This window comes from Aphelocoma coerulescens, chromosome 5 (genome assembly GCF_041296385.1).
Source record: "Aphelocoma coerulescens isolate FSJ_1873_10779 chromosome 5, UR_Acoe_1.0, whole genome shotgun sequence".
NCBI lineage: Eukaryota > Metazoa > Chordata > Aves > Passeriformes > Corvidae > Aphelocoma > Aphelocoma coerulescens.
Window position 1 is genome coordinate 55127706 of NC_091019.1, and position 144179 is coordinate 55271884.

General features: G+C 42.5%; 1 protein-coding gene across 4 annotated transcripts; it reads right to left on the reverse strand.

Moving 5' to 3' along the window:
* Window positions 1-28870: 28870 nt before the first annotated feature.
* Window positions 28871-119814, reverse strand: BCL11B (BCL11 transcription factor B). Of its 4 annotated transcripts, none has more exons than XM_069016028.1 (4): window positions 119400-119814; window positions 105555-105920; window positions 77490-77705; window positions 28871-30882 (listed from the first exon to the last, which is right to left on the reverse strand). In XM_069016028.1, the coding sequence occupies exons 1-4, from the start codon at window positions 119455-119457 to the stop codon at window positions 28871-28873; spliced, it is 2652 nt and encodes an 883-aa protein (XP_068872129.1). In that variant the 5' UTR covers window positions 119458-119814. The 4 variants fall into 4 exon arrangements, with proteins under 4 accessions (XP_068872129.1, XP_068872130.1, XP_068872131.1 ...); XM_069016029.1 differs by having other exon boundaries at window positions 105555-105923; XM_069016030.1 differs by lacking the exon at window positions 77490-77705.
* Between the last annotated feature and the right edge of the window lie 24365 nt (window positions 119815-144179).

Below are 144179 nucleotides of genomic sequence, written 5' to 3' on the forward strand. Positions count from 1 at the left end.
TGCTTGTGTGAGCAAGAGCAAGCCATTGCTCCAGACTCCTGTGGTCTCTCCCACAGCTTGTTTTTATATTCAAGCCCATTAGCACAGGGACTGTCTCCCAGATTCGTTTGACTGGACGAAGAGGGTGGGAAGAGCACCACACAAAAGGTCTCAGAGTAGTTAAAAAAGGCTAATAAAAATATGAAATAAATGTAAGCAAGATTTCTGAGCACCAGACACACAAGAACATAAAACCCACCCTGGATCAGACAGCAATCTGCCCAGTGTGTGCCCAGTGATGGATGTTTGGGGAAGAGGCAAAGATGCAGCTCCAGGCTGGGCCTTGTCTCCAGTTTACCTGCCAAACCTCCCTCAATCAGTTCTAAAGATCTCATGAAGCAGAGTTTATTCTGAAACATACGGTTTAGCAAACACCACCAGAATTTCATGAATATGTCTAATTCTTTTTTTAACTAATTTTTGCTTTTCACTTCCACTATATCCTATTCTCCATTTTGATTATGTACTGCACAAGAAAAAGGAAGGCTTTGTTGTTTTAAACCTAGTAATTTCACTGAATTGTGAAAATCAGAGCCTAATCCTCCCCTAATGACATTCTCTGCAATATTAATTATATACCTCAGAAGTTCCTTTCCAAGCTAAAAAGTCCAACTCTTTCCAGTCCGTAGTGCATGGAAGGTATTCCTGCATCTGGTAAAACACATCACATTTCTCCATAATTGCATTCAGGATTTAACATACAGATATGCCATGAACATACATAAGAACATAAAGATGCTTCTTATTTTTCCCACTATTCTTTACCTAAATATTCCTAATCTTCTCTTTGCATTTCTTGAACTGACCCTTCTGAACAACCCTCTAAAATTATTTAAACATTTCTGGGCAGCTATACCATCCTGTCCATAGTGATATATATATAGATAGATGGTATAAATATAGATGATATATAGATATAGATAGATATAGATATATAGACATGAGCAGACAAGGATTTTAGGGGGAGTTCTTCCCTCTGTGTAACTATTTTGCAGTTACCACCATTGAATTTCATTTGCCATCTAAAAAAAGAGTCTCTCTGGATCATGGGATACTTCGATCAAAGCTATTAAATGAGTGCTATCAGAAGTCAATTTTGGTAGATAACACTTAAAAATATTTTTAATAATTGATCCTATTTTATCCTACTCAACTCCAAATTATTCAGGAGTCTGACTAGGTTGCACAGTCTCACTGGAGTTCCCACTGAAAATGGGAAGCAATATTGATGGCACAATGGATCATACTGATGCAATCTTATAGGAGCAGACAGCACACAAGAAGACACAGTTGATGCTCCATGTGGCAATTACAGAATTTAGCTGTAGCACTTCGGTTGAATACTTGTACCATCTCCTAATTAAATGATTCCACTTCACAGGACTGCCATATAGTCCTCTGATTGAGTAAATAAAGGACTGTACAAACTTCTATCATCTTAGCAAAGTTTTTTTTCCTTTTCTTGTTTTCCTTTTCATCTTTGACAATCCCCCTACTTCTACACCTATCATAATGTAGGAAGTATAAGAATGGAAAACAATTTTAAAGAATAAATAAAATAAAATGTTATGGAACTCAGCATCCCTGGGGTACATATGTTTTCAAAAAAACCACCTCCAGATATCCTTAATTATATGCTAAATTTCTCCTGATTCTGATTAAAGAAAGCCTACATTATTTTTCAAAAATTAAGGTATTCTATATAAATTATATCTAGGATAACAAAGAATATCTCCAATCACTAAGCCAAGGAGAGAATCATTTAGTAAGTAACGGCAGGAGCCTGATGCCATCCCTCCACTGCACAGGCTATCAGCCAAAGAGCACCACACAGCTGCAGTTTTAAAGAAGGATTTTTGGAGTTCTGTGATGTTATTTAAAAAAAAAAAAAAAAAAAAAAAAAAAAACACGTTTTCCACTTGCATTCTCAAGAAAATAAAAGCTTTTCAGACCCTTTACTATATTTATAAATGAATAATCTAAACTAACATATAAAGACATTATATTTTCACAAGTACAGATATAATAATAAGCACATAAAATGCATGGTTATGCTTTTGTAGATATGAATAAGGATATAGTTATTCTATAGGGTCTATAGGCCTATAGGAGAATTATCTACTGTAATGTCAGGGACTAAAGGATGTCCTATTATTTAATAATTTCATATAGAACACGTAAGATATGCAGTTAGTGGAAAACTATGAAGAGATCGTAGTCCTTAAATGATTTAGAAACTATCAACATATATGACATACCATCACTCTTAGGTTGTTACCTTCTCCTGAAAAAAAAGTGTGAGACAAACGAATCTTTTCTAGAACATCCCTGAACTGGATGATAGGTGAATTGCCATAGCATTTCTTATGTTCACACATCACACAAGGCTCATAGCTTACTGGCAATTTTATTTTGAAACAAACCTCATGTGCTGTTTAGGATGCATCAGTAATTTCAACTTTTAGTACATAGACTGGGACTGGCTTTTACAAATTTTAAATTTACCTTGTAAATCTGGAGAAGCCCAAAATTAGGTTCTCTTCCTCTGTATACAAAAATGACACGTGGTTTGCAAAATGTTTCCCCAGAAGGAGAGCACTAATCCCGAGTACTGTGTGAATATTACAAACTAAAGCCTATGAAAGTTTTTTTTCCAAGAGTAGCAATGGCTAAGACAACACATCAGTGCTTTATTTATCAGCAGGGCTCTCTCTGCCAACTCCAGCCACTGGCCATGAGTGTTCATGCACTCATACACACGTGTGCACCCGCACACGCAGCACACTTGTTGTTGCTGTTAAAGTATTTCCTTCCTTTCATCCAGAGGGCATTACAGAGGATTAACCAGCTCTCCCTTTCTTCCCAGAACACTGCGATTCTCCAACCTCGGAATTCGTGTAATTCTGAAATCAAACTGGAGGAGGTTTTCCTCATTCTGTGCAGATCAAAGGCAAACGGGGGAAAAAAAACAAAATTATGCCTCATATACAATGCAAGGGCCTCTTCATTTCTAAGCTATGCAGATGACCCCTCCGCAAAAATAACAATCTCTAGGAACTTGGAAGAAGAAACTGTAGTCCCAGTTGCTTTGACCTAAATAAAGTGTCTGTGTAATTATCTTCAACAGGGCCTGCCAAAACATCATTTTATACTGTTCAAATGCATATTCTAAGAGGGGATGGAAATTTGAGGGACAGGATGGCAAGCAAACTACATTTTATTTCTCTGAACAATTAGAAAGATTATAATAATACAGCAAATACTGTGCATCCTGCCACTATGTGCCATCTTCCATCCCAAAGGATCTCAAAGGGACTTGTCACTAATTCCATTTTTCTTGTTCCAAAAAAAAACATGTCAACCTTTAACTATTTTGTTCCATGCAGTACAATACATACTTAAATTTCCTACTACCCTTTTCGTTCTTGTGAAACTGACAATGTGCATTTGTTTGGGATTTTTATTTCCAGTGTCTTGGGAGTCCATGCAGACTTGATAAACATGCACCTTTACTTAAATACAAGCCAAATTTTGCTCATAAATCATACCTTCCTTCTTCATTTCAGGCATTTTGCAAATATTTTGCTCAAATATTGGAGATGATTGGGCAGTTTTAGTTATGCAATAAGAAAGTGATAAAATCTTATTTTGAAAGGATTTGCATGGAAGGAAAATCTCTGTTCAGTCAGTGAAAACTGAAATTAAAAAAGGAAATTAAAAGTGAGAATCTTCTTTCTTTGGTGAATACTTTTTTAAAAAAATTAAACTTTTGAACAAAATGTCTATTAAATCAACAAAACTATTTTAAATTGATAATTCATTACATAGGAAAACATGATTTACAGAATGATGTAAGAGTTCAATAGCACATCATCTTTTTCATGATAGAAGTGCAGATTGATTTGTGAGATACACACCCCAACAACTGCCTAAAACAGAAGATATGTCAAAAAAAAGGAGAAATTTATTCACCATTTGAAAATGTTCTGCAGTTATTAAAAGCTGAAGTTCAATTTCCTCAAAATTTAGAAAAATGAAAAAAGAGAATAAACATCTCAGACTTTCTCCTCATTATCTTAAGCTGACATTTCCTTAACCTGACAAGTTAAATTCAAGAGCCTTTAGGACATGACTGTTTGTAACTTTGAGAGGGATTTTTATAGAGAGAAAATTATTCCCTGCCTTGGAGTCTGGCCAGGGCACTGCAGAGAGAAGCATCTTGAGAAAAAGCGATCTGGTCAAAACAAGGGATACAGTCATGCTAAACTGTTTATATAAAACCTTCCTCCTGGCACCAAGACAAGCTGTCAGACACTACCACAGTGACCATCACAAACAAAGCAGTAAAGCATTTCATCACGAATGTTATCCCACACTGTGCAATTTCAGACAATAGACACCAGTTTGTTAGCAATGAGTTTGAGCAATTTACCAGGAAATGTGAAAGCTGGTCAAGTAGAGAAAGGAAAATATTTCCAGCCTATTACAGAAAAGTTCTACAAGAAACAAAACAGAGGATCTCTCACAAACATGATCTTACAAGGTTGATATCCAGATGCATGCCAATAGTCCCTGTGTTGTTAGAGCTTTATTAGAGCCAGCAGTGAAAGGATAGGTCAGACAAAAATAGAGATTTCCAGAGCCCAAAGCATACAATAGGTGATGAACTAGCAACATCTCAAAACTACCATCAGGAGACCCTGTTGGGATCAAATGCATCCTCATGAGAAATAATATATTTGTGAGGAAGATCCGTGTGTTGAAGAGATAAAGCCTCAATCATGTCACACAGCAGTGGCTGGGTATATTATTCACAAAAATCACAGACATACACTTATTACAAACTCAGGACATTAACATGAAGGTGGTACTGAGACTCAATCAGCAGGATGTGGAAAGGAGCATAGCAGAAAAACATCCAGTAAACATCAGAACAGACTTTCAAAACACCCTGCTAACAGAAGAACCAAGTACAAGCCAGTCTCTTATCATCACAAGAATAAATTGCATTGGCACCAACATCAAGATGCCTGCAAGGTAAACACAAGGCTTTGTACAATACTGGCATGAGAAAGTAACTCTCTTAAACCCAGAAGAAAACACGTTAATTCTCCAAGCAAACTGGAAGCTCACAAAAGCTATCAAAGAAAGAACTTGGTGTGAAACAGTGTGAAGTTATATAATTGAGGAGAATTTCAAGTGCATAAGAAAGTTCTGCTAACCACATTTAATGTTGCTAATTTAGGTACAGTGAGCATCACATCAGGAAAGGTGGCTTCCCAAGAAAGGATATTGTGTTTTGATAGGCTATTTATGTGATAGGTTATGTATCTTTTATATGTGTATATATATATATATAATATCTTTAAAATCTCTTCTTTCAAGAAGTGCCTTATGACAGAGGACACTAACTATATGTGTAGTACAGACTAAAAGCTGAACTATGCACCACTTTGGCTCTCTCTTTCTGTGCTTGAACATCAAACACCAAGGACATCAGTTCACTTTTAGCTCACCTTTTTTAGCTTACCAGATAACACTTAACACATCCTTTCGGGGAAGTACAACTTCTAGGTGCTGTCTCTTCTCCTTTCTTCCCAAGAGTGGAGTAAAGATGAAGCTACTAATGTCCTTCAAATGAAATGACAACAGCTGTAAAAGAGAAGACATTGTTGAAGGTTCTGAAGAGACATGTTACTTGTCACCTTCTGTGTTACCTGTTAGTGCTGTGCAGACTTATTGCTTTCTTTTTCCTTAAAGGGAACTTCACATTTGTCTCTAGCAGATCCTTTGGCTTCCGAGGGCCTTTGTTTTGTTGTTTATTGGGTTTTTACCTGCAGGAACAATGCATGCTGTTTTTCCTACAGTGTTTTTGCACACTGTGACCCAAAATTTAGCACTTAATTTCTTATTTTCTACTGCAGAAAATTCCAATATTTTGAATTAACTTTTCGATTGAGGCCAGCTTCTGCTGAGCATAGGATCAATCACACAGCCCGTCCGTATGCTGTACTGTGGGCAGAAACGAATGGTCTGCCAGTGTCCTCAGCCAACCGCACTGCCCTCAACCTCAGCTAACAAAGTATTAAATCTGACATAAGTCCAGCTGGTAATGAACCCAAATATGCTGACATCAAGAAGGCAGACAACTGCCCCACTGTTTATGATGTTCCATTTTTTGCAGCTCAGCAGGGTTATGTCCTCCTACTTGTCAAATGAGTGTGCAGCGCACACGCCATATCAATACACCCACCTACAAGAGGAAACCAAGCCAATGGATTCATTCCCTGTATCTACAGCCACTAAATATTTGCAGTGAGTGAAAACACATATTCAGATTACAGCTTTCCCCTGCTAAGACTCATGTTTAAATAATTTTCAACTTCCTTTTTAATTATGTGCCTTGGAGCCTGCTTTCCAGATTGAATCTGTACTCTAGGCAGACTGGATCTGTGCTAGAACAGCATGTCTCATTTCAGCAGGTATCTGGTAAGAGATGGCACCCAGAAAGCTGCCTTCTGCAGGGGAGGATGAAATGCAAGAGAAAAAACTGAGGGGCTGAGGACCCTGGTACAAGCAACCAAGGCAAGCAGATTTGGATATGCATGTTGTGCCTGCAGAGCAGCAAATTGCCACAGGTGAGATAAGCCTCAGATTCTCAGCCCCTGTCAGCAAGGACAGCTTGAAGTGCGAGAGTAACTAGAGCCAGCTCAGCGTTTTGAGGCCAGAATTTGCCTTGCCTCAGCTCAGATTCAGAAAGAGAGGTAAGGGAGCTGCTGCAAGTGTCCCGAAATTTTGGCCTGTCCTTTTGGAACAATATAAATTATGTGAGAAGGACCAGCTAAGGAAGTGAAGAGGACAGACAGGCTCTGATAGCCAATAACCCCATCAGGGCTTCCCATTACACAAATCCCCACCAAGTGAGACAACACTCAGAGGGACAAAGAAACCCATTAATTGTTTTCCCCTGAATAACTCACATGTATCTCTTGTCCAGTGAACCATTCTTTTCCTGAAAAATCACATTTTATGATTTTATGATCAGAACTTGTAAAAAGCATCACATTCAACTGTCTCTGCAATATAACTATGGCTGAAGATTGAATCTAATATATTTGATGGTTATGGGCAGCAAATTCCTAAAACCCTTTACCATTTCAATTTTCCATGTGTAATTTACATGAGACTATTGTTAAAGAGTGGCTGTTGGTTCTCTAAAGTTTAATTCCCAGAGGTATTGTCTTCAAAACCCCACTTCCAAAAAGCAACTAAGAAATTTGTTTTCCCCGCTGAAAACTGCTCCTGGTTTTGGGAAGTATTGGATTTGTTTATTATTAAACCTTCTCTATGAAAATTGTCCTCCACGGGCAAGAAATCACAGCAGGTACCAACAATATGCACCTACAGACTTCCAGTTACTCAGTCTGGGAGCAGAACTGAAGAACTTCTTCCTTTGGTCACAATTATTTTTTTTGCCTCTGCCTACCTATAGCTTCCTCTGTAAGAAAAGTGAAATTTGCTGTCATAGCTTCAGTCTCACTGTGTAAGTTAAAAACATGTCCTGTCTCCATTACATGATTACAGGCAGACTTTCAACTCTGATAGTCTATGAGCTAAAGTTGAGAAACGTGTGCCAGCTGTTACAAAACAGTTTTCCTGGAAAATAGCCACCGGACCAGCAGTCAAACTAGGACATTCTACATACAAGGAAGAATAAAAAAAAAAAAAAAAAAAAAAGACAGCAGTACAACACATGATTTTAATAAAGTCAGGAATGCCATGAAATGTCCAGAAGAAAATATGTCTATACTAACTACTAAATTCGACGAAATCTGTGAACATTCACTTCAAGAAGAGCACCCTGGCACTGAAACACTCCCCACAACATCTTCACTTTCTATTAAAATCTGCTGCAGAAATTCAGGTGTCTTTCTGTCCTGTCGAAACTTAAATACTTGCTCAGCTGAGTATCTGAGGACATCAGAATATGTGATGTGTCTCACATCCATCACATGTTCTTTGTTCTCTCATCATCTCCCCATGGAGGGGGAGGATGTGGTGCCAGGCCTCTTGTTTTCCTAGGGTTTGTTGGGATTTTTTCTGGTTTTGTCTGCACATGTTTCTGCACAGTGGATAAAGCAAGGTCACAAAGCATGCCTCACATTTGGAGTAGAAGACTGTGAGGCTTGTGATAGTCCTTAGCTGCTTAGGCTTTTGTTTTAACTGATGGAGAGCTACCCTAAGGCTTTGTTTCCCTCCCAGACAAGTTTTATCCAAAAGGAAGAGTGCTCTCTTGAGCCAGAAGAGCAAAACTATCAGTGTCCGCCACCAGAATGCCACTTATGTACCTTTCTAGAAACTTCAGTGAATAACTCCCAGGTGTTTCCTAGAAAATTCAAGAGAGGAGTTGTGGCTTGGTCCCATTTCTGATCAAAAATTACTAAGTCTAATGATCCTCACATTATGAACCACGACAACAAAAATTACTGTAGCTTTTATTTAGCACACAAACAACTTCTGCAACAAGTGTTCACACTATTTAACTTCAGGAGAGAGCTCTGGTGACTAAGACCAACCTCCCATGTGTTCATAGCCTGGGGATTCAGAGCTAGGAGCCTACTCATCCGCCCAGGTGTCCAGGCTCTTATGCCAGTTTCCTCATGCCAGCATGAGCACAAATCACACCAACACTAACCACAGACTTTCAGACAAATAAGAATGAATTTAAGGACTTACTGACCATAATGTTTTGTAAAATTCAGGAGAAGCAGTTGCAAGATGTGACAACGCTGTATGGCCATGATTGCTGGCATATGTCATGAGAGGAAGGAGGATGTTTAGTCAGCTTGTCCGGGATGTAGTGAGAGCTGTTGGCAGCTGGGAAGGACAGTTTTGGGCAGTCAGGGATATTGCAGGTGGATTAAACATTTTGGAGGGTCTGGATATCTCTGTTGCAGGAGATTGAGCAGCTGAGAAGACAAGGGGTTTGTGAGTACTCTCAGCATGGTTAGGAGGGGCTTCTCTTAGACTGTCTCCAGACAACCCTGTGAATTTTGATGGCAAAGCAAAGCCATTCTGACATGCAGAACCGACAGTGCAGAAGCCAAGGCACATGGGAGGGCACTGCTGCTTGTTTAGGTTTGGCATTTCAGTGATTCTGTTGCAAATTGCCCAAAGGAACTGCTGTACCTGGTGGCTGAGGTTCACAGTGTGCAACTGAAAAATAAGTCAAAGAAAATTAAGAGTGTGTGTGTGTAAACACACATACTAGTTATCCTGAAGATTCAAGACAAAGTTAGTTGTTCTAGAAGCAAGAAAGCTTATATTTAAGACAATAAATACAATGTCAAGCCATCAAGAATAAAGCAGAGAATCTCATGTTTAGATGTTTAGCATATGCATATCAATGCTTTTAATGTTATCAGAGAGGAAGTTCTTTCAAGAAATATAAAGTATCCTGATTTGGCTTGAGCATAAGTATTCCCTTAGAAACATTAATCAGTTAGGTAAAAATCTACAGAAAAATATTTTGCACAAACATTTTGTCCTAGATATGAGCTAAATGGGAATAATTTCATGATGAGATGTACTCTACCCTATGTTCCCTAAATAGGCCTCAGTCCTAGCTTGACCTTCATCCATGAAAGCCCCCCTCTCATAATATTTTTGGTACGGGCATTTTACTGTACATTGCAAGCAGCAGTTCAAACCATCCTGTTGTGCTTCTAAACATGCTCAGATGTGTTTGGACAGGGCAATATGGGTTAATTGTAACTTTACCAGTTATATATTGCAAACAAAACATTGGCAATAAAACATGAGACAGAAAATCAATATGGTTACAGACAAATTAATTATCAATGGTATATAGAGTTAAAAATAATGGAATGAGATCATCCACTTAGTTATTTTCGACGGTCTGAGCCTCTGCGATCCTCTTTTGAGTTTAGAAAATTCTCCGTAGGTCTGCAAAAGCAGAATAGTTGCCTGTTCAGTCAAGCTCCTTTCTCCTTCTGCTTCTGCAGTGTAAACTCAAACACACCTCACCAGCCCCAGCCCTGTGCCTCAAATCACACCAGTTCCTGCCTTGCTGGGACCTCCTGGTGCTCTCATGCCTTATCCCAAATGAAATGGGTGCTTCCAATTTCCAGATCTTTCCCCGTTTTCCCACTTCCTGCTCAGGTGCCCAACAGTGAAACCCCCCTAACCATTCTGCTGACCCTCACCTCCCACAAAGCCCTGCTCTTTCTCATTGCCTTCCTATCATTTCCCTGGCCTGGATTTCATTCCCATGCATTCCTTCTTCTCTCCTTGCTTCTTTTAGCCTATCCCCTATTTTGCATCTTCCACATCACCCAGGCTTTCTGAACTTCTTATTCAAACTCGTTTGAAGGGCTTCCATATCTCCATCCCACCTGCAGCTCCCACAATCTCCTCTGCTACATGCCTTTAGGTCAGGTTTCCAACTTGAATGATACACTTACAGACTATCCCTTTCCCAAGACAAAAGCAGATGTCTTTGGGCCAAATCCGGATCTGATATGCATCAGCTTGGCTCTCCTGATTTCAGGGGAAGGCTGCAGGCTCCAAGCAGCTGAGCAACTCACAGGCAGCTTCACCCAAGGGGATGACTGCACCACATCACACTGAGAGCTGAGAAGTTCTCATTACCCCGGTAATGGCTACGGCTAGTTCTGCCTAAAGGCCAAAGACAGGAGCCGGTATATTATGTTTTTTTAGTTGTGGGTCATTCACAGTTCTGTCAGATACACAATAATCACAACAGACTTTGTTTGGCTGTTCTCAAAAACTTGGAATTGCTTGCGGGAAAAGGGTAAAAAAGCAACAAAAGGACTTAATTAAGGCGTATTCACTGAGGTCACCAAGTTATGACACATACATTTGGTTAAAAGATTGCATTTTTGTTCATTGTCACAAAAACTGGCAATTCCGATTTACAAGGCCAATTTCTGTCTGCTGACTCCGCTGTTCAGTTTGGAGTCTCCCTTAGTGCCAGCATGTAACAGCAGTGGCCTCCTGTAACCAACATTTACGTAGGACAAAGTGTGATTTTCCAGGTTCTCCTCCCTCCTGGATTACCAAACTTTAATTAACAGGACTCAGAGGTCAGTAACTCAGACTTTCCACATTAAGCGATCCTTTCATCAACAAATTATGGCTCTGATCGTGCCGCAGGCGCAGCCCTGGGACAGCAGTAGGTGATGACGGCGAGTCACCCCAGGAGCAGCCCTGGGAGGCTGAGCGGCTCAGAGACAGCCCCGGCAGCACAAAGGCCCCGCTCCTGCCCCTTCCTCGGGGCAGAAAGCTCAGTCTGCCGCCAGAGTCTTCCAGCAGCTGCCTCTAGCCCTCCCCCTGAGAGCCCCGCCGTCCCTCCGAGCCCCTGCCCGTGGGAGCGGGGAGCAGCTGAGGAGCTCCACCCGCACACCTGGGCACAGGCGGGTTCGCAACATCCTCACTCCTCTGCACGGACACACAGATCTGCCCCAACAGGTTCCTCTCCCCAGCTGCAAAATGACTGAAATATTCTGCAGATGATAGGTCTCTGAGCAAGATGAATGAGCTAAGAGCCAGGGCCAAACCCTCAGCTGCGAAGACTTACAGCCACGCTGATTTTATGCAATATGGAGATTTGCTTTTTTGTTTGCTTTTGGGCGGTTTTTCCCCCTTTAGTTCCCTGCAAAACAAAGTTGCTGTCTAGTAGCAGTAAATTTTGACTGGAGATTATTCTATTGCTTTGACCACCCTTCTTTTTTCACTCCCTCCTTTTTTACACATTTTAACCTGATAGATTTCAAATAAAAAATATTTATTGCTTACATAACTTCCAGTGTGCCATCCTGACTAATGAAAGCCAGCAAATCTCAAAGTAAAACCCACCTGAACTATGGTGCTACAAATGAAGAAAGAAGACACTTAGCAGAAAGTTGCCTAGAGAGGCTGTGAGATGCCAGATAAAAGCCAGGGATGTATCTGAGGAAACAAGGCAACTGCAAGAGATAAGAAGGCAGATATAGAGATTTAAACTCAAGAAATAAAGCAGATTTTTGTAAATCAGAACAATGATATAAAGACAAAGATGAGAGAGAAAACCAGGAAGAACAACATGGAATTTATCAAGACAACACTGAACAAACAAAACAAAACTTGAAAGTATGGTAGTAGAAAGAAAGCACAAGAAAGGGAAATAACATTTTATTGCAGTGCTGGGAAAAAGACAGAACTCTGTAAGTGACAGGGCACAAATCATTAAAAGAACTGAAGTATTCTACAGAGACTTGGAGTCCTGCGTCTATAGCAACTAGCCAAGAAAAGAGTTTTTTGCCTTCAAAAAGCACCTCTGAATTCACAAATGAATGAAATGCGTGGCCTGACCAAAGCATACAGTAGGTCAAGGCACTGGCAGGCAGCTGCCTTTGATAATCCATGCAACAGCCTGTCTGACAGCAGTGTGCTGTTTCTGATGTCTGTTTGGTGTCCTGTATAAAAAAGAGCTGTTGGTTCCCCATGCAGGAGATAGTTGTCTCTCTCACAAAGGATACCAGGGTAGCTGGCACAACTGATTCTCTAAGCAAAGATGCTGAGAGATGACTGGACACAGAGATTTTTATTTTTATTTTTTTTTATCATATGGGCCACAGACATAGAGATATTCTGAATGAACAAATACAGCATCACAGTTACCAACATATAGCATGGCCCCCACTAGGAAGGCCACTGACGATTTTTTCAGAAAATTTTAGCAAGCTGTCATGAAGCTGTCATACACCAGCCTACAACACCAGCCTTCCACATTTGATTGTCAGCCCCCGAGTATGGCCATAGCAGCAACGTGTGGGATCAGAACAAAGGTCTGCACCTTTTTTCTCCAGCAGTGCCCAAAACCAGGAGAACATGAAGCATCTAAGATCAAGACAGCATGTACAACATTTCTCTAGTCTTCCAGTCTCCATCCCTTTGTGCTTCAGCAACTTCCTAGGCCAAAGATGGCTTCTGTGTACTCAGGAATCCCCAGGTTTCCTTTCTGCAAGCTTAAAAAGCCTTCCCTTTAAGGCGTGTAAACCTTTATAAAGATGAATCAAGGAGTGCTTCAGCTTACTTGCATGTAGGGTGAAAAATCATTTCTGACCTTCCCTAGCCATCATCATTTCATCCATCCCTATCAACAAACATGTTTTTACAAACCTCAAATATCTTTTTCATGGTCTGAAGAGATCTTTTCTTAATTGTTCTCTTTCCATGTGTTGGATCTTCCCTTTAGACCTTCTCTGAATAAGAACCATGATGAACCACTTGAAAAAGGAAGTACCACCAATGGTCTTTGTAGCTGATCTGAGGACCAGTGGAAAGCAGTTTTGTATCCATGTTAATGTGAGGGGTTTAAGTGACAGAGGGAATCAGAATAGAAAACACAAATTCTTTCAGAAAAAGAAGGCAGGAGAGATTTGAGAGTACATTGAAATTAATTTATTTGGGCCTGACATACGTGTAGAAATGCAATTCAGGTGTAACAGCATTTCTGTAACAGAAATGTTCTGTACAAAGAGAAGATCAGAATAGGTCCCCTCCACTCTTACGAAGCCGCATCATGCTGAAGCAGCCCAGCAGAATAGGCAGAAGATGCCAGATCTCCACCAACCCATCTTCCCTACTGCCTTATCACACCGGTCCAGGTTGCCACTGCACCAAAAGTCAAAGCCCCTTAGGGGATAGCAGCAAGATCTGCCTTCCTCTGAGCTATTTGGGTAGCTTCATTCCCCTCTTTCTCTATCTTAGAGGAGGTGATTTCGCATTGCCCTTATCTTAACCTCCATTAAACCATCTTTAACTCCACAGTGCCCCTTAATTTTAGTAAGATCAACCACAGATTAAGACACTATTCAGTGTAGGAATGACCCTACCCTCCATTTTGCCTCTAAGAATCAAAGCCTGGGAAGTATTTCACAGGTATTTAACAGCTGGTACCTGTTACCACCCCTTCACAGATATTTAAGAGGCCAGTCTATTTGTTTATAGTACTCATTTATCCTATCCTAAGCAGTCAAGTGCTACCCTGCCTGGGGAGAACACCAACAGTGGCAGAGCAGTAATGGACAAACCCTTACAAAGAAAAGCAAGAGTAAACCAAGACAAAGCACTTGCAAATCCTTACGTCTTTTTCAACATCACCTACAACCCTCTGTCACCAGCTCCAGGGTAATTGCTAACACGGTGGGTATGGGCTCCAATTAGGCAATCTGCAGAGGGTAAACACTTGGGCTGGATCTTGGAGCTTCTGCCGATTTTTGCCACCTACAGATCTGGCCTGAGATCTGCTGTTTTCCCGCGACAAAAGCGAGAAAGAGTATGTCTTGTGCATCCTGTTAGCATTCGAGCAAACATCGTGTTTAATATTAGAAGCCAGTATGCATGTGGTTGCTTAGGAATGAGAAACATCCTTTTGCTATGCCCTCCGATATGCACAGGGTTGGTGTGGGATGTTTTTGTGCATTCTACTTGAGCAGTTAGCAGGGTCTAGAGTCCACGGGAACATGACATTGTAATCTTGGTCATGTTTTATTTATGGGAAGAAGCGAAGCAGATAGGGTGTGTTAACAAACAAAGATGATTGCTTCAGGGGCACTCTCTCGTCCTGAGGTAATTAAGACAAAGTAGTTTCACTGGTTGGGGGATTCATACTGCAGACAACCTTTCCCTTGCTAAAATGATCTGCAGCAACCAGGCCAAAAAGGCTAAATCAGAAGCAATGTGGGTAGTGTTTTATCTTTGGTTAAAGGTGCATCATTAAATGGCACTGACATAAATTATACTTCTTTAAAATCCATATAACATTAAAAGCTACTGAGAAGAAAATGTCATACTCAGAGTTGTGCAGATTTTCAGGTGGAGAAATATCCAAAGTATTACTGCTGTAGCCCAGCATCTCTTTCACATCTTGAACTGAAAACAGTAACTGTCACCAAGGCCACCCTAACCACAAACCCTGAGAGATGCTGGCCTGACAAAACGCGTAAACTCAGAGTCAGGCTCAGCTGTCAAAAAATCTCAGCATCACAAGGGAAATCTATTCCACCAACAAAGGTCACAACTCAGAGACCTATGGCTGCTCACATTTGTTGGTTATTTGCAAACTGTATGACTGTGATCACAGCCCTGCAGTACTTGCTCCAGAGGAACAGACAGAAACACACACAAGGCACAGCACAGGTTTCACTGGGAAGTACACAAAGACCCTCCTCTTTTTCTATTGCCCTTTCTCCCTTTTTTTATCCCTAGCCCCATCCCTTCCACTGCATCATGTTCAGTAAGAAAACTCCCCCCATCTCCTTCTCACTCTCCACAGCAGGTCAGCTTCTCCTGGTTATGGGCAGGTGTCTTAGCTGGCCAAGGTCAGGCTGATCCCATGTGGTCTAATGCAGTCATGCTGTGCTCACACTGGAAGTGGAGAATGGTCTTGTTCCCTGAAATTTTAAGCTGGCCCACTGAAATCAATAGAATGTTTTTCACTGATTTAGGCAAGCTCTGGGTAAAGCTTCTTTGGTGGAAAAACCTAATTTCCCACACCTTGAGATGTAACTTGCCATAAAAATATGTCTCCCAAAGGATGTCCCTTAGGACTTAGGAATAAGATCAAAACCCACCAGAGCTGAACTCAGGAGAGCTGCATGAAATTTCTGGTTACTTCACAGAGTTCTCTGTATGACCTTCAACAAATAAGGTAATCTTTCTGTGCTTCAGATCCCCATTAATAAAGCTATTATAATAACAGTTTTTTCTCTTACTGTTTATACATGCTGCCCAAAGGTATTAGGTCTTTCCCAAAAGCAGAGGTAGCAAGCTCCAGCACTGCTTTTCTGAGACAGTTATAAGCATATGGGGCATTTCAGAGGCATCAACAATACAGTAATTCATTTTCAAGATTCCCCATCTTTCACTAATAGGCTACATTTGCTGTGTAGAATGCTTACAGCAGTGCTCCTGTCTTCTGTCACCATTAACCCAGAAGAGTGGTCTGCTCAAAGCAGAGACAATTTGAAAGGAAAGAATAAATACACTTAATGAAACCTGACAGGTACCTTTCACACCTTTCCAGGGAAAGACATTAATTGCCCCCTTTGCTTTTAACTGTCCTACGTTGATATTTTAAAATAGATCAATATAGTACAAAACCAGTATCTTGATTGCTTGAACTGTATGTTTAATTAGGCTAATTTGCATTTTTCTCTGAGTTAATTTAAGGGCTAAAATCAGGTCTGGTGGAAGAAGGGAGAACTCTTTCAAAGGTTGTGTTGCATTAGCTTACACCAGGTCTGAATGTCATCCACAGGTCTTTTCTTATGTTTGAAGCCTGGGTGAAGGCAAGGTTGCCATTGAACTCCCTTGTTTAGTAAACATTAAAAAAAACCCTTGCTCTTTTAAGATGCCATTCAAGGAAGACCTGATCACTGATTCGTGAGGAAAGGAAAAGTTTGCCAAGGAAAGGTTCTGAGAGTGGCATAAGGTGAAATTCCTTGTGAAGGTGCAGTGGATTTGTTTCTTCTTTCAGATACCATGGAATCATAGGTAACCACAGAGGGGGAGAACATGTTTACAACATTCTCTTCCCTACTTGAGAAGAGTTATCTTCCTCCTTCGCTTTGGCTCCTTCTGCTCTTATTTGGACAAATGATCCAAATTTCAGTGTTTCCTCATCAAACATACACAGTTTCCTTTGCTCCCTTTAGGTCAACCTTCAAACTGGCCTGCATTTTTCTCGATTTGTATGAGCTGAACCCACAGCTGGATGTCTAAAGTCCTCACCAATGCTGGGTAGAGTACACATCACTCCAGGCTACACTCGTTGATGCATGCCGTGGTGGTATCTGCCTTTATTGCAAGAGCATGTTGTTGTCTCCCTGTCACTTATGATCCTTCATACCCTTTTTCTTTCCTCTAACCAATGGATGTTAGTGAATTAGTCAAATATTAAGATCACTTTGAACACCACCATCAACCTTCAAAACAGTGTGGATCTTTCAAAACCTGGTTTGGTGTGCAAATATAATAAATTGCCTTCAGTTCATCACCTAAGGATGTCAAGAAATCAAATTTAATTACACAGAACTGCCCCCAGTACTGACCCCTTAAAACCTGCTCTGAGAATGGCTCCTCCAAGACGACTTTGCTCCCTTCAAGCTGTATGTCTCTCTCTCTCTTCCTGAACAGAAAAGGCGCCTTGAAAAGAAAATTGGGAGAGTGTAGTAATACAAGCAAACTGAGACATACTATTTGGCTGGTAGACACAGAGGCAAGCTGAAAAGCACTTTATTTGTAGGTATGCAGGTTTTTCTAGTGTCCTTTGTGCTCAGAGGATCTGAATTCCTTCTTCTTTAAGCTCCTATTTCACTTAAGCAGCTCTTGTGTGGGAGAACTGCAGAAGCAGATCACTAGACCTCTGGGCCAGAAGTATTTCACAGATCACGAAACTTCACTTGAGGCACAATTACCTGCACAAATTAGTTCACATCAGCAGTTTAGGGAGAAATCAATGTCCAGTCTTGCTGGGAGAGAGGAAGAAAGACTGAAACCTCATCTGTGGGAAAACAGCATGGTGAAGAGAAACATACTGGTTTTACACTGAGGAATCATTCATCACCAGGGTTAAAGTGGTAACATGAAATCACATCTGAATAACAGCTAACAAAAGCAGTCTGAGTGTGGAAAATCATGTGAACTCTCTGCCCAAGGTTTTTGCATATCAAGACAAGTATATACTTCTGGGAAAAATTGCTTGAGAGGTTACATCAGACTGAAAGGACAAAAAAGTTACTTCATTCTGCTGGCTGATCATTCACATACATCACAGAAGTTCCTACTGACATGCACAGTAGACCTAATTTGCCAAGAGTTACTGCTTTCTACTGCTCTTTTTGAGGATTGACTTATTGGAAACTGACACTCAGTATCACGAAGCAATCAGGTAACTTTGTTTAAAACACCTCTTGCTTTAAAAAGTCTGAAGAACATGTTACTCTTTTAAAAAGATATATCCAATATTAAAACCATTTACCAAGCTGAGTTGGATAGCACAAATTGGAAGATCACTCTTAGCTGATAAGTAAATATGCCTCTCTGCCTTGGCACAACAGAGCAATGCTGAGTTACATCAACACATATCCCAAATTAGTTTGCTCCCCCACAAAGCAGAATTAGAAAATTCATTTCTCTAACTTGCTACTAAAAAAGGAAAAAAAAATCTGCTTTTAGAATCCACATCTGGGAAGACAATCCATCTTCACAGACACAGCCCCATCTCCACTGGTCGTTACCACTGTTCTGCATACATCTGATGTGGAGTATCCCAGTGTCATGGGTGGACAATACATTCTACAGCCATCGTCAAACATACATTGTAGAACAAGGTGTGCCAATAGAAATTGTACTGCCAAAGTCCTCTCATTTTCTCTGATTAGCTTGATCTGTTAGCAGAGAGCTGGTTAATCTACCTGCCTTTGCACTAGAGGGGACTAGGAGCACCCATGCGAGCTATACTGCAACTCTTTTATAGAAAGAATAAACTATGGCAGAGGAGTAAACTGCAAATGTTTCACATATCAAACTTCAAAACTAGTGCATACATAGCAACATTTCCATCAGAGAACATTTTTCATGCAGAGACATGAATTTTTGACTAAAAATGTGTTTCCCTCAACAAGAAAGTTCATGTTTTTTGTCGCTTGTAGATTGGGCATTTTAAATAGCTACAATTTCATACTATTACTTCAAGAGTCTTTGCAATAAGCCAACTTGCAGATATAAATTTCAGCCTCCTGCAGATAGAGAGAGGCATCTACCAGGGTGTAATTCCAAGAGTTTCATAGGACTATTGGAACACTTACAAGCCATATTGATCTGAAGATAATGCTGCAGCCTTTCATATCTAGTGAAATGGTTAAAACACTGTCCTGGGCATGTGCTGCTTACCCTGAATTTGTGTTATCTGTTGGGTACAGTGATGGATTTCTTCACCGGAAACATGGGAAGTTAGGAGTTATGTCTCTTTTTACTAAAGATGAGGTTAAGCCACAAACTGAAACAGGCTGAATCTGCCATTTCAATTTTTCTAAAATGTTCAGACATTAAAAGCAATACTTTCAGCCATTGGAATATGAGCAGAATAATACCTATTCCTATTCTTTTTCTAAAACAGCTTTGGACCACTGCCTTATTTTCAATAGTCATTTGGAAATGTAAAGCTTGTTAAAAATCAGTGGGTCTTAGAACTCAAGTTACCTCTAAAATGTGATTTAAATCCCATTTCACTTAGGTATTTTGAAATGTCTAACAGTCCTGATTCATCAATGATCCTCCAACACATTCCTTTCATCTGAACGTTATTACCATGTGAAACATGATTTTCTCCCTTGTTTATATCTCTTAACATCTCCTTACCGCTCCTCTTCTAATTCTGTAATTGTGTCATTTTGTTCTGTCAGTCATTTGGGAGTATTTTGCTGGAATGGTGCTTTTCTCTGTGAAGCTGCATTATGTTACATCATTGCTAAGAATTCAAAGTATTCTGTAATAAGTGCCTGTATTCTAATTAGATTGCTTCAGCCACATCCTGAATAGAAACTACGATTGCTATCAATATCAATTTTCCTTGGTTCACATTGGAAATATATCATATGAAGACTCTACTCCTTTGGCCTCTTTTCTCAATCCAAAAATTCTTCTCACCATCACATCACAGAGAGTTAAAGGAGGAGAGCTTGTCCTGAGTTCTTTGTTTTGTGCTTCATGTCTACTTGACTTTTCAAATTTATCTGTTTCACTTTGTCTCTCTACATCTCACACTGGTGGGAAGACCCATTTAACATGATAAGTGAAGTCCCACATCCTCCAAATACATATGTAGTTATATCTATCTTCACATATAAATTAATAAATACAGTGAGGGAAAGAATTATCAACATACCTCCTAGTGGTACTTTGCTACCGTGGAAATTTAGCATGTGCCAGATTATCTTGGCTATTCATTGAACTTTGCTTTATGATCTGTTGGTTTCTAGTGAAAAACAGCATTTTAGAGATTTTAATAGTGTCTAGTAGAATGTTATATAGACATTGCCCACATGCAATGGGTGCTCCAATTGTGATTTCTAGAGGGGAAGCAAGGGGTCTTCATTTATCATTGCAATATCCATTTCATTTGGCAATCTTAAGAATATAGTGTGGTGGACTAAAAGGAGCTCAGTTATATTTGTCTGCTAATTAGGAGAAATTAAAATGAAACCACTACTATACTCTAGCTTTCTACAGGTACACAGATGTCTAAGTTAGGTATGGAGAGATGTATAAATTGTTTTTACACACTCACACATATCTAACTTTTTGCTCATTGGACATTTATTCTTTATGCTTAAAACATTTTTGAAGAAGAATGTGTATTTTTTTTTGCAGTATTGTGATTCCTAGTCAGTTTTCAGGAATAATTTAATCATCATTTTTTTCTTTCACATTCTCGTTAGATTTTGTGTTCTCTGATGATACCTGTGATATCTACCATAATCAGCACAGCCACTTGCCAACCCTATATGAAAATATGCAAGTGATCTTCACTTGCACTGGAAGTTTATCACAAATATCCTGACAGAATAAGAAACAATTTAAAAGATACACATACAAGGAAACTTGTCTAACTTGTGCAAAGGAAGTAATCTGTGAATCAATACCTTGTCTGCATAATGCAATGGCCTCTTCATTAGTATGGGAAGTAGAAGAATCAGAATAAATTTTTAAACTAGTCTCACCCTCAAACTAAACTCCAAAAAAGCCCTGAAGTGTGTGTCCACTCTCAATAAATTTAGTACCATGTTATATCCTGTGGTTAAAGCCATGGGAAAATGGACAGTGACAAACTGGATGAAGAATCTTTTCTTACCAGACAATTTTTTTCAATGGGTAGGGGTACAATTACATTTGATTCTGTTCTGCATAACAGCTTGTTTAGGAAATGTACTGAAAGAAATAATCTTGCATTGGTAAAGCATTGGAAAATGGAGTGAATAGGTCTTTTCCATCTCTAATGTGTGATCCCAGAGAATGGTCTGTCATCTGCCAGACAATGAAATGCATGCTGTCATTGAGTAGCTAAAGGTCAGTGTTTAGCTGAGCTAGGAGAATAATTCAGAGCAAATCAACTATTAGGCAAATGTTGCTTCTTTTTTGCTTACAAGTTGTCTGCAAATAGATCACAATTTTCTCAAATATATTCATTATTCAGAATTATTTCCTGAATGATTTCTGTGTGTAATTATTGGTCTGTTCACAAGCCTTTCATTTTGGGTGCTCAGTTTTCAAGCTGTTTTAATAGGGCATACAGATCACATGGCATCTTTCTGTCCTTCGGTAGGCTAAATGTAACTCTTGGACTCTACTTTCTGATGGAAAAATCTCAGTAATTGTCTTGGAGTTCAATGATCACTGCTATTCTGTTATATGTTCCTATCACTTATGTAAGTTTTATGTACATAAAACCACTAAACCAGATTCAAGTCGATGGAATACTTATGTAATATTTATTGAATCCAAAGAAGTAATATGGTGTACAACCAGTGTGAAGAATAAGGACCTTGAGAGATTGAACTACCTTTATAATAGTTTTTCATTATAATAATTACAATACTGAGTTTAACTACCTCTCCTTTCATACCAAAGTTTGAATTCCATTGGTTTCACTTGGATTTCACAAAATTTTTTCTAAGCCCTCTTCCTTTACCAATTATAATGGACTTCTTGGATTACACAAGCATGTGTGAAACAGGAGTATCCAACCCAAGGATGTCACAAAGAGACTCATTTGGATTTAGTTGCTTGCAGGTTTATTTGTGTGATTTCTCACATTTTCTCTGTCAAAAGGGCCTAATTCTACTTTTTCCCTCATGCCAATGTGTATGGGTAATCAGGGCTCTGACAGAAAAACCCTAGCAGATTCAGTGGTGACGAGTTACAGCATTACAACTTCCAGGAGGTCCAGAATTCTCCTTGCCAGGCAGATATCACTTTCCCTAGCAGAGGCAGTAGACAGAGACCCCTTGTACCTCCATATCCTCCTGGCCAGAAGTTGTCATGCACAGCAGTAACTGCCACCGCTAAATCTTCAAACACCACATCAACATCTGCAAGGCCTGCAGCGTCTTTACAGCTGACAAAATGACACGGTGGTGTAAAGCTCAGTTGGAGTGAAGTCATGTTTATGGGGTGTCAAAAACACCCCATTCAAATGCAAACTGTACAAAACTTAGAAGTAAAATGTAACAGCCTTTACAGCTCACTTCAGAAGGCATCCAACATGAACATGGCATTTGGGAAATTATAGCGTGAACTATTGCCCAATATAATTGTCAGCGTCGGGTTCCGATTTCATTTTCACTGGTTTTTCATGAGTGCAACTTTTCAAAGCCTGTAACTTTTATATCACCCTGAAGTCTTGATCCAGCAAAGCACTTACACACATACCTAAATTTAGATTGTAGATTCAGGGAGCCTGAGATCAGGAAGGGACCATCTGTAGGAGCTCTTCTGTAGCACACACCACTTAGCTTCCCCTCCTGACTTCTGAGTTGAGCCAAATACTTTAAAGTCCAGGAGCAGTTCCTTTGAAATGAATTTCAATTACCCGCCTGCTTTGAATCAAAAGCCTGTTACATGGTTTGTTGGACCAGGGCTTCCAGGAAACCAGAATCTGGTCTCCAACACTCCAAATTTTTCCTATGCTTTCCAATAATGATTTGAATAACAATTCTCTTATTTAAGATTTCCATGTGTTAGCTAACAGGTTGGCTTGATAAAGAGCATCAGGACGGTGAACTACCTGTAGCTGTCAGCTCTTATCCTCAAACTGCAAATTGTGCAAAATTCTGCCTTTAACTGTGCATGTCTTTGTCCTTAGCTGAGGAGGAGGAGCAGATGTTTAGCTGCAGTTACATTTTGGTGCTTCTCACATAATACAGTCTGTAGCCCAAATTCAGGTCCTGGTTGAATTGGTAAGTGTTCTCCCTATTTGCATTGGCATCCAAAAAGCAGAACATGTTAACAAATTTGAGTGCATACACCATATGTTTACATTTATGGGGAGGGATGGAAAAAAACACAAGAGCAAAGCACTTCTCAGCACCTTCAGAAAACTGAGATAATGGTCCCAAATATAACATAATTTTGTATGAGAAATGTGACTGTACCAAGCATTATTCTACCATTTTCTCTCAAGACCCCTGTTCAGGAAATACCTTGCATTTTATTTAAGTCCAAGGGATGTAGGCAGGACTTGAGCATCTGCTTAGCATCATTCAGGTTCTCCTTCCCAAACAAGACTTCTCTCCTGATGGACTTCCATGAGAACTGATAGAAAAAATGGCAGGACCTCTATCATCTGTACTGAGGCTTCTACTCCCTGCCCCCTTCTTTTTTCCCCTTCCCACCCCTCAATGTCAAAAAAACAGGAAAGACAAGATTTGGAGATCAAGTCAAATGTCCAATTTATTTTTATAACTTGAAACTGGAACAAACGTTGTTTTGAACGAGCGTACAAATGAAATGGTAGACACATGCTGAACTCAACATTGTGACAATAAGGGGAAAAAAAAGAGGCCAAAAATCTTGTACAGAGAATAAAAGGAACAATAAATATTTCACTAAGCCATATTGAAATGACCTCCAGCCATCTCAACATTTTATCCATAATAAAAAAAAAAAAGTGCTCTCGTTTTTTAAACAGAGCACAAATACCAAGCAATAATAAATAGTTCCAAACTTGTAGTAAAAGACAAAACCTCCAAGTAAACAACAAAAGCTCATACAATAAGTAATAGAAAAAGGTAATAAAAATATTTTGCCTTGCCGGTACAAATGCAAACAACTTAAATCAACGTTACTTTGCTTTGCAGTTCTAAAATACAAAGAGCACCATAAAAATGAGTTTGCCTGTGATAAACAAAACCTTGGACTGTCTTTTACATAGGACTGGGATGAAATGCTGATTTTTTGACCCTTTCCTTAAAAATTGGTATTTTTTCTTTCTAAAACCAGGTTCCCACACCTGTCCTGTTGCCAAGGGAGTCGACTGGAGTTTTGCTCTGGACTTCAAAGGCAGCAGGACTAAACACAATGAAAGTAATAAATTCAACCTTAAAAAAATTTAAAACTATTTAAAGTGTGAAAAGAACTACGGCGGCATTCTAGCTATGTCCATGTTATATTGTGCTTATGGCCTAGTAAACTACAGCTCTTCTAAGCAAGAAGAAAATGAGGGCCATTTCAGTATCACTACAGTCTGCAGAAACACAACCCTTGTGCTTTTGGGTGACTTATTGTTACTTTCAGTGATCTAAGTCACAAAATTAGACAACTGCTGGTGTTAGCTATCCTGGATAATTAAAAACAACAGGGAGACTGAAGCTTCTAAGCAACTTACACTAAAATGAAAAGTGAAATTCTTTCTTAAATCAATGAATTGTGGACTGAAAATGTGCAGTTAACTTCTGATCTTCGTTTCACTGATGCAAGTCCAAGAGATTCTTCTGAGTGCTGTGACATGACTGGATTTATACAAAAGCCAGAGATCTGAATTTTCACCAAAATGTGGAAATGTGCCTTTAAGAGACCACATTCCAACCTCAGTTATGCTGGAGTAATCCAGGACTAAGAGTAATGAATAATTCCTGATTTATATCAGTTTAATTGAGACATAGAATTTGTCCAGAAGACTTAGGGGTGCAATGTTCAAGCCAGGAAGGCATATATCTATCTGATAATTAGGTGGACCAAATTCTCCCAACTGTCACACCCATGCCTCCCCAATTGCTCCAATGGTTCTGCACCGATGAAAGCAGAAGAATTTGGCATGGCAATATATTTTTTTTCTTGCTTTTGTTTTAAGATTTACCGTCCTTTTCTGCAAGAGCGGTGATCATTTTCTCCTCCCCTTCTCTAAAGCATTAGTGCCTCTTCTGCCACGTCTTCCCCTCGACCCAAAAGGGAGAGAGTGTGAGAGAGAGAGAGAAAGAGAACTGCAAAGAAGAGAGACATCAAAAGGTACAGGATTTCATCCCAGTCCCTGAAACATTCAGAAATTTATGGAATGTACAATTAGAAGTGAAGAGCAGCAAAGCAGCTAATAACATGGACTGGCAAGACCTGTACACGGAGTCGGTCCTGTTCTGACAGGGAAGAGGAGGGCTGTGCCTGGACTAATTTTACTTCAACCCGATTACAGCTGTACCAACAGCAGGCCATTTCACCATTTTATGTCAAAGTGGATGCAGCAGCTCTCACTTTTTGCTATAAAAAGACTTTCTTCCAGAGGGCGGTGGTAGGGTGTGAGGAGCAATGAGTGGGGATTGGCCAGGAGAGGGAAGATGTATTGGACATCTTCTTGTTTGGAAGGAGGGGAAGAAATCTCCTCTCTCTCTCTCAAATCTGCAGGGAAGCTGTGGGATGTCACCCCAGACACCTTTCCAGGAACGGAATTTCTTTTCACACAAATAGGCAATAACCATCCAGCCTGGTTCAACCATACCTGGTAAAACCTTGATGCAAGGGGTCCAGGCAACTTTGAAGTTATTTAGAGCCCTGTGGGAACAGTACTTTTTTGTAGGCCATTTCTGACAAAAAAAAAAATATATACAACTAAAATTATTTGTGAACAACAACAAGAAAAAAAAGTAAAATAAAAAAGCACTTAATTATTTTGTTTTGTTTCTTTTACTCAAAGGTCGTCTAACAACCCCCTTTTTTCCTGTACAATAAGGACTTCACATACAAATTTTTTTTTATTTTTGCAATATTTTATCCTGCCAAATTAAAAAAATATATTATGGCAGCCTGTTTGTTTGTTTTTATTTTTATTTCCAAATTCACTAACAAAAAGGTACATTAAATCCCTTTAAAAGGACAAGCATACAGTTAAAAAATTACAAGCTTCAGTAAAAATACAGCAAGTGCCTACATCATATGAATCAACCAATATCAATATCCATTCCAGAAGGGGAAGGGAGGGGGGGAAGGGGAGAAAAAAAGAGAAAAATAGGTACAGGTCAGAAACGTGATTTTTTTTTTTCTGCAAAGCAATAACAATATTAAGCACTTTTTTCTACATACTTTTTCTACATGGTGTAGCAATCACCTTTTAATCCCCGAATACAAGATTCTATACATTTTTTGAAATAAAAATTCAACACCCAAGGCAGAAAAAAATTTACTAAAACTCAAGACTTTACAGTTACAGTGACAAGAACAAATTTATAGACCCACCATTTAAATTTTACTGCAACATTTTCAAGGAAAAAAGAAAATTTTTTTTTTCTTTCTGGTTTTGTAAAATGCCCAGGCATTCTCCATTATTACAAATACTGGTCCACTTTTACAGTAATCAAGAAATTTTAATATATATAATATATACTAAAACCCCGTCACCAAAAGAAAACAATATACACATGGCCATTATGGCATTTTTTTTAATAACCTATTAAGCAAACTTTGAAAAAAAAAAAGATTGCTCAAACACACATACACACAATTTCTTTTTTACCCTTGTATGTATTCAATACTGTAAACGTATTTTAAGACAGAGTGCACTAAATTTAACTTTTAAAAAAAAATTAGCCGTTGTTCCTGAATTGTTTTTTCTCATTCAATGATAGCAACTTGTAATTTGTGTCATTTGAGTTTTAATTCAGCAGTAAATCATTTCCATTCCATTTCCTAAGCAGCGTTGTCCTGAAAAAAAAAAAAGGCTGAGAATAATTCAGCTAATGTATGTCCGAAGTTGTGCTGGGTATACATCTTCATTTGATTGGGTCTTATGGCATTTTCATGTCCACTATCTTCAACCAGTAATTTTTTTTTTAAGTAAATGTGGCTCTTTTTTTTCTAAAGAATGTACTTTTCTTGTTTTACTTTTTTTTTAAAAGTCTTTCCATTTCACAAAAACATTTTGCATTTGTCTCAAGAGACTCAAATAGGAAGATCAGTTTTCAAGGCACTCACGTCAAATTGAATGGCAGTAGAAAAACTGTCCAATAAATTATTTTTTATTTATTTTTCTTTATAGTGCCAGTATTGTGAATGCCATGCTTAGCAACACTGACACTTAATCTCAGCTGTTCCCTTACAGTTTAACCCACCTTTGGGCCAAGTAGAACATGATGTAATTTCTTGTTGAGAAGCCATTTTTCTCTTAACCACAAACAAAAGCTTTAAAGTGCGGGTCAACATAAGTAAAACCTCTAACCATAATTATTTACTGTTTGCTAATATTAGTTGCAAAAGGCTTTAAAAAATTTGGAATTTGAAAGTAGAGCAGGTGCATTTTTCTTTGCTTTACTTTTTCTCTATCGTAATGCTTTTATCTGAAAACAATTCCATTCTGTTCCTAATTAAGTTGGAAAAAATCTTACCGACTTCAGTAGGAAAAGAATCTTGCCAAGACAGGTAAATCAACCAGAATTTAGTTTTTCCCTTCTGTATAATAACATCAGTGTACAGCATCTAAGATAGTTCTAATATTTCTGTTCATAAACCAAATGCCTATGAGTTGAGGCTTTTCATTGAGAAATTCACACTTTCCCATCTTCTAGTAATTAACTACAGCAAATATGGACTAAGGTAGACATCCTGAATTCAAATCTATGATTTTGTGGTTTTAAAAGAAAAGAAAAAAGTGATGGCATTTGGCTCCTCTGAGGTTTGAAAATAATATTAAAATGCTTGAGATGTACTTTTATTGTCTCTGGGAAGAGTCACAGGAGGGTAAGAGGGAGGGAAAAACACTCCAGAAAGTGACAAACTGGCATCATTATGTTGCCATAGCTTTTAACAAGAAGAAACTATCTGATAGTAATGCACAATTAAGAATGTTTTTGGATTTTGAGTGTAGCAGCCTTCTGCATCTATGTCTTTTTTGTTGCCATAACTTAGTGCTGAAATCCATCTAGAAAAGGCCTCTATCGTCAGCGACATTGTCAGTGCTACGTATTTGATCCAATTTCAAAAGAAAGTGCTAATTTTAAAGATTGTTATCCGCTGTACAATTTTGTTTTCCCTAATCTTCAAGGTTATTTAAGAAGAGGAAAGAAAAATAGGAAGAAAGAAAGAAGGAGAGAAAGACAGACAGACAGACAGACAGACAGAAAGAAAGAAAGAAAGAAAGAGAAAAAGACAAAGAAAGAAGAGAGAAAGAGAAGGAAGAGAGAGAAGGAAGAGAGAGAGAGAATGAAAAAAGAGAGAAAAAAAGAAAGAAAAAAAAGAAAAGAAAAAAGAAAGATTTCAGTTCAAATGCTGGCTTCTTCACAAGAAATTACACACACTTAGCTTAAATTTCAACAAAGCAGCGGCCCAAAAATTATAATTTTAAAAGATATGTTTCTCTTCTACAATGCAAGTAATCTCAGGCTATGACTGGGTAAAATTAAAAAGGGATACCCAACAAAATTTAAAAGAAATTTAAACAGAAAGAATAAAAAAAAGTACCTGCACATGCCAAAAAATTACAAAAACCCAATAAATACAGAAATTATTGCACAGTTAAAAGGCTCCACAATTTTTACTGCCTTAATCAACCCTCGGGTTTAATAGAACTTTGTAGACACAGGTTATATTTAAGTGCCAAAGTCTGGCACCTACCATAGTTATGCTAAGTTATGTTTACGGAGGCAAGTTAGGTCATCTTTTCTCAGTTGGCAATAGTTAAACTGTACAAATAAAATGTTACCTAGACCCCTGAAATTTAACCTAGCGGAGGTGGGGGCGGGGGAGGAGGGGGGAGGGGGGGGCCTTAGCTTCTTTCTGCCTGCTCAATTTTGACGTCATTTGTCAGCAAATGTTCTCCATGCCACTTTTTCATGTGTTTCTCCAGGGTGCTGTAAACACTGAAGGGCATCTGGCAAATGTCGCAGCGGTAGACCTCCTTCCCTATCTGGCCATGCGTTTTCATATGGCGCGTCAGCTTACTGCTCTGGGCACATGCATAGTTGCAGAGCTCGCATTTGTAAGGCCGCTCTCCAGTGTGGCTCCGACGGTGAACCGTCAAATTGCTGCAGTTCTTAAAGACCTTGCCACAGTACTCACATGTATCGCTCCTGCGTCCTTCCTTCGAACTGGGTCGCCCGGGGCCGGGTCCACTGATGTGGGGGGTGCTGCCTCCACTCGCCGTGCCGCTGCGCCCTGAGAGCCCCCCGTCCAGCATGTCCCCCGGCGGAGTGGAGAAACGCAGGCTCCCGTTCTCCGATGAGTGCTCGGAAGAGGTCGCGAAGGGGGATTGTCGGGAGTCTGTGAATCCGAGGAACGGATCCTTCATGAAGTGCCGCGATGCTGCATACCCTACCAGCCACTGGGAGTAAACGTTTTCAGAAGGTATTATCGTTGCTGGTGGCAAGTCCAAATCTTTCTCTACCTTTATTCTTTTAGAGGAATTGTTTAAACTGGGGCTCGTGATAGGTGTTGGCTTGCGGGGGAACAAGTTTGGGAAGGGTTCACCCGGGCCAAAGTTTCTTCCATTGACCGTACCTTCCTCAGTGCGGTCCAGCTCTCCTACCACTGAGTCTTCGTCACCCGGATCTCTCTGACAGAGGTCTCGAGGACACAAGTCTCGCTGGTCAGAGGACCTTTTCATGAAGCTACTCCTCTTCTGTTTTTCAGCTAACATGTCGTTATATTGCTGAATGGCACCTAGACTTACATTCTCAATGACTTTTCCCAGGACGAGGGATTTCTCGTCTGGCAGCGACTTGGAACCGTTTTCTCGGTTACGACTCAGCTCTGAGTCCATACTGAAGCTCGACTCTGGCCGGCTCTCATTTTCAAGCTCCTCTTCCTCCTCCTCCTCCTCTTCCTCTTCTTCATTGTCATGGCCCAGGGAAGGATCGCTCTCATTCCTGAAATCTGCCTCACTGGATTTCAGTCCCTCTCCAGTGAGCTCGCTCGTGCCTGGCTCAGGGGAACTAGTGGTAGACAGTCCATCATCTGACCTGCCTGTCATGGAGCCAGCTTTATGCATATGCGTTTTCATGTGGCGTTTTAGCTTGCTGGCCTGGGAGCAAGCATGGTCACAGAGCTGACACTTGTAGGGCTTTTCTCCTGTGTGACTGCGCCGGTGCACAATAAGGTTACTCTGGAACTTGAATGTTTTCCCACAAAATTCACAGGACTTGCTCTTGGCCTGAGGCTGGGGAGGCGTAGTGCTGCTGGGGGGCATGGGGGGCAGTGGCGGGGTGCTCAAAAAAGGTGATTTAGGACTCGGCTGAAAAGGATTCAACAGACGATGCATAGGGTTGGTGCGACTGGGTGAGACTGGCGGAGGGGTGGAACTGTTTCCTGCCAGCTCTCGAAGCCTTCTGGAGAAATCCATCGCTGGGGACTCAATTGCCATGGGGTTTAAACGCATAACTCTGTCAAAGGCACTGGGATGCTGGGCAACTAACCCCATTTCTTCGGCACTAAGGCGATGTGGATCCAGATGATGACGAGGCGGTGGGCTGAACAGCGGAGGCGTGTTTGGGAGCCGACCCTCACCAAAGCCAGGGTGTTCACGCAAGATGGGTCCTGTCATGCGCAAAAGGTTGAAAGGGTTGTTGTCTCCAAGAAAATTCATCAGCGGGGACTGTGCAACAGTCTCCGGTCCCAGAGGAGGAGGGATGGTGATGCGTGGAGTAAGGGAACTGTTTGAAGGGCTTGTTTCCAGGTAGATGCGGAATCCATGTGTGTTCTGGGCATGCTGAAGCAAGAACCAAGCGCTATTAAAAGGCTGCTTGCATGTTGTGCAAATATAGCTTGAAGGCTCATCTTTACCTATAAAAGAAAAAACAGAGAGAACACTTAAAAAATAATACAGCAGAGAACATTTAAATAGAGTTGGCATTCACTTTATTTTGCTAACACATTTCCTCCTTGGCATTTCTGAAATAAGGATTTAATTGCAACGTATTGACTGATATAAATTGTTGAACAGCACATTTACTCACCACACTTATTCACTTAGTATGTATGACAAATATCACATGTACGCATTTGTGCTATATAGGTTTACATCCTCTAATTTGCAAATAAAACCTTCCTTTATGACGTATAAGCATCCAAATTCTTTCATGTGTTTATTCCACAAAAAGGAATTTGTTTCAAGGGATTTATGACTACTGACAAAAACCAAGAAAAATGCAGTGTGGTAGGTTTTACAAGGCACCTGTAAGGACCTTCAGTGTCATTTTCACTCTTTCATTTTATATACTTCATGCAGCAGTCCCCCGAGATCTTGCTGAATTTAATTTATACATGGCTAAGTCATGCCAGCCCTTCCATTTTTAAAATACTATGTAGATATTTAGCCACAAAAGTCCTATTCAAGTCAACAGGAGCTTGGAAAACATACCCTTGCATAAACCACTCTGACGTTCTTTTTGCCAAAACACCAAGAAGCCACTCAAATGAAACATCCGGTAATCAAAGCCGACAGCACAGTTGCAATTAACAGTAACAAATGTCGGGCCGTGCTTGAACTGGGTCCCAAGAATTTCTGAGCCTGAGCCTGCCCTCCAATGCAGAAATGCTCACCAGAGCCAAAAACATTGTTCTGTTTGCTTTTCTAGCCTCTTTGAACGACGGCATAAAGGTGGAAAGCATTCCTTTAACCTTGATTCAGCTTTACATAAAGGACAGGTGTGGACAAGTCTGCATCACAGTCATAATTTTGCTAGCTAGAAAATTCCGGTCCTGGGCACAATATAAACTATGTGCTATCTGCAAAAAGCACTTCCCTCCTTGCCCTCCCTCCTTCTTTCAATGCCTCTGCAAGACTCCGATAAATTCATAAATATGTGTCAACTTGAAAATCACGATGCGGGATTTGTTTTGTTGTTTGTTTTTAAATGAGGGGGATGTTTTCTGAAAAAAACCTGCCCATTTTGGAAAATCTAAAATTAATTTCTTGCTTGTTTGTTTGTTTATGATAGCACATATTTTCTCTAGCAATGGCCCCACTGAACCTAAAGGCACTAAACTTCCTGAAAGTTCTATACCTGAACCAAGCTTCCTGCCTGACCCATGATGAAACAAGGACCTAAATAATGCCTGATTCAGCCCCTCCACAGGAGCTCAAATCCAAAGCTGAACTAACAGACGCTTTCTAGACAGGGGGGCTGCCATTCCCAAAACCCTGTTACATGAGCTTGAAAGAGTTTATAAGGTGAACGGAACCATATTATTGAAACTACCTTGTAAAGAGGAATGACTCATAGCACACACACACACACAAAAATTTACACTTGGGCACATCAAGAGAAGCTGATTGAATTCCCCTCTTCTGGCTGCTGCAGGAATGACTGCTGCTAACAAAACCTACAAAACCTTAGACAAGGAGGCTAGAAGATTATCTGCCTACCTATCAGCCTGTCAGCTTATCTAATCTTATCACCCAATATACATCCATAACAGCATAAAGGAAAAAGCATGTATCAGATTGAGACTTATTTACAAAGGTAGGTGATAAATGTGCTGCAACTCCTCACTCAGTTATTGATTTAGTAGGGCTATTGCTGTGAATAGCAGCTTGGAACCCCGATTTCAATGAAGCCATCTCTTCACAGCCAATAAAAAATGTACACAATACAGTGGGCATTACTGCCTGGCTGAAGTGGCCCCTGTGCCCTGGCCCCACACTCTGTGTCTGTATGGGCCAGACACAGTTGCTTTGATTAATCTCTAACAGTCACTATTGGAAAAAAAAACCCAAGTTTGGGAACTGCACTTGGTTTGGAAAGAAGTGCCCATAACTGCTATTGACATTAATAAAAGCCACATACAAACATGGAAAGAAAGTGATACATTATCCCTTAAAAATCTACTCAGCACTGAGGCAGTTAGGAAGTTTTATGTCAGCTTTGCAGCAAAAGCAACAGTAAATGCTCCCATTATTACTTCAAATATTTAAATTTCTGTTTCTTACAGAAATATGACGAAAATGTCTAGACCTTTAACTTTTCTTGCACAGCAACATGTGTAGTATAAAAAGTGACAGAAATCACTGAAGCAGACTAAAGTATATAACATACTCTGTCAAAAGCTTTTTTAAACAATATGTTTTACCTCAGCTCACCCTAGAATAGATTTTAATAAAGCCCCTTAAGAAGTGTGATCTAATAGCAAATGAAGTGCAGCATCTTACAAGGTCATATATCTTCAAATTAAAGAGTGCTCTGCACCCTTCACCTTCACTTTATCCACTCTAATTAATCGATTTATTACCCACAGCTGTTCAATTCTTTCATTTTTAAAGTCACAGCATGCACTCTTTTTTGTTGTGGAGTTTTTTTCTCTCAGAAAATAAAGTGTCTGAGTGTCTGTCTATGTAGATGCATTCTCTTTGCTTAGCTCAAGAACTGACAGGAGAAAGAAAGCAGCTGTGTATTAAGCGACAACAACAGCAACATGTTTACTTCAGAAAAGGCACATACGTAAGAAGAAAAATTCCTGAGCAGGCTGAGGATCAAGGCCAACCTAAAACTGAAATGGCTGATTAAAAAAATTACCCTCAAAATGGCAGCTGGCTGGATGCTTGCTACTACATGTTATATGGAACTAAGATGTTTTGGTTTGTTTTGTTCTCCAAAATTTCACCTCCATGAAGTTCAAAAGAGGAAGTAAGTCCCCTCCTTTTTAGTTTTCTTTAAAAAAGACAAAATTAATGCTATTAGTGATCTAAGATTTATAAGCTAGCAGTCATAAGTGTTCTCTCCCTTTTTTGCTTTGTTTATGTTCCTTAGCACTCCTCTTCAGGAGACCCCAACACAACAGCAAAATTGACTGCAGGCTACCTGGCTACCAATCTCTGACTGATTTTTTTTACGACCCTAAAAGACTCTCCCCAGACTCCAAGTTTAAAAAAAAATAGAAAAAAAAAATTAATTACCATATTATCACTTCATGGTTATCTTGCCTAAAAGTTGCCCTGAGCAGTGTAGATGCTCACTTTTAAGAACAGAAAAATGTCAAAAAGTCTTTGAAGATTCACTCCAAATATTTTTCTGTTCAAAAACTTGCTAAATATTTTAAACATGCCCAGAAACAGCCATGTATTGCTCAAGAATGATCCTTATATTTAATAATGCACCTACACTATAAAAGTCTTTGTTATAAGGCTACTTTTGATATATGGCTATCTTAATCCCTTGCCACCTGCACTGAAGTCTGTCTAAATACTCACTTTATGACAACTAGCTATATAGTCTTTGCCATATGCAGTCTTTATCACTTTAGCATGTGCTTGACTTTGAGCATGTGAGTAATCAACATCAGTGAAACTTAAGCATAGGCTGAAGTGCTCTGTTGGATAGTGATGAAATTATTCATGTGCTTAGAGTCAAACACAAGCCAAGACTTCATTAATACTGTTGGATGAATTGCACATGGTTTCAATCCCACAGTCTGTAACTAGGCATGAATTTCGGGGCAAGCAGCTGAGGTATAATTCTTTATCTTTACAGTAGTTGGTAGATATGTTGTATGTACAGAGATGAGACATCCAGGTCACAACTCCTGAGCAATCAATTGTAGCTTCCAGGCTGCAGTAAAGCCAAGCACATACTGCCAGTTCAGACATGATAGAGGTTTTTAGGGCTGAATCCTACTAAGACACAGGTATTCAGGAGGGATTGTGAAATTAAAGAATGAGAGGACTGGGATAAACCCTAAGGTTTGACCTCATCCAATTCCTGACCCAAAGGATCATAGAGTCATGGTTTGGGTTGGAAGGCACCTTAAAGTTCATCCTATTCCAGCCCTCCTGTCATGGGCAGGGACACTTCACTAGACCAGGTTGCTCAGACTTCCATCCAGCCTAGCCTTGAACACTTCCAGGCATGGGACATCCGTAACTTCTCTGGGTAATCTGTTCCTGTGCCTCACCAACCTCATAGTAAAGAGGTTTTGTCCTAATATTTGATCTAAACCTACTCTCTTTTAGTTCCCTCTTTGTCCTGTCACTACATGTCCATATCTATGAATGTATTCATATCTATGCCAGCTGCTCCAATATCCTGCTTCAAAAGCCACCAAATAGAGAGTCTACAACCTTTTTAAAGTCTACCTCATTCTTTCTCTCCTTTACTGTCATTAAGACTTCCCCTGTGCCTGATCTAAATCTTTCTTCCTGCAATTTAAGGTCTTAATATATTGTCCTACCCAGACGTACATGCAAAACGCAGGAAAAAAGTTAGTCTGCACCTCACAGTTGTCATCCAACCCAGGGATTTGCAGCTGAACCACTTCGTGCCTTTTAGCACTCTTTTCTCCCAGTTTGATTTGGAAATGTTGAGGGAGAATTCACTTTGTACTGGAGTAGTCTGTGGCTGTGTTGACTATTTTCAGTATGGAAAAAAAAAACTGTCTTCTTTCCAATTTGAATTGCTGAGTCCAGCTACCAGACATTAGATCTTGCTATATTTTTATCTGGAGATTAAAAATCTCTCTAGTGTCTTCTCCCAAAGCAGGTAATTATAAACTATGAACTTATTGAACACTCTTGCCTTTTCTGCATATTATGACAAAAGATGGTCTTTTCCAGAAATATTAAAATGTGTTCCCTCCATTAGTGCATGACAGATTATGTTCCATTCAAAATGTCAAAGCAATAATGAGCCTTTTTCTCTTTCATGAACAGCACTAAACAGAGCTGGATTCAGAACCTGCCTCCCAAATTTTGCCCTTACAGGGGACAGTGAGAAAACACAGGTCAGAACAAGACTAGGCTGGGTCTGTAGACATCCACCCCACTGCACCAGTGAGCCTGAATCCCTGACTTATCTGTCCCCTGCAGTCTGACTTGCATCATTTAGTGATACGCAGATCTTCCTTGCCCAGTTGGTACGTAACTTTCTATATACCCTGAATGCTGAGCGCCTTTACCCTGGAGATAAAAATTTCCCTCAAAATATCCTCAGTTATTCTGGATACCATCAAACAATAATCAGTGTGAGATAAGAACTGTTGAGAATTCAATATTTTCTGCTGAGCTACAGTGACATCCACTGCCTTATGAATCCTCCCCTCAGCATGCCTGAGTAATTCCATTAGCTGTAACAGGGAATGAACTCTGTCTGATTTTAATCACCCACCCATAACCCCTGCCAGGACTGCGATGAGGACCTGCAGTCAGGTCCATATAACCACTGCAATTCTTTACCTCTAGCAGTATTTTCCAGATAATGTTTCTGGTTCCCTTTTACAAAGTTACAACATCAGCAATAAAAATGTTAAGGAATTTTAATACTGGTTTACTGCATCTTTAGAAGTTCAGGAAAAGTAGAAACTTGCAAGCTTTAAAGAAAGTACACCTTTTATTGTAGCACTCACGAACAGACATGTATCAGGTTCCTACAGTCTTTCCACCAATATTACTCTCTTCTCCACCACTTGATTTTTAATGAATTTTTAAATAATTACTCCTTGTTATTATGATGGTTACTCTAATAATACCAATAAAGGTAGTGTGGATGCTCCATAAAAAACACACCTTTAATTGAATTATTATTAAATTAAAATGCCGTAATTGAGAACATGAGTTTAACAAGTCTCCTTAGAAGACCAGCTGACATTAAAGAGAAGGGCATTAAATAATGGAAAGATTTGGTGTTGCATGGTGAAAAAGATATATTATAAGTGGTTTGACAGATCACCCAGACAAGGGCCAAATGATTTTCAGGTGTCTGCAGTGTGGATCTGCTATGTGACCTGTATCAGTTCACGCTTGATGCTTGATCAGGTCTGCAAAAATATCTCTAATATAGGTATTTATTCTGAAGGGGTTTTATAAGCCATATTATAACTTTAAATTTTCCAAGTTAGCAAGAATGTTTACTCACCTATGTTTCTAATAGAATAAACATTATCTGAGCACACACAATACTTAAGAGTTTTACCCTCTCTGCCTGCATTCATTGAGCTCTTTGGAAGTTTTGCTACCTCCATTTCAGAAGGACTGACAGTCTCAATAAAAAAGATAGAAATGTAAAGTAGGGTCCAAGTCTGGGTGTGAATCACCACTGCCAGTCCAATGCCAGTCACTAGCTTTAAACAACAAACACAAACGTCCCATATCTCTTTACACCTTTCTTCATATTAATTCTGTTTTCATGGCAGCAAGAGCTGAAGATGAAAAACAAGCACAACTCCTCTATACATCCCTAGAGCTAACACAGTTCATCCCTCCCTATACTGCCTCATCTAAAGAAAGGGCTCAAGAGAGTCTTGCAGTACATCCTGCTGAGGGTTACGGGGACTATCACCAACAGTTCATAAAGTTAGCATCAACTGGCAGCTAAAGTTGGTATTTTATGACTTAACAAGTCGCCTGCAGTCTCACAACCTACGCACCTCCAATTCTACACTCAGATAAACAGCCCTTGTCTCCTGTAAAGCTCAGCCAACCTGCAGTGCATCTCAGTCAAGAAGAGCAGATGAAGGTTTAGGTGCAAAAGCCCAAGCATGAGGGGCCACAGAGCCTGTCACCATCTGGAAATGGGGAATCTCAGGATGAGGTCAGTGAAAGGAAAGAACGTGACAGGGAAACAAAAATGAAATGTTTTTAAGGGGTGGATGGAAAAACAGGGGTGTCTGAAGAAAGAAGTAATTGCGAGGTGTTACTTCTCAGTAACAGAATCCTATTTCCTCCCATACAAAGCCCTGTTCTCTTTTCCTACTGTACCTCTTGATAGCCTATCTCCTCCAGTGCCATTCTCAACAGAAGAAAAATCACGACTTCATGCAATATTCTTCTCCCACACACTGCCTGTATGTTTTACAGCTTTCCCCATCTTCTTTCTACCTTGACTAGTGAGACTGCTAGTTCTCAACAGAGATTATGCAAGAGGCTTTATTCCAAGAGGACCTACACACCCCACAAGACCCTCTCATTCCCTGCACTGAGTTTGATTAGTGATGTAAATATTCTTTAGACCATTTTTTACCTGTTGGAAAATGTCTACAGTAGTAGTGTTTGACACAAATATTAAAATATATTAATATTGCACTACTATTAGCAATGTGCTATTAATACTTCTTGTGCTAAAGCCAACTGTCAAACTCCAGTTTTGGTGGATTAAGTGCTGTGCCACTTTTGGGAAACTATTTCATCTTCTGAAGCCATTTCAGCAGTGGGTTTTTTTCTATTAGGCAGAACTGCAAATAATCTGGTTTTCACTCTTGTAATAATAAATATCTAGTTTGCCAAATGAACTATTTTATTAAATGAGGGGAACACCAAACAGATTAATTACCAATCACAGAGCTGAGAAGTCAGACTGTCATACTGTCTATGTACAGTGAATCTTTTCAGAATTCCAAGAACAAAGAGCATGAATCCTTGAAAGTCTTAGAGATATCAAGCTGATACACCTTGCCAAACTCTGATTTGAATTACCCTGCTATGAATTCAAAGTAGCTGCAATGATCACCAACACAGATTTCGAATTTTTCCAGATAAACTACACCAGGTTGTCACTAACAAGGATCTTAACTAGACTTATATGAATATACCAAGTTGCAATTCGTTATTTTTTTTGCATTGAACTTTCCCCAGAAGCATATTATATGTCCTCTCTGGCATTTATACTTACAGAAAAGGAGGAGGCTGCAGGCAGACTACAGCCATGCATAACACAAACAGATGCTTCCTGCGTCTTAATGGACACAGGCGACCTTTGGCTGAAGATGCAGCTTGTGTTCAATGGTCCCATTTTCTGTGAGACTTAATCATACCTCAGATCTGTACTGCCAGACTCTCATAAATGAGCCAAATGCACAGCTCAGTTTAATTTCTAGTGTGTTACAAAATGGCAATATTATATTTTTAGGTATAAAATGTCAATAGGCATTTTGGGCAACTTCCTTCTGGATGTCCAATTCCTCATTCCTTAAAAGAGCTTCTGGCTTACTGGAAGTTAATGTTCAGCCTACAGAAGTATAAGAAATGCTTTTACTTAGTGCAGAAAAGGAAAGAAAAATGCGTAGCAAAAGTTGGAACTTGTGACACAGGGATTTTTACCCAGAAGAACTATTTAAATGGAAGGTAAAAACATGCCTGTCATCTCTGAACACCTTTTCCTAATTGGTGTTAAATCTAAAATGCAAAGGCAATTTATAAAGCAGAGGAAGGGAGAAGTGTGAAAAGTAAGGAGCAAACAGGAAAATCAATACTAAAAGATCAATAGTGAATGAGTTAACTTTTAAATTAGCCCTCTGTGATACAACAGTTTCAACTAACTCCACCTTTAGCATCTAAACAGCTTTGTGTCTTTTAGATAATTTCTTTGAACCTAAGACATCAACTAACAGACTGAACGGATGTTTTACAAACCTGCTCATAAAATAGTGAAAACTATCAGCTAAAATGGGGAATGCAATACAGAGGGCCACCATACCCACTTGTGAGATTAAAAGACCGTAGGACTACCCGTGGCTGATGGTATCGTATATAGGATCCCATTTACAGCACTCATGAAAAACCCTTGTACTGCTCAAGGACACTTTTAGGCCTTTTCTTTGCATAAGGTATTCAAATGCATTTGAAATAATGTCAGTCTTTTCTACAACATATGAAATATGCCAGCAGCTTCCCTTTAAATCAGTTTCCTGTAAGCAGTTTTGTTTGAAAACTGGCAAGTGCTGGGATTTTTTTTTCCCACAGACTTTTCTAAGGTGCCATTTTCTCAGAGTCAAGAATTCTCAGTAATCTGAACAGGAACTAAACGGAGGGTACATGAAGGAAATTGTCCATGTCATATAATGGAAAAACTAAGAGTAAATTAGGAAACAATAAAAAAAAAACAAAGGATGAAAACAAATTTTCATCTTTTTTTCCCCAGGAGTACTTCAGTCTGTTTTACTACAACTATTTCTTAAGGGTATTAGGTGCCTATTCATAGTAAAAGACATAGCATTTTTGTTTTAATTCATTGCTTCTTTAACAAATGCTAGCTCCCATCTCTGCTTCTTTAAATCCACAAAATCTCCACATTCAAGCCTAAGAAGTATTGTAAAGGCTGTAAATCTTGTTTTAATGGAATGTACATTTAGCTATGAGGAGATAATTGACGTTATGGAGGGCCTAGATGCTGAATTATATAGGTTATCTAATACAAAGGGGACTCATTACCGAAGCACTACAAACAAGTAGTAATATATGTATATTGTTCTGAGTGGCGTTATAGCAAAAGTGTTCAGGTCTGCAGGGATTTATAAAACACAAGAAAACAGCAGACATGCACTTGTAAATTTGTCTCATTTGTCTCTGAAGTTAAAGGTTATTCCCTTGATCTGAATTTGTAATAAAAACATGCTAGACTAAGGTTTGTAGAGAATGTTTGAATATGTAAATTGTGTATAATGATAGGCAATTATAGGGTAAAAACTGGACCTTATGAATGTTACAGAATTGCATGGAGCATCAAAGTATTTTCCTTCAGATGAAATATTTATCTTTTATGCATGTTATAAGCACTTTTTCAAAGGTATTCAGCAACCTATTTGAGTGGAGAGTTGACAAAAATCAAACCATTACAACCAACTAAGACTGTGGGCTTATGCACAGGAGAAGCCACAGCTTTTTACTGAATATACATAATAAATCTCTTGAACTAATGGTTCCGGAGATGGATCCTCAAGGACAAGTTCCACTGATTTTCACTCCCTTAGATGAAAGCTGGTCATATGTTCCTGGATTTTTTTTAAGACGATATGGGGGTGGAAGTGTAGGGAGGGGGACCGCAGAGAACAACTAGGTAAGAATGTGAATTTTCTTGGACTGATTCAATGAAGCCTCATTTTCCCTCCAGTTCGTTGGCTGCTATTTTCAGGGAATAATAAAAAAGAAAAAATAAATAAATAAATAAAAAGACACTCCATCGAGATAGAAAGGAGTAAAGCCGGAAGATGATACTATAGTTTATGCTACCGAAGATAAGGTTTTCTCCTTCTCTGAGCACGACAGTCTGTTCAGGTTAACCAACTGCAGTGTTAGAATAACTCCAGCCGACTTGTCACAGAGTACAAAAGTCATCAGCAACTGAATGTTCTTTTCTGCACCGCAATTAAGACGAATCAATACGACGTGCCACAAATGGTATTTTACTCTCAATAAGAACTCGGGCTGAGTTTATTCAGAATATTTTAGCGCTTCCCCAGGGGATTTTGGTCCGACGCAGATGGCAAATAAAGTACTCAGCCTAGGGCTAGAGCACATTATGCTAATTCTAATGTCAGATGTACTTTAATATACAGCTCTATTTAATCACCCCATTATTTCACATTTCCATATGAAAAACCTGCGGCACTTCTGCAGAGCTTTCACTCTGCGACAATGCCAGCTTCCTTCAACTAGCTCACTGCGAAAGAGAAAAGAAGACTGGTCATTCTCGCCAGTCAAAATGTTACAGTTTCAAAGTTTCAGTATTCCTGAATTTAAAGTGGGTCTTCCAGTGCAATTAGCAAATCGCTCGGCTAGAATGCTGATATGTACAAAATGCTAAGGAGGTGTGATTGAAAAAAATAAAAATAACAGCCCTCCCTCTCCAGCTCATCTGCTCGCAGACATAGGCAGGCACGTATCTCAAATCCGCTTGCAGAACAGTAATAATAAAAATAATGAAAATATTTTCATAGTGCAATTCAACTAATATTCTCAACACTTGTCACTAAAACGTTGCTATTCCCGGCTGTGTGGCTTCCGTTACTTAGAAGAACAGACATGGCTGGCACAGCTGCCAACCTACAGATGTCTCTGAATAAAACCTTCCTTGTGTATCAATAATTTTTGCCTGCAACAAACTACACCTCTAATTAGGTTTAGAAGCCACACACCTTCAATATGGGCCACTACCCAAATTATCTGCAAATTTACCTCGATGCCCCATCTCTGGTGACCACAGAATTTGAACCTTGAACATTAAATGATTTAAAACTGGATTTACATTGAAAGGAATGAAGGAAAAGACTTTGCTGTGGAGCAGTTTTTCCAGCCATGTAGGCTCTTGATGTGCAGGCAGGGAAAGCAGAAGCAGTCCTTGGAGCACCTCTTCAGCATCCAAGCTTTCCCTTCTGAATAATTCTGTGAAGGATTCTTAATTCATCATGTATGTACAACCACCAGTGAAATGAGTTGCATGGTCTCAACAAAATCTTCCCTCTGTTTGGCATAGCTGGGGCTGCATGACAACCAGTGCTGCTCATCAGGGAGAGCCAGGTCAGGCCTAGATTATACAGAGCTGTTATTAGAAGAATGTATGAAGCTTAAGTCGATAACTTCTTTAATAATTTCATTAAACCTAAAACATATTTTACTGGGAAAAAAAAAAGTATTTCGAAAAAGACATCCTTTTTTCGTCCTCCAACCGCCCAATCTGCATCCTTTAAAAATTGTTCAACAATGCATGCAGCAGCCAGCACCTGGGGCCAGATCTCACCTGGTTTCACTGCTATGCAACAACATTTAAAGATACAGAACTACACTCTGTGTCTTGACACGACATATGCTACGCTTTCCCTGTCCTAATTTGAACACAGAGGATGATATCCTTCACAGTGAAGGCAGAAATTATTACATTTTCAAGCTTTCTTTTATTTTTGTATATATACATATATAAATGCATGTGTGCATGTATGCATATGTGTGTGTTTATATATGTATACATATGTGATTTGGTCTCTGTTAGACTCGCTATGAGTACAGCACTATGCACAAAGGAGAAGGGGGGCTCAGTAAAGGGCAGAGAGGTCCATCCTTGCATAGCTACTTAAACTAGACCTTCAAACACATGATCTTACTATGGGAGAAGTATACACAACAGTTTCACCCCACTGGAAGTTTTGTGTGAATGGTAAACACAGCCCAAGTTAATTAGTAAATTAGGGCAACTTCAAGATTTGTTTAAAGTGAGGTCTCTCACTTTGAGAATGACTAGTTAAATTAAAAAAAAGATTAAATGAATGTTTAATATCCCAATGCAAAGCCCACCAAAGTCAATATGAATCTTTCCACTGGCTTCAACAGGCTCTGGAAGCGGGTCTTCTTCCACATTGGGATTTGTTAGTCTCAAGACACTCTCTTCAATGTAGGGATAAATCTGGTTGTGGTGGTGTAGTTAAAGGAAGATAACTGATTTCACAGCAGCTACAAGCCTAGAGAACTCAGCTGTAAATATTTTAGAGGAATAAACAGAGACACAGATAGTAAAGTATCTTTTGTATCTTTAGTTAAAAGGAAAAACAGTTGAAATGTAAGATATACATAAACTGAAATTAATCCGTGACAATTCTGTTGCTTTTTCTTCTGCTGATATTATGTTGGTTTTGGGAAACAAAAAAAGGACAATTGCAGTTCTCCCTAGGTCTATCCTATTTCTTTAGCTCAGTTTAGATAAACTGACTCCATTCTTAAACTCCATTATTAAGAATTCTTTTGTTGAGATTAGCAAAAAAATTTTTAATGACATACTTATTCTTGAAAATACACATATTTGTGGAATCCCATTCAATTTCCATCATTATGGAAATTTTTGGGTGCCAGAATATTTGCAGGCATATCTACACTAAAGGGTTCCTACAGGAATCAGAAGTCCTGCAAAGGAAAATCCAGTCTGAATGAACAAAGAAGCAAAATGAACAGAAGATTTAACAGCCTAAATGGGGAGGGGGCACAAGGGGGGCAAGAGAAGGAGAAGGTATAAAATACTCAGATGAAAAATAAAACCCATTAGTTACAGAAGTAGGGATCTTGAGGGTTGATCTAGATAAAGCAGTTAAATTGCAATCTATGACTATGAAGTTGCAAAAGATGAATCTCCAATCATACTTCCTGAAGTGCAAAGATAAAAGTACCACTTTTGATCCTTAAATAGGTGGTGTTTCATGTCACTATAACACTGCAGAAAAATAATTCTGATGCTGGCTAAAAAGAAAATCCTAAAAACTTCCTATTTTATTTCTGTACAATCCAGACTGATCACCTAAGAGAAGCATAATTAAACAATGCTAAGCATCCCAACCCCTTGGAGAATACGCTGCTGAAAAATATTTTTAGAACAATCACTGTAGTAATTCTTCTTAGTTGTAGAAACACTCCAAATCAGAAAGTCAATTTTTCCTCTATTTGCAGAAGTGTGCTGGTTTTCACTGGAAAGGCGCCTGTGTTTTGTTTGGCTGCTGTTCATATACTGCCTTGGCAGGATTTCCTTGGATTGCTTACAGTGAACATTGCTCTTGCATACAGTAGCACTCCCATTTTAACCGTCCCAGCCACACGTTTTCTAATAACACACAGAGAGCTGCAAAATCCCTATAAGCACAGCTCTTTAAAGCAGCAACAGAAGGGGGTGGGGGCGGAGGACCAGAGAGGGGGAGGCTCTGCCCGTTCAAAATCCAGCGATGCAAACAGAGGATAGTCCTTTTAAAAACAACCAATGTGAATTGTGTTTAAGGAACAGCTTTCCAGGGAAAGAAAAAACATCTCCGAGAAGGGGGCCTGATTCAGCTGATTCACTGAATCTGATCTGTACAGGCTGGGCTCTGAGCATCACTGAATTGGGCCCTAAGTACTGTTTACATGCTTGTTTTTTGGAGTTTTTTAAAATTTTTCCTGCCCTTTGGAGGGGTGTTCAGATAGATTAATAATTTGTGGGATTACCTTGCATGTTTGAGACCCTGCACCTAAGCCTGTGTTCCTTGTGTGTCTGAATTTTTTGCCTGATCATGGAGAGGCTGGGGTGCATGGAGAACACAGGGCTCCACTGTGAAAACCAAACAGACAGGGGAGATGAAAAAGGAGGACATCTATCTCACTGAGATAGTAGCAGGAAACAAATGCAGCATTTCTACCTACGGCTGAGAAAGAGAGAAAGCCAATAACAAAACCGTTATTCAGCTCCGTGCCCTTTACAAATAGGACTGACTTGTTAGTGGACAGCTGCGGCTCAGCCCCCCTCCACACCATTCCAACTTGCTGCCTTTGCCACCCTGCTTTTGGAGATCAACAGCAATTTGCATCTCCATGCATCTCATTTCTCGTTAAGTAAGTTGATTAATTTGGGCGAGGGAAGTTGTCATTCAAAAAACCAGAAATTTCCACTTGCATAATTTCTGCCTTTCAAAATTGGCCGACCTCCTCCCCACCGATCCAGCCCCCACTTCACACCTCTCTTTCTCTGGGTCCCTCTCTTCCCTGTTCCCGCTCCCTCCCTCCCTCTTTCCCTCTTTCTCCCTGTTGTTTACAAAGGTTTCATTATGTTTTCAACTAATCAGAAAGGCCTACTAATACACAATTAACATGTGACTATAAAAAAACAGCTTCCAGAAGAAGGAAAAGTAATTAAGTAGAGAATGCTTTTCAGTAAGTGCTTGCTTTAACCCATAGTCAGAGAACAGAGTGTAGGTTAGTCCACAATGGGTGGAACAGATGCCAAGGGCGAAATGTTAAAAGCGAATAAAAAAGGACATTATTTTCTTTGGGAATAATAACTATCAATGCCACAAAAACGTACATCACATTGCAGTTGTTTATATCTGACCTCCTCCTCTTTCCTCCACTTTTCTGAAGTACCTTTTCTGCCTATTTCATTAAAATAAATACAAAAATAACGGTATTTCTGAAGCACCTTTTCTGCCTATTTCATTAAAATAAATACAAAAATAACGGTATCATTTATTGCATCTTTGTTTCCAAAATGACAGGAAACTGAGTGTCTTGGTTTCAGCTGGGATAGAGTTAATTTTCTTCCTAGTATGGAGTTGTGTTTTGGATTAAGAGTGAGAATAATGTGGATAACACATTGATGTTTTAGATGTTGCTTAGAGAAGTCAAGGACTTTTCTTCTCATGCTGCCCCACCAGCGAGGGGGGCTGGGTATGCACGAGAAGCTGGGAGAGGAAACAGCCGGGACAGCTGACCTCAGCTGACCAAAGGCATATTCCATGCCATATGCCCTCATGTTCAGTATATGAATTATGGGAAAAGCTGGCTGGGGGCTGCTGCTTGTCAGTAGTCTGGGTATCATTCTGTTCAATGTAAGCAGTGCTTTTTATTCGCAAAAATTTTTACTTCTGTCTGGTTTTGTTATTTTCCTTTTGATTACAATTTTTCTTTAGACTGTTCTTATCTCAACCCTCAAGTTTTCTTACTTTTACCCTCCTGATTCTCTCTCCCACCCCACTGGAGGGGAGTGAGCAAGCGGCTGTGTGGTGCTAAGCTGCCAACTGGGATTAAACTCAGTGACACCAAGTAATCACCATCACTATCAAAATAGCACAACGCTGTAGTTTATTAAAAAGATTTTACTTCAAAATATTTAGGCCTGAATGTACACATAAACTAAGCACCCAGAAAAATCAGTAGGAATTCTGCCCAAGTAATGACAAGGGGTGTTGGACCCTTCTCAAGATGTGCTGTGTTATTACAACACATAGGAACTACAGGAAACAGTTTTAAAGGATGTAGTGTTTGCAACACTTCAGTTATTAACTTTAGATCTGTCTGTTGACACTGTCCCCAGGCTGAGAGCTGCCACACAGGTTGGAAGCCTGAGGACACTAGCATATAGATATATGTGTGTGTATATTGGGGAGGGGGATTAAATGAAAGTGTTATCTAAATAGATTCAGCTTTTTTTTTTTTAATCCAAAGATTGTCAAAATATGTCTAAATGTTCCCTGTGTTCTTTATGCATTCAGTCAACCTCCACAGTAAAAATTGTTCCCTTTGGAAAAATATATATTCCTCTATATGTCTGTCCTTGGAGTGGAGTGTTTGGAATATTTTTTATCTCTGTTCCCCTCCCTTAAATGAGTTCTAAAGCAAACAAGACATTTAGTTGTGTAATTTCAAAACCAAATTCTGCAAGGAGCTCAGTGTTTTCAGCAAGATATTAAACACCACTTTGGTCCCACTGAAATCAAGTGGGAGCTGAGAGGTGTTGGGAGGAATAGGTCCTCCAAAGTCACAAAGGACTACATGCAAAAACAGCTCCTTTTCCTTATGTTCCTCCCCACCACCCCATGAATTTATATTCCAAAGTATGTATCACATACAGAGTATTTTTTACTACCCAAAATCCCATTAGTTTCATTGGCACTTTAGGTAATAAGATTTGCATGGTAAAAATTCCATTTCTATTAGATTGGGTCCATAGGACTCACCAGCCTGATATGATTGTCAGAGGAAAGGGAGGATGTGTGGGTTTGTTACAATATGAGGATTTGTCCACACAGAATTTGGCACCAGTTTAATCAAAAGGACTCCGTTTAACCAGTGCAAACCCCAGTGTAGCCTCTATTTCTGTCAGCTTAAAACTGGCTGCATCAGGAAATTTCTGACTGTACATTTATATAGGTATGCTAAAACAGGTCAGCTAAACTGGAGTGGCAACCAGTTTAAACAATCAATACCCTGCAGTATTCTGGATTATCTGTCTGGAAGACTCCTTTGGGTAAACTAGTGGAAGAAGGTGTTCAGGCCAGACCCAAACGATGCTTCACACAGAAGAGAGAAATTATGGACTCCTGGGCTGAATCTCGAGGTCTCTTTCTGGACAGAGTGAAATCAGTGACATCCTATCAGCCAGACACTGCTGCTCTCATTCAGAAACCGTCTGGGTCATGCCCACAGGCAGGACCCCATTTTCAATCATGGCCACCAGCTGAAGCTTAGAGAAAAAGCTTGTGAATCAAGGAAGAAAAAAGTTCACAACTAGACCCTGTCCAGACCTCCCAGCTCCTAGCAATCAACGATTTAGAGTCTTTCACTGCCAGGACTTGATCCAGACCAGATTAGCATTTTTATAAACCACCCACCAAATCTTCCTGATTTTGCCTAGTCCTTTTCTGAACCTGTTTGTTATTTTTAGCCCCTAAAGCATCCTGCAGCAATGAGTTCCACACCTCTATTTGTTGTGAACAAAAAAACCACATCAGTTTTGGGTCTGCTGCCTGATTCATGGGGTATTTAACGGGGACACTTGCACTGTCAAGTGTAACCTGAGTGGGTCAGAGCAGAAGACCATCACAAGGTACTGTCTAGAGATATGGACAGAAAAATCACATTCTCTGCTTTTACACAATTCTTACTTCAACCAAATCCTTACTGATCCCACAGGAGACTAAATTGTAACTAGCAACAAATGGAAAATTTCAGGATTGGGCACAAGTCAGACATGATAGCTCCTTTCCAGACCATCCTTCCCTTAGTTTGTTTGCTCCTGATTTCTGGTTGACTAAAGAGTTTCTTGTTCTGCTCCTAGCCTTGTCAAGGCTTAAACAAAGACAACATATTCACCAAATGCTAGGAGAGGGGTTGGTAAGTACTTTGCTGAAACTTGGCAGTTTTCCACCTCTTAAGAACACTCTACAACCTGAAAATCAGTCGTGGTCTGGAATTTTTTTCTGATGCTCATTTCACACATAGTTCAGTTACCTATTATTCATGGCTGTAGCTCTCATTCTGAAAATGCACCTGTGTAGCGTCAGGCTGATGCTTAAGTCTCTTTGGCTTCACAGACTTTGAAGCCTCACTCCAAACCTTCTGGAAATGGAGCCTGGAAGGGTTGTCACACTATTGAATCATCCCCAGTGTTCCTTGACACTTCAATCATAATCCTTCTACCTGCTCCTTATTTAACTTGCTCATATATTTTTAGTTCTTTTCATCTTTCCTTTTGAAAAAATCCTGTCAACATTTTAATCACTTTTGTTGTTCTTCTCTGAATTACCTCCAATTTGACAACACCCTCCAATTAGCAAGGAGCACAAAATCATAGGCAGTCTTAGGTCTTTGTTCTGTGAAAAAATAGTTTCCCATTTAGTCTTGCTGTGGATCACATCCTGACTTCAAGAACACCCTGGGATGGTGAAACTAAGGACTGAATTTGGTCCATGTACAAAACAGAGAAGTAAGATTCTTTTCCAGAGTTCGGTGTCAATGTCCCTGGATGAAGAGCTTTCCCTTCTCTACCCCGAGACCAGAAGACAGAGCTGGGTGACAGAGGGGTTGATTGACTGCCTTCAGTCTGCACTGTTTTGCCTTTATCACTCAGGCAGATGCTTAACTCCACACTAACCAAAACATCATGGCCCGCCAGATTTACAAAAAAAATGCAGTTGAGGGATATGGGATGCAAAGCAGGAAGAAGGGCCCTGGAAGCACACAAAGCAGACAGCAATGAGGCCGACTTAGAGCCAGAATTTGGTTGGACACTCCAGATAATCATCCAGGAGTGTCTGACAGGGGACAGATAGTGAGGCTAGCAAGGAATTGTTTGGGGATCCCACTGGAGTATAAGAAGAAGTAATGAGATTTAATTGGGCTACTGACAGTGTAGCCTGATTCAGGAAAACATTTCCTAACTCTGAGGCCAGCAAATCTTTGCAAGAAGGCCCAAGACAGCGACATCTCAGATGAGGAGGAGCACTTCAGAGTACACAATGATAATGTCCCATTGCCAAAGTGAGGCAGCATTATGAAACAGGCATTTTCTGCTTTCTAAATTTACAGTTGTGATTCACAAAAATGAATCGGGTTGATCCAAGCACCCCATTTAGAAACACCGGACTCAGCATGAGCTGCACACACCCCCTCCAACCTCAACAGAGGCTGTGCGGTATGGGAACCTCAGTGTGCTCTAGAAATGAGTGTTATCAATATCAGTCACTGAGAGATCAGGTCAAAACTGTTAATATCTCATCAGTCACGCAGAATGCATCTCCTTTCCAACACACACCTACAGATTTATTATTAGGGTACTTTGACTCTTTTGTATTTTTAAATCAAGCTGATTCACATACTGTAACATTCATACTGTAACATTCATTACATAATTAAAAATATATGATGGTAAAAGGTTTTTTCCTAAGTCATTAGGAAAAACATATGATATATATTTATAAATTGCATATTATCATCTTTTTAGACTAATGATATGTGCTGTCTCAGGCAAGATGACCTGTTACTCAGACTAATTGAAGCCATTTCATAACTACAAGCACAAGGTATTTTTATCTAAGCTTGGTCAATTGGCTATATCCATAAAACATGTACTTTGGGTTTTGCTGGGAAGGGGGATGGGAGGGAAACAAGATTGAACATTTGAGTCAATATTTATCCCTTTGTCAAGATGGATGAGGAATGGATGAATCTAGTGTATAGCTTTGTCTGCTGAGCCTGGCAACATGGACTCTGCTCAGCAGACCTATCTAAGTCAACAAATATTCTCCCAATTAACTAACAGGGAACTCTAGGTATGAGGCAAACAAAGAAGTCCTGACTGCTGCAGTGAATAACATGAACTTTCATGAAGACAAAATCAACTCCTCCAAGAGGTGAGATAAACACTCAAGGTAATTGAAGTGTTGGGAGAAATAATAAAGTAATTTTGGGGGTGTCAAACCAAAGATGCCTGTTTCTAAAGCCACTTTCTTCACCTAAGAAGATCCCCTACATATAGTAGCCTTCAATTCTTCCAAGCCTCAAGGCACACACAGTTGTTCTCAACTGCACTCTTATGTTTAAAAAAAGAAATTGGAGTAATGTGTAACCCTTGCCTTACTGAAGACTAAAATGGGACAGCAGCATGAAAGCACCCCTAATTCTCTAGCCCTCAAAGCATGGAACGGGACTTGCATCTTTTTGTTCTTCAAATCAAAGAGAACCTAAATCAAAGTGGTCACTCCTGCTTCAGCCTATGGGTCTGACCTTCCTCAGAGACAGGGAGCATTTTGTCACATCCCCTGCACAGCGTGGGGTTCTCTGGCAACACAAAGCAACAACCAGCGAAGGCTGGAGCCATATTCCACACAGCTCTACACTGCCAGCTTTCCCTCTCTTGGGGGTACACCAATGTGTTTGTGCTGGGTTTTGGAGCTGGAGGCAGACCAGGTTCCTCTGCACACTTCAGCCATGTGCTGAGGAAAGGCTGTGGCCATGGCATGCACAGTTCCAGAAGGACAGGGTAGGGCTGGGAAGCACCATGAGGACCGCAAAGGGTAGCTGCCTCTGACAAAGCCACCAGGCTCTGATGAGCAAAGGCAAATGGTGGTGAGGGTGACATCTGAAAGCTGCCCAAAGAAAAACACTGTGGAGCTCCACTGAAGATGCAGGGAATGAGAGATCTGCATTCTTCCCTTCAAATCTCACTATGTGAAACACACAGTCCATTCATATCTTTCCTATAAATTATCCATCCCTCCTTTGCCAACTTCTCCTTTGTTTTACATCCTGTCCTCAAGCTGTCTTATGGGAGATCCTGTTTAATTTTTCCACCACTGACTACCAGTCAGAAACTAAGCAGAACAAATTTTTGCCCTATTGTAAATCTACCAGAGCCTTTTACCAGAGATAAATGTAGCCCTGCAGACACAATAGCATGCAACAGCATGGTGTAAGGAAAGATCTGATTTTCATTACTAGATGGATAGACAGTGCAGTTATGTGGTGATCATTAGATAATCCACACCTCTATAATGGACAAACAGGAATCAAACTTGTGTACTTCAGTAACAAAGGGTTTACAAATGGGCCTCTTCTATTCATGTAAATAGTCTTCCCTATTTTATTAAGACCCATCTACTGTGCAGTGCGCTGAGCTAACAAGCAATCTTCAGTTGCCACCTCGCGAGTCTGCATTGCATAGTACAATTCCTCCTAGATAAATATCTCGGGAGAAGCAGGAAAACAATTAAAACTAGAAGGTAATAAATGATGAAGAAGCCTATGAACAGCATGCTGGCCCTCTTCCCAGTCTTCATTCATGCATCAAAAAATCCCATAGCTCTGAGTCTTTGAGAGGGCAGCTGGGCAGTAGGGATGTCCACAGTAATATAAATGGGAATTAGATATGATCGAATGTGCTCATTGCATTTTCAACAGCACATGTAATATTCTCCCCCCTTCCCTCCAGTTCCCCCACCTCTCACCCTGCTACCAGAATAGATGACTAATGATCCTGTAACCAAGCAACGGGGCAATTGAAGAGTTTCAAAGTTCCAGTACATGATAATTTAGCTATGATCATTTGGGTGATCGGGCTCTGACTGGAGACACCATCCCTGAGTTAAATACCTCTGCTCTCTCCAAATAGTTTTACCCTGGCAAGGGTTTGCAAGGATTGGCGGAGGTAGAATTTTGTCCTCGGAGCTTGGCAGCTCTGTTCATTACTTCTGCTGCTCCCTGACACACGCAAGCGGATGACAACCACAGAGGAAATGAAGATGCATCTACTTGACAGTCACCTGCATAGCAGCAATGGAGGCAGCCCAGTTAATACAGCCATTGTGATACTCCATCAGTGATACCCCAATGAGATTTCATCCCCAGCGAGCAAGTGCTCATCCAGAGTACATCAGTAGGTACACTTAGTGCAGTTTAATCCACTGTTATTGTTTTGGTTTGTTTTGCATAATGCAAGAACATTATTTATAAGAATTAAGTCACTGAAAACATTTTAAAATACCTAAATCTTTTTCATGGATCTATTCTAACTGCAGTAGCCCTTTCCACTGGGGAATGTATTGTGAGATAATTGATTTTGATGCCACCACGTGTGCCCTTGCTTTAGACTCAGGACACATAACTCACGTGGGTCAATTATCTCATAGTACAATCCCCAGTGGCAAAGTCTATTGCTTAAAAAGATCCTATGCTAGAAAAAGTAACCATTATCACTGACTGGCGTTTGTTTCCAAAGAAAAATGTAGCGCTAAAATGGTTTATTGTCAGCCCACTTATGCACGCAGGCAGATGGATGTGTGTGTATAAAATATATATTGAATATAAAAGGAATATGTTGAATGTATATCTGCTTGTACCTATATGCCTGTAACTCTCACCACTACAACACCTTTGATGTAGATGTAGAAAAATGTACAGTAAGGATTTTTAACTCTTGCCTTGCCAAGAGAGTGTCTATAGTAAGGACATTCAGCTCTAGCCATTTGAATAAACAAGGCAAATATCTTTAAAAGAAATGCAGCCCAGATTCTGCTAATTGTTTTTAAACTCTGAGCTTTATTAAGCCTTCTCAGATCCTGGACTATCCTGATAATACTGTGTCACTATTCACAAATCATCCGTAACTGCCAACTAGCCACCACAGTTGAAAACTATTGGTAATAAAACTTAACCCTATTACATTGACCCAAGATTAAGTTTTCTGGCTGATCACTGAATGGGGGTGGTCGGACATGCATCTGTACATCTCCATTTAGCCACAGAGGCCCAAAAGAATGTGGCAGTATTCTAAAGAAAACTAGTCATAGGTAACTAAACCCCCCACAAAAGACTTGGCAAGCCTCACTAAGATCACACTGCCAAATTCCAAGGGAGTGAGTGCTTTCCAATCCTCAGCAAGTATAAAGGCTAGCCTCTTTGGTGATGTAGAGTTTAAACCAGTATCAGGTAGAGAAAATTGGTGCAAACAGCGGCATGTTTACCAGTTTGGGATTCTAGGCTGAGCAGTAAAAGGTAGCTTGCAGATAAGGGGATATGGCAGGAAAGTCAGTCAGCTGGAAAACATCACATTCCTTTTCTTTAGCCCAGCACCTTGGTGCCTCTCCATAAGCAAGCACATTCAGGTTCCAGCCCCAGGTTTTAAGTTACGTTCAATTTCTGACCCCAGGTGAATGTTGAAAGTATTCACATCTTACCACTTGCAATCCCCGTGTTCTTTACCACCTTAAACCCACACAATATAGCCTCAGCCATTTGAATACCAAACCTCAAGTCAATGTCAGTCCCAGTGAGAGATTTGCTACAGGGACTGAGATCTGCCTTAAAGTGAAGACAGCAAAAGAAATTAGGAAAACTATCTTGGGAATGTGCTTGACACTTTAAAACTAAATGAAACCTATCTTTCTTTCGAAGTCAGGCTGAAAAACAAAGAGCTTCAAGTAAGAAAATATACACTTCAGGAAATCAAGAGGCTAGTGCAGATGGAGTTTTTAATCACTGCTTCTTAGTGTAGGTTTATTGGCCACTTTTAAGCAGAGAAAAGTATGCTTAGCAGAGATCATCTCCAGCACGAAGAGCTTCAAACCTGGAACTATTAGCAACATCTTCAGGGTGAGTAATTACAATCAATAAATTCACCCTCTTCGTCCGTGTTAGAATTACTGTGACTGTAATAGTGTAAATAAGGTGCAGGGATTTGAGTAGTAAGCCTGCTCACTACTCTGGCCTTTCTGAACTTACATCTCACTGTATCAGGTAGTAATTTAGAAAAATAGAGAGGTTTTTTTTTTTAATTATTTAAAAAGATAAATAAAAACACAAAACCAAATTAAAATTCCCTCCAGATCTTGTGAGCTATGGGAATGAAGGAGGCCAGCTCCCTGTAGAGGCTGACATGTTTAATAAAACTAGTAAGAAAACAAGAGGAGCAAAAAGAACGATACACGAGGGTATTCAAGAGCAGAGAACAGAATATCAACAACAGCACAACTTCCAAAGCGCTGCCCATTCTCCTCCTTGCTGAGGCACCAACTCTGAACAATTTACTGCAGCAAAGAAGCAGATTTAATGAAACAACACGGCCAGCAGGGCTGTGGTGGCAGGACACCCGGCAGATCGTGTGACACAGCACATGGTCACCCGTGCCGGGCACTGAGTGGGCGCCCACCTCCTTGCAGGGTGCTGATCTGCTCCCCTGCTCCCAACAGCGATGCCAGTCCTAGAGCAGCCATGCAAACAGCAGAGCCACCCACTCCTGCTCTCCCTCTACCTTTTCTCCTCTGAGGCAAACCCTGGGGAGGCAGCTTGGGTGCTCCAGAGCTAGTCTGGAAATGCTGGTGTGGGCTAAAGCAGAAGAGGAATGGAGGATGCTCTGCTGCTCACACAGAGGTGTTGGGAGATGCCTCACTCCCGTCTTACAAAAACCAGTTGGAAGTCTCCACAGATGCCAGCTGTGCTCCCCAAAACAGGTCACTGATGATCAGAAAGACCCATTCCTAAAAGGACTGCCCCTTGGCAGGAGCCAGGATAAAAGAACTCAAGCCCAGAGAGCCCAGAGCAAATCCCTGGGAAGTTTCAATATCTCAGGTTTTGACGCAAAATGTGTCCTCCTAGGTGTTAACAGGGGTGACCAGCATGTCCTGTGTTTACTAATATGATTCCTGCTTGACTTACAAACCTCTCAGTTTCCCTGAGCCTGTTCCACAGTCGCACACGCTGCATTCGGAACACCGCAGGCCCATCAATTCAGCGTGACTCAAATTCTCACTCTGGAGTGATGCTTTGCACCAGGCTATTGTCCACAAACCATTATTTGTCGAAAAACAAACAAAAGGAGAACACTGGAGATACTTTTACACGATACTTTTCTGATTCCTGAAAATGTGAGATAATGAATAAAAATGTTCATTACAGAATTATTCACTTTTCTTCGTGATTCACGTCCCAGTAATTACCGTGACCAGCCTAATAAAAACTGCTACAAAACGAAGGTCAACTAGCAGTTAGAAGTGTTCATTTTCATTTCAATGTATTCATCTCTGGCTCCTAATGGCCTCATTTTCTCCTATGCTCTTTAATAAATACCACTGAATTACAGGTTAAATAGCTAAATTAAATTATTGCAATTACAGCGTGCGGAGCACTGAAACTGGTTTACCTTTCCCAGTTCAATTAGAGGGGAAGTTTCAACAGCCTGAGACTCCTGATTGCTGTCAATATTCTGAATCACTAGGAATCCTCACTAAAGGCCAGGTTATTTGGTTACAGACTGGGTAATTTCCACACCCCTCTTCCCTCCTGTATAAAGAGGAATGACTTGAGTGCTCTCAGCTAAAACAAAATGAGGCAATCAAAGTATTTTGGGGGAAAGTAACCACAATGCATAATTGATTCTTTTTGACTGAAGAGGTGGAAGTCTTGAAGTGACTCAGGCTGAAGGAGAGTATATGAAACGACAATCTCCTTCCTCTAAAGCAGAGGCAAGTACATTTTAATAAATATGAATGCTTAACCTGCCATCGGCCCACAATTATTTTACATGTACAAATTAAAGATGTTCTTCATTATTTAAATATATTCCAGCATTTGTTGATGTTGCCCCTTCCACAGGCTTAATTATTTAACATCCCTTTATAAAAATGAATATCTTAATAATAAGGACGGTTGGAAGATAAATTTAAAAAATAAAAAAAGGTTTCTTTCCAAAAGATCCCAGAGCATGCAGCGATATTTGTTGTGGAAGAGCTCCCCCTTACTTCTTCACTCTCATCTTTGCAAAAAGCACCAAAAAAACCTATCAAGAATGGGGGATTCTTTGCTGCAATCATAACAGGACATGAAACACAGGCACTCTCAAATAGAGTTAGAACAAGAGACTGAAATATTTTGACTGCTCAGTGCTGTTGCTATTTCTAGCATCAAGGGAGAGGGTATATGTTTGTCTTTCACCAAAATCCACATGTTCAAAATCACATGTTCTGTACTGCACTTAAACAGAGAAATTATACTGTCACTGTGAGAAAAGTGAGCTGGACCATGCAGGTAAATCACGCTACAGGCTTTCTTCTTAGGATACTTACAGGAAGTAGCAAGAAAGGCAGTTACTTTGTGCCAGGTTGAGGAGCCACATTAAAACGTCTCTACAGCCAAAGTAAAAATATATAAACTCATTAAGGTAATTGGAAGCATACACAAAATCCTGTTATTTTATTATCTCATCTTTGAAATGTTTTGCCATTACAAGAATTTAATTCCTGGTAACCAACTGCATCCAAGCAAGAGCAGAATACAGCCAACACACTGAAATGAAGTTGGAAATTATTATGAATGCTAAAGAAGGGGACACTGAGAGGTGCACAGCTGTGAATTAAAAATGCTACTGAGTCCTTGCATGTGGCATGTCAAGGCTACGTGACATTAATATGATTTTGCCTACTGGATTTTAGGCTGGGGTTTTCTTGCATGTGGATCCTGCTGCAATTCACCTTAATGAGCCACAATATTACAACAGTGAGTAGCCTCAGCAGCTTGAGCAGAACTGTATCCTACTGTATTTTCTACAAAATATAACCCACACTTCTCATGAATTTGGGTAGAGAGACAGATTCCACATGTGAATTACCAAGAGAAGATCAAATCACCAGCAAGGTAACCTACAGCATGGGGAAGATACTGAACACACATTATAGCAATACAAGAGCTAATTAGTGGCAGTACCCAGGGCCCCAAAGGAAAGCAGTGTATAGCGTTTGAGTGACTCAGCAAAGAAAGACAGAAATGCAAGTAGAGGGAAAGTATTACCAGAATCATTTCAAAGTCCTGAGTAAAGAGTACAAAAGGGCTCAGTGCTCGTGTGAGTAGAGGAAGATGATGAGGAGTTCTGAAGGTGTGAATTTCTCTGATTCATCCCTCTAAGAAATCTTGAAAGGTTTGTTTCTCCACCCACCCTTCCTCAACCTGAGAGCAGGGTTCAGTTCACATAAAACCTTGTGAACTGGACCCTGCAGGGTTTGAACAGCACTAGACAAAACTGTAGCAATGGAAATGAAATGAGTGTTTTGTGATAGCTGACAAATTAGGTTACATCTCTCCAACTGCAAAGTGCATCCACCCTACAAGGTATGTTTCCATCACTTTCCACACGGATCTAAGAGGGCATCCATAACACGCCAGGGCTGAGTGACCCATGTCTGGACTTTCATATCCTATTTGTAATATAGCTGGGATACTCAGGACATGGAAGAGAAAATTGGAAGGCATTTCTTATGTCTATCACATTGAAAAAGCTCTTTGATGATAACTGTACCAGTCAAGCAATGTAGTCAACGTGTAAAGCCCTCTTCTTCTCACAGAACACCACAGATTCTATCTTACAGATCTGACATGGTTAAAGTTAAAACAAGTTTGAAGATCATGAACTAGAGCTGCTCAGAACACTTTTACCAAGATTCTTGACAGTTAATATGACCTGTGTTAAGAGCTGAGTTTCAGTGAAGCTTCATCAGAAAGACTGAGAGAAAAAGAGTTGCTAAGTGGTCCTGAGGCTGACGTTCAACTCCTCTTGTCAGTCTACAAATCGTCTGGGAGAAAAATGCTGAAATACTATTGATACTTACCCAGAAGTCATCAGATATAAAATATTGTGGGTTTGCCTAACAAACTGAGAACAAAGCCTAGTTTCTCAAAAATCTCTGTGCTTGGGTTTCATTCCAGTAGAAAAAAAACACTATTTCAGACCTTAATAATTCTGCAAAGTGAACATTTGCTATTCTCAATTCTTAGGATGCAAATCCTTATGAAAAACCTACAGAAGTCACCATGAAGTTTCTGGTGGGTTTAACAGACCACAGTTTCACATGCAGATCATGTGGGGTTTTTTCAGAACACTAGTGCTAGTACCTGAAAAAGTGAAAGATTAATTTTTCCGGGCAATTTCAAGCTTTTATATCACTATGAAGTTCAGGTTTCCACAGTGAGAAGCCAAGGAAGGAATATTAATGAATTAGTAACAGATAGGAAGCATAAAATATACATCTACAATTCCTTGAATTACAGAGACCAATCAAAGCTCAGACAACTTGGAAACATGAGCCTACCCCAATTTCTTTTTTACTCTTTGTTTTTACTCAGTAAAGCATAGTTTGTACCCTGTAGGGTGAAACTTTTATTATACTCCCTAGGGAAGAAGCACCAGCGTGCTGAAGTCACTTGTTCGCTTCTGGCTAAATCACCACTCCCTTCTTCAAGGTGAAGAGAGAGGGCAATATCACCATAAAGCACTATCGAGATCTCAACAACTTCAAGAGACTCCAAACCAGCCTCTCAGGGCTGGTGGTAAACTGCATCGCCTGAGGGAGGGTAGCAATGAAATCTAGAGACTTCTTCAGGGCTGACAACTGTATCACTTCAGTCAAATGCAAATACAGAGCTGGAGCAGCCAGCAGGAAAGGGGGTTGACAGTGACCAAGAAAGAGGAAAGGCCTGGGAGAAAGCAGACCAAACATTAGTAATGCAAAGTCAGTTGCCTACATTGCTAATCCATGGGTTGCACAAAGTACCTCCTTTGGCAACCACGACTCAAGATGACTAACGTTTGCTCATGCTGACTTCAACGAAAATTGAGTGCCTGAGAAACTGCTACCTAGGGTGAGGAAGGGTATGTCTACATGGCACCTGGCAGGCTGACAAAGGCTCGCCCTGCCTGCACTCCAGCCCGGCCAGGCACAAGCCAGCACCAATGCAGAGGACATGTAGCTGTGGTTAGTAAAGCTTCAAACCCGAGCTAACCAGCCCTGCAGAGGAACGGGGCTGGGGCTCAACATCCTCGCTCACACAGCTGTACAGCTTCCGCTGCAGCTTGGCTGGGGTCCAGTTGGCTTGAAGCATGGGCAGAGCAAGCTCATGTCTGCTTGCAAAATACTGCGCACACCTACCTTCACACAGACCTGACTTTCGCCCAGAAGGTTGAAGAAATGAAGAAAACTCACATAAAGCAGCCATTATGTATTCTTGGCTTCTTCAAAACCTGAAAATTCACACTCTTAGAGCCAACCCTGGTTTGCCTTCCTAGCAGGTTCCAGGTATTAAATACTTAATCTCAACAAAATAAAATTAATTGCACTTAAATCTTTCAGGTCCCCTCTTTTTTTGTTTTTTAATTAATTTCACATGTTCTCAATTACAGTAAAAGTTAAAACCCATGATTTGATCAGAAATGCTCCAGTATCTCCACACCTAAACAAAAATTGTAGATGTACTTCTGTCACACATTTCAATTCTGACTACCTTGGGCCAAAATACTCTTACCTTCTACAAGATAATTTGATAACTGCTGACCTGGATTATGGGCCTAATCCAAACCCAAAGCAAAGCACTTTCAACAGTAAATTTATTTTATGCCTTTTGTTCATGTAGCAACGTGACCAGGCCAGATTTCTCGAGGCTGGGAACTTATTAACCAACTTTATGCCCAGGCCCTTTGTTTTTTTCCTGCCTGTATAATGGTCATACACACCTGTGAGGGCTGATTAGGAGAAACCACAAAGATGAACTATGCTACACAATCTCAGGCATGTTGCAGCATTTTTGAGGATTATCGTTCCACTTCTAAACCACCAAAGTTCTATACTTCAGAGAGCAGAGCAATCAAGAAGCACTACATTTTCTGACCCATACATAGCCTAAATCCTTAGAAATCTACATGTCAACATGATGGCCTCTATAAGTAACAAAGCTGGACACTTTACCCTGGTGCTTTCCAATCAAACCAGTTTGCTACACCCCTTTCCAAAAATAATGACTAATAAAATGACTAAGAGGGATGGGTAACTGAAAAGAAGAGGCTGCAGGAATGACACAATACTGTGAGGTATTAATTCTGTCAGAGAACCTGGCACTGTTTGAGTATTTTTTTATCCTTTCTCTTTGGGAACACAGTGCTAACCCAGCCTGGTCATTTTATTACACAGAAGAGGGGAATTCCTCCTTGCAGCAGGAACCTCATTACTGCAGAGGAAAAAATAAAGTAATCCAGTGGAGAAACAAAATGTTAAAGTAAGCCTGTGCATTAGAATTTAAAGCAGGACTCAGAAAGGTGGCAAATGACAACTGCAGAACCTTTTCTTGCTACTTATAGTATAAAAATGTAAGAAGTGAGAGAAGTGAGACAAGAGCATGACAATTGCAAAAATGAATGAATGGACTGTGCCAGACTTTCTCTTATTGTCCTGCCAAAATGCCCTGTTCTTTCCTGAAATACAACTTAATGGCAGTCAGGGAGCAAGCAACCTGACCTAATGCTTACTGAATCAATAGCAACTGATTCTCCAGATAACTTCCACAGACTTCATCTATGTCCTGCCCTGAAAGAGTTTGTTTATTCCCTCACTATTTGATCATATTTCTTCTTAGAGTGGATCTCCATGGGTTCAGTTTCTCTGAACATACAAGTCTATTCGCAATAATCCTGTTCAGGTTCTTGCACTGCTTGCTTTATCCACACAACTGTTTGCCTGAGATTAAGCTTCACATATCCCCACTACAGCCTCAGTTCACAGAGAGATGGTGTGGTGGGGGCAGCAGCAAGAAAACCCAATTTCAGCTGTCTTCCTAGTTCATCCCTTGAACTACAAAACTACCCCTGCTGTAATGACTTGGATTTCACTGTTTATTGTTTACTCACTCTTCAAATTAGAAGTGCTCTGGGCTCCTTGGAATGAAAAGTTCTAGCTAAGTACTTGTTGTGTTGTTGTTATCATTAAGATTATTCACAAATAGAAGTAACAACGCAGATTCAGAACAAGTTCTTCTGAGGCTCATATATCTTCCAGGCATCCACCCATGCTGTTATATAGTATTAAGGTGTGAACAGGGAAAACCATGTACCCAGTCAGTGCTGTGTTTAAGTGGCCTGCCAATTCCAGCTAATCACCAAGTTATTTACTTCCAGTTTATTAGGCCGAAACTGCCACTAGCTGTTGGCAGCCTCTAATATATACATCTCACTTTCCTGGGGTCTCTTCAAGCACTGCTGTAATAAAAAAGCCATTTCTTCCAGTTTCAGATGCAAGAATTAACACACAGAGCACCTCACAAGGCCAAGGCAAATTCTGATCTCAGTTACAAATGTGCAACCCCATTGATTTCCAGTGGCTTAATTTGCAATGGTCTTGAGCTGCTGTACCTGAGAGCACAATTTGATCCACTGTTTTCACAGAGAGGAGTAACAGCAGTACCTCTTATACATTTGTGAGTATTTTAAACACAGTAACAGTTGGATAAACATCAATCACTATCAATGGCCCTCAGACTCATTTACATCATATCCAGTAAAACCCTGGACGAGCAATTCATGAAAAATTAGCCTCAATTATATGCATTCATTTTATATACTTCTGTAGCTTTTTATTATTTTAGTATTTGAGCACCTCAGAAACTTCCACATCTTTATCCTCATATTATTCCCAGCCAAGAGTGAAGAGTTGGAATTCCTTACTGAGTTTGTAGGACGCTTCCCATGGAGAAATTAAAGAACTTTTCCAAGATCACAAGGAAAATTCAACAAAGGCTTGGGGATTTAGATTTTCCAAACAGTAGGGAATAGGACAGGATATGCGAGAATCATCTTCTCTTATCAATGCTTTACACTGGATAACAATAAAAGCATACAGCAAATTCTAAAATCTTCTCACAATATTTTTCAACCTGGATTTTCCTATTTTAGCCAGATTCAGGGTCCTTTACATTGGGATCACTGGCGACCCCTGGACAAGAATGTTTAATTTTCTCCCACCTGTAAAGAGAGCCTGTTGTTGGTCTCCTACAGCTGCTTTTTCCAAGGAACACTCCCTGTGCGGTGTTTTCCTTTGATTTTAGACGCATGGTTAAACCTTAAAGCCATGCCTGCAATTGTGTAAGGCCAACAGAGTATTTGTCCATGCAAAGCAAACATGAGATTCCTGATGCTAAGCCTGAGGTGTGCACTGAGCTATGAGCACCACATGAAGTTCCCAACGCCATCACACATTCCCACTGCCAACATGAGGGAGTTCCACATTATGCCCAGGGCCAGGCACACCTTTATTCAGAGGAAAACCTGCTAAGAAGCAGCCAGAGAAAACCAATACTTATTCATAGCACATGTGTACTTGCTCAAGTGACCACTTCCAGAAACAATAAAATGCTGCAGACAAGCCCTGTCCTGCAAAAATTACACACTCACAGCTCATTCCACAGGCTGAGTTCACTGCAATGAGGAAAGTCACCATGTTATAAAAGATACCTCCCTTTAAACATTTTCTCAAAGATATTTTTCTCCTACTCCACGTAAAGATGCAGAAGCAACCAGACAGGAGACCAGATAAAAAGAAATGGCAACGTATATTCCTGACTGCATGGTCAGATGTGCCCCTTCTCCTCACTTCAGTCCTGACTCTTCTCCACAGAAATGAAGTTTGCTGTGCGCTACAGGCTGACCAATAATGATAACAGCTACATGAGTAACTCACCAGCTTAATTTAGGATAGTCATATTTGCACCAATTCCGTTTCCTCCCTATAAGAAAATAAGAGCTAGGAAGAGGATGGGGAAAGCAAGAGAAGTAAAGGAAGACAAAAAGCAGATTTTGTTTTTTAGTAACTTGAAAGTATGCCCTGACAGGGAGAGAGTTACCATTTACTTTATTTTGGCCCACTTTCTGATTTTCAGTAATTTTGTGACATATATCAGCTGGAAATTGTTTACATCATAGAACAGTCAGGTAGATATAGGTCAGGGAAAATCAACAAGAACACTCTGAACAGGCAGGTTTTACACCAGTAAAGTATAGCTACTTTAATTGAAAGTCTCACTGCTCAGTTCAATACTGTCTTTAAAAAAAACACAAGGATTTTAATAGTTATATTTGGAATTAATGTTTTTATAGTTACACCCCAAATGAAAAAAACAGCTTGAAAAGACAGTCTTTTCTCTGTTCTCACGTGGCTGCTGTATGTAGAGTCCTACTGAGGTTCCAGGGGAACAGGAGGTCACACTGGAAGTACTCTTCTTTGCTGTAATTTTGACATGACTACAGTACAAAAGCTGACATAGACAGAGCTCTGGGATTCCAGCACCTGTCCTTCTCCATGACTCCAAGTCCTTTCTCTGTCTCTTTTATCCTCCATCTCGCCTCCTCTCTCTCTTTCCCTCTCCTGCCATACACACGTCCCAGGTCAGCCTGATTTATCGACATCAAGGAAGAGTTATGTTGGTCTTTACATCTCCGTCTGTCCATCTGTGAAATAGTTTTCTTGTCACAGAAATTACCTGAACAGCACTTTAACAAAAAGTGAAAATGCAAAAGCTATTTCACACACACACACAAAAAAAAAAAAAAAAAAAAAAAAAAAAAAAAAAAAAAAAATCAAAGTGAATAAATCTGTTACATTTTCTCTTTTGCTCACAGTAATACTGGTGAGCATTTTAAAACTAATGGAAATGGTTTTAAAAGAGGCTTTACAAAGAAAGCATTCTCTGTTTTTTGGAAACACTGACAATCCTACTGCCATTATCAGAATTTCCTGCCCTTGGCCAAAATGTCTCCTCCTCCATGCACTGGCTGCTAACCTGCTGCTACACACTGGCTGGGAAGGTGAACTCCAGCAGCCCCATGAGCACAAGAGAGCACCGCTTGTGAAAGGGCTGTAAAGCATCTTTACTAAACTGGAGAGCCCATGTGAAAAGATCCTGTCTGTACCTGCTTTTATCTAAAAAGCTCTTGCACTTATTTTGTGCAGTGTATGTCAAAGTTGTCTGGATGATACAAAACCTGATCTCGTGCCCAGGCAATTCAGTCTTTTGTTCCCTTTAGTGTCTGCTCTCCACAGATCTGCCTGAGCTCAAGCTAGCAAACTCTGAAAAGCATTTGGCCTGGCTTGCCAGAAATGCCTGAGCACCTAGCCAGACCACCAATAGCAAAGACACCAGTATGAGCTTTGGTTTGGTTTTGTCGGGTGGTTTTTCAGGGGTTGAGTTAACTTCAGAATCAGCACTGTGCACACAATGCACTAGAAACTGAACTTACCTGCCCTTGGACAGCATACCAACACTACTCATTGAGTGAAAACTCAGAGACAAAGTCCTTCTTGTCATCAATTCACAGTGCTTTCCCCCAAACTGGAGCTTGTCAAGTACTTCTGGCAATTTGAGGATAACACTGTCTCATGTATACATATTTCACAAGCAGAGAAAAACCTACCTGGGATACTTTATTTGTTAACTGCTCACTCTGCTCATGATAGGTGTGTGACTCTGAACTGTGTTTGGCATCTAACATCTCTCTTTTGATAGATAGCAGCCCGCTCTCTGAGCCAGTGCAGGCAAGGAATAGGCAGCACACGTTCATCAAACTAACATCTGCTTTCAGTTCTCATTTATAGATATGGAATCCTTTCAACTGGACATTAATCATTCTCTACAGCAGCAATTAGATACTTGAGACAGATCAGAACAAATCAAATTAGCCTTATTTATTAAACAAAAAAATCCTAAGGAGTAAATAAAAAAGATGGCAGACCATCCTGTGTGCCTCAACATAAAAAGAAAATTAAGATATTGACACACAGGAGACTAAAAGCTTTCAGGTGCTATTTTCAAAGTCTCAACTGTAACCAAATAGCAGAGGGCTCTACTGCAGAATGCCTCATGGATTATTTTAGCAATAAGGTATAATTGAAAGGATTATCATGAATGTAATGTTTCCCTTCCAAAAATTTCAGGAATGCAAAAATTAGTCTCATGTGCACTGCATGACTCATGTTTTTAATGCTGGAGCTTCATTTTCACTCATGAGGAATTCAAGCTCAGGGAAATGTTACCACAGAAATCCTCACTCAATCGACAAAGGAAAATCTTTCTTTTGCTGCAGTTAAACAAAGCCTAAGAATTGTATCTTTAGAGAGTCTGGCTTGGTTCAGCTTCAGGCAATGGACATCCTGCACACCAAGAAGAGACACTGCTGTCCCTGCGGGATTAAATGGATTGCCCTGAGGAGCTCAAATTCTACAGACTTGGCCCAAACCAAGCAAAGCAACTTCCTCTTGCTGAATTTCCCCAGCTTGACATGGCAGACAGCTTTAAGCAAGCCAGGTGGGGGACCCCGCCACATTTGCATGGAAATTAATAGCAAAACATTTGTAAGTCACAAGCTGAAGGGACTGATGGTGGGGAAGGTGCACAGCTACCCACCAAGCACCTGATACTCTCTCCCTCTTTCCTTAATCTGTTTTTTTCCAAAAGTCGCTTTTACTATTTACTAAGGAAACAGTTCAACATATCCATCAGAAAAAACTAGCACTGCCTAAGTGAAGAAGAGTTCTCACCATCTAGATTACATGTATCAGCAGCATTCCAGGGTTTTCTTTTACAATGGAAGCTAAATGTTAAGCAGATGAGAAGTTTCATGAAAGAATATGTTGGAGAACAGGGTTTTGCCATCCAAAACCAAAATGATCCTCATCTGCTGGTGCCATAGATCATAAAGCCGATCATCTGCTCTCATCCAGGAAGCCCCATCCCACGCTGGGCTGGCTTTGCTGCTGGAGAGCACTAGGGTGGGACAAACAGGTCTGGAGGAAATGTGATTCCCCTGCAGGCCTTGAAAAGCTGCACTGCTTTATTGCCTTTGTTCTCAGCACCTATTCAGGGTGTCTATGGGTGGGATGGAGGCTTGCATGGGAAGGAGGAAGACACTTTCCAGTGAACCCATCTGACTGCTCCTTCAATATCCAGAGCCTCTCATGCTGATCCTTCAATCTCCCTTCCTCAACTCTACATACACCTGACTAATAACAGCAGAGATACCATCTGGGGTTAGCTCATTACAAGTTTATTACTCTTTTGTTTATTTCTTCATAAATATAAACTGTTGTTACCTGTGCAAGCCTGTGCATCTAGCCCAGTTCTGGTGAGCCTTGAAAGCCCCAAATTGAAAATAGCCTAAAGATGTGGGAAATCACAGCCAGCATCGCCGCCAGTTAGCCAAAGTATGGAGAGAGAACCATTGCAACATGCAACATGTCGGGTTGGGTTTATGTTTAAGATTTCCTGGCTCGGAGGTACCGTGTTAGCAGGTTAGATGTGGTTATAAATGGAAGAACCTGCTGACATTAATCACAGTAATTTGGCAATGTGGCTACCAATGCAAAATTACAAAAGGGACAGGCACCCTGAAAACCTAAGTCCAGTTTGTCATTGGCCAGATCAATTATCAGGCAGAGAAAATAACCTTTCCTCTGTGTTCTGGCATGCAAACGGGGATCTGACGAAGAGAGGAAGGAAGAGGCCATGTTTTTTTATTTGATTGGATTTTTCATTTGGTTCAATGTAACTTTAAGAAATATTAATCTGCTCCTTCATTTAATTTCATCTGTACCACTGGCCAAGAGAAACGCACTAATTTATAAGTTGAAGCAAGCCTTGAGATAATGTCACCCACCATTCATCCAAATTTGTCACTAGCATCCCATTAAAGCCATAATTATTTTTTAATTAAAACTAAGGAAGCTGGCATGTGTGTGCCTACTTTATACATCTGTTATGGGTTAAAATAGCTTTTAAAAAATGTTTCTTTAGACCGCAGTCTTTTGTGGCCATGGCCTATGCCAAAGAAAACGCAAACTTGCTTATTTTCTCCATGGGGCGCAACACTGCCTATGTGTGCCTGAACAGATTCGACTGGCCGTGAAAAGAATTCTAAATAAAACACAAACATGGAATTTGGCAACTCCACAGAAGCGAGCTTAAGACTAATTCCAGCATGCGGACGGCTCTCACACAGCAAGTCTGGCTCCACTATAAATGAAACCAGGCTCTGTAAAATCGCCAGTAAAGTTTGAGTTAGGATTTAAAGAGACAGTACTCTTATTCCAAGGTTTAAGGGGGAAAAACACACACATGCACACACACACACACATACCCCAGCTTATTAAGGAAATTCATGCTGGCTCAGTAAGTCTGTACATTGCAAACTGTGTTTATTTTCAGCAGTCATTTCCATTTCTAAAATTGTGAAGTTAAAAAACACTAAAAAGAACAAATATCATTTTGGACTTGTGTTTTAGAAAAAAAAGTGCTGTAATTATGACTGCAGGGACCACTGGCAGTGACAGCAATGAATGAAGGACCTACCTGATGGAAAAGGTGAAATGTTATACATAAAATCAGAAAGAAATATGAATGTCTAGGGCAGAGCAGGGGAAAGGAAAGATGCAGATGGGCAGAAGCTCCATGGCCAGGGTGGCCTGGGACAGAGCATCCTGTTCCCAGCAGACAGCCAGCAAGCAGGATGGTGACTCACTGAGACTTGCTGGGAGGGAGCTATATGCAATACAGCTCCATGCTGCTGTGTAGATGGGAAAATCTAACCCTGGGGCAATGAAATCCCCTGGGAAATACCTCCCCAGCAGTGCCAGCCAGTCCCAGAGAGCAAAGACATCTGTGAAGAAAAAGTGAGGAGAAAGTGAAAAACAGCTTTCGCTCATCTTTACCTATTAAGGAGAATACAAATTTAAGAAATCTCAGTTTATAATCACAAGACACAGCCTGGAAAACTTAGACAGAAAGGGCAAGGAGCAAATTATTTAAGCAGTGATGGTACTCTCTCCCACACTCTTGCTCTCCCTTATAGCTCTGGATGATACCAGGTCACTGAATTAAAATTATAGCTCAAGTGCCCACCTCAGACCCTGACTGTTGGGTTTTTTCTCAAAAAGGGAAGAGCAGAAGGGAAGATTTGCTGGCTAGAGAGCTCTAAATATGGGAAGAGCTCAGACATTTATGAGTGTGCTCAGCTGCACTAATGAACGGCGACAGTGGTGATAGAGGCAGGGGCAGCATGGGTGCAGATTTCACAGCACTCTTCATGGAAAATGGGCAGGGAAAGTGTGAAGGAATTTGGGAAGGAGTTTACAGCAATCTCACAGGATTATTTTACAACTATTCTATGTATCTATTGATAATGATAATGAAGTGTTTGGCTTCAATAGACTGTGGAGCTTTTAAGATTCTACCTCAAATTTACAATGGATAAATTAGTTCCTTTTGAAGAGAAAATGATAAATATAGAGAAAGAATGACTTTTTTTTTTAATAAGGCTTTACAGGAAGGTAAAATTACTCACTAATCTTATCCTCACTGTATGACCACAATGATCCTGCTCCCAGTTTAATCAACAGTTCACATATTTTTATAAAATATTTGGATTAATCAAGCCATAAACACTCAGATCTAATTTTTGGACATACTTTATATTATAAGCCTGTCTGTGCCATAATAAATTAACTTACTCTCGTCCTATTCAACCAGAAGTGATGAGAAAATAACCCAAAACTCTGTTAGAAGATGCAAACTGAAAAAATTATTACCCTGCAGGCAGAAGGCTCTGGTGCTGAGGTCTTACAAGAGTCCATGAATTTTTGGGTTTTACCCTGATCACCATGGATGGTTTTAAATGATATGTATTTCGCAACAATACTCTGACTCTTACTTAGATCTCTGTACGTCCTGGATTTCCACGGACCAGGTTCACAGCTCACAGAACAGTATAACACCACTGAAGTCAGAAAACACCTCACAGGAAGATGGTCAGCCAAGCATCCCCAGGCAGCCCCTAACCCATCTCTCCATGGACTGTTGGCATGGTACAGCACGCCCTGGGAGCACCACATATGTCATGCAGCCATGGAAGAGATATAGGGACCAGGTTTAGATCTGTGTCTCACGTGAAGTAATCTAGGTCAATACAGGACATGTAAGGAGACAGCCTGACACACAGGAAGGATGGGATGCTCCTCTCATATTGCCAGGGGATGTTCTGAAAATAATACATTTACAGTTGGCTTCAAATAGCCAGGTGAGGTTTAAGCAAGAATAAAAGCTGCAGGTACGTAGTGCAAACCAGCTCTTCTCTAACCAGACATCCTTTACGTGAATAGCAAAGACAGCAATTTAGAAAGCACCATTTCATAGCATGATTCCAGCGGCTGTGTCTCCCCATCGTCTTGCTTAGTGCCTGCATTAACCTCATTCCTGAAGTCCCAGGACCTCTGACTCATACAGCTGAATTCATAAAAAATGTAAGCCTTCTCTATGTGGGATTTTTGCCTGCTTCCTTCCAAGTGCATGTTTTAGTGTCTCACTGAACCTGGCTTATCCAGCCTGTGCTATGGCAAGTTACATTACCTGGAATGGGGACCCAGAGAAATGGTTTGATTTAGACAAAAACAAGAGGAAAATAAAGATACCAAAGGCATCTGCCATACACTAGCCTACCAGATTTCTGTACGTACCTCAAAACCACCTGGAAAAAGCCTGCCCAAAAGAAGGCAAACAGCATAAAAAGGTATGTTGCTAACAGTTGCTCAGCTGCTTACTTCTCAGCAGAAAGAAGGACCAACATGCACAACACAGGAGCCCAGTGGGACACACATGAGATGCATCAGCATGGCTTCTTTGACTCAAATCACATTCTGAACATAAAGCATCCTCTCTGAGCACAGAACCCTGCCTTTCATCTACTTTTATGAAGCACTCAGAAGACAAAGGAGCAGAGGTCCTCTGAATTAGACAGCTCTGGAGGGACACATGGTAATTTTTTGCAGTTCTCTGGCCTAAACCTGAGCCACCCCAGGAATAAATGATCCAATTCTTCTAAAGCAAATAAAATAGAATTAAGTGATTTCACTACAAAATGTACAACACCTCATTGTTCCCTCCACCTTTCCCACTCTGGTTTGTGAACTAAAGAGCAGTTCTCATCACAACTACCTATGACATACACCATAGCTTGCCCTACTTCCTTTGACACTGAGTATTATATTTGTGCACGAGAGATTTATCTCTGTTCTCACAAACTGAACAGGCCAATTCACTTCCTGGCTCAGGCACACAAACACATCCGCACGAATCTGACAGAAAGCGAGAAGAAAAGTGATGACAAAAAGCTACTGCTGAAGGGGCAGGAGGAAACTCCATCCTGAATATGCCAGGTGAGGCTGTACAAGTGAACTGTTTAGCATATGTTATGTACAAATGAATGGCAATTTGCTGAGAGAAAGAAAGAATAATTGCAAACATTTATGCCTTGTGCATGTGTATAAAAAAAAGTAAATCAGCTCTTAGGAAGCTGGTGCATTGCCCAACCAAAAGGGAAGGCACCTGACAAGCACTACCCCTAATTTTGTCGCTTTTTAGGTGATTGCTTCCTTCCTTCTCTTCCTGCAGTTGATTTCTTCTCTTTTTAGGAAGTGTTCACCAAGAAGCATTCAACTCTCTGAAAATGGGTGGGAAAACAGTGGCAGCAGGGAAGAGGCTGGTCCCATCCTGCAAGCCATCCCTGGTGGTTACTCTGCTGCAGAAACATGAAAGCCATTCCTGTCCCTTTGCTGAGCATGAACATACACCACACTGCAACTTCAAAAAGAGGTCTGCTCCTCCTTCAGTCAACCAAGGTGTTTCTGGACATAATGGCTGCTGAGAGTCATGGTGGTGCTCAAACCTTGCCTACTGTGCCTAATTAAAGCAGTCTTCACTTATGCTGGTGTCTTGTGCACAAACATCATGAAAAAAGAAGACTCTAATTTGTTTGTGTCTTCTGTCAGAGCAGCACAAACCATGTCATCAGTGGTGCCTCTTTGTAACCAAGCTACTCTCTCCCTTCCAGACTACCAATACTCCCAAATGTTTAGTGAATCAAGGGGAAAAAATGGGGGTGATTACTGATGGGAACAACAAGGCACAACAAGGCAAAAGAATGAAGCCCTGCAATAAAACAAAAAACCTGTTTAATGAGATAGAAATTGTCCTTCCCTTGCTTTCCTACAAGCTCCCTTTTTGCCTCATCTCCCACCAGATACCAAAGCCTGTTTGGGCTTTAACAAATATGGATCTGTTGCTGTGTGCTCCCCTGGTTCTTCCCTATGCTCTGAAGTCCCCTACTCCTAATCCAGCCATCGCTCAGCAAACTCCAAAAGGACATAAATTCATTTATTCCAATAAGCAAATTATAAAATCACCTTCATCCATCTTGTTCCTATATTTTTAAATTTGATTGTGGCCAGAGAATTGCTGGCTGGGAATTACCCTTCCCCCACTCTCACATGCACCCTTTAAAAATGCAAAATCTAGCCCTCTATTTCAATATTTCTGATGTCAGTGACCGGTGTCGGCTCTCCCCATACAGTAACTGCTTTAAAGCGCTGCATACAGCACTGCATTAAAAATTAATTACACATGCTATTTTATTGATAGTGCATAATGTAATGAGCACCAGCTGTGCTAAACATCCAAACTCCTTTTTAAGACAGCTATAAAAAAAGAAAGAAACTGCACTTCCAAATGCTTCTCCTGTCAGAGGAGAAAAACAGCAACATCTTGGATGGATTTGAAACAGGATTCTTTGATTTAGCTCTCCATTTGGAGCGTTTGAAGAGTTCAGACTCTCGGGCTCAGTGTAGTGGTATGCGATCGAGTTAACTCTCTCAATGTTGGAACCATTGTCCTTAATACAGGCAACGTTGTCTTGAACCTTTTTGTCCCAAGACTACCAGATTCAGTTCCACCCATTAATATTGCAATTAAGGGGCTTTTCTTTTTTTGCTGGGATGTCTGGAAATGGCAAGCATCCACTTTAAAGCACCTTTAAATATCACTATTGCTCCTGCTGGTTCTTAACTTGACATAATTAGGACTTACAAAGTTATAGTGATCAGCCGTCTGTCTAGAACAAAGCCGCAGCCATGCTCACATTGCCAGCAACCCTGCCCCATGCAGAACCCTCATTTTAGTCACCTCTTTGCAATCTTGAGGTCTCTTTGCTGCCTCTTGACAAACACACTATTCAGTCAAAAAAATCAGTCTGTGTTAGATCCACCTATTTTGAGTTTGGATCTGATTTTAATAACTAGCGAGACAGGGAGCTGCATAGACAGCAGGTCACATATGATTTTAATACTTGGACAGATGAATGAACACATAGATTGAGAGATAGGTGTAAAGATGGATGTGTGCACTCAGACTGATGCATTACTCTTTTTAGTGTATACATCTCTTGCACATCCCTGCACTCTGTAAGTACTGTCCACAAAGTCGATTCTACCATAGCATGCATTAAATATTTCACTAAAATAAATAAATACATGTAACCACGACTAATAGGAACATCTTTCCTGAACATTACCCAGTATTTTATGCAAACCTCTTCTTTATGCAGAAAAATGAAAAGAGACATTTACAAAGGGTCTTTGTAATTATGGACCTTTGTCTGTCCTTCAATACTTATACCAAATTCCTCTTTCTCCTCTCAAAACAGCACCCAGTGCTGAAGGGAAATCAAGTTTGTTGGTTTTTTTTGAGACTCCACTCAGCAAAAAATGAAGAGTAGAGTATCAACCATTGTCCTGGGACATGATGAGTTAGAAGGTTTTTGCTGGATGAGTTTGCATTCTCTGCTCTGATTACTGTTTTGTTTTCCACTGATCTTCCTGTATTAACAAAACCCAGTCTGGAGTGAACAAAAGCTTGCTTCTTGTTCAAGTAAGAAATGCACCGAGTGCATACCATATCATTAACATAAAAGTTTTCGAAATAATACTTCTTTCTAGACAGACTGTATTAATTGCATCAAGCTTTTTACAGCAGGGTGGTCTAATCTAGCTCTTCTCATTGGCTGACTCCACTTATAAAACCAACATAAAATTAATATGGTGATATAATAGATGGAGGGAAAAGTATTCTTTTAAAACCTATGATTTACTTACAGGGACTGCTTTTATCTTTACTGTCACCTTAACCTCTGCCAAGAAAACACCAGACTAGTTAAATGAAGCAGTAAGTAGAATTTCAGTAGCCAAGTAAATTGATATTAACTTTACAAGATGACTGTGATTTTCAGAATGTCCTAATGACTAACACAGCTGATTCCTTGAATTAGCAGGAGCTCGTTCCTCTCTTCTGAGATATGGCCCCATGCCTTCCTCTGTTTTAGACCTTAAATTTCACAGCCCTCTCCACTAATCACTGCTGTCCATGCCCACTTGCTGTTTTTATACATGCAACTAAGTATCGTAATTGCTTTCCACCTCCTTCCATCAGCCTACGTGTGGGAAGGAAGCAGTTTCACTGGTTAGATTAATATATGTGTATTGGACAGATTTAATTATCTTTACAGGGGTATATAAAACCGTCACTCATAGGCCCAGGTCCAAAGAATTTGGATCAAGTATACATCTGAATGCAGGCACAGGGGATAAGTTATTCTCTGTGCCATTACAATCCCCTTTGTCTTAGGCTGACTACGATCTTCTTCCTGGGGCTTTTGCACCATAGTATCTTCAAGGCAGGGACTTTTTTCTTTGGAGAGCACACTGTAAACTGCCATGCACTTCTGCACTGAGACTTTCAATGCTCATTTCTCGTTAACTTTAATGGGAAATGGGCATCCAAATCTCTTAGGCAGCTTTGACAATTTAAGCCTTAATGTACAATATTAATAAATCAGCATCATAAAAAGAGCCTTATGAAGATGTATTGTGAAAAAATAGCCCCACAAAAAGCATTGCAGTGTATGTATGCATGCACACAGGCATATACTTTTCTTTACATAATTATGTCTCTCAACAATCATTTGCATGTCTCTGTTATGCAAAAAAAACTCTGTGTGTTTTACAGTTACTCTGAGCAGTTGCAATTCATTGAAATTAAATAAAAAGCAGGCTCAAAAAAAGCACCCTAATCTGGCAAGGGGTAAAGCAAAATGAATGCTTTACCCATTTATATTTTAGATCCAAGCTACACAACCCTGTGAATTTCATTACTCTATTCCAACTTCTAATTAAATAGGCACTAAAAACATTTGAACAGGAGAACCCAATTCAACTGACAAAAGCTTCTGGGGCAAAATATATAAAAAATTAAATAGACTGAGAGAGATTGAACCAGTGGTAGAGATTTTTTTTTAAATCACATGAAAAAACATAGACCTTTACTTGCAAATTCCTCGTCCTGGGGTGCCCTGAACACAAAGAATTGAACAAAGACAGAGGGGACCACGATCAGCACTGGCTGAGCAGCAGAGTGGACATCCAAGCAGACCTCCCAGCACCATTTGCTGCGATTGAAACTATCAGCAGCACGTTTTCTAAAGATCGCTAAGAGCTCTGGATGAGGCAGCACAACTTCCTCTGTGCATGACTGAACACTACTCAGCATCCCAGACACCCACTCTTATCTAGGTCGGAGATTTCCAAACGCTGTTTTTCACATATATGTACCCCAAATCCCACCAGTAGCCAGTCATTTGGATTCTCCAGCACAAACTGCTCTGAGGTACCCTTGAGGGCCCAGTTTGTGAGTGCCCAGCAAAGATTTTGGAGTACCTGCAACTTCAAGCCATCAGAGTTGCAGCCTGCTTGAGAACTGCATGGAAAATCCCCAGGTACTGAATTAAATAAATGCTGAAAAACAGGAAAGGTAAGAAATTATGAAGGATGAGGGGAGGCGGGAACTGCTGATGGCTTTTGTTCAAAGAAGTAACCAATTCCTCAGAAGCAAGAACAGGGCTGACAGAATAAAAGGCTAATCAAGTCAGAGAGACAAGCTGATCTCTAAAGCTGGAGCAAGTGACTGCTGTAAATGTCTATATTAAAAAAGAGGGCACAATGGAGGGATTGTCACTAGATTATTAATCAACACAAAGAACTCACTTTTCTTTCATTTCCATAAAACATTTTGGGGGACAGAAAGATCCCACAACCCTTGCTATGGGGTTTAAGCCATGCCTAGGCTCACATACAGTGAATATTATGGGAGCTAAGAAAGGGTTAAGTAGACATAATCTCCTTTTTCAAGGGAAGAAAATGTTTCTTTCAAGCAGACCTTGACCAACTACTGTCATAAACATGTAACATGCACTTTGATAAAACCTATTCTCTAAGTGTCGCCGACTGCAGCAGTAATTACAGGAAGCCATGATAACAGCTCTCTCTCCACAGAGCTGGCAGAACTCTCCCAGAAAACAGGCAATTCTGAAAACTCACAGCACAGAACTCCAAAGTGAGAACTCCAAGTACGCAAAGTACAAAAGCCTCACCTTCCCCACATTCTTTATTAAGTTTTTCCTTCCTTCTTTTTCTATTTTTAGTTGTACTTGCTTCCATTCCCATTAGCTACTGGCATCAGAAGCAAGAGGGAACCAGGGCATCCAGTTCAGTGTTACAACTACCTGTCTCCCAAAGTCTCGTGTGCACATACTACATACAGTTAAGACAGAGGACAGCAAAACATGAGATCAGTTCCAATTTGGTTTACTGGTTCCTGGGAGGAGAGAAGGCAGGGCATAGGGAAGCTTTCTGACTTTCTGATCCAACGCTCACCATCTGCAAGAGCTGGTCTGGACACCCATCTCAGGCCAGTTGGTCAATCTGCCAAGGCTGATAAAGCAGAGTTTGAACCCCTGCCACACTGCATACAGCAGCTTGGATAGAAAATTTAACCAGACCCCTAATTTACTGACAGCACCTCACCACACAGCACATTGCAACAAACCCAGAGCCTGTGCCCCAGTGCCAGCAGATAGGTGAAGGCTGAGCATCTTCCAGGTGGCATGGGAGCCTTCTCTGTGTGCCCTGAACTTCACCCAGGATCTACACAGCACCCTGCAGAGTGCTCTTAGCCTCCTCCTGAGAATATTTTATCTCTCAACATGCAGGGTTTCCAAGATACAAATTTAAGTTTCTTGCAAAACTTTATATCTTGCTTTATTACATCAATGAGAGATCTACAGGAGCATTCTCATGATATACAGCATACTGTAGCCAGGTGGTACACCACTGCTTGCAGAAGGAAAAAGCTAGCACAACAAAGTTTTGCCAGTTTCAGGGAGAAAATGAGGAGCCATTTCCCGAAGGCTTTACTCCTGATAGTCATTGCTGTCTCTCTAAATCCTTTGGTCCTCACACTTTAGTTATCCAGCAACATTTAGGGAACTCCCTATTAAAACTACATGCACATTATCATGAATGAGAGCTGTGGGGTTTGGCCCACCACAGTGAGACTCCATAAACATTTGTGGATTTTGCCACATCTGTATTTTCTTTTAAACCCTCCCCATTTTCACCTCGCCGGCCCACAGTTCAACATAGACCTAGTCTTGCAACTGAGCCATGCTCAGAAACACCCACTGATTTCAAAGAGATCTCTGGGTCTGAAATGATGTGGTCTGGTGACAATATGTCCGCATTCTCTTTGGCTAGCTTGGTGTGCCTTCATTTTCACATCACTTTCCCCTCCTTGTGGTGACAAAAGTCAGACATCCAAAAGGAATAAAGGAAAAGAAAAGCTGATGGGGTAGAGGCGAGGGATGCATGGTGAGTTACCAAGGAGCATTTTCTCAAAGCAAGGGAGAAAATAGCATGGAGCACATACATCCTGCGTGCACATGGATGCGGAGGAGAGCCTTTAATATGAATAATTGAGAAGGAAGGGCAAAAAAGAAGGAAATAAAAATACCTCAGATGTTAAATGTTATCCAATTAAGCTTAAAATAAACAGCCTAGAGAGATGAAATCTTGATACTGGGGTATCACATTCTGTGAGGAGTCTCAGACATTTGTTCACAACATGGCACAACGGTCTGGCAGTGGCCACAGGTGACAACTGAGAGTGGGCAGGTAGGAGGGGAGGGATGGGGAAATGGAGGGAGTTATATGCCCTTTCCCACTCCCCATCCTCTTCCAGGGTGGAGACGGAAGGAGGTAGGGAAGTGGGGGGGGTTAGGGCATTTTCTCTGCCTTCCCCATGCGACCCAGCAAAGGCAGCTCTCCCACAGCAAAGACGACATCACTTGGCAGCACTACTGACCTTCAGATAGCAACAAAAAAAAAAGTATTTCTATTACCTGACAACTGACAATGACATCCAAATGTGCCTGACGTCTCAGTCTGAATCTCAGTCTGAGTCCCGCCAACTGAGACTGCACGTGCACCACAGCAGGGCAGGCTAAGGCAGGGCGGGAGGGAGGCCAGTGCGCGGAGAGGTGACGTGATCACGGATGTGTGAGGGTGGGAGGAGGCAGCTATGGGAGCCCCCGGCAGGTTTGCAGGCCTGGACGGCCCTGGAGAAAAAACAATAGAAAAAACTGTCAGTCGGATCTAAGTTTGAAGGGACAGAGGAGGCATCAAACAAGCGAAGTGGGGGCTGGCTGCCTAACGCACAACACGCTTGGTCTGAACCCCGCTCTGGGTCCAGCTGAGGCTGGCAGGCTCTTGCCGTGGGGGAAGAATAAGAAGAGACCTGGAGGACCCGTGAACCCAGGCTGGGGGCCTGTCTGGGCATGGAGCGAGGTGAAGGTGGGGGATGGCCAGCCCTGGCACAGAGAAGAGCCGGAGGCAGCGGACGTCGCCACCAGCACTTGCTCAGGGACCAAATCAAAAGGGGGATAATTGTTTTATGGCTGTGTTAATGCACTGAGCTGACACAAAACTGGGCAGGCTTTCTGCTGAGCCACTGCTGAAGCAGGCTCCACACACCAGCCCGGACAAAGTGAGGTGACTTAGAGCTCAAATGGCTTCAGTGAGGTGCCAGGAGCCGAGCTCCCAGAAGGAAGCCTTGGCGGCCATGCGCTGCCTTCCCGCTTGAGCTGCAGCCAGTTGTGCATTTTGCATGCCCCGATTATGCAGGCTGATTCCCTACTGAGCCTGCGAGGAAGGGAACAACCTTTTTCCTGGTAGCTAAAAGATGATACTGTAACCTCCAACCATATTATTTATTTTTAACCCCTCTAGGAATCACCTGCCATTTAAAAGCTGTATTTAAGAGTTTTCTCCTGCTCCACTGGAAATGCTTGCTCCTCCTGGCACCAGGCCAAACTGAACTCTGTGACTTTGAAAAACTAAGATACAAGTCTTAAATATCGACATACACCTGCACAAATACAGACACAGACACACATAAAATCACGTAGGAGCCGTGTTTTTGGCTGGCACAAATTAGCAGAGTTTAAAGGGAAGCTGAGTGAAAGGCACCACTTTCTATCCATTGGGAATCCTAACCCCTCCATTTGAAACTATGCCTGCCACTTAGTTATTAACTAAAGGGTAGCTACTAATCAGGGCCAGTTTCTAAATGAAGATATGTGGTGGAGTAGTCGCCATTAAAAAGCTGGCATTTGCCAACAGTTACCACACAGTGGTAGATCAGAAACCACAGTTTCCCCTGTATTTAGATCAGGAAATATGTGTGCTAATTGTGGGGTACCTTCTGGCAAATGCTTTCTTTCTAAATGGTGGCATCTCTGGCTGTGCATGAGTGTGCACCTTGCAGATAGAGGCAAACACCATGGCAGCAAGAAGAAATATTTATCTGTGTTCCCTCCAACCCTAGAAAAAACAACATTTCCTAAAGGAACCCACACTGTGGCAGCAAGGAAGAATATTTATCCATGCTCCTTCTGACCCTAAACATGCAACATATTCCAAGGGAGTCTCTCCACCTTGAGAGTCCCTATTCGGAAACCAGGCGTGCATGTTGATCTGACAGCTACACATGTGAGGCAAATGGGGATACTTCATCCTTGGCACAGCATCCAGCGCTCCAGTCTGCAAGGACTGCATTTGATTTTGGCGTTTATCTTAAATGGCTAAGAGACCACCAGTGCAAAACATTTGTGTGAAGCTTTTGCCAAAACCACAAGTGAAGAGTCTAAATTCCCTGTGTAAATACTTGAGCTTCAAGCATTGAGGATAAAATTTGTGCTCTTTTGTGAGGACTGGTTTTAAATAGAAGCCATCTCTGCGGCTTGTGGGACAAGGAAGGACTTTTCTTTATTTTGGGAGCTCTGTCGTTTGACTTTTGTAACTCTTTGATCTCTCTGGAAGTACTATACAAGCAGGTAATGATAACTGCTATCCAGATCATACCTACATTGCATTTTTGGCAAGACAGTGCACTATGCATGTGGAAACTGATGCTGGACATGGATTTCTATGTGTGTAGGTACCACCCTACTGCCACTGTAACAGATATAAATAATGTTTGCTTTTTTCATGGAATAAGCAAATAATAATACAGATTCCCTCCAATGACTTAACGATTGTATCTTGTATTCCTAATACGATAAAAATAGCTAGGCTGTGTTGAGCTGCCTGGGCACTTGTCATTGCTTGGAAAGTCATGAGCTTGAAATGGAGATTTAGAGTAGAACCACAGGGCAGCTACATCTCAGGTTATACTGAGCTGTGTCTGTGGTCCCACCGTGACTAAGGGCACAGGTCTTGCAGCCACTTGGCCCTATATACATCATGATGCCTTACTACAGGTTTTGAAGGAGATAATCACACAGAGAAACTATATGAAGCCCACCAAATGCACCATCTGACTCCACTACATGGGGCTTTAATGTGGAGGTCGGTGGGCCCTGGCACACAGCACTACCCTGAGAGTAACAGCCTCCTCTCTAGCCCTATTGTGTCCCACATGTCTACTGGCAATGAATTTAATGCAATCTGCACAGCCCTGACGTGTGCAAGAAGATGGAAAAAGCTCTCACCAAGTGGGTACAGGGAGGTCCTCCCAGATCTTAGTAAGCACATCTCTGGTGTGGAAAGGGAATAAAGGTCTCAAATAGGAGGTTTCTCACCATCTGGTCAAAGAGATCCTGTAAATCTCCCAAAAGAGGTAGTGGAGGCAAAACAGCAATCTGTTTTAACAAGGTACCTAACAATTTTACCAGAAGGACTGTGTGAACCAGATGCCAGTGAATGGATGGAACTGAACCTGTCACTCAGAAGGTCTTTTTCTTGTCCTCAGCCTGGAGAAGAGAGGCTCTGGGGTAACCTTATAGAAGCCTTCCAGTACCTGAAGGGGGCTGACAAGGGAGCCAGTAAGGAACTTTTTACAAGATATGTAGTGATAGGTCAAGGGACAATGGCATTAAACTGACAGAGATAGGTGTGGATTAGGTTTTAGAAAGAAATTCTTTACTGTGAGGGTGGTGAGAGACTGGAACAAGTTGCCCAGAGAAGCTGTGCTCAAGACTAGGTTGAATGGGTCTTTTAGGTGTCCCTGACCATGGCAGGGGGGTCTGTTCCAACACAAACCATTCTGTGATTCTATGATTTGATGTATATGTGAGGAAATCTAAAAATTGTTAACCTAGCATCACAAAAGAAATTGTTGGCAAGGGAGAAGAAGAGTGGACCTAGAGAGACTCTGGCAGATGACCAGGGATTACCACCACCAGTCCTGAGTCCAGCACTAAGAGTCAAATATCAAGCAGCTACCAGACCAGGAGACTTGAGTCTGCCCCTACAGGCAAAGTCAAATCAGGTGATTCGTCCTCCTCTTTACTACCCCTTCAAGGTTTACTTCTTTGTTACTAATCAGGACAGTCCTACAGAATCAGATCAAGTGGAAAATCATGAAGATGGAAATCATATCCAGTGGCCTCAAGAAAAGGCAGGGAGAAAAGGAGGGGTCCACCATTAGGTACATGATACCTCTTCATAGCTATAGAACAAATAACAGTTGAGTTCAAAAATACTCAGCTTGTATCTGCTAGGAACATATTCCCATTTCATCTCTTCAGCTCCTCTCTGGGATCCTATGTGTGATTTTTATCCCATAAAGGGTCTATTTAAAGCTGAAAATGAAGATGGAGGCTCTTCAACTTAACTGTTACAGGTGACAGACAAACACAAAATGAACAAACGTAAAAATATAGAGATACATACATACATACATACATACATACATACAATCTTAAGGTGGTGCTGAGAGTTTTTTGCTCAGCCCACGCAGCAACAGGCACGGGAGCAGAGCTGATCTCTGGAATTCTACATCCGATCGACCACATCACATTGCACAGAGGTTTCAAAGAGAAAACACACCTGCGAGCCCCTGACTGCCACAAAGGGCACAGCCACAATCAGCACTAACGGGAAAGCAAACCACAAGAACTGCAGGGCAATCTTAGAGGCAAATATCCCATCTGGATGGGGAGAGCAGGCACACACATGCAGCATTGTTTCACTTGGACATCCCTGACATGATGTGTGAGGCTCAATTTTCCTCTTGGGTCAGCACTGGGAAATCACTCACCTGCACTGCAGATCTCAATTATATATTCTGCATTCATTCTGCACGGATGAGAAGGGGAGTTTTGCACATAGCATGAGTGTGAAACACGCACAGGGACTGTCACCATGTAAATAAAGCATCTGCATTGCTGACAGTAAAGGAAGATTTTGTTCTTGTGCTTTAAACAGGCTCAGCATATCCTCACAGCCTGTACATGGCAGTAGCTCACAGGTGATGTTGACTCCCATGCACCACTAAGAGTAATTTTTTTTCTCTCTGCTATTTTTAAACTTGCAAAGAAGAAAATAAGGTAAATTGGACATGACCCCAGATGGAAAATGAACATAAAAGCCTAGATGAACCTGACAAAAGCCACAATCAAGGCATAAATTGCATCCTTTTGTTGCCCCTCTCCCTGAGCCTAGGCATGGCTGGCCATATGATATGGTGTATGTAAAACACCATGCTCCTGTGGCACACATGCAGAAAAGTCCCTGAGCAAAACACAAAGATGGATCCAAAGCAGCATTCACAATGTCCCACCTCAGCACGGCTTAGACCAGGGGAAGCAATCTTAAATTAGGAGACCTGGCTTTACATCCAATGTCACATGTAATAGCAGCCACACGTAGCTGGTGTGTCCCAGGGGTGCCATGTGTTTGGCTGGGTGGGTGCCTGGGTGTGTACCTGTGTACTGGCAGACTGGCAGGTGCACAGGCAGACGTGTGAGCACTTAACAGGGCACGAACCAAGTTTTTCTGTGTTTCTCTGTGCCTGTCTGGTGACACAAAGTCCAATCAATAGCTGGTTAGAGAATAAAGCTCAGCTCCATTATTAAAAAACTCTCTTTCAATAAAAAGAAAAAACATCTGCTCAAACAGTGTACGGCTACAAATTTGGAGTGCAGGCTGAAGCCTCATCCCTGCCCTGTGCCCGTCATGTTCAGGGAATATACTGCAGATGTTCTGAGATGGGTTTTACATGAACCATTGCAGCAGGTTTGAGCAGACACTCCCAAAAATGATAGACAAATCTATCCACTAATCTCTCCAACAGATTTTTTTCCGAGCTTTTTCTAAAGCAAGTTGTCTTATCTGTATCACACCCTCTCCTGTGGACTGTTCTCACCTGATAGTATTGTCTTTCTGCCATGTCTCTTTATGCAGACACCAACAGAGCTGGGGAAGCAAACGCACACAAGCACACACATACAGAAACACACATGCACAAACACTTCCAGCAGCAGCCAGCAGAGCACTGCCCGCACAGCCTGCGAGGGCAGATGCACATGGATGGCATCCCCCAGGAAAGGCAGAACGACTCCATGCTGTGGGCAGACACACTAGTGTACGCTCACACCCAGAGTCCAGCACTCGGCCAGACACACCTGCACAGCAGCCTTCACCTCTCCCCCCAGCACAGCGGTTTGGGAGCAGTTTCCCCACACTGATTATGATGCTTAGACTAAAACTTTGCTGAAGCTGGAAATGCAAAAGTTGCACAGGGTAGAGAAGAAGGAGGGCAGGAAGAGATTTCTTGTTGTATTTTGCTCAGAGATTTTTTCATTTTGGCAGACAAGGATTCCCTTTGAATTGATACATTGCTTTCTCCCAAGAATTTCGAATGATAATGCATAAATGAGTCATAGATCAAGAACGGCGACATGGTGAGCAAGGAGGAGAAAGAGTGTGAGTGAGGGGCACTGGCACAGAAATTTGACAGTACCCCAACTCCCCCCCTTCCTCCCCCCCATGCCAAGACATTAATTCTCACAAGTCGGAGAAAATTACTATGCATGAATGCAAAAAGCATGATCAGGAGTAATTAACATGGCTTCATATGCAAATTTTATTAATGCAGAAGTACAAAGTCATTATGCAAATGAAACTTACGTCAACTCTCTTGACAAATATTCATCTCTAAAGCTCAAGTTTCTCCCTTCTAATTTTTTTTTTTAATTTTTGGTGTAAAACCAAAAAAAAAAAAAAGTGATGAGGACTGCTTGACAAGTTTGCAAAGTTGTTTTTCAACCGGAGAAATTTATTCTTGCATTGTTGATATATTTTTTTGTTGTTGTTGTTGTTGGCAGGTACACGACAGCTCATGGAGGAGAGCGGGAGGATGGGGGACGCAGGCTACCAGCAGCAGGCAGCCAATCAAAACGCCAGCGGCTGTAATGAGCGCGATTGATGACTGTTTGGCTTTACTGCAGGGTAATGAACTAGAATCCAGTCTGAGGAGGGAAAAAATATGAATATTCATGAAGCTGTGCTCCTGCCTTTGATGATTAAAGAAATTTTTAATATTCAAATAAGCGCTTGCCAAGTGATTAACAAAGAACAAGCACGCAGGAATATGGAAATGGAGCTGTGGAAGATTTGGGAGTCACAGTCTGTGCAGAAAAGACAGCACAAAATTTCATAAACAAGATAGGCAGATAACCTAATTCAAATCTGAGCAAATAAAGGGGGGGAAAAAAATCACCTTCTTTTTCATCAGTTTGGATATTGTATCAGTCACTTTGTTTTAGAGAGCAAAGGAGAATAAAATAAACTGATGCAATAAGATGGGGGGAAATACCCAAACCCTGAGAAACCCAACCCAGCAATTACAAAGTAAGAATCCTGGGTGAGAAACAGATAGGAAAATGATGGTTAAGCCCACCGTCTGCTATGGGCTATTGCTTTGCAAAAGCAGGAGCCTGCCTGATGCTGAGAGCCTACTGGCTACTGAGAATCGCCAACTTGTTGTATACAACAGGCAGGAGACGTAAGTATCCTGAAATAACCAAGACCAGTCCCTGCTGTTAAATCCCTTTCCTTGGATAAAGGGCACACTGCAGGGCTTGACTGCTGTCTGGGAGAGGAAAGAGTGCAACAGAAAGAAGAAATATTATTGCCAGGGAAAAGAAAGCAAGAAAAAAACTGAAAAGGAGGGTGCAAGGAGGTCTCAGCTGCCCACCCTGGTAATCAGTTGATAAAAAATGTGTTTTCCATGTCTGAGCCAGAAAGGTCCTCCACTCCCCACAGATTTCTGAACAAGGATACAAAAATTCAGTCGCATTATAAAATGTCTGATAAGTTCAGGCTCTCACAGTTTAATAGCTTCACTAAGGATTCACACTGAAGCACATAGTAACAATATTAGCTGCTAAAATGACTTTGCAGTTAAAATACATCTAATTAGCAGCCAGCTAATTTTTTTGTCTTTCTTTGAAAAACAGTTAACTTCAGGTCTACATTATACCAGAATGAAATGTAGTTGAGTTCTTTCTGTTAGTCAGAGTAAGGATATCTTCAAACTCTTAGGGCACTGGAAAACCAACTCACCTTTTTGTTATTAGATCCTGGGGTTTCACAGGCCTGTTTGCCTTTTCTGCAGACCTTTAAAAACTCTGGTTAATTATTTCTTATTTAAAAATCTAAAGAAAGCATAGGCTCGGTACCACTTAATAATTAATTGATGTCTTCAGAATGTAAAATTTCAACTATACTTAAAACAAAAATAATTACAGTAAAGCATAAGGACAATGCTACAAAATGCAAAAAATGGCCATGATCAGAACATTCAAAGCTGTCATGAAAACACATTATATAGCTAATGGGATTTTTTCCCCTATATCTGCTCCATTTTTGGTGATACAAAAATACTCACTATCGATGTACCACAGGAAAAAACCGGGGGGGGGAAAGGAAAGGAAGAAAAAAAAAAGCCTAAATGTAAGTAAAGATAAGGTTAAACACCATGCTGGGGTATTGCTGGGAGTCTTTGCTCTGAATAATGCCAAGACCTTTCGAAGATGTCTGTTGTCTCTGGGTGCGTGTGGGCGGGTGAAGCGTGATATTACATAACACACACGCGGCAGTGGCTGTGCACAACCGTACTGATTAAAACGTTTGACTGTGAAACTCAGATCTCCATTTCCTGGGCTGTTTGCAGCTCGTGTCAGACCCCTGAACACCATAAATGTTATCCCTTGTCTACAAGATTCCTTGGCTTTATTTTAATCAGTGCATTTTCTTTTTTAATGACAGAGGAGCAACTACCAGCTCCTACAGTTGGTTGCTTTGAAGCCCTTCTTAAACGGTCGTTGAATTCTACCACGTGAATGTGAATACTTCAAATTTATGCCATATTTTCATTTCTTCTTTAAAAGTACTCCATTTACATATTTCTGAAGAATAATGATACTTCTGCAGGGCAGGTGAACACACATTTCTGCATATGGAGTCAATGGGGAAAAGCATTAAGAGTCCATATTGCAAAAATCAGCCCCTAAATTTGAGTGACTTGAATTGAGCGTGCAGCTGTGGTTGCCTGTCAGTAGTTAGATGCTGTAATAATAATAACAACAACAATAATAACAATAATAATAATAATATTTTCATTTCTCTAGTGCCTTCCACGCAAAGATCTGGAAGTACTTTACAAAGATAAATAAACTGAGTTTGGAACACCCCGTGTGGTTAATAATATCCCAATATATCTAAAGTGCATGCAATTCGTCTCACTGTGTAAAAATCCATGTTATGTCACCCACATATTTGCGTATGACATTTTGGAGGCTTGGACACTAAGGGCAGGCTGTGGAGAATTTTGCTTACCTTGAGACCATGTGAATTCACAGAAGTAGCCCACACTATGCCTGCAGGACTGTTTTTGCAGTGCCAAAATCCCTCTTTTAGAAAAAAGTGGTGTAGATTGTCACTGGTGCCACTCAGGGGCCAGGGTGGGTGGTCCCCAGGGGTATCCAGGTGCCACGTGGCAGCACTGGCAGCATCCCTATGAGCCAGGTCTCCACAGGGGCTCCTGCAGGACCACCTGTGCCTCTCTCCCACCTGATGCTCATCTAAACTTGCTCCTCACCCCTTGTCTGTGCTATGAAAAGAGAAAAACTGAAACATCTTGGCTCACTCCAATTAAACAGACAAGAAAAAGGACTCTCACCTACCCCAAGGCAGCCTTCATCACCTCCCCCTGTTGTGCCCTCTGCCCACCCCACCAACACAAGCCTTTGTCCCAGGAGGACCACATCCCTTTGCTATGAGAGCAACTGGGAGCAAGAGCATGGGAAAACAGGGCAGGATTTGGCCTAAAACCTTCATAAGGCATGAGTATATATGACATATCAACAGATGTGCTAAAAATATAACACAGGAAACCAGGGAGTTTCCTCATCTCGGGAGGGTGATTTGCAGACCACTGGGATGGGAAGGGGGCTGGGGTGCACACCCCAGGGCATGAACCACCCAGGCTATGGCACATTCTCTCCTGGAGCTCAGCTTCCCACTGACTGCCCATCTGGTCTGTTCAGCCCCAGCAAGCTCTCAAGTAGAGCTCAGCTCTCACTCTGGGGATGAAGAGTTTCTAACACAAGGGTGGCCTGATCTGAGCTGCAATGTCCAGAAGCTACCACAATAAACCAACAAATAATAGTAGTAATAATAATAGTAATAATAATAATAATAATAATAATAATAATAATAATATATTATCCTGATTTGTGGAGGGTTTGGGGTTTTTTCCAAAAGGCATAAAGGGTAGACAATAAACAGTTCATCAATTTTCCCAAGTTTTTTCCCTAACTGTTGTAATTAAGTCCTGGGGAGTTTCAATGGTTGTAAAAATCCTTGTGGGAACTAAAAATTTTAGTCCTGATTATATCATGAATATTTCTATCTACCAGCAAATATTTCTGATGTAATCGAAACATATAACTACTACAATATAAATTGTAGCAATTTAACAGGCTCTGAAATTAATAAAGGAACTCAGTGGATGGAAAAAGCTGCTTCCAAAGGACAAAATTATATATGTATGCAGCTAGAACAAGAAATACCACTACAAATAACCAGAGGGCTTGGCCACAAGAGGATGGTCAAGAGGTTAAAATGAAGGAACTGAAGTGGCCAGGGAAGAGCCACAGATAAGCAGGAGTCGTTAACATCAGTGGACCTCCCTGCCTTGGCCATTCAGAACAGTCCCACTCACACACTGGCAGATGCTGCATTGCAAACATGTATCCTCAGGCTGAATATGGCCTCTGGAAAAGAGAACAGCAGGATTTGCTGCTTGGGTAAGTAACTCTGCCTCACTCTGAAGTTTGATTTCTACTCATAGTTTTAAATTTTGTCCCTATCTCTCACAATAAAAAATAATAATAATTTAAAAAAACTTGATGGAATTAGGCAAAATGAGGCTTTAGCAGCTCTTCAGCTGTTTGGCAGCAAAAGCAACTCCTGGAATGGGAGGGAACTTGAGGAAAAAGAAGCAGATGAAATCACTCTGCCCCTCTGTGCCTCAGTCTCCCCATCTGTGAAAATCGGCTAATGACATCCACCTGATTTAGTTAAATGTCCTGGAAACTAAAAAGACTCTGTAACAGCAATATATTAAGCATCAGCACTGTTAACTGCTTCACTGCTGGAAATGCAAAGGAGAACCATCAGGTGATGCCATGTCCCTGCACAGCACAGATGGACAAACTTAATATACAGAAACAATTAGCTTTGGGAGAGAATCACAGCTTCTGTTTTTTTGGCTCACCCCTAGCCAAAAGCAATGTAAGTGTAGACACTTTTTAAGTGCTGAATTTCTATGTGGAAAATAGTCTACCTGCCTAGCGTGAATGCACACATCAGATTTAAAGTAATGCAACTCTAAAATAAGTGGGGGGAGGGAGGGGCATTAACAGGCACACTTACAATTTTCAAATTTTTCCTTGTGCATGGAGCACTTTCACACTTAGAAGAGCAATTCACTAACACCAATAAAACTTGAAAAAGCAAAGCAGAGTGAGCGACTGGGGAGGGAGGGAGGGAGGGAGTAGCAGATAGTTTTAAAATGAGGGTTCCCTTTGAGTTTTGGATCTCTCAGGGGAAAACTACTCCAGATATGTGTGTATGAGTGGCCCCAAGTCTGATAACAGAATCTGTCAAATTAAACGAGCAGAGCGATCATCTAGAGATGGTAAAACAATCCACCAAATGAGAACACTGAGGATCTAGAGATTCAGTCTTCAGTTCACTGGACACCAGCACAACTAAGCAAATAATGCTCTCTGAATGGAAAAGAGGCTAGGAAATTAACTAGCTTTAAATAATGAAAGAAAGCAGATAAATAAACCAGCAACCAGGAATTTAGTTCAGACTATAATGTAAGTCAAAAAAAGGGAATAGTGAACCAGTTTCATTTGCACAAGGAAGCATGCTGGAAACTTGTGCCCAGTCCCCCTGCTAAAGAGAACAATGAAGTGTTACCCAAAGACTTGGATCCAAACAGAATTTGCCCAGTCACAAGCACTAATTAGACAGGATAACCTAACCCTGCACCAGCAGAGGTAAAACACAAGTGCAGTATAATAATAACCCTGTAATCCTTTCACTCTGACACAAAACTAAGAGGAAAGTACAAGAAACCAAGAACCATTCTACATAAAGAATTTTTTTCTGAGGTATATATTTTCTGGACCAGATTTTCCTGTACCTCTCAATTTACCCATTATTTGTACAGAATAGCATCTTTCTCCATAACATAAAAGCATAAGACACAAAAAGGCTTATTATCAAGTCTGCTCAAAACGGAAGCTGAATACACTTAGCCAGGAAAGTGTATAAAAAAACCAGACATACTGTACAAACAAGGTGAGGCAAGAGAATTCCTTCAAAAATCCATGGTTAGGATGAGGAAACAATATTAAATTCATAACTATCACCCCAGTAAAATAAAGCTGAGTAGACTTTTGTTTTGTATCTGATGAAAATGTCAATATACTCAAATGACAGCTTATTGCTGTATATCACAGTCTAACCAAATCTTTCTATAACCTCTTGTGTTACGAGCAAAATCTCTAAAATGTCACCAACTAAAAAGCTGAACCAGCCTGTAATTAGTTTCAACAAAGTCATCCTTTTAACCCTAATTTTCTAGATGTAGATGGTATTTCCGCAGTAAGCATTATGAACCTTCCTTAAGGACAAGTGGAATCAAATTGTAAAATCATAAGCAGCGATCTAGTAGTTCTTCCTTGAAGCAAGCCCTTTATTTGCCTGTAATAAATTCAAATCCAGTCTTCAGTCTCTTAATAGGTGATCAGAGAAAATATGCATGCACACCTAAACCACTACAACAAACCTTATTTTTTAAATAACACTTCAGTCACTAATATAATAAAGATTGTTGTAACCCGTTAGCACTGGTATCATTATTCCTTATGATTCAATATTCTAATGACTGGCTGTAACAGAGGTTTATGTTCTGCAGAGGTTTATACCACTATTTAATGTAATTAAGCAAACTGGCAGCCAGTGCCTCTATGGAAATATCATTTCTATCATAGAGTATTCCCACCAGAAATTCAGAGGGATCATAATATACAAACTTTGATTCTGTTTATTTTTTCCCCTGTTCTGAAACTGATCTGGCATTTCTTGGACTTAGTACTAAGTGGAAGAAGGAATTAATTTGGCTTCTGTAGACATGTTATTATTGACAATACTAATAATCTATGACAAATGGGCCATCCCGGCTCCTCTCCTTCAGCAGGCACTGCAGCCTGCAACATCGCTTTGCAAAACCCCAGAGCTGGACTCTTCTCCTGCCGGGAGCCCTGTGAGTGTACCAGCAATGGGGTTTTAAGTAAGCCATTAAAATGCTAATATTCAGCACGGGCCAGATCCCTGTTACCACTGAAAGCAGAACTAAAGCTTCTCTGGAGACAGGATAAGGCCCTTCCAATGTGATCAAAGAGTAAATACATGCAAAGCTCTGATGGGAAAACGGATCTTTTTTCTAATTTTAAAACTAAACAGGGAGAGTCCACCAGGCTCATAATCCATATTACAGTAACATCTGGGATCACTGACACCTGGGATAACAGCAGTGAGGAATATGGGTTCAGGCTAAAAAGTTGTCACCTGGGGGTCAAACAGGAGCACTTAATACCCAGGATTCTGTGAAAATTGAGTTATTTATCTTTTGGGCTACACTCCCCTCCACTCAACACAACTCTGCTGATGACAGCAAATGTGCCACACTATATATATTTGGTTTATATATATATTTGTGTGTGTGTGTATATATATATATATACATGCGCTGTGCATTGCTTTTTCACACTTGCATTTACTCCATTTTGCAAAGGAAGCTCAGCCCCTCCCTCGAGCAGGGCCACCCAAGTATGCAGGGTCAGGAGCAGAATTCAGACCAAAAACCAGAGTTCACCCTCTGCCTGCAGCAGCAGAGCCAATTTGGTTAAATAACGGCTTAGTTACCTCTCCTTCCCAGCTGTAAAGCTCTCTGTAGAAGGAAGAAAAAAAAAAAAAGAAACCAGAAAAACTTTAAAAGAAAACCCACTCCCATTTGGGGGGGGGGAATGGGACATGGAATGATAATGGGAAAGAGAAAAAGTCTGGTTCCTATTATTGCTATCTCCAGCACTTTCACCTCCACAAACAGCTTAAAGAAGGGCTTCTGGAACAGAAGTTCAACTTTCCTTAATCTGGGCTCTTAAGTGCCAGGATCTGGTTACATTTTCTCCTTCTCCAGATTTTAATACTTTTATTATATATTCTAATGGGGAGTGGGGGGGAGGAAGAGTGGGAATCTCAGTGTCACTCTAAGAGAGAAGTCACCAGGTTTTGCGATCCAGCAGCTTCCTTGGCAGAGGGAACTGCTGGTTGGCATAATCTACTCGTTTGACAAAACTACTATTTCTGGGCACAGGCTCAAAAACAGGTAGGAAGCAAATGCTGAGAAATAAGGAAGTAAAAACAGCCAACAGATTTTTCACTACCAAGAACGCCAAGAGTAAACATGATTTATTTAGCTGTGTTTAACATGTCTCTTCTGCACTAGACTGCAGAAATCTGCTTGCGTTTAGAGCAGGAGGAGGAGGAGGAAGGGGGGAGGGGATGAAAAGGGAATCCATTACGGCGCTCCGCTGGTACTTTCTGAATTGTTCAGTCACACAGTTTTATGGAGTACAAGTATTTTCTAGCCCAAAATATATTCATGTGTCAGAAGAAAGCAGCACTAATCTGCTGTTAATTAACAAGCTGCTGCTAACAAAAGATGAAGGACCCAATTCATACAAACAATATTTACGTGGGTGTCGCATGATTTTGTCACAGATCTTTTTTCCCCTCCCCCCCGCCCTTTTCCCCCTGCCTCCTTCTCTTCCTCAGCACCCAGTTGCAGGAATACAGCACAGAGGAGTCCCAGCTCCTCTGGAACCAACACCCAGAGTGGAGGTGAGGGCACCAGCCAAACTCAGGGTCTCACCTGAGCCACCCAGCTCTGGGGTTCACGACTACCCACACGAGAAAGGGCCATATGACATGTTCACAAGTGAAATTTCCTTAGATCCTTTATTTATGAGGGAGAGGCCATCTCCTGGCACTGTGCCCACAGTGGCAATGCTGCCGAGGCTCCAGGAAGTGGCATGAAGCCTCACATCCTCCACCCATCCGCACCAATCAGTGCAGGCTGTGAGAGGGGATGGGAGACATCACTGCCTTCCCCGATGCCTGGCCTGTGACTTCATTTTTGTTTAATCCAAACTCTTTGCCAAGGAGTTTGGGGATGAGGGGAACAGCACAGAGACTCAAAGGGATCAGGGCTTGTTCAAAAATACCCATGCACATACAAACGGGTAGGGCTGTGAGCAATGAACTAGAGGACAGTTCTCCCAGCCACAGACCTGCTGCCCTCCCCTGCTCCCCGCTGGAATTTTGGACAGTAGCACCTGTGGCCTCATCCAGAAGGGTGCTGAGCTCTGCAGGCTGGCCCAATTCCCTGCCGGATGCAGCTGGGCACTTTGGAAAATAAACCCATTCACATCTTTTCTGCCTCATCTGAGAAATGAGAGAGCATATCTCCTGTGGGCATCTTAAAGCTGGTGCTGGCAGAGATGGGAGAGTTAAAAGCAAGAGCAACTAGCACAAAAATTTCTGGACTTGTTCCGCTCCCGGGAACAAAGCTGGGGCTGCAGGGTGGGAGAAAGGGCTGATGGTCTTCTGTACTTCACCTATAAAACCACACCAACTTGTCATACAGAAGGGTTACAGGGTTTAGGCTCTGCTCTGCACTGTCATCACACAGCCAGGGCTGGGAGAAGCATAGGGACAGGAGGGTGGGAAGCAGAAGTATTTAAGCGTGATTCTAGAAGTGCCGAGGTTCTCCCGTCATGGCCCACCGGGGTGGTATTTCTGCTAGCACAGTTCTCTGCACACCACAGTAACTGTCTCACCCTCAAGGCAACAGCTTCCTCAGCGAGAAACAATCTCCACTGGAGCATACGCACATCTGCCCTTCCAGGTTTTCCCTCTGTACCCTTTCCCCATTCCCCAAATCATGGGGTTTTCACTGCAAAAGTCACAACCCCTCTCTCAGCGCATCCCCCAGGCACCCTGGCCAGCATCCAGCCCCACCACTGGCTCCTTCCAGGACCTGATCTGGCAGGAGCCTCTGAGAGGGACCAGCCCTGAATGCAGACTAGCACTGACTCTTCCCCACATTGTGGGGAATCTCTTTGTGCATTTCCAGTGTCATCTTTGCCACTTCTAGACCTTACTTCTATCTTGAGAGATAGATGGAAACAGATCCATCTATCTATCAAGGAAGTAAACCTTTCCAGATAGCAGGGAAGTCTCCCAAAAGTGAAGACAATAGCGGTTCCCAAGCTTCCCCCAGAGGGAGTGAGGTCAACCAGTGAATTGCCCCACCCAGGTAACGTCTGTTTCAAGCTGCCGGCTGCCCGGAAAAACCCTAGCCCAAACAGCCTCAAGGCCCCAGCCCACAGGCTTCATCAATCCAGCTCATCAGCTCTTCCAAAATAAGCAGGTGCCTTTGCTAGGGGTCTCTGACCACCACTGCACCCATGACCTCCCCTTGCCAAATTATTTCTAGAGGATGTTAATTGTTAGATAGGCCCCAGAGCAGACAGGGTAAGGATGAGGCCAGTCCAAGACAATGCACTGCCAAAACCCCCTGAAGGGATGGGTGCTTCTGGTGGCCAGTAAAGATTTTGCTCCTGTGTACTACTAACACTACGAGCACTGCTAACAGAAAACCATTGTGCATCCCTTTGGAGAATCAGCTCCAATCAGGAATCCTCAATCAGCTTCAAAATCAAAAATAACGTGTATCATCTTAGATGATGAACTTGGCATGATGAGGATAACTTCCTCCAGAGGAGTCTGGGAGCTGGAGTGGGGGCTCAGGGGGTTTTTAAGGGAGTTTTGGGGCTTACTGTTTTAACTTCTTTCTTGCAAAAAGGCACTGTACCATAAACATTAATCAAACACTATATTCTGCCTTTTAGTCTTGAACAATTATGAGTACAGTTTTGTGATCTTTAGCCATATTTACTGATACTCAAAGGCAGATTCTATCTTGTTAGATTGTTATAAATGGGACCCCAGGGAATCAGCACACAGGCAGAGGCAGATGTCAAAGAGCCTTCTCAGAGCTCGGGTGTGCTTCAGTTTTCTACTGCTGAAATTATGAATGTTTTGGAGAAAAAAAAACCCAACCAACTTTAGATTCCTCTGCCAGATCATTACAAAGAGCTGTCTGTAGATTACAAATAGAAAAAAAAAAGGAGAGCCATTTTGCTGAACTTAATACTTTTTAAGTTTAACTGTTAAATTTCAAAGTGTGGTTTACACGTGCTGGCCACTTGTATGAAAAAAAGTTTCAGAGACAGACAGAGAAAAGGTTTCTGCTTACAAACCATTAAAAGAAAGAAACCCACAAATTCTCATTCTCTCTTACTTAAATATGTTGTTTCTGCTCCAGACCTGTTTCATAATACCATAAAATAGAGGGATGTTTCCAACACTAGATTTGAGAAGCTGTCACATTAAAGGTAAACTTTTAATCTGCTAGAGACAAACAGCACATCTTTTAACTTCCTGAGAAACAGCTCTTGAGAAATGTTTAAACAGGAATTTAAGAGCTGTGTGGTAAAGCCACATACAGGGGTCTCAGATAGCTACTGGGTTTGAGCTTCTTTTCCTTGTTGTTGCTTTTTTAATTCTTTCAATAACCCACAAAAAGTAGACTTCTAGGAACAAAGTAACCAAGATGCATGGTAAACTGAACCTCTAGGCTTGCTTTTATTCCTAGTTAATAGAAAAGAAATGTTTTAACTGAAACACGGGCCTGAATTTCTAGCTGTTCATCTCCATCTTTTTGTTTTCTTGGGACTCACAATCAAATACTTTTAAGAAGTTAATTGTGTCACAATTAGTAACACATTAGTCCTCCGATATTTTTAATAGCAACCCAGGTTTTTCCCCAAGGCACTTAAAAATGGCAGACTCGGCTATATTCTCCCTTTTTTTAAACTCCCATGCACTTTCTTCTTTAAAAAACTCCTACATGCATTTCACTTGGTCTGAAAATACCAGCACAGATCTTAATCCTGCCAACGCTTACAGACATGCTTAACTTTCTGCACATCAGTAATCCCGCTGACTGCAGAGGACTGCTGGCGTACCTACAGCTCGGTGCAGGCTGAGGATGGAATCCGGCCTGCGCCGAAGCCAATGGCAAAACCCCCATTGACGTCAATAAGGTTGTGCTTTGACATCCAATTTGTTGCAGGATTGGGACCATCCTCATTTCAAGGTACTTTCCCAAAATCTATTTTGGTTTAGTTTTTTGTTTGGTTTTTTTTCTCTCTCTTTTCTCTTACTGCTCTTTCACCCCCTCACCTCCCACACTCACTCTTGTGGGGCCCCATATTGAGACCACTTGAAAACTTCTGCTGTTCAAATCCCTCCATGAGGAAAACCCCCTCACTGAGACAGGAAACATCCTTTGCAGGTAAAGCTGAAAGAAACTATTTTGCTCCACTGTGTGCATTTGAGTAAAGTAATTAAAACCTGGGAACTTGGGTTCCAACCGATGCCAAGAAGCAATCATTAATATGAGCTGAAGTGAAATGGGAAGCTCCAGACATTTAAAATCAGCTGTAGGGGAAAAAAAAAAAAAGAAGTAAAATAAAAAGTAAAAAAGGAGGGGGAAAAAACGGAGGAAAGAGGGAAAGGATGTTTTGTAATTTTTGCTAGAAAGTCAACTCAATGCAGCTTGAACTGCATGGGGTTAAAATGCATTTGGGGGGGATGCTATACAATGAGGGGATAAAGCCCTGCTGAAAAGCAGGGGAGGGCGAAGCAGCGGCAGCCGGCTCGGAAGCGCTGCGGTGCTGTGAAGAGCGGGCAGAAGTGAGCAAACCAGCTGAACCGCTTGCAGAATTAATCAGTAACAAAGAGGCTGGAGCTGTTGGCGGGCTTCAGCCCTTGAACCTGGACTCTGCTCTATAAATTTCAACTTGGAATGGCTCTCTACTTGTTGAAAGACAGGTTGGCACCAGGCCAAGACATAGGGGGGGGGAGGAAAAAATAAAACAAAAGAAAAAAAATTCCTTCTTGCTCAGGAAACTTCCCTTCAGTTTCTAACTCTTTTTATGAGCTAGTAATAAGGCAGTCTAGAAAACGAGAAACAAAAAGTGGGTCTTGAAAGGAAAAAATGAACCAGAAGTTGGTTTAATAAAGAAAATAAAACAAGTAGGTGCTAAATTCAAATCTGAGTTTTGCCTGCACACAAGTACATCAGCTCTAATAGAATACTTCAGAGCACCTCAGCAATAATTCAGAGGAATTTTACAGTTACATTAGCTGACTACAGGTTTGACTCTGAAAATAATAAATGTCTTAAAAGAGGAAGAGGGCTGTTTAATCCTTGTCTGCAGTCTCATCTGTTCTCTCCTCCCCCACCACTCCACCTTGTTTAAATGACCATTACAAAAGGAGTGTGGTATAAAAAACATGTAGAACCATCATTTATTCAACAGCATCTCTTTCCTTTCTTATTTTTCCCCTCTTCAAACAGGGGTGTGCGGGAGAGCTGATGCTCTCCTCAAGCTCTCCTCACTGCCAAGGCAGTTTCAGCCACAAATACCTTGCTGCCGCCGTGCTTTCCCAGCATGAGCAGACAAGGAGCAGGCTGGAGCAGAGTGAGGGGCTGGAGTGCAGAGGGGGGGAGCTGTCAAAGTGGGAAGAAAGAAGGCAAACATCTATTCAGAGGCCAGATGCGCTGAGCAAGGTCAGCTGCAGAGACACAGCCCTTTGCAGCAGCTATGCAATTACGTCCAAAGTCTGCACAGCACCAAGAGTCCCACAACCTGCATGCAAGGGCTGGACTGGAGGATCTAGGGCAGCTGGAAGAAGGTCTATAATGATTTTAATTGCTCTTCCGAGATGCTAAAGGGTAGATGAGATGCTCTTTAGCTAGAGCAGAGGGGCTGATGCTCTATACCGCTTGCAAGAATACATGCAGATAAAATATCCTAATGAGAGAATGGAGAGAGAAATAGGGTAAGTGCCAGCAGCAATCAAAAGGTGAAATAAAATAGTGAAATAAGATGCAGCCTAATCAGAGCACGGAGGACAAGGATACAAAATCTTTTCACCAAAAGTGGCTGTTAAGGTAAATTAGATTTAATCACTCCCAGCTCTCTTCCTCTCCAAACTCCCTTAATTTTAAAGAAGGGGCTGAGTCCTGTAAGGCTGCACACCATCCAAGACTGCTGGACATTTAAAGCTATATACGTAGCATGCCTGCTACAGACACGCATCCTGTACTTCCACTTTCCAAGAAAACTGGGATCTGCTACTTGGTAGGTCTTTTCCATCTGCAACTTTTATGACTCTGCCGAGGGACCGGTGAGCAGTGTCCCCCCTTTTCTCACTCAAGAAATATGCTACCGAATGCCAGAAGAAGGAGTGAGTTTAAGAACCGTTGGGCTTAACAGTGGTTTCTGCTGATCACACTCGAATCTTTCTGCAAAGGCGCACATGCAAAGAGAAAAAAACAACAACCGCTAAGTAACCACTTCACATCTGCCATTAACATTATTAAATTCCTTACAAGCGGTATCTAACCCCACCTTCCCCACTACACACAAACATACACACACCCCCGAGCTCTGCAACACAGCAACTGGGAGCCAAGACGGCTCTCCTCTCCTCACTGCAGCAACCACATTCATTCCTGTTAAGGGGTTAACGATTCATTTCCACTACTTCTCTCGAGAAAACCTACAATGAAAACATTGGCTCACGAAAGCGTTCTCACTGCCAGAATGCCACAGCGCGAGTGAAAAGTCCGTTTTGTTTTCATTACATCTCTGGGATTTCCGGCTTAACTCCTGAGCTTAGACACCAAATCCCTGGATACCCCACCCACCCAGTTTTTCTTCTCCTTTTTTTTTTTTATAACATTTCTACTGCACGGCCCACCAATTACCATTTGGAGGGTGGGAGGGAATGGGGAAAAGAAACCTTGCTGAAAAGGATGCTCTCGTTGGAGAGAGCACACGCATCTCCAAAGACAAGAGTTACCCAGTTTCTCCTGGCTTCCAGGGTTTTCTGCTGAGAAACATGGTTTTATTTCTATACCTGGCCTCTCTCTTCTATTTCTTACCCTCCAGGCTCCCATCTTCCCACTCAGCCTCCGAAGCCAGTGCTGAAAGTCAGCCCCAAATCTATGCCCTTTGAAGTTATGTGACATGACATAGAAATCCAAGCCTTTCTTGTACAAAAAGTATGATTACTTCACAGGGGTTTTTTTCTCCAGTTATGATAGAAAAATGTTCCAATCTCAGAAAAAACCTAGAAAGGTTCAACCTTTATGTCACAGCCGATTTGGTCACTGTGTGTATAGGCAGCACAGTTCAAACACCGGCTGAGAAAAAAAAACAATCCATGGAAAACGCATGAAGGGAGGCAACCTCATGCTATAGCAACACTTCTGTCCTGCTCAAGCAAAGGAACCATTTCTGTGCCTTTATGTATTTGTCCACTGCTGGAGAAGAACATCATCCGAGACAGCTTTTCTCTTTTGTAGTACTTCCACACACCTGGCTTTCCTTTAGCTACAGCCCAATCCAAAATTCCCCTGCAAACACATATAAGTTCCTTTCTTGCCGTCAACACTCCACCAAGCACAAGCGTATTGCTATTAGTCGCATCCACATAAATGCCAAAGCAGTCCACAAGATTGTTGGGCACCTCTTTTACTTTGCTCTTAACAGTTGCTCACAAAGTTGTCAAGAAAAATGAATAATGGCTGGTTGAACAGTGCCTTTTCACCATTCACCGTTACTGTTGCCTATAAAAATCTACCAATCTTTCCGTGGTAATTATAACCAGATATGCATACAGTTTCTAGACACATGGCCTAAGTACTTTCACAAAAGAAATTAAAGAAGGCAAAAAGCCACTTTGTTGGGTGACATTTTTAGTGGGTTCTAACTCTGAGTAAGTCCAGAGTTCTTCCACTGAATTAAAAGAGGCTAACAGCAGTGCCAACATGGTACAAGCAAGCAAGTTTTGCTCTTAAAGAGTGACTCCTCACATGCATTCACCCCAGAGCAAGAAGACTCTGGCCATGTGTACTGAATGACCTTCTTAAATCCCTTCTCATCAGCCTGCAAAATGGCACTTCTGTCGAAAAGGTTTTACCCAGCATTGTCACTCATAAAACTGAAGATGACTATAACTAGGAGAGATTAGAGAGGGAGAAAATAACAGCAGCAAGCTCCTGTTTCTCAGTACGGCACACCATGCGCTCAGGGGCAGGTCCCCACTTGCTCCATCCGATCAATCTGGCATGGTCCTGCTGGTTTCAGGGCAGTTACCCCACATGAAACTGGGGCACAGAAGGGTAAACTGGACCCCCCACCACTACTACAGCCTTGTAGAGATGCTGCTAACCACATACAGGGCACAGAAGATAACTTTTAAAAACAGGATGGTGAGAGGAACAAAACAAAAAGCTAAGATTGGCAGGGATAATTGAGGGCAAAATATCCTCAGCATTTTTTAAAAACTGCTTTTAAAACTCACTGTGATTAATTTTACTCTTTACTGGCAGATGCTGGGAAAGCGTTGGTGCATGGCAGGGCCGGACCCTAGGCAGGACACAGCTGGGGACAAGCTGAGGTGGCAGCAGGGAGAGGGTGGTTGGTGGCCTTGGGCTGGGTCTGAGCAGAGGGGCCCCAGGGTGTGGTGGAGTTCAAGCGAGGGGAAGGAAGGGTTTTGTAACTGGAAGGTTTCTCACCTTTAACTCTTGCCAGGATTAGCAGGGTCCGTGCTGCTGCCTTGGTGAGAGACACTGCAACCATTGCCCTGTGGCTGCAGCCCTGGAGGTGGAACTGCCCTCTCTTAGGATCTCCCATAGGGGCACAATCATGTTCCTTGGAGACCCCCATGCTGGCCTCCACCAGCAGCCTTAAAACTTTAAGCCATCAACATTTCAGCAGCCCTTTTTCAAGATTGAAGCCTCAGCAAACCCGGGGAGGGCAGCTGGCACTGTGGACTGCTCCAGTGGGCTGGGGGGTGCCCTGTCCCCAGAGGAGAGCCAAGCTCCCCAAGTGTGCCCCCCACCCCCAGCCCTGGGTGCCAGCAGGGCTCTTGGTGAGATCACCCTGCTTGTTTTTCTCTCCACACCCCAACAAGGTCCCAGGGGCAGGAGGTTTGCTCGTTAACCCACTCTCAGGGCACTCTCAGTTGACACCTTCCTTGTGTCATGTGTCCTCCCCTTACTGCTCAGCAACACCAATTAGCAAAATGTGTTGCTAAATACCTGGTGAAGTAGCAAAGGAGTAGGAGGAGGTGACCAGGTAACTCCTCTGCACTCAGGAAAACCCTAGAAGATTCGAGGGAAGAAACAAGCCTGGAAAAGCCTCATGAAAAGGATTGCAGCTGAGTTTCTCTGGCATTGTTACCACACACTTCTAGAAGCCTTTTTTCTTCACATACTTGTTTCTCCTGGCCTCATTTTTACAAGTCACTCCTGCAAGACCTATTGCCCCAGGGAGGTTCTGGTAGCAGCACCTGGTGCCATGAAAGCCTTGGGAAGGGGATGGCCACCAAGCCCTGTGCCAGCTCAGCTTCAGAATACCTCTTCCCAACCCGCCTGATGTCTCTGTCACAGTACTTGGGTTGTTTCAGCTCGCGTTTCCCTCCCCTCACGTGTGAAGGCATCACGACGGCTGTCTGAGTCCTGCAGTTAATATGGGTGCACGGGTCCATAATGGTACATTGTAAGTGAATGTCTCAGGGTAGACAGCAATAATAATTAGCTGTCATGATTTGAAAAAAGGATAATCCATGCCATTGAGTTAACAATCACTCACACAACACACATGGATTTAACTAATCTTAATTTGGAGAAAAATAACAATTCTAAATATATCAAATAGCCCATTTCATGGCAACCTGCAGCGGTGTTTATCTCTGGCTTCCAGCACATGCGAGTTATTTAGTTTCTCTCACTGGCAGTTTTACCATTCAAAAGCCTGAAATGAACATTCATGGAGCAGGGGTTACAGTTAAATCCTGCCTCTGACAGGGAGCCTTTTTTCATGATGTGCATCTAGTACAACGTATGGAGCCCAGCACTGGTAGCTGGGACAGGATGAATGAGGAATTCCAATCAACCCCCTCCCCTTTCCTAGCACTATCTTTGCAAAAATTATCTCACCATCTTAATGAACCTCTGCTGCTGCTGCAGTTACATGTTTGTGAGGGCCTGCTGGCCTCAAGATGCAGACCTGCCAGTGAATCTGGAGATGGTCTGGTCCAAGTGGTACCTGCCCCACAGAGGCTCCCTTCTCTCTGCTGGGGTTCTATGAAACCACTCAGCGTTAAAATCAAGCTGACTAGCTGACTGGTACTTTTTCTTTAACCTGGGTAGTTTCAGAGAATCCTGAAAGGATTCTCAGGGCCATGGGGAAGAGATGAGACACCATCAGTCAAAAGACAGTGGGAGCAGCTTCCCAGGTCATTCTTCAGCCAGGACAGGTCACCTGGTTATGCCCAAGATCTGATAAACATGAAAGATAAAAAGAGGTGTAAAATACAACAGTGGTCTGTTTTTTTCCAAAATACCTGCCAGCAGTGAAATAAAAAAAGCAGTGACCAATAACTGCTTGCCAACTCATTGGCCTGGCTGTGTTTTGCTGTGCGACAATCTGGTACATCTCTTCGATACTATCACACCCTCTGTACAAGAGGCAGAACTGATTTTCAAACAGGTCAGCCAATTCGGAAAAAAAAAACCTTTACAGGGCAGACTGCTCCTAAGCAAGTCATGTCCTCCCAGTGCCAGCTAACATGCTACCACATATCTTACAGACAGTGGTAACTAAATGAAAGCACCTTCAGAAACTTGGATTTGCAAGTCACCAGTCAGGGAAAGATGACAGATTTCATTATCAGAAGATCTTTAAAAGCTTATTGCAGAGACAAAGTTGCCTTTGTCTGCGCTGTAATATAGAAATGTCAGTTGGATATTTGTGTTGCATAATACATAAAAATTCTCATGGACTCGAGTTCTGCCTCAAAGCCTCCCTCAAAGCAGCACAAGGTCTGTTGTGTGGTCAACAGGCATTCAGTGACCAGGGCAAGAAGAGCTACAAAGAAAGTTAAAAAAAAAAAAAAACAAAAAGAAACAGAGGAAGAAAGACCTCAGGAGCACCCTGTGCCAGGATGAATACTCAGTGCAGTTCTGCATCCCAACATCCTCACACCCACAGCTACGAGAGGTACAATGGCAGAGCCAGGCTCAGCACTTGACATACCCTCAAGAGCATTCAGCCATGGGAAGCCATAAGGTTTGGTGGCTTAGTCACACCACAGAAGGCTGTACAAATCATTCTGACCAAATAAGAAGGTCTGCAAAAATAACACAAGATCAAGGAGAGGAGCTGAAACCTCTTTGAGGACAGCAGTGGTGGCAGCATATTTCAGAGAGCCGGAGTGGCGAGTGGGTGATTTCTGGTTTCCCTCTTCAAATATAAAGACTCAATTATCTTTGAACAGCTTGCTTTACACATGAATTGACACATTTATTTTACAATAAATAACTGAAAGTTATCTATGTTTCCTTTACTGTTAATCTACACAAAGAAATAATAAACAGAGCTTGTCTACAAAAATGCAACTACTGCAGTCCTCAGAATTCAATTAAGCTAAAATAATTAATGCTTCCACCATATTAAATTACTTTATACATTTGAGCCACTGAAGTTTTTTTTTTATTCTTTAATCTTTTTCGCCTTTTTATTTAATAAAAAAAAGTTAGTTTCAAAGCGGGGGGGCTGGCTAGGACGAGGAAAAAGAACATGATTTGCTGTTAAAATGTAATGGTCTCCTTTAGCTGACACAGCATGTAGAGTGTTTTGTGCCTTTGATTAAAATAACATTTTAAATGCTTTGAACAAACATATCTCCCCATACTTCTAAGGGATTATTTTACATATTTCTTGGTGGAATAAAGAAATTCATTCTTCCTGTCGCAGTACAGAAAGGCTAAGAATATCTTTCGTCACATATAAAGTAAAAATACTGTAGGCTGTTGCATTATTAGAAAAAAAAATAAAAAAGTAAAGGGAGGGGGTGGCAGGGTAGGAGAAAGCTGCCTTAGAGATTAAGTTTCCCTTTTATGAAATCGTATTTAGTCTCTTTTTTTAACAAATCTAACAACAATGCTCTACAGCCGCTCACTGGGAAATACCTTTAATGTTAAATGCAGATTCTGATTTTCTTGGCTAATGCAGAAAGCCTTTCTATTGAAATATAAATAAGGGGTTTGGTATATCCCACTAAAGCCTTTCCAGTGAATGACTTCTGTGGGTTTTTCATGGCTACCCTCCATGCCTGTAATGTGAGGCTTTTATCCTACTATTGAAAACTATCCACTGCTATTAAAAAAAATATGGAAGGACACTGCACCTTTTTATCTCAGAGCTGGGCTCCTAATTGAGAAAGCATTATTATGGCACTATTTAGTGGATGTCCCTATCTCCATGCACTGATGAGAAAATGCCAATCAAATGATAAACCCTTTTATTTTTCTCAATTCAAAATCTTTCCTACATATTTTTCATTTGATATTCAGTTTAGCCTGAAAGAGATTAGGTGCTCCAGATTGGCTTTTAATTTTTTTTCATGCCTTTTCTACATGTGAACATCTCCTTCACCCCCTCTTACACTGGCAGATTTTCTGCATGGCAAAAGCTTTGGTTATGTTGTTCCTGACCCCCCAGAAGCTGGGATGGGACAGCACCCTCTGCTCTGGGAATAGACATTGAGGTACTATGGACCGAACCTGGGCAGAGATTAGTAAGAGATGAGCTCTGGACTGCAACTGCAGCAGAGCTCTCCTAAACCAACCTTACTAAGCACTGCACACCCTCTGCAAGGGGCTGAGCACCATCGGCTTGCACAGAGATCAACAGCTATTGGGAGTGCTCAGCACCACTCAGGCAGCCTTCAGCAGACTAGGGAAGGTCCTGAATACTTCTCCTCTGCTCCTACCAAATGGAAAGGAAATCTAGCCCTCAAATCTGCTACACCATGATGTAGTCATCTCTACTAAGAAATGCATTCACAACTGCAAAAGGATGAAAAGAGCTGGAAAAGCATGAGGAAAAGATGGGATCAGATCTTATGGTAGATTTGCTTACAATGCTACAGCACAGGCCTGCCACAGCTAATGCTCCCAAAGCTACCAGCTGTCCCATGTCAGGGTGGTGGCTGCACTCAAAAAAAAAGATTCCTAGAAGAAAACAGTGTAGTCAATGGGCATCATATGTCCTGTCCTAAAAGACAGGAGGTCTGAAGACTGCAGCATTTTAAAGCCCACACCCTCATTTATGTGATGCCCAAGCCTGTCAGAGATGCTGGGGACTGACTCAGAGACCTCCAACACTAAAAGCTTCAATTGTAAAGATAGGAGCCTCTTGCTGGTCTTCTGGGGATCCACTCATGGGAACATCTCTACTACAGGCAGGATCCTGGACTGTCAGATCTAATCCCTTAGGACAATTTCTAGAGAACTCAGGATAGTGGCAGCAAAGACAAATTGCCACTGGTCTTCTGTATGGGATGCAGTCAGTTTGAACAAAAAAGGCCCGTTTGAGGGGAGATCCTGCTGTGTAACATAAAACCCCCACTCACTAGCAGGGAGAAGAGTCATCCTTTCACCACTGCAGAGGGGAGAAACACCCCATGCCAGGCACTCTGCAGGAACCACTTCAGATCACCTCAGCCAGGTGGATAATCATCACCTGCCTGCCCACGTCTGAGCAGGGGAGGTCCACTGAATGAGTGTTAACTGCCCCACATGTGAGAGTTTTAGAAAAAGAAATGCGTGCAATTTGCTCACCCAGGCCAGCCTGTGCTCCTGTATCCTCTGTTTGGGGTAAGCTTGAGAATGGAGGTGTTGCCCACCCAACCCAAGCCATCTAAGGAGACCCAGGACAGGCAGCACAGGCAGCAGTGCAGGCCAGGAAGCTGACACAGGGAAGGAAAAATGAAGGACTTAATGAACCCCTGCTTTAGCCCTCACAAAAAAATCTTCTTCCCACTAACAGTCCATGGGAAGAGGATTCCACTGACTTCACCAGGGTCAGGATGTGGTCCTTCCCAGCGAGTCTGCATGTGGCAAAGAGTATCTGGAACAGGACTGAACGGAGCCTCTCACCAAAGTTCACTATCCCTCTGCCACTGCTCCTTGCTTAAGGATGCTCCTGAAATGTTTTCTGACCCCAACTTCCTGCTTTTTCCCTGATGTAAAGGCTGTCCTTCGGCTCTCCCAGGGACCTGAGAGGCCCCTTTATCCAGCAGCTGGCCCTGCACAGACAGCTACAATGAATTAAACAGGGATGGTGGGCCCTGCATAGCCATGAGGACCCTCCAGATGGATGGCTCCTATGAAGACGTGTTGCTGAAGCCTGTTTCATGGCACTTTGTAGAGGACTCTAGTTAAAAGATTACCTAGGCAAGTTGATTGAGTGTAAAACGTGCTGTACCTGCAATGTTCTCCTGCTTGGGGCAAATTCCTTTTGTAGGCGTGAGAAGTCGGTCTTCTTCATCGGGTGTGACTTGGATCCCGATTTCCACTGGCTCTGACACTTTCCTGAGCTCGGCGCGTGAGGAGGGAGGAGGGCTGCTCTTATCCATGCTCTTTTCATAGCAGACACCACCAGTGCCATTGCACTGTTTTCTCTTGTGCTCTATAAAAACCAAGATGTCTCCCAGCGGGAAGTTCATCTGACACTGTCCACAGGTTAACAAGTCGGGGTCTGTCCCACCTGCGGCGATGCTGATGCCGCCTGGGTCTGCTATTGCCAGGCTCTCATCCTCGTCGGCCAGTGCCGGTTCCACATGGTCAGCCTCTGCTTTGCATGGACAAGGAGAAAAAGGGAGGAAAGGGACGAGGGAGAAGAGAAAGAGATTGCTTTGAGCGTTCACAGACTCTGAAGGATGCATCACCAGAGGCCCAGCCTCCCCCCACCCCCCCTCAAAGAAGCCAAGCCTGATTAGATCTTTCTTTTATTTTTCAGCTTTTCAGCTCTCCCAGAATGATTTCAATATATTTTGCAACCAAGCCTGCCTGAAACAAAATGGAAAGGCTGACCTGGCATAGCTTTCTTGACAGCTCCTTCCCACTGCTGCCAGCACTGCAAGGATATCAGCAAAGAGCCATTTTGCAAGCGTTCGAGCCCCGAGTCACATTCTGAAATAGTTCCTCTCTTTTTATCCCACCTTCTCATTCCCACCGCATCTCCCAGCCATCTGGCCAAGGCCCCATCCAGCAAAGCTTATGCACCCAAGTCTTTCCTTCTTTTTCAGAGAGGTGGGGAAAGCTTTTATGCACCAAACTAGCAGGACCGGGCTCCCTGTTATATACAAAATTAGTACCACCTTGTCCCAGTTCAGAGTTACCGGCAAGATTAAATAACCACCCGTTAGCAGAAATTACAACAAACTATTTGCAAGACTATCATAAGCAGGATATGGTCTCATGAGCAGTTAGGGGGTTTCAAAAGTGTGTACAGTGGGAAAGGGAATGAGGCACTTATTTAACATACTGGAATATTGGCTGAGCCTGAAATATTCCACTCTATTTTTCCAATGCCAAATAACCCTGCCATTGCTATATAGGATAATAAAAGGGTTTTTGTTTAAATCTTATCCACAGACCTGTTGAATTTCCTACCTTTACCCCCAAAGACTGGAAAAGAATTTTTGAATGACCTGAATCAGTTTCTAGGAAATATGTTAACTTCTCATTTCACAATTAATAAAACCCAGTATGTTTTAAATTGGTATTTAGAAGATAATTTTTACACTATAAAATAATTGTGGATCACAATCCATTTCTGGGGCAAAACATGTTTTTTTTTTGTTTGTTTTCTCTTGTTCTGCCATGTAACTGACAAATCATACAAACCTTGGACTTTACTCAGGCAAAATTTCCACTGACTTTTGCCTAAGGCTGGTTTGCCTCTGCAAGGACTATAGGATTTGGGCTGAACAAAACAGAGGAACTAACAGTATGTAAATCAGTGACTGAGACCTCTAATCGAATCAGGATTAAAGGAATAGGAGGAAAAATGTTCTCTATTAGCCCTAGCAGTTTCCTCATAGATTTCCTGGGGAAAGTAAGTAACACAAATATCTCAAAGAAGTAAGACTGTGATAAACAGATGTTGTAATTCAGATCTGGACTCTTCTCCAGTCTGAAAACAAAAGGATTTTTGTCCCAGTTTTCAGCAATTGTGAAAAAAAAAAAAGAAACACGTAGAAAAGGGGCAAGAGGTAGAAGGTGCAATGCATTGCCTGGCAACAAAAATGTTTACACCTTGAAGAAAGGTAGTTTAGAAGAAGAATCGTTCCCATTTTTGCCTTCCAGAATAAATAACTGATCAGCATATCAACCAGCTGTATTACAAGTCGCATCAGAGCTCCCTAGCAGCAAAGAGGAGAGCAGCAGCAGCACCAGTGACCACAGAAAAGGACAGGGACCCCAGAGAAGTGTCCAAGCATGGACCATCCTGCTAGAGTAGACGATGGGCAAAAGAAGGCTTATGATTCCTAACTCACTCATTCTGAAAATCATTAATTACCTTTTTCCCCTTAATCTAAGTTTAAAAGGAGTTTGAAGACAATACTAAGCAATTAATTCACCAATTTATATCATAAAAAGATGTGTCCTTGCCTTAGTAAAAATGTAACTATAGCTCTGTGCTGAAAAGGCACTGCTGGGAAGGGAGCGGATGCCTGCGAACAGCGTCACGATGCAAAAGGTAATTATTTAGTGCTGCGGTTCCCTTTAATGATCTAACATTGAGCAATATTGTTTATATTGAGGAGAGCTTGCACCTTTAATTACCAATTACATATACATCATTTTAGAGCCAAAAGAAAAGGACTGTGAAAAGGGTCTTTTAGAAATGTGCATGCTATTTGTAGCCAGAATTCCTATTAAGGGGGAGCAGTGTGTCAAAATATTAAAAAAAAACCATACAGAGAGGCACACACAGGCACGAAGATACACTCGCAGGAGATGGGACAAAGAGCTGGAAAAGACTGCGCAAAAACAGGAACTGAACGAAGGGTCGTAAGAATAAAAGGTGGCAGAGGGGAAAAATGCTTGTTAGTAGTTTCACTAACATTCCTGTAAAGCCTTTTGATTAAAATCTGTGTCTTACATTACGAAGGCTGATTTGTAGCATTTATATATATGTAACAAATAAAAAGAAAAGCACTGATCTCAAATTTATTGTCGTTTTGTTGTGAGGATTTATAATTTTTTTTGCCTATGATATAGATCATGCTCTTCAGAAAAAGTAGCAAAATTTCTGCATTTGATAAGGGTCCTGACCAGGCGTCTGTGGAAACATGAAGGAGGTTTAAACAGCTAAACTGTTACAAATTCTTTCTTTTCAGTTCTACGCTTCATTTGAATATTAGTTAAATCCACATATGCCTATTCGCTTACACTCGCTCACTCTCTCTTTCCAAGGACTCCGCAATGGCACTTTTTTAAAATAACATCTGGTATTCCTTCATATTTTGGCAGTCGTCACATCACCGAAAATCAGCTTTTCGTTTTCTTGGTACACTGAGCCCTCATGATCAGTAGTAATTGGGTTTCAAACTATCAAAAGATTTTTTTTACTCAACTCTATTTCTGATTTGAGCTTAATAAATCATCAATCATGAGACCAGCTATTCACCCAACAATGCAGAAGCTATATTACATCCCCTTATTCACAACATGGAAAACAGACATAAAAGAATGAAAAACAAAATACTGAATAGATCTTCAAATGCATTTTATCCATGTCAATTTGCATTTATTTTTTTACTCAAAATAAAAAAAAAAAGCAAGAAAGAAAACACTTCCTATTGACAACTCAATTAAGCCATTAAAAACCTACATTCAAGTAACATTACAGGAGAGATTTAAAACCCACAAAGGAAAAGAGAAAAAAGCCTGCAAGTCCAGCCCATAACGCATCGGGTCATGCCTGGTTAATACAACAGCCAAGATCTCAGGCTGTTTAAGGAGCCCTTTAATACCAGTGGGGCAATTTAGGCCAGTCTCAATCTAGAGTTCTGACTCTGCTTCTGTCTGTGGGTTTAAAATGAGTCGCTTCACATTATTTGAATTTAACTCTGTGGTTTTATTGCTGTTGTTGGTAGCTGGGTTTAGAGGTAGGAGGGTGTTTCTTCACCAGCATTTATTTTAAATTAATTTATATTTTTTAAGAAGAAGAAGAAATTAAGCCACACAAAATAGGAGAATGGAAAACATCTCATGTCACTTACATGGAAAAAGTAAAAAAAAAACCAAATGAGCTGTCTCCAGCCAGGACTCATGCCCTGGTTCTTTCAGGTGTGCTAAGGTGTGCCCAGTATTTTCCCTACATCCAGAAATTCCTATGCAGAGGACTGCCTTGGCACTGCCTGCCTAGGGAGCCCAGTGAGTTGGCGACGGGCAATCTTTGGGGACATGAGTGACACAGTTGTTATACGATGGCTTTGTGAAATTAATGCAACCGGACAGTCTGAATCATTTGCTTTACTTAAAAAAGCATTACACTTGCTGACTGGACTCTAAGCAGCATCTCCAAGATCTCTGGCTGCCTACCACACCAAAATACAGTGGACAAACCCCTTAATTCCATAAAGGCACTGTCACAAAGCCACCAGCACTCCTACTCCAGCGTGGTGACATCATTAGAGCATATGTGTCCCATGCAAACAATGCTCTCATGCCCAGTATTAAATTGAATGCACACGCTAACTACTTTCTGCCTGTCAGTTGTCTCAAAATCTTACCCACTAATAGTGGAAAAGACCGTTTTTGCTAAAAAGCATTTCCAAGGCCTCAAAGGACAGAACCATGGATACTTGTTCACAGAGTTTGGGTGAGGCTGGGTCCAGACAGCCGTCATTTATTTTCTTGCCTTTTTATTGCACTGCAGAACCAGGGTAAGAAGGGATCTAGAAGTTGCCAACCTATTCTCTTCCTTATTTTTCTTGTTCCACAGTATCAAAATGAGGCAAAGAAAGGGGGCAGAGGAAACATTTTGGTGTTGGGCCAAACTGCTGTGTGTGAAACTTCCCCCCCGTGGCTGGTTTCTGCACAAATCAATAACGGGCTGGTGAAGGTGAGTGCTGCCAGTACCTTCACTGCAGAGCTGCTGCTGGGTGCCCTGCCTGCTCTGGCACCCTGCCACAGCCACTGCCCACCCTTGTGCCCACCTGGGGAACAAGGCACAGGCTACCCCAGGGACCACCCTTCTCTGAGACAAGCTGGAGGTGCCCAGGGTCCACAAAGGGGACTCAATTCATGGTGGCCAGGCACAGGAAACTGCCCAGTAATGTGCTGCAGCACATTAAGTGCACTGTTCTCCTCACACAGTCCCTGCTGTCTTGAAGGCACAGCCAGAGAGAGCTCAGCCTAGTTGGGGAGCGAGCACAGAGGACTGACTTGCTCTTCAGGGTGTTGGCCCAAAGCAGGCCTGAAAATGATGTCCCTTCAATCAACACCCACATGTCACATTTACTGTAACATCAACATGCTTAACGGAAATAGCTCGAATCACACGCTCTCTGGCTGGGTTATCACCAAGATCGGTGTCAGGATCCTTGCTGCGCAAAGACTAACGCTGCTCAAAGTGGGCGATGCAGCTCCTTGCCGTCAAAGTTTATCAATAACCTGCTTCCAGAGCCTCCCAGCAGCTCCCTGCAGCCACAAGGTGCAGAGTAGAGATTATGCCTACATATTGCATCAGCATCACACTCAGCGGTGCTAGGCACCGCTTATCTGACACCAATTTTTAATTATTCTGAAGACTGCAAAACAATTGCTTGTAGTATTTAAATTTTTCCTAAATGTAACTCTGAGGCTGAGTTGGCCAAAAGAGGCAGCTTGACGGAGAAGCTCCAGAAACACAGGGGACCTCACTCTGCCTCACTTTCCCTGCGACTCTCCGGCGTGTGCAAAGTGCACAAAGGCAGCCGGAGCAGCGGCAGGCGAGGCTGTGCCGCTCCGTGCGAGCGTGGCCTCGGTGCAGCCGCCGAGCCGCCGCCGTCCTGTCACCCGCCGCCACGTGCCGGGCGGCCGGCGGCGCAGCGCGGCAGGTGCCGGGCCCCGGCGGGCAGGAGGGAGCCGGCCGCCCCCGCTGGGACCGCAGCGGGACCGGGACACGGCGGGGCAGGGAGGGTGCGAGAAATGACCCGGTCACTGCAACGCTTCAGCACCCGCAGAGGGCTGCGAGTTGAAGGGCTATCCTGCAGCGCTGGTACCTCAGACACCTTTTGCAGAAGTAGACCGGATCTCTCAGAAAGCAATTTAACCCTCTGTCCACACCTGAGACAGAACGAGCCCAAGCACTGCCACAAAGAGCCAGTCGACACATCAGGATTTAGGGAAAAGAAGAAGGAAAATGACACAATAACCACGCCGGACCCAAACAGGACAAAAGACAAGACTATCCAAGAATCTGCACAAATCTCCAACACTTCTCAGAGGTTATTTCTTCAGAAACTATGTACAGTGTTACGGAAGGGAGTAGTGTGTCTCCTCTTAAGTAAACTGTACATTCGTAAAAAAATATTTACTGCTTTTGAAAGCAGAAAATGCATAGGCTCTTCTATAGACTGCAGAAGCTGTAAATCTCTGCAGATAAAATGGGATGTGATGATGTGATATAAAAGCATTCTTTGTTCCCCAGTGAATACATTTGTTTTATTTAAAACTAAACGACAACCAAGGAGAGAAAGGAGTGCTCAGTGCCACAAAAGGAGAAGGAGCAGTATTTGGGTGCAGGCTTTCAACTGGCATAGAAAAGAATATTGGAAGCAGAGATCCTTACCCAAGGATTTAAAAGGCATGATCAAAATTAAGTAATTAGTTCTGAGCATGTATTAAACACACAACAGCTCTGTTCTTTTCTTAAATATCAGGCTCAAAAGAGACTGCATTTTTCAATTGTTTATGGCACGCTGTTGCTCATATAAGATTTTCTTAAGCCTTTTTTTTTTTTTTACTTTCATTGAAGCATATTCATTATAACATTCAGCGAATTTATGGCTTCTTCCAGTGGCTTAGTAAAAGGGGTCATAAAAAAGTTAAGTAAACCAGTATGTTTTTTTCTTCTCCCTTAACTTTGGATTCCTTTTTTGTACTGTGCTGTCTAGTGCTTAGTCTTTGGAAAGTACCTTGGGCATATCCAGCACACACACAAATTATCAGCTGCTCCAGGAAAAAAACAAAACGGAATTTCTTGCGCTGAGGCAACTACACAAAAGACTTGCATATGTCAAAAATACAGAACTAAGTCCCTGTGAATGCTGCACCATTAATCAAATCCCCGATCTGGTGTCACTTTTGCCAGTAAAATGATTATATTCTTCTAACCCCCTTCTACTGGCGCGTGCCTGCAATGCATGAAGTGTGTCCCTCTACTTTAATTTGTTTTCGAATAGCCTGCTTTAGGCATTTTTTATATATCCTTTGAAAAAAAATTTTAAAAAAAAGAAAAGAAAAGAAACAAGCTGCTACTTAAAGCTCCAGCAAAGGTCTACAGTACTGAGCAAGAAACAGCTTTTTGAGAAGGAGGGCAGACAGTGAGAAAATGTAACTGATGTTACATGAACACACAACTGCCTCTGAGGTTGCAACTGAGTGCCGAGAAATGGTGTGCAGCCTGCCCAGATACATTTTTAAAAAGTAAATAAACACCGAGGAGGAAGGTGCTATAGTACAAGCAGCTGAATGAATCATGCATTTATCAATGCATGCAGTTATTGATGCTTTTTCCCTCCCTCATTAAAAAGATACATACATATAAAGCCGTCTACAGACGATGCTGATGCTTCACCAAGTGCTTTAGTGGCATTGCTAACTTTAAAGCATGTGGGTAAACCCAAACCACTCTTTTATTTTTCCACATGCTTTCTCTGGACGGTACCGAAGGCAGACTAAATTCAACCAACAACTGCACTGCAACCCTAGAGAAACCGGACTGCAACCAAAGAGTAGGAAATGCTCTGGCAAGGAGGCTGAGAGCCATTTGGGGGTAGCAGGTCTCTGCAGGGACACTTTTCCACCAGGTTTCAGCCTGGGGTAGTGGGAAGGGTGGGAGGCAGAGGAGGGAGCAAGAGGAAGGGAAGCGTGGGTGTGTGTGCACTTGGTGGGCAGAGGCGAAGGGGAGGAGAAGGATAGCTGTTTCTCTTGATAAAAGTTAACAGTCATGAAATGGAAGGAAAGCCACAGTAAGTGAAGTCTGAGGTTTTGGGAGGGGAGAAAGGAAGGTTTTCCCCATGGCTGTGCAACAGTAGCATCAGCAACGGCCCAGGCACTGTACTCTTCAGCTTACCGGTCTGTCAAATGAGCTGGCTGCTGTCTATATGCTTCCAACTATCTCAATTCAAACATTAAATGAAGTAGAGAAATCATCAGATAAATTACTGGTCCTCTCTACCCAAGAGTGAAGGGTTTTTGTACAGCTGATGACAGCCCTGATCCTTTGTCTGACCTAATTTACTTCTCTTGAAGGTTAGAATAAAGCGCACTTTCCTGTCACAGGATAACCTCCATCCACATATTGCACCCTAAAAATAAGATGCTTCTGCTATGTTAATAGTGCTGTAACTTGATGGACTTCTCAGGATGGGTGAAACAGACATCCAAAGCTTCCCATGTGTATGCCACTAAATTATACGTTTGGGCAGGAGAGCATCCTGCTAAAGTCCGTCCACGACACACGAGCCGACTGCAGCAGAGAACAGCACAAGCCCATTGGAGAAGCCTGTGAGCTGCTCAGCAGCAACTTCTACATGATGGATGTGATTTTGTGTTTATTTCCCTAGAAAACAAAAGAATGCTTATTTTCTTTTGCAGGAACTGCAGATAGTTTGCTCTAAGGACCTGAGGATCAAAATACAGTAAACTATTTCATATCAAATCCTCTCAGCAGGGGTATGTGTGGCTTTCTGATACATAATCTAAGCCAATTTCTGTGCATGTGTGTCTGCTTTGTTGCTGCACACATCTTGTCCTACAACTCCAGCTTCTTCACTCTGTCTTTGCACATCCACTGGAACAAACATATGGATCTCCGTGGGCTCCCCCCGCTCCCCACCACACTGGAGCTCACTCATGTACAGGTATCATTACCACGATCATTATCTGACAACAACAAATCGAGAATTTAAACATTGTCTGTTGACAATAAAAAGCACCGTTAAAAACTAATTTTAATTAAAAACTCCTGTCCGCCCGAGTCAATTAATCAGCCGCGATTTAGTTAAAAATAGATTTGTCTCTCTGTCAGCCTCTCTCGGCTAGCTCTATATAGATCTTCGCATGAAAATCAATACTACAACTTTGTGCCGAGCACATTTCGCAGCACGGTGCGCGCCGGGCGCGGCGGTGCGGGCTCCGGCGGCGCATCCCGCGCGTCCCGCGGCGGGGCCAGCGCGGCCATCGCACGGGCTGGGAGCTCCCCCTAGTCGCCAACCCCCGCCACTGGCGGCTGGGGCACACGGCAGGCGCCGGCAGCCAGCGAAGTTTATTTTGGAAAGTATTTTCCATCAACAAACAACACAAAGAGCAAAGAGATCCAGGTAGGAAATGTGGGAGACAAACTAACATCGTGTGCGAGGCATTTTTGAAGCAGAGAGGTTTGCTCGCAGCGAACTCAGCCGTGGGAAGAGCAGCTGAAGTCAACCAGAGTCCATAAATGATATCAAAAATTTGTGCTACTTCTTCAACCGCACACTCCTCTAAGTCATAATTATTGCCAAATATGCCACAAGAAAAACCTTTGTTCTGCAGAGAAGCACACATTTTGTGCAAAACAAGGGCTCCTGCCATTCCTATTAAAGGCAGCCAGTTTGTAAAATCTTGAAGAGTTTAATTTCTCAGTATTTAAGTAAGCCTGACAAAATATGCTCTGCATCTGCCGACCAGCAAAAACTGCACAATGGTTTCTCACCCGCTGTATATCTATTTAAGCCACCAGACACATCAACCAAAAAGGACAGAACAACCCACAGCTACAACCTAGTTACTCTGCACCAGTATTTAAAAATATTTTAAAAGACCAGAAACTATTAAATTGTGCCAGTATTTTTTTTATTTATCTTGTAAGTCCCATACAAATGCATTTAAATAAAAGACAACCTGGAAGTCGACAGCATGCAACCTTTTTTTTCCCTGTCCTGTTTAAAGTAAACACAAGTAATGTCTTTTAAAAGCACGTTAAGCTTTTCTGTGCACAACCATGCAGGTATTATGAAAAAGTCATCCATCCTTAAAATAATAGTAATTTCCTCTCTAATTCTTCAGTCACAGCTTACATTCTCTTTGTATTAGAGTTGATTACATTGGTGTGGGTTTTGTTCTGCAGGGAAAGTGCGTTAATTGCACTAAATCTAAATGCATTTTAAGAGAAGCTCCTTGAAGCAATTTGCAAAACTTTGACATGCAAAAAATCATAGGGGTTTTTGTTATGATTTTTAATGACTACGTACAAAACAAAGTGATACAGGAAATTACTGCTCTTCCTAGGAAACCTGTTGACCAGATACTGAAGAGCTGCCTTGGGAAACCTGGTTCCCTACCTGGAATTGTATGATTTTCCTGTGCCTTTCCTTCTCAATCTTTGCTGCTGTCCTACATGAATGTTCTTGCTTTGCCGCCTTCTGCAAAACTGCTACCAACGAGCTTTTCACATGCTCTTGCCTTTCATATTTCCTCCAAATGCAAAATGCAGGGCTAGTTTGAAAACAGATTTCTTAAGTTAAAAATGGGAGATCTTAAGCTGGAAAATCAGCAATTTGAATCAAATCAAAATAACGCTTCTTTGCACAGAGCAGCTCAACACTTCAGCCTCCATTTCTTTATATAATCGGGGTTTTTGCATTGTCCACCGATTTAAATGAGCTTGGCTACCAAGTTTGCTCAGTCCACCACCAGTGAAGAAAGGTCCAGAGTTGCACTCTTCTCTTTGTGTGTTTCATCTCTTTTTTTTGTCCTGCACATACACCGTTAGAAGGCTGCCTGGGTGAGCCTGGTAAGAACAAGCAGGCCACTCCGTTTTGCAGTCCTTAAGACCACTGTGCTAATGAGATGCTGCAACTCTGGAGCACAACTACATTGCACTTTCTCTCCTTTTTGAGTTTGTTTGTCTTACACTCAGGATCTAAACCTTTCTCCAAACACCAAGTGCATGAAACCAAATAAACTCCAGCTGAACAATGTCAGAAAACCCTTCTCCCTCTCTGTCTCTCTCCCCATCTCTCTTTCCTTGCCTAGCAAAGACCTCAAATCCATCCTGAAATGCAACTCTCCTGACAGATGCTAAAAAGGGAGACAGGGATAAAAAAGCCCAAGCTAAACTCGACATAAATGCAAGATTTCTGAAAATAGTATCAATTCATCCTGGCTTTGGGGGCTTGGCGTGGGGTTGACTCTATTTTGTTGTAAGTGCTTTGGAATCTTATTCCGCTGCTTTCCAAACTCCCCTTAAGAGAGGACACTCTGCCTGGCTGCTTTTCCCCCGTGAATGACACTTCCCAAGGAGTGCACAGTCTTCGACCCCCTCTCCTGCAAACCTACAGCTGAGGCTCAGACCTGTGGGCTGAAATGCCTGTGCTTCTGCTCCCCAGCCCCAACCCCAGCCCAACGCAGCTCCCCCCCCGCCCGCCCCCCGCCTCCCACCACCTCCTCCCCTGGATACCTTCATTTTTTTCTGCCACTGTTCAGTATGCAGCCTGATTTCTCCGCCAGCTTCCTCAGGATGGAGAGATAGATAAATACAAGAGGGGAGGGAGGGAAGCTCGTACTGCTCTGCTCTCCATTCCTCCCCCAGCCTTCCCGCTAAACCCATTGTACACGCAGCTCCTCGGCACCTTTGAATGCTCTCCTGCCTCATTATTTACCTTCAAGTAAAGCGGTAGGAAAAGGAGATCAAATTGGAATAACAAACCTACCTGGCTCTCTTCTGCACCTCACCTCCTCCCCCCCCCCCCCCCCCCAGCAGCAAGAGCAGCGAGAAAAGAAATGTTTCACTCATTGAAACAAATTCAGACGTGCGCAACAAAACAGATTTTCCACACACCCCCTATCAATATCCCACATCTCCTCGCTAGTGAGACAGAAAACAAGTGGGAGAAATTACACAGGGCGATTTAGGTGGCTGTTGATGCTTTTTCTTTGAAAAAGAAAATTAAAAAAAAAAAAGGGGGGGGGGGGGAATAAGAAGCCACCAACAAAAACAGTAAGACATTTTCCAAACCGGATGGTTAAAATAAAAAATGTAATTAACGAAGGGGAGGGAGTTGAGGAAGGGGGGAATCCACCTTTTATGGTGATGCAAATCTGGCTCCAAAATAACAATGAATTAAAAAACAACCCCCTCAGAAAAAGCTGAATACCAGATGCATCTTCATCAAGGTTCCGCCAGCTGATGGGCTGGGGGTGGGGTGGGTGAGGGTACTTTTTAAGAAATAAAGACGCACATTAAAAAAAAAAAAAAAAAAAAGGCATATATATATATATATATATTAAATAGGAATAGAGAAACAGAGAAAGAAATTTATATTTCGGAACTCAAACCGTCCCCCAACAACCCTCCGCTATGAAAAGAAAATCCCAAAGGAGGTGGAAAAATTATATACATATATATATATCTCGATTCCCAAGGAAATCTTACAAACAGAAATTTATCACCGGTAACAAAGAAAGAGAGGAGCTCGCAAGCACCAAATGCTCCTGGCAGATGGCTCCTATTCTTGGCTTTCAGGGGAGGGGAGAGAAGCCGGGGAAATATTTTATTTATTTATTTAAATTTTTTAAAATCTCAACATAAATATTCGGATCCGCCGCGGCTCAGGCTCAGCCCCGGGCTGGCTCCGTGCGAGCCGCCGCCCCCCGCAGCACAACTTGCGGACCCGTTTTGCGGGGCAGGGGGGGGCAGGGGTCCGACCGGGCTTCCCGGGTGCGGGTCCACGTTGTGCCCGACATTTTCTTACCACCCCCCCAAACTGGCCCTATGCTATAGGAGGGAAATGGGGACCCCCTTGACCTCCCCCTTCCCCGTGCCCCGGAGGCGTCGGAGGAGCGCGGAGCGCTGGGGGCTGCGCGCCCCGGGAGGCGCCCCCACATTTCCCCCTCGCGGCACAAGCCCCCGGGGACGGGAGCGGCGGAGCAGCGGAGCGGGGCGCCCACTCGGGGACCTTCCCCCTACTCTGCCTGCAGGCACTTGCCCCTCTACCAGAGCTTTAGGGGTGGGAACGGGGAGGAGGGGGATTCTGGTGCTGGGGGAGGGGGAATGCCTCCTTCCCTCCCCTCGCTTTATTTTTTCCTTCTTTTTTTTTTTTTTTGGGGGGGGGGGGGGTTGGATATGTGTGTATTTTCACTTACAATGGGAGCTTCAGCAAAGTGCAGCCTCTGCTCCTGCCCCGCAGGCGAGCCGGTGCAGCTGCCCGGCCCGTATTTCGTGCACTCCATCCCCGGCCCCTGCCTCGGCTTTCTTCGTGCCCTCCGCCACCGACAAACACTGCCGCCCGCACCCGGCCCCTCGGCATCCCCTGCCCTGCCTCTAGCCTCAGCTGAGCTGATCCTGCCTTGCCCCGCGCTTCGGAGTTCTCTTCCCCCGCCGGCGATGCACCTGGGGCGGGCAGGGCGCAGCTGGCCCTCTACCTGCCCCGCGCTCCAGTGCCAGGGGGCTCGGCCCCGCCGCCGCCGGCCCGCCGTCTCCATGTGCTTCCCGCTAAGTCCCCCCGGCCGTTCCGCTTCTCCCTCCCTTGCTGCCCACCTTGATCCGCCCCCCCCCCCCCTCCGCGGCCCGGCTGTCATGCCGAGGCAAGGCTCTCGGCCAACTTTTCCCACCGCTCCGTGCTGCCCCCGAAGCAAGGAACGAGGAGCGGCGGAGCCCCGGCGGGGTGGCCCGGCCCGGCCCGGAGCAGCGCGCCCCGCTCCGCCGCCCCCCGCACATGCAGCCGCTCCCCGGGAGAGCCCCGCGCCGCCCCACGCCGCGCTCTGCCCGCCGGCAGCTCCTTCCCCGCTCCACGCCGCCTGCCCTCCCGCCTGCCTGCCCGCCTCACCTCCGCACCGCTGCAAAAACGCACAGCAAACTTCGGGCTTCTCCCCCCCTCCACCCCCAGCCCATCCCCCCCAGCCACACACCCCCCTCCCCTCTTTAATTCCCTTCTCCTCTCCTTCTCTCTGAAGTCATTTACCAGCTTTGGTTGCTCCTGGAGTTTCCCCCCCCCCCCCAACCGCTTCCTCCCCTTCCCTAATTTTGCTTCTCGATTTCGGCTCGGTCTGGTTCCAAGTTCAAACTTACGTGTGATAATCTCTCTTTGTGACAAGTGCTGCGGGTTTCCCTGCTTGCGACGGGACATTGCCCTGGCATTTACACTGGCATCGCCTGGAGAGCTGCACTGGTTTGGGGGGATGTGTTGGGGGGCCGATCCTCCTCCTCTTTTTTTTTTCCTCTTTATTCTTCTTCTTCTTTATCGAGTTCTTCTTTCAAAAAAAAATCAAAAACGAAAAAAAGCCTCCTTTTTGTTGCTGCTGTGGTGCACTGGATGGGATTCCCTCTCAATTAAAAATCATCATCGTCATCATCATCATCAGGAAAAGCTCTTTCTCGCTCTTTTTTCTCTTTCTCTTTCACACACTGTCTTTTCTCCACTGCTTCTGCCACTTGGACTTCCAGATCTCTTCTTGAACTTAGGAGGATATGCACCGCCAGTGACACTTTTCTCTTTCCCTCTTTCCAGAGTGCTTGGCAAATTGGCAAGTGAGCTTTTCCACCAGGAGGGTAAAAAAAAAAAAAAAAAAAAAAAAAAGAAAAGAAAAAAAAAAAACAGTAGTTAAAAAAAAAGAGAGAGAAGAAAAGTACTAGAATTGGGAAAGCCCCCACACAAAAAAAAAAAAAAATCGCCAAAAAAAAATGTTTCTCAGAGATTGACCCTTGCTGGGTAGATATATAGAGAGAATTTTTTTGAAAAGGGGTAGCCGAAACTGTGTCTCCTCTTTCCCAGTTCAAGTGGCACTGCTTTGCCCTGGTGCTTTTGGATTGCCAGTGCTCCTGCACCACTTTGCACTCTTCCCCCCTCGCCTGGCACTGGGACTGGAAGGAAGGAAGCCCCCAGTGCAGCTGGGCTGGTGCTGGCTATTACTATTATATATTGCAATGTGAAGATGGCGGAGTCCTGGTTCTCTGGGAGCGCTCTGTCTCTCTATGGCTGGGGCTGCCTCTGTACAATGGGATAAAATTCAAGTTCAAGTGCGGACGTGACGTTTAATCTGCACTAGAGACAAAAAGACCCAGAGAGTAGGAGCACTGGGGGCGACTAGCGGTGGCTTTTTAACATTGTACCCTGCAAGAGAACAAGAAACGCCACTCGCACACACCGCACACACCGCACACGCACACACACCGCACACACACCAACTACGGCACACGCAGGGCTCGCCGCCGCTCCGGGCTTTGTGCAGCGCCGCTTTCAGTGCGCGGAGCGCCGGCGGCCAGGGAAAGAGCGGGGGGAAGGAATAAATCTGCATCCCCGCGCACGGCCAAACTTCCCCGAGCTCGGCGCCGGCCGCAGCGGGGGCGGCTCGGGGGGGGGCGGCTGCCGGGGTCCGCGGGGGCGCTGGGGAGGCGGCGGCGCTGCCCGCCGGTCCCGCGCTGCCCGCCCGTGCCGCCGCCTCGCCGCTGCTCATCGCGGCCGCCTCTCTCCGCCGCCCGGGCTCGGCGCTGGGTCGTGCTCCCGCCGTCCGTGCCCAGGAGCGGAGGCTCTCCAGGGGTCGCGGGCTGCTCTTCCTTCCCTCCAGGCGCCGCCGCAGCTCCTCGGCGGCGAGCGCGTTCCCCCTGCATTTCTTCCAACAGTTTTACAACAACACAAATATCTGTGTGGGTTGGGGAGAGGGATTTTTCCCCCTCCTCTCTCCCTACCCGATGTGCGATGGTAGCGGGACACGCGCGCACACTCGATCCGCACACGCACACACGCTCCGACCTTCTCCCAACCCCCTACCCCCCTTCCCTTAAAATCCTGGCAGAGACTATTTTTCCTTGGAGGAATTAAGTATCAGCCACGAACGGAGAGACGCCGAGTTCCCAGGAACCGCATCCCAGTGCACTTGTCCTCCTATTTCACACGCAGGTAAATGCCCTCAACTGCGTGCGTTTCTAACTTGGAACATTCTTGGAAACCAACTTTTCCCCCTCTACCTCCTCTCTCCCAGCCCATCTCCTGCGATTGTTTCTCCCTCCTCCCCCGATAAGTAAACAGTTCGGTGCAAATAGCTTTTCAGCACCAGGTCTGGCCAGGGCGAGGGGAACGGGGAGAGGGGAGGCCTGGGGGCTCGGAGGCAGACGGAGCAGAAACCCAAGCAACCAGTCTGTACCCGGAGCCCACTTGGAGACCCGCGCTGCACTCGTGTCATTTACTTTCTTCGTTAAATGAGTATTTTTCGTATTAAATCGCATGAGAGCCTTGAGGGGACCAGAATTCATCTCGGTGCCCTTAATCAGCTTTGAGAAGAATTTGGCTAAACAGCATCGCTCTCGCCTCCTCCAGGAAATCTGCCTCTCCCTCCCCACGCCCGCCCGCCCGCTCACAGCTCTCGTTCCGGCGCTGCCAGACCCCGGAGCCCGGCCCGGCGAGCACCGAGGGCGGCGGGCACCCCAGCCCCTGCCGGTGGGCGCCGGGCCAGCCTGGCACTGCCCTCCGTGCCCGGGCTCGGCCCTCCGCCTCTCCTAACGCTCGACAAACACGTACAAGACCATTAACGGCGCTTAAACTGCTGCGATTGTTCGCCCTGTGTGTTTGGCTTGTTCTGCGGGGTCCTGCAAAGGAAAATGACCGTGGTGATAGCAGGGGCCCCGCCGCCGGGCGGGGAGGGACGGGCCCACCGCCCCGGGGCCCAACGGGGAGCCCCCAGTCCTGCCCTGCGGGGCAGCCGCGTCCGAGTCGGGGTGAAGGATGCGGCACCAAGGCGGGGGAACTGGAGGGGAGAAGGGGCTCCCCTCGCTGACCTCCGCCCCCGCGGGAAGGGGCCCGGGCCGATCAGCGGGGATGGGGTTGCCCGCACTGCTCTCCCCGCTTTGATCCCGCTCTGCTCGCGGCTGGCGAGGCCGACAGGCTTTGTGTGGCTGTGCTGCTGCGCGCAGCGCGGCCCGTCCCCAGGCCACGCCGCGGGGCTGCGGCCGTGGGCACGGGGCTGGTGAGGGGGGCAAAGTCCGGCCGCCGGCGGCCGCCGCCGTTCTTGGGCGAGCTGCAGGAAGCTGCACCCCTTGGGAGCGCGGCTTATCGGGAAGTTACTGGGCATCATCTGTTGATTAACCAGTGTCTTCCAGTGGGCACTGAGAGCAGGAGATAAGGGCCGGCAATGATTGACCAGGCGGACTCCCCAGCTGCCCGGGGCAGCGGGGCCACCGCAGTCCCCTCCCGCCCCTCCAGCTGCTGGCAGGGCTTCGGGGGTTGAGCCCCCAGCCTGCCTCCGACGACGAAAATACATCCCAATAGAGGAAAAAAAATTCCAAAGTGATTTCTCAGTCTTCTCTTTCCTCCCCTGTCTGGCACTTGTGATCATTAGCACTGAAAGCTGTTAATGTCTTGTCTCACAGCTCCCCCTTTAGTCTCTCTGCTCTCCCTGTCTCGCGTTCAAAGCCAGATCAATAGCAGGCTCTTTCTAACCTTGACCTATCCCTCGACCTGCCTCCATCTGCAGCTGGCCCCGCGTTTCTGTCTCTCCCTCACCCGCCGCAGCAGCCCCTTGAGAGGGCCCAGGGTCCCTGGGGGCTGCCCGGGCGACGGCGGCCCCGGCATCGCCCCGCTTTGTCCCGGTCTGCGCGGCCGTGCTGGGCGTTCGCCGCCGGCAAAGGGGGCTGAGCCCCCCCAGGTCTACGCTCCGCTGTCCTGGAGCTGCGGCTCAGCTCCGGCCCTGCCACCAGCCTGCAAACCTGCGGCCGCAGCTCCCCACGACAACAAAAAAACACCCAAAAAACGCCACAAAAATATCGCCAAAGAAAGAAAAAAAAGCCCAAACAAAATGGGAGCATAATCTGCAAGAAGAAAACTAGTTTTTCACTAGCTTTAGAAGTACTATGGCCCCTTGTTTTAAATTAGGGGGGAGAAAGCACTCGCTTGCGCTACATATCTTGTATTAAGATAATAATCTTTCCTGTCTTCATAATGTATAAGGGATTTGAGGAGTTCTCATACAGAAACACTGTCCTTATCGTAGGGAAAAACAAGCTCATCTGATGTCAAATATTCCATTTTATCCTATATACAACAAGGCATGCTGAGTCAAGAACTCTCAGCACACATGCTCAGCTTCTGGGTTTCTCTCTTTTTTTTTCTTTTCTTTTCTTCTTTTTTTAATGTGTTTAGCTAAAATTTGGCATGGATATAGATGCATAAACAACTGCGGCTTCAGTGTAAAGAGGAAGTCCCAATATCCTCATGGAGGATAATCTTGATGTGCCACTTGGACATATTTTGAATGCATTTCCACTTTCTCCCTATTTGGTCAAGTAACTTTTCAGTGGAAGAAAAATTGTAGTTGCAGATTCTGTGTGATGTGATTTTGGTTTCTTCTCAGTCTTTAATGTGAAAGCTTATGCTAAGTTAGAAGTAAATTGTTTTTGATACAGGTCTGGGAGTTGGGGCAGGGTGGGGGGAGAGAAGAGAGGAAAGGAAGGAAGGAAGGAAGGAGGTTTGAGACAATCTTGACATAAATGAGGCTGCTGTCCTCATTCTCTTTGAATCTTTAAATGTTGCTGCTTGGGAGGGAAAAAAAAAGAAAATAAACACAGGGCGTTGATCTGTTCGGCTTAGTTAGCCGCTCCACCTTGTGAAACGGCACAGAAACACAGGATCTAACCAGATCATATTTACATACATATTAATAAAGCTCCCGAGGTGGCAGTTCAGCCTTCACATACAGAGCAAGGATCTCTGCGAGTTCTCATTTTAGACCCATAAAAACAGATAAAAAGAGGTCTTTTGGGCTTCCCTGAATATTTTTCTGCAGTGGTTTTATATCATTTCTGAAAATTACATAGTTAAGTGGCATCAAATTTCTGGGTGATATAATAACTCAAAATGTGTAATTTTTTTGTATCAAATCACTTTGCAACCATAAACAGAGCTTCAGAACCTCAATTAGAGGAATGATTTGGTGGGGTTTTCATTTATGGCAAACAGTAAAATTGTTCTTGTTATCTATTCAAATATATATAAATTGCAACATTTATTCACTTGATTTTCTCTTCCATGACACTGGTGTATTTGAGAGTGCAGTGAAATGAAGGCTTAAGAGGATAATGTATTATCCCCTGCACCATTCCCAAGACTTTTTGGAGTGAGGCAAAAGAGATGAAGATTTTGCTGTGTTTTCAAGACATTTGGTGTCCCCTTATTTTTGGTGGCTGTGACTTGCTGATGTTTCTCTGAGTGAATTTAGAAAATGAGATTTTTCTCAACATTTACATTCTAAACCTTCCTTGGAGTACCTTCCTCCGTCAGTGGTCTGTGAGTTCTTTTGCTGGGTTTTTTTGGTGGTATTTTTTTCAATTTGCACAGAGTCCCTCATTTTTCTAACTCTTTCCAAGTGTTACATGTACTAGATAACACTCAAAATGCTGGGGCTGCGTTTTCCCCCACACCTATTTTCAGTAAAACTAGACAAAAGCAAAACAATACTACCTCTCAAAGAAAAAAAAAAAAAAAAAAAAAAAAAAAAAAAAAAAAAAGGCAAAACCCCCTCATGGAACCAGCAAGCCAGAACAGAAGAAAAACACTGTTTTTATTTTGGGGGTTTTTTTAAATCACATAAAGTGCAAGATCAGTCCATGTTTTCTTTCTTTTAAGCTTCAGACTTTCTGACAGTAGAGATCCAGTTGTGTCCCCACTGAAATCACTTGCAGGACCTCAGGGATTGCAGTGAGAGCCAAACCTGCCCCTACAGTTGTAACTTGAGAGTTCTACTAAAAGGTAACAATTCTGTTCAGCACCTTCTCTCATCCTGCAAAGGACCACCTGCACCTGTGTGCACATGCCAATAGGCAAAGGTAGAGGAGAACATGCTTTACAAGCATCCAGCACAAAAAGGAGTCAAGCATCCCATCTGCTACATGTACTCCATCCCACTATGAATGCCATTTGTGCATCCACACAGCACCCGCTTTAGGACAAGAAAAAAATTTGAAGGAAGATGGGCAAAACCCGCTGTTGCTGGGGAGGCTTTTTTAAAAAAGCTGGCACATCTTTTCTAACGACTTCAATCCAAGGATTGTTTGTGCCTTTGGAAAACAAATGCCATCATTGCTTGGTGCAGTAAGCTAAGTTTTGTGAACCAGAACTAAATTCATCCCAGAAAATATATATCCCTGAAAACCTCATAGAAATTGAGGGCTATTTTTGTCAGAAGAAGTACTTTCAAAACTTGGTCCATTATGGAAATGCGTAACACAGTCTTGCATGGGAGATTCACGTGCAAGTTGGCTGGCATGTGGTAGGGACAAAGAACCCCTCCTCCCTCCATAGGTATTCCTCAAAACTTACACAAGCTGAAATTTGGGATTGATACAGCTCTCCTCTGCTTTCAAGTGCAAGTTTCAACCAATTTCTTCTCTTTCCCTTCTCAGATGATTTTAAGAGGATTTGAAATCTTTAGATTGTTTAAAATAACAAAGGCCTCTAAGCTCTGAATGTTGCAATGAAATCTTCAGCTTGAACTCATGACAGAAACATTCCAGTCTGTCTCTTGTGAATCATGAAAATCCGAATCTGAACATCAGAAGAGAGCGGCAACCCATTCATTCTTGTTCTTTTTCCCTCTACCTTCTTCCTACCTTATTTTATTTAAATAGGGTATATCCATAGTAACAAATTAGCATCGTTGTTATTATTATTTTTACTATTTTAACTTGCACGACAGAACTCAAACAGGGAAATTCATCAGTTTCTAGGTTCAGTATCAGCCTCTGCAGTTTCATTATTCCTGTTGACAATTACGGATCGCAGAAGTGTGGATGCCTGGCCGGGGAGTGCTTGTATATTGCACCCAAATTACACATTCCTGTTCATAAAGAGTGGAGCAAAATATGAATGTTAGCGTCATTGCTCATGTCTCAGGCAACTACTCACATCTTAATTGAAAATGATCAAATAACAGTATTCCCTTTGACAGACAAATGACAATGTCTTTCCACGCTCACTGAGGACAGTTGAGCTGGAAAGCCAGGGGCAACAGCTGGCATTGGCTGTAGCACACTGAGAACACACACACGTGTGCACACACGCGCATGCTCCAGCCCTAGATTGTGTTCCCTTCCAGCTCAGTTCCTTCAAGGATGCTGCTCCTGACTCCAGGATTGTGCTTCCCCCTCTCCCAGTTGTGATTGCACCTTCTCCCCATGCACCTCACTTCCAGCTTCTGCACGTGAGCTGTGGGTCAGTGCTACAAAGACAGATCAGTTCTTTCTCTCACTTTCACTGCTGCTTTGAAAGGTAATTTAGGGTGATCAGGCCACCTCAGTGCTGGGTGGACCAGAGGTTTGATAGCATCCTAGTCAAAGGCCACCGAGAAGCAGAGTATGTACAGAGCAGCAAATGAAGTCTTCTCTGAGCCAACTGTTCCACCTGGACCCCACTACAAATTATTGCTTTCAATTACCACCTGTGTACTCCTTCCCATGCAACTTATTGATGTAAAATTACAACAACACTGGTATAAATAAGTTATGCTGTGGTTGTAAAATGGAAGAAATTTTGTTGTAGCAATTATGTTCAGCAAGATGACAAAATAAATTTCCAGTGCTGTGCTTGCAGTAACCTGGGGAATTTAAACCTCATAATTTCCATTCATTTCAGATAATTTGGAGTAATTTCTATATGTAATAACTTTGTAATGAAAAACACAGCGGTACTGAAGTGATTTCAACTCTTTTTTTTTTTCCTATGGTATACATGGCACAAAATAAATAATAAAAATAATATTTCCTTTTTGTATGTGTTCGGTAATTCTTTCAGCAAAATCATAAACTAATACCAGGACTAAATCTCTGTCCATGAAATGAAAAATAAATTGAGTTAAAGAAAGTGAAAAAGTATGAAAGGCCTTGGATGTTTTATTGTGACTTTATTAAATTGTATAATCTCTATGCTCTATGGTATCCCCAGGGGTTACTGTTCTGGGGAAGGGCAGAGAGCTAGATAGATACATGTCCCTAGATCAAAAGCAGAGATAGTTGGAGGAAATTCATACAAAAGTGCTTAATTCAACCCCTTAATTTTTAAAATGGAAACTGGAAGTAATAATAAAATTTTTTAAAAAAGAATATGAGAGAGGTGGGGTGTGGTACAGGACAAAAGGCACAAGTTGCTTTGGGGCACTGATTTTCATTAGTGTATTTGGTGGTAAGTTACTTAGAGACTGTAAACATGTGTAATCACAGAATGTGTTCCAATACAAGGGAATAGCATTTAATTAAAGATAAGAAAGAGTACTGTACATCACTGAAAAGCTGTATCTGTGTCCTACTTACCATTGCAACACAAAGCTGTTATTACACAATAAACAAGAAATCATGTGCTCGGATTTGAGGAAAACAGTGAATTGCTTGGGAAAAATAATAATACGATACCAATAATGTTACTTTTGCTTTTATGTCTCCCATGCATCTCCAGGTAGTTTAAAAAGGTGTGTAATGATTGAAATGCTTGTCCTAATAATAAGCAAAAGGAGACATAAAAGGTGTTCCTATAATCTTGCAAGGTCACCCAGCCTAGCTGTGGGACTGAAGCAAAAATGCAAGATTGTCAGGCTGAAAAACAGTTCTCTTAACTGCTAAAAACCCACCTCCCAATAGCATCTCTATCTCTCTTTTTAAACAACAGCAATATTAAAATGTCATGTGATTACAATTGAGCTGTACAAGAAGAGGATCAGTTTGAGTAAGTTCCCTCAGTGTCATACGGGGATGGTACTCAAGGTTTGCACCTGCACACCCTTGAATTTGCTGGGTGAGTGCTCCATACCCATGGCCTGTGCTGTAACCCTGCCTGAAGGCTGCCTGAAGATAACATGGAATGCAAGAGGACTGAAGGTTTATGACAGCCCGCTGGAAATGTTGTCTGGAGATCTTACAACAGCAGTGCTGGGTAACCAAAACTATTGTCTGCTCAGAGGGGAGGAAGGAAAAAGGCTAGAAAAGTCTAGAAAAGACTCTGATTTTGAAGGGGCACATCAAACCACAGAAAAACAATGCACAGATTCTCAATTTGGGGATGCACAGATTCTCAATTTGGGGCTTGCCTGATACTGAAACCAGTGGTCATTAGGTACCCAAATAATTCTTGAGACTACTGCCAATTTCATCAAGTCAGAATTTGTCATACAACACTTTATGACCCAGGTCACCAGAAGATGTGGGTCCATACTCCAGCAGATACTTTGGACAATTTAGATCTAGAAACACAAGAGGAAATGTAAGGGAAGTAAAAGTCAGCCACCGTATAACAGCACACAGCAGTTGGCACCAAGGTTTTAAAAATACAGATCCCATCCCCAACCTTCACACTAAAGAAATGGAAATGGAAACAAAGTTCTAAAAACTAGAAGCAGGTAGAGGTCAACAGCAACATGTAGTGGCAGGGAGCTAAAAAACTCTGATCCCTTCATCAAAAGCAGCCTCAAAAGCAAGGACCAAAATAGAACCCACTTGTGGTCACAAAGTTGAGGGGCTGCATTTGAATAGGGGCTCCTGTGTCTCTGTATCTTTGTGTAATGATGTTGCAGCTACTGAGAAGAGGGAGCTCTTGCTGCTGCTCGGAGCCTCCACACCAAAGCCCAGGAATGTTTTTTGAAATCTATTTTTCAAACATATATATATGTTCAAACATATATATATATATGTATATATATATATATACATACATATGCTCATTCTATCTTTTGTGAATTTTCTGATGCCCCTTCAGAATTACAGATAATTGCACTGCCTTCCACTAAATTGCTCAAGAATTCAATAGATACTTTCCCAAGGAATATTTTTTAAGAGAATATATTAATGCCTATAAGCAAAGCAAACAATCATCTACCAAAGTACATATCTGAATTCTTCTGAGTCAGGTTAAGACAAATCTTTCCAAATGGCAAAACCCTTGCATATCAATTGCCATTGGAAGTATGACCCCTCCTGAGCCATTCCTGATAGACAAGGTGTCATATATTGAATCTTACCTAGGACAGGGCACAAGTGGATTTTATTTATTTTACTGAATATATGTAGATGAGATCAGCCTCTCAATTGAGATAAAAAAAAGAATCACTCTTTTTTCTGTATTCAAATTTTAGTTGAGACACTGAGCTCAAAGTAGCTATCCAGAAACAGAAGTATACTGATAGGGGAAAGGAAAGAGATGAAGATAAAAGCAGGTGTCATTTTAAGCATATAAGTAAGTCGTCTTGCTTTTCAGATTATTCATGTGTTTGCAGAACCAGGCCCTTAGACTAAAGTACACCCAAGGCCGTGTTTGCCTGTATGCACAGCGATGAGCACACTACCAGAGTTTGCCATGCAAAGGAGCACATCGAATAAGAATAAAACTATGCCAACAAAATCCCCCTCACCCCATGCGCAAATTAAATTCATGATGAGCAGGCCTGAGGGAGGGAAGCAGCAGTGGAGGCCTGGCATGCCATGTTAAACTGAATCTCCCTTCTGCCTACTCCTCCACCTCTTTCTTTTCCTCCTCCTCGCCATGTGGCATCCTACTCTCCTGCTGCTTGCCTGCTACGCCTCTGCATCCCCTCCATGAAGCACTGCACGGTAGCAGTAGCAGCAGCAGGAGCACACTGCCAGTCCCTGCCTAATCATCCCCCACTGTGCCCTCTAGGAAGACCTGCTCACCTCCTCAGCCTCCTGCCCCACCCGGCATCACACAACTACCTGGGGGAGTCAGGCACTAGCACCCAGCCAGGTCACTCAGGCACCTTCTGGACCCACTGCACTCGAGGACACAAGTGTCAGGCAGCTGAGAGAGGTTCTGTCCACTCGAAGCCCCCAACAAGGTGGTTGTTGCTGCCACACCTGCAATACTTCAGGAAATCTGGAATCTCAAAACAGGCTCCATGAGGCACTTGGACCTGCTATCCCCTGTCCTTTGAAGCAGTTCACTGGGATATTGAACTGTTCTGTGCCTTTTTCAGGATGAAACCTCACAGACTGACTTTTCAGGGCTTGTTTCACTGTGGTTAACCCTGAGCTGGTAGCCATGGGTGTTGCTTTATCATTCTCTATCAGAGCCACATAGCTCAGGCAATTCCTAGTGGGGGTGGGTGTACTTTGCTGAACTTCTCCACACTTCCCTTTGACCACAGAGAAAGTCGGAGGAGGAGCCATGGGACTGGCAGGAGGGGAGATGGGGTGCTCTGGACTACAGGTACAGGCCAGCAGCACCTGTGACAATACTTTTACCACTGACAAACCAAGACTTATCTCTGTACTAAAGTACAGCATAGCTGTTGCTGCAGGCTGGAGATTGTTCTGAGGTGACCAACCCATGCAAATCAATTTACGGTTCCAGCATAATATATTCTGATGATATTATAAGGATATAAAATATGAACACAGCAAAACCATTGGACCTACAAGCCTCTGTGAACATCAGCTTTCTACAGACAAAACCTGCAGATACACTCATGCCTGCATACACACCTTTGTGGTGTTTGCAGAAGGGCTTTCAAATCCACTGAGGAAGGCTGGGCATGTCTGTGGTCTCTGCATATGCAGCTTCTGTCTGTTGGCATCCGTGGCAGGCAAGCACTGCTCTTCCTGTCTCAAGGTTGGACAGTCCTGCTAGAGATGCAGGGCTTGCCAGCTCAGCCATACACCCTTCCTGACCCAAACTGCTGAAATGTGAGACCTTACAAACTCGGCATAGCAGGGGGTTGGGGATCTCTTCACTGTGTGATGCAACTTGCCCTAGAAGTTGTAGCCACAGCCTTGCTACTGTTTCGTTGCTGCCACCTTCAGATTTTATTAAGATTTAGATTTTTTTTTTGTGAAAAAAGTTTACAGTAAAAAAAAGAGCTTTTTCTAACGGCAGTGGGGAAAAAAAATAAAAGAAAATTTAAATGATCCAAAACCCCAAACTGTGCCAACCAAAAGGCTCAGCATTCCAGAAGAAAAAAAAGGACAGTTGGCTAAACACAATAAAAGGAGCTAAACCAGCAAATGTTCCTTCAGTCACAGGCACAGCACTCAGTCTTACCTCACGAATCCAGAGTGCCTGTGGTTACCATCTTGCTCTTCTCTATCAGCTTGGGCTTCATCTGCTTTTGAGAGCATGAACCCTGAAATCATTCCCAGTTGGCCAGCACCCACCAAGGCATAAATTTGCAGAGCTGGGGGTCTCTGGCTGACCAAAATCTCACCTTCTGGGGCACAGCAATTCTGATCACAGCAAAAGCCTTATGGGCTGTGTGAGAGGTAAAGCTTCAGCCATGCTTGCACCTTTGAGAGGTCAGTGGGTGAGGTTCCGTGCAGGCAACCAGGTGGGAGGCCCAGTGCTGGCTTGGCTCAGGCCAGCATTGACCTTGCTCTGGCTTCCCTGGCCACTTGCGCTGCCTGGTGCTGTGTAAAATGTCGGCTGCTCCCTGATACAGAGTACATGTGCTTGTGTGCTGCTGGCTACTGCTTGGATGTAATCACACATCACCACAGGCATATCCCTGTGTGCTTGAGGTCTTAATTTTTATGATGAATATGTTGAAATGTTTGGATTCCCCAAGAGGCTCATTTTACAGCCATTTGGGACATTTAGTATTCAAATTGCATGTCTCTGGGACATGTGCAATTCAAACCTTTCAACTCTGCCCATTGCTCTTGAGTGCTTGGATTGAGTTGGTTTGAAGGCTAGAGGCCACTTGCATAATGCAGGTACCAGAACCTCACTCAGGCTTTCCAGCAACCAAACCCACAGCTCCCATCTGAATAGTAGAAAGCCACCCTGTCTTGACTTAAGGAAAAGTCCAAAACAACCCTAAGTGAATTGTTTCAATGAGGTATTGCTTCCCTTATTAAAAACCAATGCAACTATTGCCAACCTGAATTTGTCCAGTTTCATCTTCCAACCCACTGATCTGTACTAGGACAGAGAACTGAATCCTTTTCCCAATACTCATCATTCCCTATTTCTGGTCACAAAATTCCTGAACTTTGTCATCAACAAATCAGTTGTGGTGCCTCAATAAAAGGTGCAGAATTCAGAATCCAAATCACCTCCTTACCTCTTTTCTAAGCCTTTCCTAGCTCTCACAAAATTACACAAGACTTCCTTTACAGTGCTAAAAAGAAACAAAGCTGGTGTTCTCACCTCGCTTGCAGAGCCAAAGAGATCAGTCATCAGGAACCAAAATAGATTTATTGTGCATAAGAAACCTAGAGAGCTTGTTGTATTTGTTTAAAGGGACCAGTGAAGGAAAGGCTTTCAAAATCCATTGCAGAACCAGAGCTGTGCTATAACCAGTCTGCATCAAAGGCAGGTTTACTGAGGGGGATAAAAAGGCTCAACCTCTTCCTCCCTAATTAGTTCTAATCAGTGAGAGATATTCCTGCCACAGGCTAAAGGAATTGCCACATCTCTGCAGAGCGCTCACATCCTTAGCACTGCTGTCTCCCATCCTGCTGGTTTCACTATGTTTACCGGTGTCCTCCCTCTCCTTTGGTTATCATCTCCATTTCAAACCAGAGATGCCCAGTATTTTTCTGTTTTCATCGAAACAGATATCAACCAGGAACTTCTGTGCTTTGAAGACTCCTCTGAGGTATTAATTACATTTTTAAGAGACACATATACCTTTCAAAATCCTGCTGGCCAGAGCATGAGGCTGGGACTCATGAGAGGCAGATGCACTTAGTAACAACCACTATCGATGTCAGTATTCATTTTAACAAATTTATCTTTCCCCCCCCCCCCCCCCCTTAGATTCTAGATTAAATATTACTTAGAACAGAATGCAGTAATGTCTCTAGTACACAAGAAACTGGTTTGTGCTGTGTAAGCACTTTCTGCACTGGATTGTCTTCTTGGATCTTACTTCTCCCTTACCAGCACAAAAAATCTGCGGCTGCCCATTGCACAATATTGTGAAGCATAAGTTTTCAAAGAGAATTAAGGCAACTGTATTTTTATCTACAGTTGTTGCACAGATGTCTTATCTCAAGCTGTACTTCAAAAATTACACTTACAAAAGAAATACATGTTTAAATACATGTTTTATGCTTTACCTACTATGTATTGGAATAAAAATGCAGATGTTCAATGAGTCCACATTTTAAAGCTCGGTCATCGGTGCTATCTTATATTTACTGGATACAATGTCTAGCTTAAAATGTCTGCCTATTCCTCTCTTGTTATTCCCCAAAAATTCTCACACAGTCTTTAACACAGGTCAGCTGAGTTATTTGGAAAGTGAGAGACAAGCTTCACATAGGTAAGGTTTTGTTACTCATTTTCATTAAAATAAGGGCATGGCTGATTCCTCTGAAATTTCAGCTGTCAGCAAGTGATGATTATTGTGTAAGTTATCTTTCTTTTATAGATAATTCTAGCATGTCAGTTGCTTTGAAATATATAGATACCTGCATAGGAAGTGTCAGATATTTATACATCCTGATGCCAAACAAAGAGGCAGTTGGTCCCACTGTGATTGCACTTGAGCTCATGTGGATGGAAGTACTTCAGCTGTAGGATGGCACCAGTGGTTTTAGATTTCAAGCCCATAGTCTGCAAGGAGATGTGTGAAAGCATGTGGCCACATGCCAGGTTCTTGGCACAGTAGGCAAACCACAAATTTAGCTAGCTCTTAAAAATACAGGCTGAAGAAATAATTTTTGATGATTATATAAATTAGCGGCATAAGATCTATTGTAAAGTGTATAATGCACTTTCTGAAACAGGAGCTTAGAAGTTGTGGACCTGATCCATCTCTGCCTGGTACCTTGTGTAGGCATTCAGGCGTGTCCAAAAATGAGTGCCCAAAGCAACCAGCTCAGGGCAAAATATTTTATCCACCCTTTACCCTTTACACACGATGTGCAGAAACATGCAGTCAGGAGGTCTCTGATCACAGCGCAGACTGTGTCTGGGCCAGATTCTCTGGGCAACGTTATCTCTTCTGACATGGCACAAGGAACAGAGCTATGCCCTTTAGTCCTGTTTGAGCCCTGGATGTGGCCCACAGAGCCTGTCTGTCTCCTTGAACAAGCAGAGGGTACGGAGGGTTTGTACTGTGACCGGAGCAAAGCTGCGCACTGCCCCGTGCTCTGCCCTGGGTGGTGATCTTGAATGTCAACTGTTATAAACTCTGAGCAATAACATCTCTTGTTTCACAGATTTATTATCAACAGCCTGTGTTGCCCATTGACCTCGAGGTGGTTTTATTGTACATCACCATGCTGTGGTCACATATCTCCAGGTTAGAATGAATTGCTGCTTATCGCTTCTTTCAACGACATCACAGCTTCATGACCCAGCTGTCTCTGGCCTGCCTGTTGATGTAAGGACAGATGTGGGGCCTGAAGATTGGTGGCTGTGCTCTGTCAGGTGTGTGGACCCCCAAAGTCCCTCCTGCTGCCGAAGCCATGCTGTGGGTATCTAAAAGGCTATTCCACTTTTAAATTCCTTAGGGAGCTGCAGGATTGAAGCAAATGTTTTGTTTCTTTACCTCTCTTGCATCTTTGCCCTTGCCAGGCAGTTTTTTTCCAGCCTCTCTTGTTGTTTCACTACAGAGCTCCCACACTGGCCCCCACTGCCTCTGTTACTGGTAGGCTGTTCCCTCCTGCTTGCTGCCTTCCTTTGCTGTATTGGTTTGACCTTTTCCTGGGATAGCTAGCTGTTCCCTTGATATCTGGAGGTGTTTCTCTAGGGCTAGATCTCCTCTTTTTATACATTTCTGTAAGAGGGACTTGTGTCCTACAGATGATCTTGGTTCCATTTAGGGAGTGTTTAACATCTCCAGAGTTATAGATTTTGCAGCTCTCTAAGGCAGGTGTCTATCTCAGATCCTGCTTCTTGAGGTGGGGTAAAAAATACAATATTTCTCCAGAGTCTCGTTCTGTCTGCAGGGTCATGATTCTAATCAAACACCTTTATCAGCTATTCCAGTGTTTCAGGCATTATTCCTGGCAACAGCATCTCACTTGCTTCTTGTCCTTTAATTCCCAGTGAGACAGTAAAAATCTTTACCTTCATTTTCTCATCTTTATCTTTCATGGTCAGCTCTGCATACAGACTTGGTTCTGGCTTCCCTTCTACTATACAGGGTTGGGGGGTTTTTGTCTACCTTCACATTACTTGTTTGTTCTTGCTGTCTGTGCCCTATAAACTTGCTTTTCCTTGCTTGCTCTGGGTCGACTACCTGGGTTCATGTGCCACATGCTGTGTGATCCCATGAGAGGATTGTAGTACTTCTAGGTGTGGCTCTCTGTTAAGACAATTTCTTTGTTTATGCTGATATTCCACAGACACTGGCTTCCTGGTGCTGATAAATGCTTCTGTCCTGCAATTCTCATCTCCCTGTCCTGTTCCCAGGGGTAGGTGAGAAGTGTCCAGCCGTCATCCATCACAGTACCCTGAGCTGCTGCCTGGTGGGATGGGATATGCAGGGACAGCAACTCATTTGCTCTTTTGGTCCCTTCTGGAGCACAGTAAGGTGTCCAGGCCTCTAGCAGCCAGAAGGATACAACTGGACAGACGTGGTGAGACTATGTGCAATGGGCAGGACTTGTGTCCCACATACACCTATGCAGGCCTTGAGCTCTATCACACATGGAAAGAAACAGACCTGGCACAATTCAACCTAGCCTAAAATGCATACAAAGAATTACTCCACCAAAAAAAAAAAAAACAAAAACAAAAACAAAAACAAAACATAAAATGTTTATTTCCCTCCTTTTTTCATCAAAAGAGCAGGCTATCTCCAAAATGGAAAAAATATGAGGAGAGAGTTTTAAGAAAGAAGGAAGCTCAGAGAAATGACCTAGGGAAGAATATTGATTTTGCTTTGTTTTGCTGGGAGAAGGATAATAATTCCTTGTTCTTTTGTACTTAGAAAAGGAGAAAACTTTGCTGTTTGCAGCAAATGTTCAGGATCCAAATCTTCTCTGCTTTGATGTAGTTTACTAGTGTAGGCTACTTTACTCAGTGCAGCTATCCCAGCATAAGACCCAGTATAAGTATAAGCAAGAGAACAGAGAACTAGAACGTGTATTTTTTTAGAAATAGATGAAAAAAATAGATGAATGAAAAGCCCTGCTCTCCTGGTGTTAATGGAAGTCTTCTTTGTATTTAGTACTGTGGAGAAAATTTGTCCAAGAGCAATTCAACCAAATGTAAATATTGCCCCCTACTAGAACTGTCAAGATCAATGAGAAGCTGGATTATCTGCCTCATAAGTGCATCGTTTATGTTAGATCAATGCTGGGGCTGGTTACGTGTATGCACCTGATTTTCCAGTACTTTTTTTTTTATTATTTCAATTCAGTGAATGCAATGCTGATGAAAGCTCTCAGGTTGAGGTCTCTGGAAACCGAAGTCATCTGGTTATCATCAGAGCACACTCTGGTGTGGCATCATCCAGTTCCTGAAGAGTTTCCAGGAGACACCCCCCAGGTAGCACCTGTCTGCTGCCCTCTGGTCACCTGGTCAGTCTGACAAAGTTACTTACATGAGTGCAAAATGCAGGACATGTCTGTACCCCAAGGTTTTCTTACTCAGCTTAATAGGCTGCAGAGCTCATTCCTCACTGTTCATATAAGCTTAGATCCTCATTGCTACATTGGGTTTCCCTATAAAGAAGTGGGAATTCATTTTCATTGCATACTCATTTTTATTCATTTTCCACAAACATTTATAGAGGAAATATTTTTGTTTCTTCCTTCCAAGAGTGTTCCCAGAAATTCTTGCAGTATCTACCAAGAAAGTTGGACCCTGATCCAGCAAAGCCATTATGCATGTGCTTAAAATCACAAACTATCCCTGTGACTGAAGCACTCTGTGAGAAGCAGGACATCTTTCTCCTGTCCTGACTTTTCATTTCGTGATTATAAATTATCAAAGTAAATGAAGACAAGGCAGTGACACAGGGTAGGCTGCAACACAAGTGCACAAGCATCATCCCACACAACCAGCCCCTGAGACAGGTAGCTGGGGCCTGGAAAGCACATTTGTGCTTTATGTTACTTCGAGATCCAAACCTTCATGTCCACTTAGAACTGTCCCCCTTGGCCTCCAGCTGGGCCCAGTCAGCCTTGCCCAAGCACTCCTGGATGGCACAGCTCCCCTGCACATGACCACAAGCCCCCTGCAACCCCAGAACTTCCCTTGAGGGGTTACCTACACATAGACCACGGGGAGATCAGCACCTATTCTTTGGGAAAATTCCTGTGATATGGAATCTCTGCAGCTTCAGCATGGCCACAGCAACATTTTTGAGCAGCTCAGGATGGAGGTGGTGGTGCCAAAGCTTTACAGGAAATCTGCGCTACGTGGAGCAAAACTGTTTCAGGACACCCTGAGGAGCCTTAAAGCCATATGACATTTTGTCAAATTTAATCCAATTCCACATATTTTGCCAGCGCTTTCCAAACTTCGTTGTCCTACGAATCTGGCAACTCTTCCTTGTCTGCCCTTACAAAACAGGATCAGCTTTCAAAAAGAAATGTGCCCAAGCAAACTCTGCATCTTCCTTGCCAGCAATTGCAGGAACATTTTCCATCTCCTTTGCATTTCTCTAAGAACCTTCTCCCTCCCATTCAGAATTCACTTTATAGGACTTTCAGTCCTTCATCCTGATCTCCTCCAGGCAGACTTACTAGCTAAGGAATTTCCCAAGCTTTCTCTTTGGGAAACTGAATCTCCTTCTAGAAAATGAACGCATTTTGTAAAATGAGATTTTACTTATTGCTGAGAAGAAATAGCCATCTTCTATGATATGGATGAAGAGGTGGTTGCTGTGATTAGGGTAAAAGAAACCAAATAACCCTCATCCAGTCCAATAATAACTGAAAGAGCAGTGGGCTATATACGTACACTCTCACCAATGCATTCATATCTTGCCATCTGTTGAACAGAACCTGAACTGGCAAGCCATCTTGCCTAAAAGTGCTAAAAATTAAAGGAAATTTTCCTTTGGCTCATGTTGTCCAACTATTTGTCCTGAGAATCTGAGAACTAGGGCCACTGTTTTCACAGTACAGCAGCAACTCTGAAGATTCAATGAGCCAATACTCTTGTAATAGTTCGTATTTATAGTGCTTTTCCTTGAAGAGGTTTTTATCCTTCAAAGCCCATTGGTGAAGGGATTAGGTGGGGTGAGGGGAGAGATAACTATCCAAGAAAGTAAGAATATACATCTGTGAGTCATCACTTATCTTAACAGACCAGTCCTGAGAGCAAAGAGTGCTATGGAAATGTCTATTTTAGTCCAATTAAAAAAAAAAAAAAGTTTGGAGAAGTGCACATTTCTGCACAGATTGTCACTACTTTGTGAATACTCACTGAAAAAGCCATGAATCTGGTACAGCTCTACTGCAGACAACTTTGGAGGAAAGCTTATTCTCCGGCCGTGAATTATGCACAGATAATTATACTGTTCTTTTTTGGCAGCCCACTCTGTGGTTCCCATCTTGGCACATCATCTCCTGTTCCAAGTCGCACACCCATTAGCTCAAGCCTGAGAGCCCTTCCCCGGGTCACACGCACAACACCCTCTGAAGGAGTGGAACCATGATGACAATTTGTCAGATATGATAACTAACAAATTAGTGCCTCGCATCGCCGTCAACGTTTGGGGTTTCTGATACAGTGCATGTAGAGCTATTCATTAGGCATGTTTGACAGAGGGTGGGAGGGGAGAGGTTGTTTTGTCTTCCTTCACTTTTAATTCTGACAATTGCAAATACGCTGCAGGCTTCTCAGCTCATACGCTCAGTGCACTATCCTGGCTAAACCCTACTGAGAAGAAATGAGCTCTCTTGGGTGACCACTCCAGTGTGTAGGAGTGAAGCATCCTTTTCATATTCTGTCAGCGCTAGAGCAAAAGCAAAAATCTTTCAAAACATCCTTCATGTGTATATTCAGATTCCTCATACTTTTGTTCCACTTTAGGAACATAAGATCATTGGAGACGTCCTAGTTCTAACAAGTATTGTGGAAATACATTGTCAAAGCCTTTTAAAATGTTCCCTTAGATACCTCATCTTAAGAGGCAGCTGAGCTTTCAGCAGCTGTGAGATACTGTAGTCGGCTACAACTGCTACAATTTGTTGCAGCTCAGCCTCCTGGAATAATTCCTGTCAATGAATCATTATGGATTAGGCCATACTTAAAAGGTTAATTTATATACAACTGCTGGAGCTTGTATTGACCCTTCTTACACTGGTCTAAGGCACTGAATGTTTTATTGCCTCTCTGTATAAACAAAAGTTCCAGATAACTGCATATCCTTGACAAGATGTTCTTAACTCTTTCAGCGATGGACAGTCTCTCTGAGGAAGCTCTGCCCGTGTGGGCACCAGGAGTGGTGTGTTTGGGGACATACCAACACCTCCTGCTTGGGGTTACTGGTGTGTTTGCAAGGCAGTCCCACTACACCATGGCACCACCAGACTGGATTTTTTAGTTTTGTATCCCTGATTAATATATAAGAAGGGAAAGCTGCACAGGTAGAGCTAAAACCTTTCATTAACCTTCCCACCATTGTGGGATTTGGGGGATATGTTTATTGTTTGTTGCTCTCATTTCAGCCTGGAGGAAGGAGTTGTGTGTTTGGGACGTTGTCCATTTCTATACAAGTCTACCACATTCCTAGTAAAAACATAATTCATCCTTGCAAACCTCATGACACCTGATGCATGCTTAGCCACTGCACAGATAGGTGTTAGAGCCTGAAGTGTTATTTGTGAGTAATATTAACCTTATGTCCTGGACATGTCTCTACTCTGTAGCCACAAGACAACGGGTAGTTTTCATGTACCCAAGGCATGCTTTAATTGCCAAACATAGCTGGTACTAGCATGGCTCAGGAAAACAGTAAAACACAGTGCCATAAAAGTTCAGCAGTGGCTTAAATGCCTCCAGTTGCTCTGTGCGGTAGAGATGGTGTTTGCAATCCGTCATGGCCCAACCATATGTTATGGGAACACAGGCTGACCTCAACCACCTTCTGTGTTCATCAGCTGTGGCAGTGCTGCAACCTGATCCTCCCCCCAGAAATGCCTGTCAGTACTGCAGGTGGGACCTCCACCATCCTGAAACCATTGCCGCAGAAAAATCAGGTGAAAGACTCCCTGGGCTGCATTCCCCATGGCCGTTCTAGGTTTCCAGATACTACTGGAACCTGCAACCACATCCCAGCTGCAGTACCCCTTGTTGTAATGTCTGTCCCACAGTATCCTACACAGACTGGGACTCCTCAGCACAGCTTTATGTGCCTCATATGACATCTGATTTCATTGTGTTATAGCACCCATCCACCACGTGTTCTCTCAGCCATCCCTTACTCAGGCATCTGCTACCTGCATGTGAAAGCATCCTCGTTGTTGATGCTCCTCCTCCCAGGGCTTGAGAGGCAAAGACACGGGATGCATGTCTTTGTCAAGGTTTTCCTAGATGGAGAGATCTAGCCCTTCTGAAGCCATTTCAATCCATGTTTGCCAGAGAAGTTTCCACGATCTCTTCCTTCTGACACATGCCAGGATTACAACTATGGTCTACAAATTTTTTTGCAGCTTAGAATTTTTTTGTCAGGAAAAGGCCATCACCTTCTCCTTCCAAAGCAGCCAGGAATCCCAGTGCTGCCATGGGTAGAGCTGGGTACTGAGGTCCTCAAACTCCTGTAAAAACAGATGATTCAGGGCTAGTCCGAGGACTTTGTAAGACAGTCTATCCATCTCTGCATATCTGGGCAGTGCTGCCACAATGAGCCTGATATCCTGGGATACCAGGAAATGTTCATGGCCATCTGCAGATATACAGCTCAGGGCTAAAACTGAAAGAGTCTTAACATATAGCACCTTGAGGCTACTCAGGGTAAATTGGGCTACCTTATCAGTACTCATAAACCCTATGCTCACAGATTTAACAGTAGTCCTCCCTTCTGCCAGGACAGTAGAGCATTGTTCTCTGGTATGAAGGATAGAAGCAAGACTTCTGTCTCCCCTTCCCATGTACCCAGAAAGGACAAACACACAGGGGCCTGCTGTAAAATACAAAAACCATCCCTCAAACAGAGCCTGTTCTCTTCTCCCCACAAACATCCTGAAGATATAGAAAAATATTTTTATCTCTCCAGGAGAAACATTTTTTCAAGTCCTATGCTAAGAACTTTCCCTGCTTCATCTTTGAGGTTATCAGAGGGCTAAGGGCCCTTTTCTGCCAATGTCACATGTCAGTGCCATGTAATGGAGGCCACTGTTAAACCCATTACCAAACCTCCCTGGGTGGGTTATCAGAATCCTTTTGCTGCAGTTTGGCACTGTATTTCTCCCCTACCTAGAGATCCTGTGTCTCCCTCAGGCTCAAGGGAAGCTGCAGCCCAGTGCTGTCCCTCCTGGGGGTACCCACCCACACAAACATAAGATACCTAAGGGACCTTCCAAGGTCCTCAGATGTAAGGAGGTGGCACACACTTTATACTGAAATGTACATTTAATATCATCTCTTCACTTAGATCACATTAAACCTGCCAGTTCCACTTAGAAATGAATTCAATGCCAATCTGGACAACAATAAAAACAACTCAGTGTGCCTGTTGTGTGTCCTGTTGTGGGTGTCCTGTTGTGGTACCTTGCTGTAGTCAGATCCCTATAAAGGCTGGATGGGCTGATGGTTGGGACAAGTAAGCCTTGAGATGTTTTGTCATGGGAGTGTGGCCGAGCAAGCACAAAAGTTCCTCTTGATCCTGCCCCCATGTCTGCGAATCCCTCTCTGGGCAGTGGGGGCACAAGCTGACTGTTGGGGTCAGTTTTGCTGCAGGAGGGTTCCCCCACTGTTTTTTGCCACATCCACACCCAGCTCTTGGTTGCCAGAAGTGATTTATGATGTGGTGAGTTATTTTTGCTGAAATCAGAGGTATTTCTGCTAGGAAGAGAAAATAGATCTAAGTCCTGCCTCACAAAAGCAGATAAGGATCTATCTCCATTTGAAACTAGGGGCTGCTTTAGAAGCCTAAAGCAGGTCATCATTCTCTCATAAAAACTATGTGGAAAGAAGAAAAAGTCTCCTCCCATATCCCCTGGATAGACATGCAACACAGAAGGGGAGGCTTGCATTCCTCTTTACCATCCTGCCTGAGCTCAAGGCCAGGTTTCCCCTGAGAAGAGGCACAATCCACCGTACTCCGTTTCCACCAGCAAGACTTCTCTTGCGGAAGCCCTTCCACTTGTTGTAGATAATAAAATATTTATTTGCCCAGAGATTTGGACCTCTCTTCCTTATTTCACATTAGTGTGCTAATCGCTGGCAGCAGAGTGAGTCTCTCTCCCCCTCATCACGCGCGGGTGCTCTCCTCCTTCACTTCAATGGATATTTATTTTTCATATAAAGTAGACTAACTGGAAAACCAGAGTATCTGATTACCTGGGGCCAGTGCACTGTGCTGAAATGACGTGCAGCAAGCAGGCAAAGAGTTTGAAGGGCGGTCTCTGCTTTCCATTTTAAATTGTGTGATTGCCATGGGGTAAAACAAGATACCTCTATGGCTCAGCAGCCTTCTTAACCCAAATACAGAGGGCATCTAATAGTTTAAAATGTAACTCTGAAAGGACTTCTTTGATGTAAAGTTTACTCCCTTGACGGAGTCACAGTGTCTATCAAATTCTTTTCCTTAAAAATGGCATGGAGCCTAGGGATGATGAAAACCCAAAGCCAAAACCACCTCTTTATCTCTCTTGGCTTAGATGGTGCCTCTTTCCTGACACAAACCTCTTCGTGGGGAATTCAAGAGTTTTGTTTGAGAATTTCTTTCATTGAATTCTTGAGTAAAAGACTGAAGAAAATAAAAAAAGTACTCAAAGATCATTCTGAAATTGTTTGGCATTTGTGATCTTGAAAATAAACAGAAAATTCACTGTATCATAAAGTCTGTGTTCTCCTTCCTATCCAATAATCTTTGAAATTCTCACGTGACCACTTGCATGAGTGGACAATTACAAATTTAAGCAAGAAGATCAGAGTTTGTCTCCCAAAAAATTTTTCAAACTTTGACAGAGGGCAAGTCCTACCCCTTACCACCCTTCCCCAAAGAAATCAGCCTTTGCAACTACTTTGAAAGTTGGCTGTACCTACAATGTTATTGAGAGTATTTTTCCAACATTGCAAGAAAAATTGTCATGACAACACATTATTAATAACTAAACCTGCTGCTGTTCTTCCTCTGTGGCACCAAAATGCTAGAAACTACTTAAAGCAGGAAAGATAATAATCTGTTTAATAAACATGTTTGATTGTGGAAGACAGAGCTTCTAGACCTTTTCTGGATGAAGAATCACTTAATTTGTATTTAAAAAAAAAAGACAAGAAGAACTTTGGAAAATAAGTTCATTTATTTTTTCAAGCTCTTTTGACTCAATATTTGTGAATAGGAGAAAGCACATATTGAAGAATTTATGTTTATTTTTGCTGTGTGCCTCTGACCAGGACCAGAGTGTTGGCTCCTGGGCTGGATAGTGAAGATTGTGTGGTTTGGGCAACGGGATGCTTTGGTGATGAGATTTTCTGATGTTTTTTGCTTCAGTGCCTGGTTCCAACATAGCCCTGGTTTGTAACCACCCACCTGTGACGGTTGCCCTCCACAAGCCAGTTGCCACCTTGGACATGACCAACACTGGGCTTGGTTTAAGCTAAAGCTCCACAAACTGGAATGGCTGTAAGGTGCTTCTTTTCAGAGTACACCATCAAAGCCACAACTGTTAATGACTGACCACCTATGCAAATCTCACCTAACCTTGGTCTCTGCACCAGGACATGCTGATGGCCACCTGCAGCTCCAGCCTCTACCCTACACGGGGCATGAGGGCACTGCCTCCTTCGTAAGC

Excerpts from the sequence above, each read along its gene's own strand:
- BCL11B (XM_069016029.1), bottom strand. The coding sequence starts at position 119,457 with ATGTCCCGTCGCAAGCAGGGAAACCCGCAGCACTTGTCACAAAGAGAG. Across the intron at positions 105,924-119,399 it reads ACAAAGAGAGATTATCACAC|CAGAGGCTGACCATGTGGAA; the intron begins GTAAGTTTGAAC and ends GTCCATGCAAAG. Across the intron at positions 77,706-105,554 it reads CAAGCAGGAGAACATTGCAG|GGCCGTCCAGGCCTGCAAAC; the intron begins GTACAGCACGTT and ends TTTTTTCTCCAG.